The 144,179-nt window shown below is 41.0% G+C and overlaps 4 protein-coding genes across 4 annotated transcripts in view; 2 read left to right on the top strand and 2 right to left on the bottom strand.

Annotated features, from left to right (window-relative positions):
• Nucleotides 1–14,181, top strand: part of cops8 (COP9 signalosome subunit 8) — a 22,178-nt gene extending 7,997 nt beyond the window's left edge. The window contains exons 5-7 of the mRNA XM_057853171.1: nucleotides 7,339–7,446; nucleotides 7,532–7,594; nucleotides 13,046–14,181. Of these exons, the coding sequence (XP_057709154.1) occupies nucleotides 7,339–7,446; nucleotides 7,532–7,594; nucleotides 13,046–13,125 (251 nt within the window). The 3' untranslated portion in view covers nucleotides 13,126–14,181. The remainder of the gene's footprint in view (nucleotides 1–7,338; nucleotides 7,447–7,531; nucleotides 7,595–13,045) is intronic.
• On the top strand, nucleotides 330–7,332 carry trim63b (tripartite motif containing 63b). The gene has a single exon (XM_057853169.1). It carries the CDS (start codon nucleotides 2,550–2,552, stop codon nucleotides 3,585–3,587), a length of 1,038 nt encoding a protein of 345 aa, XP_057709152.1. The 5' UTR covers nucleotides 330–2,549; the 3' UTR covers nucleotides 3,588–7,332.
• Nucleotides 14,182–36,686: 22,505 nt separating the features above from the next.
• Nucleotides 36,687–132,827, bottom strand: col6a3 (collagen, type VI, alpha 3). Its single transcript, XM_057851780.1, has 79 exons — nucleotides 132,565–132,827; nucleotides 116,164–116,248; nucleotides 109,903–110,496; nucleotides 104,399–104,992; nucleotides 102,974–103,582; nucleotides 97,642–98,232; nucleotides 96,964–97,566; nucleotides 94,820–95,419; nucleotides 93,900–94,493; nucleotides 93,180–93,761; nucleotides 92,473–93,078; nucleotides 91,719–92,309; nucleotides 91,016–91,612; nucleotides 90,208–90,795; nucleotides 89,482–90,075; nucleotides 88,674–89,261; nucleotides 87,948–88,541; nucleotides 87,140–87,727; nucleotides 86,414–87,007; nucleotides 85,606–86,193; nucleotides 84,880–85,473; nucleotides 84,072–84,659; nucleotides 83,346–83,939; nucleotides 82,538–83,125; nucleotides 81,812–82,405; nucleotides 81,004–81,591; nucleotides 80,278–80,871; nucleotides 79,470–80,057; nucleotides 78,744–79,337; nucleotides 77,936–78,523; nucleotides 77,210–77,803; nucleotides 76,402–76,989; nucleotides 75,676–76,269; nucleotides 74,868–75,455; nucleotides 74,142–74,735; nucleotides 73,334–73,921; nucleotides 72,608–73,201; nucleotides 71,800–72,387; nucleotides 71,074–71,667; nucleotides 70,266–70,853; nucleotides 69,567–70,133; nucleotides 67,564–68,175; nucleotides 66,818–67,438; nucleotides 66,143–66,739; nucleotides 65,441–66,052; nucleotides 65,015–65,349; nucleotides 63,065–63,143; nucleotides 62,044–62,189; nucleotides 60,525–60,617; nucleotides 60,387–60,440; nucleotides 60,125–60,196; nucleotides 59,057–59,083; nucleotides 58,947–58,991; nucleotides 58,808–58,861; nucleotides 58,656–58,718; nucleotides 58,479–58,544; nucleotides 56,783–56,836; nucleotides 56,678–56,713; nucleotides 56,536–56,598; nucleotides 55,973–56,035; nucleotides 55,718–55,780; nucleotides 55,383–55,445; nucleotides 55,249–55,299; nucleotides 55,097–55,132; nucleotides 52,704–52,766; nucleotides 49,784–49,846; nucleotides 49,665–49,697; nucleotides 49,552–49,588; nucleotides 46,466–46,477; nucleotides 45,889–46,382; nucleotides 45,448–45,550; nucleotides 44,624–45,325; nucleotides 43,751–43,856; nucleotides 43,616–43,671; nucleotides 41,569–41,835; nucleotides 40,382–40,462; nucleotides 38,247–38,312; nucleotides 37,931–38,116; nucleotides 36,687–37,818 (listed from the first exon to the last, which is right to left on the bottom strand). Exons 2-79 carry the CDS (start codon nucleotides 116,246–116,248, stop codon nucleotides 37,778–37,780), a joined length of 29,382 nt encoding a protein of 9,793 aa, XP_057707763.1. The 5' UTR covers nucleotides 132,565–132,827; the 3' UTR covers nucleotides 36,687–37,777.
• LOC130926696 (collagen alpha-3(VI) chain) lies at nucleotides 95,282–96,658 on the bottom strand. Its single transcript, XM_057851779.1, has one exon. The coding sequence runs from the start codon at nucleotides 96,372–96,374 to the stop codon at nucleotides 95,781–95,783; it is 594 nt and encodes a 197-aa protein (XP_057707762.1). The 5' UTR covers nucleotides 96,375–96,658; the 3' UTR covers nucleotides 95,282–95,780.
• Nucleotides 132,828–144,179: the final 11,352 nt, after the last annotated feature.

Below are 144,179 nucleotides of genomic sequence, written 5' to 3'. Positions count from 1 at the left end.
GGATCTTTCATGAAACAAAAGTAAATAAAATAAAAATAGTAATATAATATAATAATAACACTATTAATTAAATAGATAATAACCAAATAACCCTCTCTGGGTTCTTCACATAAAAAAGCTAGGAAATAAATAACATTATTGGAACAAACCCCCCCCCCCCCCCCCCCCCCCCCAAAAAAAAAATTGTTCAGGGGGCCGGATCAAATGCGGAAGCGGGCCGTAGTTTTGGGATAATACACTTTAACAGTTAAAGTGTATTATTTACCATTATATTGAAATAATTGAAAAGCATGCTTTTTAGTTTTTATGGTGCTTTCACGCTCAAGTGGGGACGCCCTTGCGCTTCCTCACGCGAAGAAGAACGCGCTTACGTGAAGAAAAGCGCGCTTACATGCGAAGAAGTGCCGCATCCAAGCGAGCGAGCGAGTTAGTGAGAGCAAGAAACACTGCTATGAGCCTACGTTCTTTGTTAATGTTTTTAAACTATCTAGAGGCAACGCCTGTATGTATCATCTTTTGTGTTGTTGTTGTGTGTTTCCACTCGCGATCGGACACTTAAATCCAGTTGTGCAGTGGTTTGAACGATGTGCTAATGCTAGCGAACGCATGCTAACTGTGTGTGTTATTATTGTATTAACAGCTAATCATCGCTGATTTACGTTGATGCGAACCTGTTTGTTATTGGGGACGAAATTGATTTGTTTCATTTCTATTTTTAGTTTAACTCTTCAAGTGATGGTTGAATAAAGTCAGCAAATTATACAAACGTCTTCTGCATCGTCATTTGGGAGTTTAGCTAGCTGTATAGCCAGGACTGAGCCTTAGCGTCTCGGTGAGGACAGTACAGTCGTATTCCCTCCCGATGCAGTTATCTCCACCTTGCAATGACTGCAAGTCGCTTTGTTGTAATTTTTCCTCGTGAAGTGAATACACACTTTTGAGCGTTTGAACCTACGCGCTGTCATTGTTATGTTTACGGCCACAATGCTCGTGCTAAACCATCGTAGCCTATCATTTTCTCCCCCTTTCCTGGTGAGGTGTAGCCAAACTTTGGAGCGAGCGGTTCTTGGCGCCATGCTAGTTTGATGCGTCTGGACAACAAGACACGTCACGACGCAATACGCATCTTTAGGAATCGTTAAAGGGATCGTTAAGGCTGTTTCATTGTGATGTCAAGGTCTCGAAACACTAGGAACCGGTTCGGAATTGGAATCTGATTTCGATTCCCATCCCTACTGACGATATGCTCGAAATATGACGACATGACAGCACTGCAAATGGACGCATTTTCTTGTGAGAGAAATCAACACAGGTTTCAAAAAGGTTGGTACAGGGGGTGAAACAAGGAAAAATGTGATGCTTACCATTGAAATGAAGATGGAAATGATAGAAAACTATGAGCGTGGGGTGTGCATCCTTGAACTGGCTCAACAATACAGCCGTAGAATGTCAACGTTCTCCACTGTCCTCCGCTGACCTCCTTTCGCCAGTCTTTATAAGTTAAGGTGACAATTATTTCTGTGGTAACATCGCCAAAGAAATCGCCAGCTACGTCAGGTTTTTATCATTTATTTCAGAACTTGTCCAACACAACACGCCTACTGTCCACCTCAGTTGATGGTGTTCTCAACGAAACGTTAAAAGTAAAGTAAATTCTAAAGCGCACCGCTCCTTCTCTGTGTCACGTCGGCGAAGCGGTGCGTTCTGGTACAGCACGTAAAACCTGTCCGCCACATTAGAACCCAATCCGTTACATTGTTACAGGAATTATTTTTATTTTATTCCAGTTTTTACTAAAAATGTATTTGTTTTGCTATGTGTAATAGCCATTTGTAATAGTACCAGCAGTATTTATTAAGGATTTAGTGTAGGTTTTTGGGCTGTGGAACGAATGAATGAAATTATAATATATTCTTATGGGAAAATTCTGCTCGACATATGACCATTTCGACTGACAAACAAGGTCCTGGAACGAAGTAACTTCGTATGTAGAGGTACCATTGTGTAGTTGTTTGATTAAAATGAAAAGTGTTATGTATTCATCTTAACTAAGTGAAGCTAATAAATGTACTTTAGCAATTGTGTTTGTCCCCTGTTAACATTAGGGGCAAAACAACAAAACATGCTTTTGAAGGCATATGTCTCACACGATGTACAGAGTTGCTTGTTTGGCTTCCTTTTACATCAGTCACATGCACCCTGTTTATTTCCCCATCCGTCCACTGTGTCCATCTCCAACCGTTGGATGCTACACACGGCCAACTGGGACATGTGACACATGCTGCAATGGGTGGGGGTGGGGGGTGTCATTTCTGTGAAACGTTCCCCGGGCCGGCGAGCAAGCAGGCAGGAATGTGTGCTTTGGTTGGTGGGATCGAATGTCACCAGCTGTGAAGGGGGAGGTATAAAGGACAGCACCACTAGTTGGTCAGCCAGAGTTGATCTATAAACGAGCTAGTAGCTGACACACAGCAAGTGTAACCGAGCATCACTTTTCTGAAACTTTTTCCCAACCACCCAACTAAGAATTTGGACATTTACTTACCATCATGGATGTGCAACGGAGTGGTTCCCTGGTTCGGCCTCCAAGCCCCATGGACAGCCTGGAGAAGCAACTGAGCTGCCCCATTTGCCTGGATATGTTCACCAAGCCTGTGGTCATTCTGCCCTGCCAGCATAACCTGTGCCGTAGCTGTGCCAGCGACCTCTACGACTCCCGTAACCCATACCGGTTTTCCGGCGGTGTCTTCCGCTGCCCAACATGCCGCTTTGAGGTGGTGCTGGACCGCCACGGTGTCCACGGGCTCCAGCGGAACCTGCTGGTGGAGAACATTATCGACATCTACAAGCAGCAGCAAGAAGTGAGTGGCAACAACAACACAGAGAGCTCCCTGAAGCCTAAAGAGTCCAAAGAGCCAAAGTGTCAGGAGCACGAAGACGAGAGAATCAATATCTACTGCAAAACCTGCCAGACTCCAACGTGCTCCATGTGCAAAGTGTTCGGGCAGCACAAAGACTGTGAGGTTGCACCTTTGGAGGCTGTCTACCAGACCCAAAAGACCGAACTGAGCAACGCCATCGATAACCTTGTGGCCAGCAACGGACGCCTGCAGTCGCTGCTCATCCAGATGGAAGACGCTTGCCGAGTCGTACAGGAAAACGCCCAGCGAGCCAAGCAAGGCCTTGCTGAACGTTTCGACCTGCTCTACGCCGTCCTGGAGGAGCGGAAGACTGTACTTCTGGAACAGATCGGCAAAGAGCAAGACGACAAGGTAGCCGCGCTGCGGGCCATGTCCCAACGTTACGGCGAGCGGCTTCAGGCCAGCACTGACCTTACCGACTCAGCCGTCCGGGCGCTAGAGCAGAGCGGCGCTGCCGAGTTCTTGGTTGCAGCCAAGGGCCTCATAACGCAGACCAAAGATGCTGCCAAAGGCTCAATGGGCGAAGAGAGGCCTGAGCCAGGTTTTGAGAAGATGGATCACTTCGCCGTGTCGACAGAGCACGCTGAGGCGATCCTTGCGAAAATGGACTTTGGCTCAGACAGCGAAGATGATTTTGATGACGCGGAGGAGGAAGAAGAGGAATAATGGAAGTGGTGGTGGACTTATTTGCTTGTGAAGGTGTTCTGACAAGAGTATGGCAGGGACTTGTGGATGTCAATGATATAAAGTTATGGAGGGGTAGCATCACTTGCCAGTACTTTCAGTGCAATATTTAACATCAATGTTGAATACATAACTTTCCTTTTTATACTTTTGTACTTCTGAACCACTTGAACGTCGGTGTTAAGAGGAGATGTCAAGGTTAGAATAATGAATGTCGAAGATGTGTTGATTTCATTCAAAATGTAGCAGATTTGCGTCGATATTTGCCATTTCACTTTGTCTTGGTTGACTTACTTGGACTTGAATGGAACTTGAAATAAAGTTGCATGACACAAAATTGTGAACAGTCTTTATTATTAGCTTTGAGCTCAGTATTCCAGAAATGTCCTTTGTTCTTTTGACACGTTTTGTTAAGAGTCAGCAAGGCTTTCACATAGCTGTAGGCAGCTTTTAAAAATAAAAGCAATGCTATGTCCTGCAGGCTTTGCCTTTGCCGGTGAAAAACGGAGGCTATTTTTAAGAGGTGAGAGGCTGAGAAGTGATAGCCGCCCTAGAATAGACCGCCAGAGAAGGACAGGCTAGGTCGTGTTTCACCCTCCCACCCGCCTCTTGATAAAACGCCGCTCCTGCACTGAGACGTCTTTTCTCAGCATCAGAAAGGGCGCACTAAGAATGACCGATGCAGTTGCCACTCTCGTCATCACCCTGGGGTCGAGAGACTGCGATAAAAATACATGTCTGGTTGGGGGCTGGGTTACAGAAAGCCCCTTGAGATGACCTGCTTGGCTTCACCGCTCACTCGTTCTTAGTGGTTTCCAATGTGTGCCTTCAAAAGCTTCCAACATCATTCACAGTTTCATTAATAACCTTCCTGCCATGTGGCTGGTCACAATGACCTGTTAAAGAAATTAATCTGGAAAATTATTAGAACTCCAATTAATAATTATTTTCATATTTGATAATAATCGATTATCCTGATTTATTTTTTTCAACGAATAGTAGTTAAAATCAATTCAATTTGACAGTGCAGAAAATGCACGCACATGTATTGGTGAACCATTTACTGGTTTGATCTGTGACATGTCTAAAAAAGGCAACAATGTCAATGATTGTTTTTGGAAATAAGAGCAATTGTTAGCATGTTTGCTGTTTTGATTAAACACAAAGACAAAATTACAGTTACGATCAAAATACACCGAGTTACTTGGTGAGTCTTTAGCGATCATGGTAATACTGGTCAATTATAAATTTATCGTCTAAGATATTTTTTTAGCTTATTTTGGACATTTTTTCCCTTATTCTTTAAACACACATGAAAATAAGTGGGGTCATTTAATGAAATAAAAACCTGCAATTGTCATAAAAACATCGTTCAAGAAAAATTGTGATTTGCTAATATCCAGCAAGTTATGGTCGCAGCACATGATAGTTATTGAGCATATTGTTGTAGGTTTACATAATATACTAAAACTATCCCGCCCGTCCTGTGTGTACAGATAAATGAACTCTGTCCACAACAGGCCTATCTGGGGCTGCTTGGCTAAATCTGTCGCATGATGTCTTTGAACCTGGGTTGGCTGCAAAGAAACTTTGTTGCATTCTGAAGTGGAATTTTCTTACAGGTCTGATGTTTTTTAAAAAAAATATTTTAAACCTGTCCTGTTCAGCTGATTAGACATGGAGAATAGGAACCTGAATGTCCTTATGGTCTGAACAGTTTTAATGTATCACATGGGAGTTTGACATACTCCCATTGTGTTTGTTCGTTGTGTTTTATTTATTAGGAGAAAGCTGCGAGCAGAAAGGGGTTATGGGGGGACAGAAAGGAAGGAAGCAGACAGAGGAGGAGAAGAACAAACAACAACAGCAAATACATTACACACCTTTGCTACCTTTTAACATAGTGGTGCTATTGTTAGCTAATTATATTTACCCGTAGAACCCATGTATGGAGCCTGATAACTGAGGAGAAAGCAGAGGGGAGGTGAGTCAATACGAGATGTGAGTAGGTTTGCGGGTCCGTACACAAATCATCAAAGTGAGGTGTGGAACCCAGTATTATGTGAATCACATGTAAGTGTGGATATATTAACATCCTTTTCTATGCTGCCTGACTGCTAATCCTGGCACCAACAATCTCTCGAGTATGATGGATAGCACCTAGTCATACGTGAACCTACTCAGACGTGTGATAGTCCTGCAGAAAAGTGGAAATGCTACGCAGGGGCCGCCCCAGAGCCCGGGCAACACCCCAGCCGATCAGGAGGGGTGAGCGAACACGGCCAATCCCTCCTCCTGCATCTCCGGCAAAGGGGCCACCGACAGCCCCCTGGGATCCAGGGTGGTCCCCAGGACCATCCGTTCCCCCATTAACTGACCCCCAGAGAAGGAACGAGTGGACTCATCAAAGCTCCCCAAGCTTGCTTCCACCACCACCAACCCACCCAAACCAGCAGCCACCACTGCAACCCCCCCAACCGACATGGCACACCGTGGGAACCCCATGGCCCACAGGCCCGGGGCAGGACAGGATCCCCACCCGGAGGGGTGACACCCTGCTGACCTGCAGTTGACGGAGGATGGGGGTGATTTGGCGTGTTGCGGGGGTTCGAGTGATGAGGCGTGCTGCCGAGTTCTGGAGGAGCTGCAGTTTCTGGAGGGACTTGTTAGGGAGACCGAAGAGCAGTGAGTTGCAATAATCGAGCCGGGAGGTTATTAGATCACAGACCGGGGTGGAAGCGGTATGGCGGGTGAGAGAAGGGAGGAGACGAGAAATGTTGCAAAGGTGGAAATAGGCTGATCTGGTGATGCTGTTGATATGTGACCGGAAGGAGAGCGTGCTTTCGAGGATGACACCCAGACTCTTAACCTGAGACGAAGACCTTGACCAAAACTCAAGTTTCTACAGCAGAAACGAGAGCAATTGTAGACAGGAAGCTGACTGGATGGGGGTATGGGGAAAATAGTCTTGACAAATCTCCGCACTTCTTCCCCCAGCTGTCTTTTGTCATCAGACAACGCTATTGTTACGGCTGATGGCCGCTGTGGTCGACAAGAGCTGGGGTGTTGATACACATAAGCGAGGTTGCTAGGATATAAAAAATGTGAGGCCACAACCCCGAGGCATTAATGTGAGAGCTTCTGGAAGCAGCAGTGCACAAAACACATTTTGGCCACGATTGTACTTGGCTCTTATCTTCGCAAACAACGGCACCAGGAAGAACTGAGGGAAGAAGGCTTTGACATCTGAGACGGTCCAGCCACTGCTGGTTGATAGACTTTTTCTGACCTAGATTGCTCATGTAACTGTGGGCTTAAAACATGTAGAGCCAAATTGCTGTCATTGTAGGAATTTGTAGGAGAACTAGTCAGTTTCAGTGTCACAGTGTTTGAATTTGGCAGAGAGTGTGAAAGTGTTTATTAAGTCATTCGATCATTAATTTTTGAATTGCCGTTCCGTTAAACTCTGATTGATGTGGCCGCAACTTTCAACCAGACTCAGCATTTTGACAAATTCTTGTCACGTTGCGAATATTAAAATATTCAAATTGGATCCGAATGTATGACATATTCTCCAATGGAATCATTTTCTCTGTCAATACTTGTTTTGTTGCCAACACAATTAAGTTGTCATGATTTCATTTTGCCTTTTCATTATGTCTACAATTCATTTCAACGGGGTTGCCAGACATTTTGGTCCAGTGATGTCATCACTCTCTGTTTTGCTTCCCAGAGAGTACGCGACAAAGGGCCTACGCGCTGGTGGCGCAGGCGTACACATCCATCACGGCCGAAGATTTCGCGGCCTTTGTGGGCTACTCGGTGGAAGAGGCCGTAAAAGGTAAAGCGACACAGAAAATTCAACTTGGTGTGTTGGGGACTTATAAAAGATATATATATATATTTTTTTTTTTCCTCCCTTGAAGGTGTAGTAAGTCAGGGCTGGCAGGCAGACCCTACAACCAGAATGGTTATGCCTAAAAAGCCAGGTAGGTGGCACTATATCTGGAAAAGATCAATATTTCACTCCATAATTTACACATACTGAATGTTGTACATCCTTGCATTTTCGGAGTAAAAAATATCTAATAAATTTTGAATCAGCTGGATGCGACACTCAACTAGGCATGTGCCTGTATTTGAAAAAGAAAAGAAAAAAATATATATAAATACACACACACATATACGTACAGTGCCCTCCATAATTATTGGCACCCCTGAAAAAGGTGTGTTTTTTAGCTTCTCTCTCACAAAAATACACACGGTCCCAGGCTTCAACTGGGACCGTGTGCTTTGGTCAGATGAGACCAAGATTTAGCTTTCTGGCAACAAACACTCCAAGTGGGTCTGGCGTGCCACGAAAGATGCGCATGCTGAAAAGCACCTCATACCCACTGTGAAATATGGGGGTGGGTCAGTGATGCTGTGGGGCTGTTTCGCTTCCAAAGGCCCTGGGAACCTTGTTAGGGTGCATGGCATCATGAATGCTTTGAAATACCAGGACATTTTAAATCAAAATCTGTTACCCTCTGCTCGAAAGCTGAAGATGGGTCGTCACTGGGTCTTTCAGCAAGACAATGACCCTAAACATATGGACAAATCTACACAGAAATGGTTCACCAGACGCAAAATCAAGCTCCTTCCATGGCCATCTCAGTCCCCAGACCTTGTTTTGTTGGCAAAAGGGGGTTGTACAAAGTATTTACACCAGGGGTGCTAATAATTGTGATACACATTATTTGATGTCAAATAATTTTTTCTTTATGTGGGATTTTTTCCCCGCTGAATGAATGCACTTGTATTGAAGGTTGGATTTTTCTTTTTTTTCCATTAAGGTCCAATAATATTTGAACAAAAAAAAACTTACTAGAAGCTAAAAAACATCTTTTTCAGGGGTGCCAATAATTATGGAGGGCACTGTATATACATATATATATATCAGGCATGAAAATCACTCACCTTTCGGCGAAATTAGCTGTTTTGAAGTCAAAAAGGGTGACCTACGTGAATTGTGTAGATCCGAGGAGAATTTTTTTTTTTTGGGGGGGGGGGGGGGGGGGGGGGGGCGTCGTAGTTCCATCTAATTAATGACATTTTTTATTGAAGTTGCTAAGCCTGTTGCGATATGCAATGAGTCCATTTATCACAAGGTAAATAAAAATGAGTAATGGGTAATTTTCACGGCTACGTTTTATCACCGCGTGCGTGCATGTAGATGACATGACACTCCAGTTCTTGAGTCCAGATGTTTATTGGTCATCAACACGCCGTAGAGTTACAGTTCACACATACAAAATAAGGAAACACATCTATATTAAACACTGTAAACATGAGCATTGCTACATTCAGACTAATGGGGGGAAAAAAGACTACCTACTTTAACCTGCTATAAAACAGCAGTCTTTTCCAAAACGCAAACTTGCGTTTAAAAGGTGACACTTCAAACATGAAAAATCGCTGGTTAACAGCATTTGCATACGAAAAGAATCAAAACGAAAAATCTATCTATTAGTGACACCACAAGCAATGACGAAAAGTGCTTTTTGCGGATTGTAAAGTTGTTAGCGGTTTAGTGAACGTACTTCCGGTGAACATTTCAAAATGAAAGCACGTCACATTTGTCATATAAATAAAGATTTCTGGAGTTAATACCACATACTTCAGAATTAATACTATAATATGTAAATACAATAATACTACAAAATTCTAATTCTACACTTAGAACTTTAAAATAACACCCTTTACAAAATAAAACGATTGGCAATCAACATTATAATTATTATAATACTATTATATATAGCAGTAGTATACTATAATAATGATGATGCTAGATTTTTTTTTATTTTTTATCAAGAATTGTTTTGAATCATGTTGGAAAGGCGAAGTCAGTGTTCAGAATCTGTTTGCGTTCCATTCTTTCACACTAGTCAATGCTATCAGCTAAGCCTGCACAATATATCGTTTGAACATCGCCATCGCAATGTGCGCATGCGCAATAGTCACATCGCAGGACGTGCAATTGTTTTTCTTTTTTTCAACATTTAAACTTTTGTTTTACTTCATAAACGCAGCAAATGTGTAGATCCTGGATTAAACTAAGTTTTATAAATTAGGGCCGATGGCGTTATTTTTCAGAGCATCGGAATCGGGTGAAAAGGGTCGGGTTTTTATTTAAAAACAACATACATTCATGTTTTTTCGCTTCATGCTCGTACAGCAACACAGCGTCTCACTCTCCCTCCTGCTAGGCAGAGCGACCAAACTGTTTTTCTTGGTCAACAGTGCAGCTGTCCCAAACGGAGCTATTCAAGTTATTTGGTGAAAAATTTTCTCGTCTTAATATCGCTAACTCCCAAAAATGGCAATGATAGTTTTTTCCATTATCGTTCAGGCCTACTATCAGCATTTGACCACATTGTTTATGTGTGATTAATTATTGTTATTTATATGTGTATTTGTACTTTAATAAAGACTTCCAAAATGTTTTTGTGAATTAATAAGCACCAACAAAAATTTCATTGCTAAATTAGTTAAAAAAAAAAAAAAAAAAAGGAAATCAAAAATTATTAGTCGACTAATTGTAAAAAATAGTCGGCTGACTGATCGTGAGAAAATTAGACATCCGGTCTGAGACCCCCAATTTGGCCAAATTTCAAAATTGTCCTATATGCATGTGTGATACATCTTTGGAAAGCTTTCTGGGGGAAGAAACATTTTGAACAGGAGGGCATTTAAAAAAAAAAAAAATAAACAGCAAAACCCTAACTGGACGTGAGAGCACGCAAGAGCATAGTTAAAGACTGCATGATTTCAATGACATATTATCGCGTACTTACCTTGTTTCGATCCAAAAACTCCATGTAGCATGAATCATCGACTGTCAAGACACAGATGTGAATGGCCACAGCTGGATTTTGGGGGGGATTTTATTGGTGAAACATGGTAATATAAAGAGGGTCACGATGAAGAAATCGCTGACATCAAGGAGTGGTCGAGATGTTCTTTTTCATATATTTATCTTTTTAAAAGTTTTTTATCATTTTTCTTTGTTTGGATTGATTATCATGTAACATACTGGGGGAAATGTGACAGTAACAACAACAACAACAAAAAATTAAGCCATAGTTATGAGGTAGATATCTGTGACTTATTTAAAGACACCATTTTTTTTCATTGTGACGTCATTTTTTAAAAGTTTAAAATATGCGAGTGAATTTTTTTTTTAGTTTTTTTTTTTTTTTTTTTAAACGAAATATTAGACACCAATTAATGATTCTAAGCTAAAATTGACAGACATTTTAAATAATAAATATAATTACTTACCTTCTTTTCATTGCTGGGTTGAAACAAAAGCGGTTGCGCAATGTCTGTAAACGGGGGTTTCCAGGGTAAAATGGACACATTAAAAATAGTTCGGGGGCTTAATGCGCCATGAATCTGCAATGGCAGTATATAGACATATTGTTCTATCAAACATGTTTGAATGTTTTGGCTTAAAATACAGCAGTTTCATTTAAAGAAGGGTGCAAGGGCAGAAACTGCTTTTTCAGTCTTGTCTGTGTTTTCCGCCATATATATATATATATATATATATATATAACTTTTTTACATTGAGCAGGATTTTTATTTTTCAAAACATATTAGCAAATTGGAACAAAAGCATAATGTTAAGTTGAAAAAAAAAAAAAGATATTTTAAGATATTCCTTTAGGTGAGCGCAAACCTGTAGCCCAACATTATTACCGAACAAAAATCGTTGAATAATTTTTCATATAAAGCACATGTGTATGACTTGTATCATATTTACATTATAAACACACTTTCTTTCTCAACACAGACAGTTGCCAGAGAGAAAAAAAAAAACACTGTTTTAACACCGCTTGATACACAGAACACGCTGGTGTTCCCTCTTGTAGCTGGTAGGAAACGTTCATGATAGTGTTTTCTGAGCTTTAATTTTGTTTAAATGGGAAATCATATTGGAGGTATTGCCTCCTCAGCACTCACCCTCCGCAAACATGTTTTACATGTTGATTGGCCCTCCTTCTCTAAGCCGTGGTCGTTTGTAACTTTTCTGTAGCCGAAGTATTCCCATACCAGCGATTTCATTTTCTTCAATGGGGGGAAAGTCTAGGAGTTTCACCTCCACCAGCCATTGTGTAGCACAGCTGAAAGTGAGCAACAACCAGGGGGGAGAGTTGAGTTTTGCAGCTGCATGCAAGCTATTCCTCCTTGCATTTTGGGACATAAAAAATAGCTAATACCGTAGGGACGGTATGACGGAAAAAGTTTGCGGTTTAGAAACCGTGACGTTTACAAACCGCGGTATACGTTGAAATCTGTAATCGGCACATGTCTACATTACTTCTCGAGCCTTTTTTTTCCCCACATCATAGTTTTGCCAGTAAAGTACTAGGTAGAGAGGTCACCAACATTTGAGGGTGAAATAAAGCAAGAATGTTGGAAATCGGTCAGAACCGTTACACGAATGTTCACAGATACTACAGCAATTTGAAAAGAAAAGAAACATCTAAGAATATGAGTAACTAAGAATAAGAATCTCATTCATTCATTCACTTTCTGAGCCGCTTATCCTCACGAGCATCGCGGCGGTGTTGGAGCCTATCCCAGCAAACTATGGGCAGTAGGCAGGGTACACCCTGGATCGGTTGCCAGCCAATCGCAGGGCAAAAGGAGACAAACAACCATTTGCGCACACACTCATACCTAGGGACAATTTAGAGTGTTCAATCAGCCTACCATGTATGTTTTTTTGGGATGTGGGGGAAACTGGAGTGCCCACTGTAAACCCACGCAGTTACGGGGAGAACATGCAAACTCCACACAGAAAGGCCGGAGCCTGGGATAGTAAATCAAGAAAAACAGCAACAGTTGACAACAGAAATATCTGGAGAGCTTTTAGGCAGGGCAAAAAAAACATGAATATAAAAGCCTGGAAGGTACAACAGAAAATGCAAAGCACTCATTAGCAAAAATTCGAAGACCATGTTGGAATTTGACATCTGCAAAACGAGCCCACAATGTTGTTTCTTTGCATTCGCATTTTATTAGTCCATGTCCACATTTCTGTAACCCAATGAAAAACACACATCTGCTGCACACATGTTCAACATGAAACCACCACCCTCCCTCCAGCACGCCATTGGTACGGAGTTGTTGTCCTGTGCTATCATATAAATCTTCTGAAAGAAATCCGTCTGGTCTGAATGAACACAAAGCGATGATGTCGCGCTTCGAAAGCGTCTCAGTCAAGTCAAACTCAGTCACCTTCAGGTCGTTAACAAGACACGGGTGGTGTGAGATCATATGTGTATGTCGACACCTGAGTTGAAACACGTGGGGGTTGAAGCGGCGTATGTATGTAAAGAGATGTATGTAAAGAGGGATGACTGAATGTCTCTCTGCTGTCCCCTTTGCAGATCCTCCCCCTGTTTCATCAGTTCCCAACGAGCAGCAGTTGGCCAGACTGACCGACTACGTGGCTTTCCTGGAGAACTGATAACAACTGTGACTCTTCTCACCCATTTTACATTAGGCATGTGCAGACACATAACTAAGCTTTCATGATTTTCTGATAAAAACATTTTGAAAACACTGTCATGATATTGGAGTTTATTTATTTTTTATTTTTTTAACATAACCTCAAAATCCTCGCACCATTTCCTACTACAGCAATTCAATATCAGCTGGATTGAGCCAGAGGATACACAATGTAACGATCCTAAATGTAATTTTCAGGGATTCAGTTTTCTTTATTCTGAATTTTTAACCTAATAGCAGTATTGTGGTGTGTACTATACCCCCAACATACTGTATATTGTTTCAAATTTACCAAAATCATTAACTAGGTTTGTCTGCACAATGACAAAGAACAGAAGTTTGCTGCTGTAGGAACAGAACTCTACAGTGCAGTGGAGACTGGCTGTACTTCTTTATCAGCTTTTCTATATTTAGCTGGATACTTATTTAACATATGATTATGGCATGAAAAATGTGGTGACAGCGCTTGCACTTTTGTTCATTATAGCCGTTGCCAACCTCCTAGTTTTCTTTTTTGAAACATATATTGTGATAAGGTTTTGCAATACAGTGATCCCTCTATACTTCGCGCTTCAAACTTCGCGCCCTCAGTCCATCACAGATTTTTTTCTATTAAAATAAATAAAAAATAAATACAGATGAGCTGTCCCGATCCGATCACATAGTCTCACTCTCCCTCCTGCTGTTTTTATTGGTCTGGCAGTGCACTGGAGTTGCTTATTAAAGTGTACGGTGACTGACAGAAGTTAAGGTTTGATCTTGCCAGAGATGCTTTGAAGTTGAAACTTCAGAGCGCCGCATGTGTCAATCATCGTTTAACTTGTTAAACAGTTGCTGTGGCAACTCATTGTGTGTAAGTGAGCAGCTTGAATGGACTCACTCAATGACACATTTAATAAAGATAAAAATTTTTCTACTGTATTCTTGTTTAAAAATAATTCGTTGGGAGAGTAACATGTTGAAAACTTATCATAATTATTACATTTGAAGTGCTTAAAAACCATTTATTAAAATATATATGAACATAAATTTTTTCAATTTTATTATCCTTTTTTTATTATACTTTGGGGGGGCGGAGTGAAAAAAAAGATTTCTTATATGTATTTCTTTCCAATGCTAAATCTGAATAAATACATTGAACACACACACACCCACACACCCACACACAAAAAATGGTTTGGGGGGGCGCTACTTCGTGGTTTTTTTCACTTATCGCGAAAGGTTTCGGTCCCCATTAACCTCGAGAAATGAGGAATCACTGATTATTCGTGAGAAAAATAGGCTACAATAACAAGTGTTAAGTCATGCAGGTCTACCTAGTTAAAATTTCTGGCGTCGTTTCAAAATTACAAAACAAAATTCTAAAAATGTAAAACAAGGTCATGCCCCTTGCTCGAAGCTGTACTATGCTTTAATAGATTATTTGGTGGCAGAGTATGCAAAATTTCTACGTTGGACTGGATGTTTATTGAAAATTTAAATGATAGTGCTTAAAATTATTTTTGAAACAATATTTTCATGAAACTTTTGGCATGAAAAATAAAAGCCATCATCAGGTACCATAATTTCAGTATGGTTTGAAACAGGGTTCTAAAAAAATTTCCACAAAGGGCAAAAGTGGGTGAAGGTTTTTATTCCAACCTCACAAGAGAACACTTTTTCACCAATTTGGTGACAAGTGATTTCAGTTAGTGCTGCTTGTTTCAGCAGAAGCCTCATTGGTTAAACTGACTGTGCTGGATCTGTTGGAATGAAAACCAGCCACTGTTGCCCTTTGTGCAGTCAGTTTGAGAAACCTGGTCTAAAATCGAGGGAACACATTTTAAGAAGCTTTACTTTGTACTGCAAGTTACAGTATATGTTATGGTTATGGTGTTATATAGCGCTTTTCCACCTTTCAAGGCGCTCAAAGCGCTTTACTTTACACTACATCGTGCCGATGTTTCCTACTTCTAACAAGACCTCTGAGTTTTCTTATTTTGCTATGTTTTCATATCGTCATATTGTTTTCATAAGTGATTCTGATGAGAACAGAGACGAAGGTCACTTTCCAGTGAGTGACAATATGATGATTCCCAATTTCAACTAAACAAAATTGGTCGGACCTAGGGGCTAATTTTTTCTAACTATACTGGGACGCATTTACGTTTGAACCTGTGTTGCCCTTTCTCCAATTTCTTCCAATGATCTTATGGCATTTGGAAGTTGCTTTATATCTATACATAGTTTTATCTTTATGTGCATCCGTCCTGACTCATGTATACTGCCGCATGTTTGTTCATGTGTTAAGCAAGTACCAGCGGACATCTTGACGGTGCACATGCCTGCGGTAGTGTGAGCGTGAGAAGTTACTTGACTCCCCTGCTAGCCTTGGAAGATGTCTGCCAGGACTAAATTTGCTTTCTGGTGCACGTGTGTACAAACAGATAAACATATCAGACCGGATGGAATGATGAAGCTGTGCTTTCACTATGTTTTTGTCATTTTTTTTTTGAAACCTTAGGACAAACACAAAAACAAAACGAGCACAATATATGGAATGGGAAGCTGTAAGTAATTCTGTCGAATTAAAAACAACTAATTTAACCTTTTTAGCATTTAGATTTAGAAGTGTTGATCCCAAGTGGTTAATGTCTACATGTCAAAAGCCATCACTGCAAATGTGAAGAGAAGTGACAAGAACACAAGGCCTTTAAAATGACATCAAGTATAACACCATGCACCATACCATACACCAAGTAAAATACGACCGATGTACAACCGCATCCTAAGTGTTAAATGTGAATTTTCCGACAAGTTTCAATGCAGACGGACGCAATGAGTGAGGTCGTCTGTAAGACAACTCCAACTTTGGCCCCTGCCTGTGCAATCTGTTTTTATCGCTAGTGGGTAACCTGATTCACTCCAACAAATTGACACGTTATTATGATGATTAAAGGCTATTGAGGCAATGTTTGTTTTGAAATGAGGACTCGCCTTATGCTGCGTCCAGAATAACTTCCTCGGATTTCCTTGCTGGATACAAAATGATTCTTCAACTGTAAATGAAATGCCTGGGAAAAGCTAGTGTTGAGCTCAGGGTTTGGGTCATACAGACAGTGTACACTGAGTTGGTATACCTCTGTGCTGCATCACGAAGCCTGAATATGTAACTTGTACTGATAAATAGTGTTGTCACTTGTAATCTGATTACTTTCAGTAACGAGCAATCTTACGTGTTCATTTTTCCAAACCATTAATCTGTTTAAAGTTCCCTTCGTGTCTGTGCATTACTATTTTGTTATTGCCTCATAATGTATGTAGAATGAAGAATATTTTAGTCATATACGAAGAGCATTTTGAATAGAAAATGTTAGAAAAGTTCCCACGACACGTTCGATTCCATGGTAACTGCTCATAGTTATTTCCTGTTTTGGTCTCGAGTGACACGCCTTAAGTGTTTTGGGACTGAGAAAGGCGTGTGGAACGCGGGTGCACATTCGAGCCGAGTGCAGCCACCTGTTGAGATGTGCGAGGGAATGTTGATCTGTTTGCGTCCTTGAATTAATGTATTTTTCCTTCATTTTGGAGGGTTCTAGCGATAGGTTGGAGTCGTACATGCGTAGCCGTTTCATAGCTTTGCCGTTCCAACAGCGAGTAGCCATCGCGCTCGCTCGTCTTCGCAAAGTCGGCGAGCATTGTTTACGTCATAGTCGTGTTGCACATTTATGCTGTGAGGTGACATGTTTAACATCTTTGGAATGTGTTGTAAGTCCGATTCAGTGTATAGTGTTTAGTTGCCGCCACGTTTTGTGGCCAAATTGACCGCGTGTGTACGGCATACTTTTGGGTTGTGTGCCGCCCCCACCTTTGTGTTTATTGCACTGTGCAATTCATTTGTATGTTGTTGATTATTGTGCAGGCAATTTGCGTTGTTTTACATTGGCACTGTTAAGCCTAACATTTAAACCCTAACCCAAAGTTCAAAATTTTTGACATTCGGCTTAATCTTCAAGTTAGCTGAGGTTTAATTAGTTGGTGGAGTTGATTTCAACAAATTCCATGCAGTTTGTCAGTTATTTGCTAGTTTCGGGGCTCCGGAGTGACTAAGCTTGCGCAAGTCAATGGTGGTTGAAATCAACTCCATTGACTAATTAAACCCCCGCTAACTGGAAGATTAAGCCTTATGTGAAAAATTCTGACCTTCCCCTTTAAATTAAATTATCGACAAGTCAATTACATGCAATGACATTTTTCTGTTACATTCTTACGTTGAGGCAACAAAGGCACAAACATTTGTAAAAAAGTAGACGCCATGACTTTAACAAGATATTATCGCGTACCTATCTTGTTTTGATCCAAAAACTCCACGGAGCATGTATCACTGAGTGTCAAGACACAGCTGTGAATTGCCAAAGCTGGATTTTTGGGGGATTTTATGTGTGAAACATGGTAATATAACAAGGGTCGCGATGCAGAAATCGCAGACATCAAGGAGTGGTCGAGATGTTCTTTTTCATATGTTTACCCTTCTAAATGTTTGTTTTTTTTCTTCTTCAATTTTTCTTTGTTTGGATCGATTATATATCAGCTAACATATCGGGGAAAATGCAACTGTAACAAAAAAAATACAATTAAGCGATAGTTATGAGGTAAATATCCGTGACTTTTTTTACAGACGCCATTTTTTTCATTGTGACATAATTTGTTTAAAAGTTTAAAATAAGTGAGTGAATAGGTCGTTTAAAAAAAAAAAAGACATCAATTGATGATTCTAAGCTAAAAACGACCAACATTTTGAATAATAAATATAAATAATTACTTTCGTTTTATGGCTGGGTTGACACAAAAGCGGTTGCGCGACGTCTGTAAACGGGGGTTTTCAGGGTAAAACGGACAAATTAAAAATAGTTCACGGCCTATATGCGCCATGAATCTGCTATTGTAGCTTATAGGCATATTGTTCTATCAAACACAACAATTGTTTTGGCTTAAAATATAGCGGTTTCCTTTAAAGAGGAGTGCAAGAGCAGAAACTGCTTTTTTAGTCTTGTCTGTGTTTGTATATATATATATGTATATATATTTATATATATACAGTGCCTTGCAAAAGTATTCGGCCCCCTTGAACCTTGCAACCTTTCGCCACATTTCAGGCTTCAAACATAAAGATATAAAATTCTAATTTTTTGTCAAGAATCAACAACAAGTGGGACACAATCGTGAAGTGGAACAAAATTTATTGGATAATTTAAACTTTTTTAACAAATAAAAAACTGAAAAGTGGGGCATGCAATATTATTCGGCCCCCTTGCGTTAATACTTTGTAGCGCCACCTTTTGCTCCAATTACAGCTGCAAGTCGCTTGGGGTATGTTTCTATCAGTTTTGCACATCGAGAGACTGACATTCTTGCCCATTCTTCCTTGCAAAACAGCTCGAGCTCAGTGAGGTTGGATGGAGAGTGTTTGTGAACAGCAGTCTTCAGCTCTTTCCACAGATTCTCGATTGGATTCAGGTCTGGACTTTGACTTGGCCATTCTAACACCTGGGTACGTTTATTTTTTAACCATTCCATTGCAGACTTGGCTTTATGTTTTGGATCATTGTCCTGTTGGAAGATAAATCTCCGTCCCAGTCTCAGGTCTTGTGCAGATACCAACAGGTTTTCTTCCAGAATGTTCCTGTATTTGGCTGCATCCATCTTCCCGTCAATTTTAACCATCTTCCCTGTCCCTACTGAAGAAAAGCAGGCCCAAACCATGATGCTGCCAACACCATGTTTGACAGTGGGGATGGTGTGATTCAGGGTGATGAGCTGTGTTGCTTTTACGCCAAACATATCGTTTTGCATTGTGGCCAAAAAGTTCAATTTTGGTTTCATCTGACCAGAGCACCTTCTTCCACATGTTTGGTGTGTCTCCCAGGTGGCTTGTGGCAAATTTTAAACGAGACTTTTTATGGATATCTTTGAGAAATGGCTTTCCTCTTGTCACTCTTCCATAAAGGCCAGATTTGTGCAGTGTACGACTGATTGTTGTCCTATGGACAGACTCTCCCACATCAGCTGTAGATCTCTGCAGTTCATCCAGAGTGATCATGGGCCTCTTGGCTGCATCTCTGATCAGTTTTCTCCTTGTTTGAGAAGAAAGTTTGGAAGGACGGCCGGGTCTTGGTAGATTTGCAGTGGTCTGATGCTCCTTCCATTTCAATATGATGGCTTGCACAGTGCTCCTTGAGATGTTTAAAGCTTGGGAAATCTTTTTGTATCCAAATCCGGCTTTAAACTTCTCCACAACAGTATCTCAGACCTGCCTGGTGTGTTCCTTGGTTTTCATAATGCTCTCTGCACTTTAAACAGAACCCTGAGACTATCACAGAGCAGGTGCATTTATACGGAGACTTGATTACACACAGGTGGATTCTATTTATCATCATCGGTCATTTAGGACAACATTGGATCATTCAGAGATCCTCACTGAACGTCTGGAGTGAGTTTGCTGCACTGAAAGTAAAGGGGCCGAATAATATTGCACGCCCCACTTTTCAGTTTTTTATTTGTTAAAAAAGTTTAAATTATCCAATAAATGTTGTTCCACTTCACGATTGTGTCCCACTTGTTGTTGATTCTTGACAAAAAAAATTAAATTTCATATCTTTATGTTTGAAGCCTGAAATGTGGCGAAAGGTTGCAAGATTCAAGGGGGCCGAATACTTTTGCAAGGCACTGTATATACATATATGGCGGAAAACACTCAGGTGACTTGAAGTTCCGCTCTGAGACCCCCAATTTGGCCAACTTTCAAAATTGTCCGATATGCATGTGTGATACATCATTGGAAAGCTTAAAATCTCAAATTTCTGGGGGAAGAAAATTTTTGAACAGGAGGGCATAAAAAAAAAAAAAAAAGTTTTTAAAACAGCAAAATCCTATCTGGAGGTGAGAGCACACGAGAGGATATTATGTATATTTTCAAATTTGTTATTAATTTAAAAAACAAATACAAAAGATGAAATCAAATTGCATCTCGTATATCAAGATCTTAAATACGTAAATATACCAGCACACACAAAAATGTTGCAAAAATCAATGAGTATTTTTAAACTACAGATAAAAGTACAATATTTGAAAATTGCACCAAAATATATTACACGAAATCACATTTCCATATATAAAAATACATATTTGAAAAATGCAAAACTAAAACGAACACCGAATTAGAAAAAAAAAAGTTATATAACAAAACAAGCTAAGGAGAACATGGCGATATTCATATGGACAGTTAAAAGTTAAACTTCGCAACTGTCAAAATGTTATTCTTCGTGTTTATTATTTTTAATGAATGAGTCAGCCGGTATGCTGTAAAGACACAGCGGCTGCTATTGTTTACGTCACCGAGTCCGCCTTGAGATAACATTATAAAGGTGACATCTATGGCATTCACTACATTAATGTATGTTAAACAGAAAGCAGTAGAGGGCAGTCTTGTGCAGTTTTTGGCGTGATTTTGACATCATGGAGTCAGGAACAATTGCATGAGTGGAGGAAAAAAAAACATTCATTATATGTACATTCATTCATCATCCGAGCCTCTTATCCCCACAAGGGTTGTGGGGGGTGCTGGAGCATATCCCAGCCAACTATGGGCAGTACACCCTGAATCGGTTATTAATCATACACATATATTTGAAAAAAAAAATGTTTGGACAAAAAACACCGTAGGCCTGTAGTTTTGTGTATTCGCTTGAAATGGAAAAACTTTCTGGAGGATTATTCATGTTTATTTACAGGATACAGCTAATTAACAGTAGCATTTCTATAAGTCTAATAAGCATTTAACTGTCTCTTTTCGGCTTCCTGCTACATCAGAGAATTGTTTAATTTATCAGTCTCAGTTCGCAGCAAAATCTGCCTCACGTCCACAGAGAAAATGTTTCCATGTGGGAAGTGAGATGAGTCATGCGCATGAGACTAAGGAAAACGTGGGAGAGTCAGAAGAAAGAACTGATGAGAAAAAGATGGAGGAGGAAAAAGCAGGGAACTCCGTCAAAGAAGGGAAAAGATATCTATACGAAGGTCCGATGGGAGCCAAAGAAAAGTGGTGGGTGAGAGGAAGAGAGTACAAAACCCAACAGAGAATTTACTCGGCGTACCTAAGAGAGACCATTCACTTGAGTTTTCTGTGTTGTTGGCAGCTATCAGGAATCAGTGAACCAACACAACTGATTCATAAGATTTTGCAGTTTTCTCAGAACACGAGCTTTAGTCACAAAGTGAAACAACATAACCATCTGATTCCACCGGCTCGACAAAAGCTAGGTTCATACTGCAGGTCTTAATGCACAATTCCAATTTTTTGTCATATCTGTTTCAGTCGGGCAAATAAGTATTTAGTCAACCACCAATTGTGAAAGTTCTCCTACTTGAAAAGATTAGAGAGGCCTGTAATTGTCAACATGGGTAAACCTCAACCATGAGAGACAGAATGTGGGGAAAAAAACCCAGAAAATCACATTGTTAGATTTTTAAAGAATTTATTTCCAAATTAGAGTGGAAAATAAGTATTTGTTCACCTACAAACAAGCAAGATTTCTGGCTGTCAAAGAGGTCTAACTTCTAACGAGGTCTAACGAGGCTCCACTCGTTACCTGTATTAATGGCACCTGTTTTAACTCATTACTGGTAAAAAAAAGACACCTGTCCACCACCTCAGTCAGTCACACTCCAAACTCCACTATGGCCAAGACCAAAGAGCTGTCGAAGGACACCAGAGACAAAATTGTAGACCTGCACCAGGCTGGGAAGACTAAATCTTCAATTGGTAAAACGCTTGGTGTAAAGAAATCAACTGTGGGAGCAATTATTAGAAAATGGAAGACATACAAGACCACTGATAATCTCCCGCGATCTGGGGCTCCATGCAAGATCTCACCCCGTGGCGTCAAAATGATAACAAGAACAGTGAGCAAAAATTCCAGAACCACACGGGGGAACCTAGTGGATGACCTACACAGAGCTGGGACCACAGTAACAAAGGCTACTATCAGTAACACAATGTGCCGCCAGGGACTCAAATCCTGCACTGCCAGACTTGTCCCCCTGCTGAAGCCAGTACATGTCCAGGCCCGTCTGCGGTTCGCTAGAGAGCATTTGGATGATCCAGAGGAGGACTGGGAGTGTGTGGGTGTTATGGTCAGATGAAACCAAAATAGAACTTTTTGGTAGAAACAGTTTGTCGTGTTTGGAGGAGAAAGAATACTGAATTGCATCCGAAGAACACCATACCCACTGTGGCGCATGGGGGTGGAAACATCATGGTTTGGGGCTGTTTTTCTGCAAAGGGACCAGGACGACTGATCTGTGTAAAGGAAAGAATGAATGGGGCCATGTATTTTGAGTGAAAATCTCCTTCCATCAGTAAGGGCATTGAAGATGAGACGTGGCTGGGTCTTTCAGCATGACAATGATCCCAAACACACAGCCAGGGCAACAAAGGAGTGGCTTCGTAAGAAGCATTTCAAGGTCCTGGAGTGGCTTAGCCAGTCTCCAGATCTCAACTCCATAGAAAATCTGTGGAGGGAGTTGAAAGTCTCTGTTGCCCAACGACAGCCCCAAAACATCGCTGCTCTAGAGGTGATCTGCATGAAGGAACTGTCCAAAATACTAGCAACAGTGTGTGAAAAGCTTGTGAAGAGTTACACAAAACGTTTGGCCTCCGTTATTGCCAACAAAGGGTACATAACAAAGTATTGTGATGAACTTTTGGTATTGACCAAATACTTATTTTCCACCATGATTTCCAAATAAATTCTTTAAAAATCAAACAATGTGATTTTCTCTTTTATTTTTCCACATTCTTTCTGTCATGGTTGAGGTTTACCCATGTTGACAATTACAGGCCTCTCTAATATTTTCAAGTGGGAGAACTTGCACAATTAGTGGTTGACTGAATACTTATTTGCCCCACTGTATTTGGCGTGCCCGTTCAGACAGCCTTTGTCCACTGGGCCTGTTCAAGTATTACGCATGCGCACTAATTAGCAGTCCGACATGCGCTGACCAAACTGATCCACATGCGCAGAAGCATCAAAACAAATGACTACATATGCTAGCTGTACATCATTCCAGAGTGATCATATTTTGATTCCCCAAAAGAGGACTCAAATAACAGATTAATAATCCCAGTTTAGTCTCATATTTAAAGTTTACATGGATTGATAGAACGCATGCACGCACAATGTGTGCGTGATGTGCGTGCATGACACACATAAATGCCTTATGTGTGTGCAGTTTGCCTATGGAGGTAGATTTGTGTCTTTATTATTCAATCAAAAAAAATGTTGCTTTAATCAAATAAAAAGTTGCTTCAATCAAAATATATATTTTCAATTGAAGAAAACGTCTCTTCAATCAAAAAAAAAATGTGTTTGAATGCAAAAATAAATTTGAAACTCAAAAAAATATATTTGAAAACTATTTTTCTTTGATTGAAATTTTTTTTTTTGATTGAAGTCAAGTTTTTTTTAATTGAAACACCATTTTTGATTAAAGTCATGTCATTTTGCGTTTGGACCACATTTTGGCTAGGACATTTGTGTCTTTATTATTCAATCAAAAATTAAGTCGCTTCAAACAAAAAAAAATATTTTCAAAAGAAAAATCACTTCAATCCAAAATTTTTAAAAATTCAATCGTAGAAAAAAAGGTTTGAATGCGAAAAAATATTTGAGACTCAGAAATTCGCATTTGAACACTTTATTTTTCATTCAAACCGTTTTCTTTGATTGAAGCAATCCTTTTTGTATTCAAGCCATATTAGGGGTAGGACATTTGTGTCAAAATCATTCAATCGCAATAAAAGTTGCTTTAATCAAAAAACTATTTTTAATCAAAGAAAAAAATCATTTGCAAAAATATATATTTTTTGAAAATATATTTTTTCATTTGAAATATATATATTTTTTATTGAAGTATCACTTTTTTTGAAAAGCAAGAAGTTTTAAACTTTTTTTTTTTTCAAAGTGGAAAAAGTTTTGAACACACTTTTTTTTTGAAGTGGGAAAAGTTTTGAAGGCACTTTTTTTCGATTGAATCATTTTGACACAAAGATTCAACTTCAACGCTAGTTCCGGTGTGTTTGAGTGGCAGCTGATTGCGCCAATGACATAAAAGTATGAAGCAAGAATAATGGCCATTGGCCACCAGGTCTCCATCCAGCCATCGGAGTCTCCTGGAGTCCAAGCCGATTATAGGGCACTGGTACGAGGGTGTAACATTGGCATTTCACCGGAGTATGGTGCCCTGCTGCTTAATGTGATTCAACACGGCGAACTTCACCCGCTGCCCTGACGTGACGGTTGGCAATCGGTTCCAACCGGAGTGTACGCGACGCGCCGGTACAAGAGTGGTCGGCGAGTGGCCCGACACTAGCCTGCCCAGTAAGAGAGTGGACTACCGGCGAGTCGCCGGCGTCCACGCCTGGAGCCCCATCACTTCAACTTTGAATGAGTGTCGTGTCATTCGCGGACCGTCCACTCGACAGCCGGCCACCGCGCCTGGGGGGTGATATCGGGGTCCGACCAGTGTGCCGCGACAAGGCAACGTGCCGTTGCGGGTACTCCGGTGAAATGCCGATGTTACACCCCCGTACCAGTGCCCTATAATCGGCTTGGACTCCAGGAGACTCCGATGGCTGGATGGAGACCTGGTGGCCAATGGCCATTATTCTTGCTTCATACTTTTATGCCATTGGCCCAATCAACTGCCACTCAAACACACCGGAACTAGCGTTGAAGTTGAATCTTTGTGTCAAAATGATTCAATCGAAAAAAAGTGCCTTCAAAACTTTTCCCACTTCAAAAAAAAAAAAAAAGTGTGTTCAAAACTTTTTCCACTTTGAAAAAAAAAAAGAGTTTAAAACTTTTTGCTTTTCAAAAAAAGTGACACTTCAATAAAAAATATATATATATTTCAAATTTAAAAAAATATTTTCAAAAAATATATATTTTTGCAAATGATTTTTTTCTTTGATTAAAAATAATTTTTTGATTAAAGCAACTTTTATTGCGATTGAATGATTTTGACACAAATGTCCTACCCCTTATATGGTTCAAACACAAAAAGGATTGCTTCAATCAAAGAAAACAGTTTGAATGAAAAATAAAGTGTTCAAATGCGAATTTCTGAGTCTCAAATATTTTTTCACATTCAAACCTTTTTTTCTACAATTGAATATTTTTAACATTTTTGATTGAAGTGATTTACTTTTGAAAAAATATATTTTGTGTTTGAAGCAACTTAATTTTTGATTGAATAATAAAGACACAAATGTCCTAGCCAAAATGTGGTCCCAACGCAAGATTACATGACTTCAATCAAAAATGGTGTTTCAATCAAAAAAAACTTGACTTAAATCAAAAAAAATTTTTTTTCAATCAAAGAAAAATAGTTTTCAAATATATTTTTTTGAGTTTCAAATTTATTTTTGCATTCAAACACATTTTTTTGATTGAAGAGACGTTTTCTTTGATTGAAAATATATATTTTGATTGAAGCATTTTTTTATTTGATTGAAGCAACTTTTTTTTTGATTGAATAATAAAGACACAAATCTACCTCCATATTTGCCCCGACTCGGTCATGTAAGCAATACCGAAATATTTCTTTTATGGCGCACAGAAACAAAACCGAGCATTATCAAGCTTATCCTTTTCTTCATTTCATTTTTTTAAGACAGTGGTCAACCCCGCCTCCAGTGTAAAAGCCAAGTTCAAGCTAAGCGCAAACGCTAATGCACAGCTGGGAGACTTGACTATTTAGACTGCGCCACATTCTTGAAAAATGTGGCTCAGACTGGATTTAAACCACATACAAAGGTGACACAGATCAGATTTGAAATGGTCCACTTCTATGCGACTTGTCCTGTTCAGACCGTCAATTTAGAGCGGACGTTCAGAATTTTTTACTTTAGGTTCAATCTTCGAGTTAGTGGGGGTTTAATTAGTTGGTTGAGTTGATTTCAACTAATTCCTTACAGTTTGTAAGTTTTTGTTAGTTTCAGGACTCCGGAGTGGCTAAGCTAGCGCGAGTCAATGGGGACAACTTAGCATGCCGATAAAAAAACGATACAGATCTACAAACAGATCCAACAGAGTCAAATAAATTCAAAATGCAGATCATTGTTCCAAAACACACATGCGGCCAAAACAATGTCACAAAGAAACTGCCGTTATTCATTTCAATCTGCAGGACTATTTTGTTCTAGACGCGTAGTACGACCACAATAGAGAGGAGTGCTTCGCCACTTGTGCTCACACTGCATTCGAGGAAGGTGGAAAGTCGGACCTATCCCGCTAGGAGGGTACAAGTTGCGACCTCAAAGCATTCCAAGCGAATGTAAACAGCAAATATGGCTGATCGTGACAAGTTGTTTTTTTATTTTGTCCATCAAAAGACATTTTGACCTCCAGCAAACATGCCTTCTTGTAAGCGATCAAATAGTGGAGCAGATCGGAGGTTGGAAATTCTGACTTCGCACCTTCTTCGAATGCAGCATCAGTGTGCTGAGTTAACTGACGGCCGGCCCCATGGTGAAATGTGCATTTAGAGGCTGTGGAAACAGACGGAAGAAATGGACAAAGGAACGTTTCCACAAACTCCCTATGAAGAATGAGGAACCATATCAACTGCTTACTTGCTGCTGGCTATGACATAAAAAATCAGTGGTGAAAAAAAAACGATGTGATATCACTCCGCCCTGCTGCTCCTCTGCAGAGCTTCTGGATTACAAATGTTGCTGTTCATACAGCAATTATTGACATGCAATAGTAAGTTTTAATAACTATCCTGAAAACATACCCAACACTATTGATTGAATGGGTCATCGACAGTGTTGTTAATTTTACTTAAAAAAAGTAATTAATTACAGTTACAAATTACTTCTCCCAAAAAGTAATTGCGTTAGTAACTCAGTTACCTGAATGTAAGCGTAATTAGTTACTTGGCAAAGTAACTAGTGATACTTTTTTTTTTTTTCTCCAAAAAAAACAAAAAAACAGGTCACGCAATGTGAAGCTTAAAGGGTTTGGGGGACAATTGGCCCAAGCCCAATTCTTTACCCTCCACTTAACTAGACACAAGGGTATTGCGATAACTAGCTAGTAACCTTTGCTATGTGTGGAAGTCATTTAAAGCTGTGAATCAATCGTTAAAGTTGTTAAAATTGCTCCCGTTATTGCATTAGTTCCCTTCTGTCTACTTTAAACATGTGTAAGTTTTAAGTTAAGATTTTGCCGATTTAGGAGCATTTTAGATTAAAAAAAAAATTACTTAGGTTCACTAGGAAGGATCTCTACATCAGGGCCTTCCTGAGAGGTCTACTGCTTTAAGATGGCGGCTGTTTACAAACGCATATAGTCTTAAAACATGTTGGCAATGCAGCAGTGTCTGTCATTTGCATCTAGTTCTATAATATGATATCTACCATGTCATGTGGGCGTAGTTTGTCGGCTATGGCTACAGTCAGGTATAGACCCTACCCACGTGACGTCACAACTCCTTCCTCCTGACTGGTGCCGCCCAATTGTCCGTCAACACATCATGTTTACCTGTTACGGCTACGTACATTCCTCCTATTTACGACGTGTTTTTCTGCTCGTTAACATTAATAATCAAAATGGTGAAGGCGTGTGTGGCGGTCGGTTGCAATAACAGAGAAGACAGACGGAGAAGACGGAGAGACTTGAAGTTCTACCGGATTCCGAGAGACCCGGAGAGAAGAGAGCGAGATGGGCTGCTGCAATTCGACGAGAAAACTGGGCTACAAACGATTACCACAGATGATGTAGTAGTCATTTTATATCTGGTAAGATGCATTTAATATATATTTAGAGGGTTTTGGGCTGACAACCACAATTAAGATCATTGCTAGGCTAATCGCCGACAACATACACGTATGTATGTAGTGAGAGTGCTGTCGCTAAACCATATAAACATTAAAAGCCCTAACTCCATTGACAAACGACATGAAATACATTAGACTTGACAGTGGATGTTAGCAATAACAAAAGATTTTGAATTGAAAATTTCGTAACTCACCTTTCCAAGCACAAGATAGATTCCTGCCGAATTTTCGTGGACGAGGACCTGTTTCACCCAACCAGCAACGAAGTATTTATAAGCCTCCAAGCTCTTAAAGTTTTTCAAACTTTCGTGAGAATAGGCCGATTTTGTGTGGACAAGATAGTTGTACATATCAGGGTAGCTAGCAGATGTCAGGCAAATACGGCGGAGACAGCGGGTCGAAAAACATCGATTTAGGCATCAAATATGGATCTGGCGAATGGATAAACTGAAGCTTTTCCACATAACGCCTTTTATGCAACGCATCAAGTGAGTTTACGGCATCCGAAAGCACCGGGTCTTCCATGAAATGCATTATAAATTGCTCGATCAATTGAGACCATTGATAATACAGACACAAAATGACGGACAAGGGGGCGGAACCATACAGCGAGCACGTGATTTTGTGACGTCGGTGGGTAGGGTCTATTATTGGAGCCACCTAGCATCGCGGTTGCAACGGCGTCTTCCCCACTCCTGCTCTGCTCTCGTCCTCGTGAGTCCGTTTCTCTCAGACTTTTTTTATTCAACCAACTTAGTAACGCACGCCTTTCCCGCCTCAGTAACGGTAACGGCGTTGCCAAGATGAGAAAAGTAATTAATTAGATTACTCATTACTAAAAAAAAAAAATAACGCCGTTATATTGTAACGCCGTTATTAACAACACTGGGACTCATCGATGATTTTCATGTGTGCATATGTTGTTGTTTTTTTATTGGCATGCTAAGTCGGCCCAATGGCGTGCCGCAAGCAACACGTCACTTCCGCTCACTAATATTTATGACATTAGCTACTGTTGCTAAATAGGGACAAGACACCATTTGTCCCTAATAGGAAATGAATGGAAATCGTGTACGAAGGAGATGTTTACAGAGCTACACCTACCAATTCTCTCCGAAAATGATGTGCCTGGTACCAAATTCACTGGTAAAGATGTGAAAGAACATAAAAATGTTCAGTTAGATGAGAAGAGATGGCTTGAGTGTCGAAGGCTGAAAAAGACGAGAAAAAAAACGAGCCGACCTAAGCATAGCCTTAGCTTTTTTATCGACGCGACTGACAATGACATTCACCTGTTTCAACAAGCTATCCTTTACCATCAGCCCTGTCTTTCTTATATATCCTCTGCTTGTCCTACGTCTCTGACCGTTCTAGGGGGGTAATTTAGTTAACTTTGTGTAGCGATTGAAAATGCTACTCAGTGACAGCCAACGAGCACTTTTAATTTTTTCATTGATAACAAATCTTAATTCTATAATTTATTTACACTTCCCCCTTACTAAAGCTGTTTTTATATACATCTATATATATATATATATATATATTAGGGCTGTCAAAATTATCGCGTTAATGGGCGTTAATTAATTTTTTAAATTAATCACGTTAAAATATTTGACGCAATTAACGCAGATGGCCCGCTCAGACAGATTTAAATGACAGTGCAGTGAAACGCTCACTTGTTGTGTCTATGGAGTTTTGCCGCCCTCTGCTGGCGCTTGGGTGCGACTGATTTTATAGGCTTCAGCTCCCGTCAGCATTGTGTAATTATTGACGTCAATGGCGGGCTACTAGTTTATTTTTTGATTGAAAATTTTACACATTTTATTAAAACGAAAACATTAAGAGGGGTTTTAATAAAAAATTTCTATAACTTGTACTAACATTTTTTTTTTTTTTTTTTTAAGAACTACGAGTCTTTCTATCCATGGATCGCTTTAACAGAATGTTAATAATGTTAATGCCATCTTGTTGATTTATTGTTATAATAAACAAATACAGTCCTTATGTACCGTATGTTGAATGTATATATCCATCTTGTGCCTTATCTTTCCATTCCAACAGTAATTTACAGAAAAATATGGCATATTTTATAGATGGTTTGAATTGCGATTAATTGCGATTAATTACGATTAATTAATTTTTAAGCTGTAATTAACTCGATTAAAAATTTTAATCGTTTGACAGCCCTAATATATATATATATATATATATATATATATATATATATATATATAATATATAAAAAACAAACGGTAACAGTGGCAGTCAGATACCATTGTAATTTTTTTCAGGTCATTCATTCATTGTCAGACAGATGCAGTACGGCGCAACGTTATGCTAAAAAAATAAGTTAAAAATATAAAAATGGCTTACCTCTTTGTCCTCTGAAAGACCATGCCATCCCAACAAAATGTTTACTGCGGATGAAATGTGAATGGATTCACCGAGCTGGTGTTAAAGTCCGCGCAAGTTGATTCGGTCTTCACATTTTTCCTCCCGAGTTTTTCGTTTCCGGAAACGTATGAAGAAAACATCCTTCATGTGTCGTAATGTCTAGAGTCGTTTCTGCAAGTTCCCAAAAAGCAACGTGTGATCGGCATGTTCGTTTTTGAAAGATTACCGGAGAAAAGTAGCACAAATTACGTTATTTCTATGCGATGGCGGGTCTATAATGTCCCACTTCGGCTTTACTTCCACTTTACGATGCGATGTCACGGTCTAAAAATAGCATAGAGGATTTATAAGAAAGACAGGGCTGATGGTAAGGGATAGCTTGTTGAAACAGGAGAATGTCATTGTCAGTCGCGTCGATAAAAAAGCTAAGGCTATGCTTAGGTCGGCTCGGTTTTTTTCGTCCTTTTCAGCCTTTGACACTCAAGCCATCTCTTTAACTGAACATTTTTATGTTCTTCCACATCTTTGCCAGTGAATTTGGCACCAGGCACATCATTTTCGGAGAATTGGTAGGTTTAGCTCTGTAAACATCTCCTTCGTACACGATTTTCATTCATTTCCTATTAGGGACAAACGGTGGCTTGTCCCTACTTAGCAAAAGTAGCTAATGTCATGAATATTAATGAGCGGAAGTGACATGTTGCTTGCTGTACGCCATTGTTATCCACCAGGTAGCTACATTTTAAATGAAATAAATCGCAATTAAAGGGTTAGTGCCTGCTAGTCCATGTCCACGTTTGCAATCGTGTCAAGTTACAGTATGCAAGACCCACTATCCCTCTTCTAAGAAAAAATATTTTAGCTGTAAAACAACATATGCACACGCAGCAACAATAATAATTCAGAAGAAATATAGTCTCCTGCCTTTTTCTGGTTCTACATAGAGATCCTGAGAGTGTTCTGTTCATTTCTCAGTGAGTATTCAAGTAAAATTTTACAATTACAGCCTCTTTTCATTGTGATTTATCATAAATCATACCATGTTTTCTTTGTGCTTCAGGTAGTCTCCTGCCTTTTCTGGTTCTACACTGAGACCTGGACTGTGCTGTTAATTTCTCAGTGAGTATTCAAGTTAAATATATAATGATGCAATGTGTTTCTTCTTCATAGCCGCTTCATTTTTCTCTCGAAGTGTACAAAATTGATGCATTTTACAATAAAATGTTTTTTAAAAATTCTCCCGGGGGGGCATGCCCCCAGACACTCCTACAGGGTCTGTGTTTCCCTTCGTACAGCGATTCTTGTGGGCTGGGCTGAGTCAAAGTCCAGGGCTGTTTTAGTCCCAGTCCGCTCCTGGCCACTTGTGCTGACGCTGCATTCGAGGAAGGTGGGAAGTCGGACTTACCCAGCTCGGAGTGTACAAGTTGCGATCTCAATGCATTCTACGCGAATGTAAACAGCAAATATGGCTGATCGTGACAAGTTGTTTTTTTATTTTGGCCATCAAAAGACATTTTGACCTCCAGTAAACCTGCCTTCTTGTAAGCGATCAAATAGTGGAGGCGTTTCAATGATATTTTTGCCGGTCGGAGGTTGGAAACTCTGACTTCGCACTTTCCTCGAATGCAGCATCAGTCTGCTGAGTTAAGTGACGGCCGGCCACATGGTGAAATGTGCATTTAGAGGCTGTGGAAACAGACAGAAGAAATGAACAAAGGAATGTTTCCACAAACTCCCTATGAAGAATGAGGAACAAGATAACTGATTATTTGCTGCTGGCTACAACATAAAAAATTAGCAGTGAAAAAAAACGATGTGATATCACTCTGCCCTGCTCTGCAGAGCTTCTGGATTACACATGTTGCTGTTCATACAGCAAATATTGACATGCACTAGCAAGTTTTAATAACTTTATCCTGAAAACATACCCAACACTATTGATTGAATGGGTCATCGATGATTTTCATGTGTGCATATGTTGTTGTTTTTTTATTGGCATGCTAAGTCGGCCCAATTGACTAGCACTAGCTTAGCCACTCCGGAGCCTTGAAACTAACAAATAACTAACAAACTACACAGAACTTGTTAAAATCAACTCCACCGACTAATTAAACCCTAACTAACTCGAAGATGAAGCCCCTTTGATGCCTCACTCGAGTCGGAAAAACACGAAAAAAATCGGGTTTGTGCATTGAGACCTGCAGTCTGAACCTAGCCTTAGTGAATGATTACAACTGGATTCACCAAGTCAACAGTGAGTCTGCAAATTTTAGTCAGTGAACTGATACCACCCAATCATCTTTATCAACTAATCAAAAACTATTAATACAAAATGCTAAATTGGGTCAGCGAACTGAAACAACCAATGCATCTGATTCCACCAGCTAAACTCAGTCAACGATTAGAACTGAATCCACCAAGTCAATAGTGAGTTCGCAAATTTGAGACAGTGAACTGATACAATTGAATTATCCGAATCAACTAATTCAAAATAGTAATACAAAGTATGTGGTTGAGATGAATGTGTGATGTATAAGTGAGTTCTGATTGGCCTAACTGTCGCCACGTGAACAAGAAAGAATAACATTACTGACATCCATTCTGGTGAGTTAAATCAGTCATAACATATTGCTGCTTCAAACCCAAATATTTAACTTCCTACAGTATTTAATTTCATGGCTTGGTCCATGAGACTTTTTCAAGTTTCCTGCTATGATGGACGTGCACCCGATTTCGTTCGTCACAAGAGAATGGTGGACTAGGTCAATTTTCCCCCCAGAATTTTCCACTGGATACGTACTGAGTGACTTTACTAAACTCTAAGGCATGCACTTAACCAAATAAAAGTTGGGGAAGCTCAGTTTGTTGGTCCAACACAGTAAGCCTTCTGGAACTCCAGATACCACGGGAGTGCATTTAATAGCGACTGCTGCTGAATGTGAAAGTCATTTACAGCCGCCTCGACTTTTATGGCTTCTTGTTGGAAAGACGCAACGCCAGCAGTATTAGTCATTGTTAGGATGGCAGCACAACTGCTGCTTTAGCAGTTTGAGAGACAAAAAAAAAAAAATGAAGTTGCTGTATTTCATTTTGAATATGACATAACTCATCAGCATCAAGCCAACAGCAACGACAAGATCATTAGAATCATCTTATTATTCAAATAAATCACCCTTTGGACTGATTATCCAACATCTAATACTCACCGGATTTGGCAGTGGGGTTCATCGTTGTGATGATTTTTGCTTAAATGGCAGTCCAAAGAAAATTCAGTCTACACAGCCAGTTTTACACAGTAGCTTGAAATATTAATAGTAGCTGGAAACCATGAATATCATCTGTGTCAAAGTGTCAAGACCATAATCTGCGATATTTGTTTGAAGCGGTTTCCTAGCCAGTGACAATTGACAATAGGCAATTAAAAATATATTTGATGCAGAGTAGTTTCCAAGAAAGAATAAAAAAGTGTCCAAATTACACTCTGCGGGATTCAGCTCCTTTTGCTGTTTTCAAGTGGATTTAGGTCAGTTTACAGGCAGTATTATCCGTTACTTTGTTCTCTAGTTGCATGATTGGATCTTTATACTGTCAAAGGACCCCTTGCGTAGAACAGAGACAGAACTTTCTGACAAAAGGCAGCAATGTTGTTTTCGTCAATGATGACGATAACGAAAATATTTCGTCAGCAAACATTTTTTTCATGACGATGACGAGACAATAACAAGCTAAAAATGTTTGGGAGACTTAAAACAGAAAGAGGTGAATGCTATTTTTCATCTGACGAAACAAGAACGAGACGAAAATGTACAATGGCTTCCGTCACATGTTCACAATGTGTGACATTTTAATGTGTAGTTAGCCAGCATCGTAGCAATGTCCGTTTGTGTCACTTATGTGACGTACTGCAGCCCCCAGACTGTCCAGTGTGTCGTCTCCAGTCTCCTTGCACACACGGTAAGATATATATTTTTTTATCTTAGTCAGAATATGCAATGTTGTTTTAGCATTTTAGCAAGGTCTGTGCTGAGTGATCATCACACACTAAATGTTACTGATAGCATTAGCGTTCATGTTAGCATTAGGCTAATGCTAACGGCGAGTATCCTCTTAAACTCTCTGACAACTTTTTTCTTTAAATACAGTTTGTGTGGCGTCCAGGTGGAAATAATTAATTGAAAATAATGTAGTTTTCCTGCTGAGTGTGTATTATCAGCAAGTTGGCCTTGTCCTTTTTAACGCTACAAAATGTGCTCGTCTGTCAATCGAAGTAGTTGGAAACCTTTATTTATTTTTGGCGTAAAACTTTTTAATTTTACAGATGAAAACATTTTTATTAAACGTCAACTAAAATTAGACAAAATTAGTCTTGGGTTTTCGTCAACAAAAACTAGATGAAGACAAATACATTTTGAGATTATTAAAATATGACTTAGGGGACGCTGACATGGTGACGCTCCGAGAATACGACAAATTTCATGTTTGCATTTATATGGTTCCGTCTCCCTTCGAACGCTGTCGCAATTCCGTGTGAAAACGAGTAGTATTCATGACAGGCCCTAGGGGGCAATGCAGATTTACAAGACGACGGCCAGTTACAGTATGCACTTCCTCGACACCATCAACCTCCTCAGCCCGGAAGACAACATACCCGCCAACTTCAAGCAATGGCATTTTTCTTTTGCTCCAAAAGGCACAAAAATGCAAACATTAAACATATTTAAATTAAAAACATTATAAAAACAAAAAACTAAAGCCGACATTACACCAGGTTTTCTGTTTTTAATGGTTAGTAGCAGCGCTGCGCAGGCCCAAAGTGACGTGTGCGAGTGCTGACGTCATCAGCACGAGAGCTTTCCATTTACCTTATTGGCCCAAATATAAGACAGCCCTGATTATAAGACGACCCCCTCTTTTTCAAGACTCAAGTTTGAAAAAAGACTTTTTGAACACAAATGTTTTTTTTTTTTTTCAGAAAATAATTACAGCACATCTGAAACCAATTATTATAACAATATATTTGAGAGAAAAAGCATGTTATTTTGCCTCATTCAAATCTTAATATCTTAACATTTAAATATGTAAACTAAAGTGCAATCACATTCGTGAATGAATGGCTTCTGTTTTTTTTAAATGTAAATAAACCAATCTATTGTGATAAAACAACAAAATTGCAATAACTGCATTAACCATCAAAGTGAGGTCTAACTGTAACTGTAGTCTTGAAGCAAATCTCAATAAGGAAAAACATTGCAATAAAATAATACAAACTGGTTAAACTTGAGAGTAGCTGAGCTTTGTCATGAGAGAACATTGCTCCTCAAGTTCAGCATTCGCTTAATTGATATCTGGAGCCATCTAGCGTCGTGAATGGGTAGAATGTCTAGACCCCGAATATAAGACGACTCCCACTTTTTCAGTCTTATTTCAATGCAAAAAACACCGTCTTATATTCGGGCCAATACGGTATATGGTTGCAGAGCAAGCCCCGCAATCGAATCCTTCCACTTTGGAGCCCGGATTCAAATGTTTGCTTCTTCGCCTTCCATTTTCGCTGTCACCCTATAAAGGCGAGGCTATTCCGCAACACAATTGCTGCGTCTTGGTGTCGCAGCATCACCATGTAGTGGAGTGGAATGGGCGGGTACGTTGTCTTCCGGGCTGAGGAGGTTGATAGTGTCAAGGAAGTGAATAACCAGCTGTCGCCTTGTAAATCTGCACTGCTCCCTGGGGCCTGGCATGAATACTACATCGTTTTCGTGCGGAATCGTTCGAATGTAGACGGAACCATATAAATGCAAACATGAAATTTGTCATATTCTCGGAGCGTCACCATGTAAACTTGTTGTCTGTTCTTTCACTTGTCTCCCAAAAGACTAGTTCTCGTTCTTGTTTTTGTTTTAACTCCCAAATGTCTTTATCTTGATTTGGTCTCAGTAACTTCTAGTTTTGTATAGGTCGTGGTTTTGAACACAACACTACGAAATGCCTCTTCTTGATTTTTCATTGTATTGGACTTAGCAAAGCAGCCCCAGAACACAAAATCTTATGATTAGTCAAGTCCATGGAAGACTCCTAAGTGTTGATCTATGTTTTTTCCAAGTGTTTTTTTTTCTTTTTTGGAAACTAGAGTCAAAATATTAATGAATAGGGAGTGATACAGGAAATGAAGCGTTTATTGCAATAGTATTTCAAGAATCCCAGGAGATGTAACATCTGGAAAAACTGCAGTAGGTTAAAAAAAAAAAAAAAAAAAAAAAGACACATCCGCTTTTCACTTGACAGAAGAAATGCAGCTGCATTTACTTTTTTGACGTGTGACTTTTTAAACTGTTGACTCTCATGGATCATGTATTTTCAATGATCCAGTTTTGACTGGTCGCCAGTCAGTTTCTAATGCTTACATTACAAAAAAACCTAAAGACTGTTTCCATAGTGCAGTGAAAAATCATTAGCATGATTAGTTTTTTTAACAGGATCATAACTCATTGGGCGGCATTGATGGTGATAGATGTCCAATCTCTTTGACTGGAAGATCTAGAAGTAATCATTTGCTGCTAGTCAAAATGGATTGGATACTGATCACAGACAATCCTTGTGAAACGTGAATGTCACTGTCGTTTTTTATGTGAATGTCTGACTCTGGACTGACCTTGAAAAGAAGGAGACTGATGAACGGCACAAAAACATAATGTTTAATGTTTTTTAGAAAGTCTATTTTATTGTGTGTTCTATAGTCAGATGAAACAAGTTTCAGGAAATGAAACAAAATAGACAAATACATTCGATCTTAAAATTGCTTTGGTTCATTTGAGGCTGCGGATCAACAAGTACACTTCAGGTCTTTGCATTCAAACAGTTGGGAGCAATTTAATACAAGACTCGTGTTTAGAGTGGATTCTGTGGCTACTGAAGGAATGATTATACGGCTATCGAATGACATTCAAAAAGACAAGAAGAGCCAATGGGTGAATGTGGAATGTAAAACACAACATAAGAAGCTTGGTGAGGTGATTCATGCAAGTCCTGAATGTAGTTTACCGCTTGCTTTAGTATAAATGTGCACGTGGATAAATCCCACCGTTCGACTGTACAAAACAAAATGCACATCATGACTGTCTGTCAAACAAACATTTTAAGTAGCACCAGTAGATGAACAAAAAACAAAATAATTCATGCGGCAAATGTGGTCGCTTCATTTGGAAAGATTTCAGGGTAGGCGGGGACATGTCCATTTGTGTGGAATCCAGTGCAGCCTCCATTCGTACAGTTTGACCAGTGTGGCTTGTTCTCCTCAAAACACAGGTTAAGACTGGCCACGGGTGCGAGCCGTCCTTTTCTATGTTCGCAGTGAAGCCATCGCGCCTTGATTGATGGCCGCTAAAAAAAAAAGTAGAGTAATTTAGTCTTTCTTTTATGGAGTATATTGTAGTTATTCTTCCATAGATGTGACATATTTCATTGCAAACTACTTGCTGTGGGGAGATGTTACCTGTTTTTACACAAGCCTTAGCACATTGCTCATGTGTGTCGAAGCGATTCGGGTTTCCGCCGCATCCTCCGTACCAGAAGCGTGCGCAGCTCTTGCTGGGCGCGTCAAAGTGCCACTTGAGAACAAACTTGGCGCATGCGCCCTCATCTTTGGGGAGCTGGCAAATGTCCACGGCCCTTAAGGCCGCTGTTGAGGAAGCCGGATATGATTAGACAAGTCAATAGCTTCAAGTCAAAAAGGTTTTAACAAAAGAATGCCTTGTTTTTCAGCTGTAATGTATGTTAGACAATGTTTGTAGAAAGTGAAAGGCTCCAACCTGGAGCCGGGTGGAGCTCCAACTTGTCCACTTGCTGCTGCTGAGCTTCACGCTGAGGCTCCGGCTCTGTGATGTCACACAGGTGAAAAGACAGGTGAGAAGATCAGATATTGCCACTCTAGTCTCCTCAGTGTACAAAAGAGTATTTGAACAGTTTGGCCAAATTATTGAATTTAGCTTGAGAATGATAACTTGATGCTAAATATTAACACTGCTGGCCAAAAGTATTGGCAACCCTGCAATTCTGTCAGATAATGCTCAACTTCTTCCAGAAAATGATTGCAATTAATAATGCTTTTGTACTAAGATGTTTGCTTATTTTGCTTGCAATGAAAAACACAAAAGAGAATGGAAAAAAATTAGACCATTATCATTTTACATAAAACTCCAAAATATGGGCCGGACAAAAGTATTGGCACCCTTTGAAAAATCATGTGATGCCTCTCTAATTTGTGTAATTAACAGCGCCCGTTACTTACCCGTGGCACATAACAGGTGGTGGCAATACCTAAATCACACTTTCAGCCATTTAAAATGGATTAAAGTTGACTCAACCTCTGTCCTGTATCTTTGTGTGTACCACACTGAGCATGGAGAAAAGAAAGAAGATCAAAGAACTGTCCTAGGACTTGAGAAGCAAAAATGTGAGAAAGCATTGGCAATCTCCAGGCTACAAGTCCATCTCCAAAGACCTGAATGTTCCCGTGTCTACCGTGTGCAGTGTCATCAATAAGTGTACAGCCCATGGCACTTTGGCTAACCTCCCTAGATGTGGACGGAAAAGAAAATTGATGAGAAATTTCAACTAAAGATTGTGCCGATGGTGGATAAAGAAGCTTGACTAACATCCAAACAAGTTCAAGCTGTCCTGGAGTCCGAGTGTACAAAAGAGTCAACTCGTACTACCCGTCGGCGTCTGAATGAAAAGGGACTCTATGGTAGGATACCCAGGAAGAACCCACTTCTGACCCAGAGACATAAAAAAGCCAGGCTGGAGTTTGCCAAAACCTACCTGAGAAAGCCAAAAACGTATTGGAAGAATGTTCTCTGGTCAGATGAGACAAAAGTAGAGCTTTTTGGGAAAAGGCATCAACATTCGTAGAGTTTACAGGAAAAAAAACCCAGAGGCCTTCAAAAAAAAAGAACACGGTCCCAACAGTCAAACATGGCCGAGGTTCCCTGATGTTTTGGGGTTGCTTTGCTGCCTCTGGCACTGGACTGCTTGACCGTGTGCTTGGCATTCTGAAGTCTGAAGACTACCAACAAATTTTGCAGCACAATGTAGGGCCCAGTGTGAGAAAGCTGGGTCTCCCTCAGAGGTCATGGGTCTTCCAGCAGGACAATGACACAAAACACACTTCAAAAAGCACTAGAAAATGGTTTGAGAGAAAGCACTGGAGACTTCTGAAGTAGCCAGCAATGAGTCCTGACCTGAATCCCATAGAACACCTGTGGAGAGATCTGAAAATGGCAGTTTGGAGAAGGCAACCTTCAAATCTCAGACACCTGGAACAGTTGGCCAAAGAATAAATGGTCTAAAATTCCAGCAGACCATTGTAAGAAACTCATTGATGGATACCGGAAGCGGTCGTTCGCAGTTATTTTGTCTAAAGGTTGTGCTACCATTTTGGAGTTTTGTGTAAAATGATAATGTTTTAAATTTTTATACATTCTTTTTTGTGTTTTTTTTATTGCAAGCAAAATAAATGAGGATATTACTAACAAAGCTTTTGTAATTGCAATCATTTTCTTGAGCATTATCTGACAGAATTTCACGGGTGCCAATACTTTTGGCCAGCAGTGTATATAGTCAAAACAGAACATGTTAGGTCAATATTAGAAAGTGTATTTTTCAGGGACAGTGTTCACTAGAGTGGACACATATTCAAAAGTTATCATGAGCTTAACTCATTCAATGCCAGCCCAGGTCACAGAGTATGCGTTGCGGTAGTTAGTGAAAAGGGAAATTGATATTGAGAACACCTATTGACAGCAATTTGGGCCGCGATTTTGAGACCCCTGTCCAATATGAATGTAATGAAAATTTTTAAGACAAAAAGTCCTGATTCATGCATGAAAGGGTTAAATTATCCAAGAGAGCAAATAGTTCATTTGCCAGGGATCGTCGGACTAACCGGTCTCTGGTTTATCCAACGGCGCATTTACTGGAGCGGTGATGACGTGGCCGCTGACAACCGGCCGCTGCTCCGTCGTTTCTATCAATGACACAGTTAATGAACCAAGGGCGTAGGTTTGCATAGGGATGGTAGGGACATAACACTACCAACTTTTCAGGATGCTCAAATTGTCCCCACCAACTTTTAAGCAACCTTAGTTGCATTTTATAATGAGTTCAGTTATATATGTCATTTAGATTGTCTTCCCATATGTTGTAAGGATACAATTGACCCTACCATTATTAAGTGAATTATTTTCATTATATTCAAACTTATATTTACCCCTTTTTCACTTGCTGAATGTGCTAGTCCATTTTTTCCCCCTAAAACTCACGTTGGATTGGCTGATGACCCCCCCCCCCACACACACACACGTACTGACCCGACAAAAACACAACATGTCGCCAACATGCCGCCTCATCCACCCCCTTCAAACAGGAGGGATATTAGAAGTTTTGTTTTCAGCCAGCAGCAGCCAATATAAGTATTGTAAAAATACATTAATGGTATGGAGGTGGGGAACACACCACTAAATTTGCGACTGAAATTTTGCTCCAACCTGGATCAGAGTTTGCATATCATTAAACTGTGTGAATTTGCTAACCTGCGAAACTCGAGTAGGAAGCTGCTTAGCGGGAAGTGTCCTCCACTTTTGGATGATTTTCTGCTGTTAACGTTTATTAAACTGTGAGAAATGTAGTGAACCGAGGTTTACCCCCTTCTGCCCAATTTTTATTTTTGTTTTGTTTATGTGGTCTTAAAGCAACACTTGGTCACTTTTCAGTTTTGGTAGATTTTAGCGACGCTGGTGGAGAAAAGTGGTAGTTTTTTGAAGACTGCATTTCCCTTGAATAACAGCGCATGAGCGCATAGTGTCTTCCTATGAGGGGCGTTACAGAAAATAATTGAGAAGCACTGTTATGACTCAATACAGATTTATTTTGCAATGATCAATTAATTAGGTTCATATTCGTGAGAAATGCAGCCCTGATCCCCATTGACCCAATCTGTTTGGTTGTCCCGTCCCCAGCAAAAAGTGTGCATGCATGTTATGCTGTTATATCGTCCCTATCAATGTTGAGCCCAAACCTACACCCTTGTAATGAACTATTCTTCACGCAACGCAAAATCGTTTACGGACGTACTGGTGGTGACGATGCCTTTGTGCGTGGAAAGCACGTGTCCATTGGCGCCGTGGCCCGTCACGACCACGTGGTACGTCTGCCCGCCAACCAACTCATCCACGGACAGCTCGGACGTTGACACATTGATCTTGATGATTGGGGCGTGGTCACGCAGGTGTGTCACTTTCACTTGGAAGTAGACAAAGTTTTTGGGGTCTGGGTTGTTCCAGCGCAGCCTGAAGCCGTTACCAGTCACGTTGGACACATGAAGCTCGTCGTCGTCCAACGCTGAGCAACAGAATATGAACAAATATTGGAACCTGAGCTCATATTTGACAACAAACACTACCACATAAAATTCTTTCTTTTTCTGTTTCTTTCATCTTTTCTATTGTTGTCGTGTTTCCAATATTTTTGAAATTTGGGTAGATTTATTTATAAATTTTTACAAAGTAATTTTGAATGTTTAATACATTATTCATCTAATTCCTATATTTTCATTTAAAATTCAATACAAGTACTTGTGTTTTCTAATATTTTTAAAAAATAAATATTTTTACTTTATTTAATTACTATTCATGTATTTGGTCCAAATATCATTTTAAAAAAAAAATCATATATTTAAAAACCTTTTTTTTTTTTTTTTTTTTTTTTAATTCCTTACAATATTTTTTGCGTTTCTAAAGGCTATGTACAGTATGTGGATCTAGTTGTGTATATTTTCTAATCATTTTTTTTAAAAGTATACAAGAATTTCTTTATGTAATATTTGCATATTTTTTTCTACTATTTAGATTTTTCTTAAACTGTGGATTTTTCACAGTTTTCTATATTTGTCCTCAAATATTTTTATAATGATTTTCTTTAAAAAAAAAACAAAAAAAAAAAAAAACGGTTTCTGTATTTTTTGTCTTACATTTAGATCTACATGTTTTGTTGAAATGTCCATTTTTTTTGTAAAATATTTGTTTCGCTGTAATATTTCTGTTCTGTATTTTGTTATACTTTGGTGTTTATTCGTTATAATTTTCCTGTATTTATAATTCATTTGCAGGTAGTCCCCGGGTTACGACGGACCCGACTTACGTGATTTCGACTTTATGACGCCTGCGTCTTGTCGTTTTTTTTTTTTTTGTTTTTTTTTTTTTAACGTTGACTTTTGTTTTGTCTTGCATGCTTTTATTTTGGCACAGGAAGCGTAGAACAAGAAGCGAATGCATGTACAGATGCGCCCGCCCATTCCTCACACGCACACACAGAGCAGCCGAGTGGCAGAGGAGACAGCCTGCGCGTACATTTGTTGCTTGTAGAGCATCCAGAGGCGACGGCTGTATATAACCCCTTTTGTACTATTTATTGTGAGTTTTCAATTCTGGTCAAATACTTGGGGCGAGTTTATGTGATTGTTTTTGATGACGTGCAGACGCTAACTGATACATGCTAATCGTTTGTTATAGTTTTATCAGCAGCTACTTGTAAACGCAAATTTGAATTGCTGTTATTGAAGATGAGACTGATTTAATTCCATTTTATCTTAGTTTCATTCTGCAAGTGTTGATGTCATTAGCAGCTGAATAAAGTCAGCAAACCATATGGATGTCTGAAATCGTCATTTCGGAGCTTAGCTCATTGTCTAGCTAGGACTTAGCTCCAACATCTTGGCGAGGACAGTACAATGACGTATTATACATTTTTTTGGATAGGTTTTTTTTTTTTTTTTTTTTTTTTTTTTAATTTAGGGGGTGTTTTGAGGTACCTCGTTTAAAGGGTTACTTCCAATTTATGCGACAATCTGGGTTACATCACCAGCACAGGAAGGGAACTCGTTCGTAAACCGGGGACTAACGGGGACTATAGTACCTGTATTTGTATTATTAGTATTTCTTACAATATTTTTGCTTTGTTCAGAGCTCACTTTTTCTGGAGTCTTATTTTTAAGTGTTCATTTCAATATGTGGTTTTTGTCTGATATTCGGGTTTATTTTATTTAGTCTCATATCCATTCTATGTAACTCTGATTCTAGGACAAACTGCTTCATTATCATGCGCTTAGTTCGTAGAATCGCACCTGTGTGTTTGACTGGATGAGAGTCCTGCTGCTTTTCATGATGTTTCGTTTGGCTCCTGTCAATGATGAGATCACAATGGAAAGTGATGAAGTTGATAATGACAAAAAAACCTAATGAATCAAACAAGCCCTCACTGGTGTTGGTGGACGTTAGTGGTAAAAGGATTTTTTAGGGGCTGGTCTCTCTGGAACCACTTGCAGTCTTTGGACACTTCAGGGGACATGTAGAAAGCATTTTCAACTGCAAAAACAGATAAACAGTACAATTAACAGTGAAATAAACAGAAACATTCTAAATACATTTCCAAAATCTGCAAAAATATCTAATCAAATTACAACAGTACCTGAACATTTTCAAGCAAACAGAGAAAAGCACAGTAAATACAGTACGGTAATGTTAAGTCAGTGGTTCTTAACCGGGATTCGGTGAGTAAGACTAAGGGGTTCTAAGAAGGTAAAGAAACAGAGAGCCCTGTTTTCGTATGCTGATGAAATCTAAGCACAGTGGCTTTTTACACCAGGTTTCTGACTGTTTTTTTACCAATTTACAGGCTGAATCCATTTCTTTTAACTGCTAGTCCTTGATCTGATGGGAGAAGGAACTGGTTTGCTCAGTGGAAGGTTGACTCGCACTATGTAAGAGGGAATACAACAGACCAATGGGCAGCGTGGTCTCAAATTTCGACCTGTTTATAAAACATGCAGTCAAAATAAGAAGAATTTTAAATGATAATTTGCTAAATTATTAGCTTGCTGCTAGCTTAGATATATCGGTTTTGAATTGGGGAAAAAAATTGCTTTGTTATGTAATTCCGATGGGTTCGGTGAATCCAAATGTGAAACTTCTGGGGTTCGGTACCTTTAGCAAGGTTAAGAACCACTGTGTTAAGTATTTGATAAACAATTTTGAAAATGTGAAACAAAGCATAAGAACAATTTGCCAAGAATACAAAACTATTCAATAAAACAAACACAGATCAGATTTTTAGAATCTAGTACAGTACTTACTGCTGATGTACTTGGGCAGCATCTGTGCAAAAGTGAGAAGGTTCTTGTCGTAAAATTGCGAGATGTCATCTATTCTCTTGAGGAAGACATCGGACGGCTCGCTAGCCATACGCGACAGGACGCGATTGTCGGCGGCGCTCAGCCTGTCGCCCACGCCGAAGATAACCACGAAGTAACCTCTGCACTTGACCTCGGTGGCGACACGCACCAGGCGCTCCTCCTCCTCCTCTACGCTGCCAGTCACAAAGAGCGCCAACACTTTGCGGGGGCGCGGCAGGGGTGCCTTCTCAAAAACGTGATCAGAAGTCCATTCCACGGCGTCCGCTAACGAGCGTCCGCCTTCAAGCTGGGGTGTCTTTTCCAGCAAGAAGTCAACCAAGGATTTTGCTGACCCATGATCAGTCAGGCCGACATCCACGTGGACGGGAAGGCCGGTGTGGTTGCGGAGAAATTCGTAGGGCGCCTGCTGGACAAAGGCCACTCTGGCGTGGTGAGCGGACGTGCTGGGGACAGACGCGACGTGGAGGTGCTCCACCATATGCGCAACGTAGCGTTTGATTTCCGTGAAAACAGCAGGGTATGTGCTTTCTGAGCTGTCCACGATATAGCCAATGTCAATGTCCACGTCAGTGGTGAAAGACCGTCTGTCTCGACCGGATGACGGTGGGACGTAGTCACATGTTGGGTCCGGAGAGCAGAAGTCTGCAAAGAAGGCGTTTTTCTTCTTTAGATGAGTTTCCACTCCTTAACAAATGGCTTGCATATTTGATCACTAATTGTCAAGTCGTACATTACTGAATAAATTAATTTACAAATTGTCTTACCAAAACAGAGGTGACAGCTCATGACCTTTCTCATGACCGTGTCAAACTGTGCACTTCCTGAGTCTGGCAAGACGATGACCTGGGCCAATGCTGTGTTGTTTACCTTGGGGTGGGGGAGGCATCAAACATATCATGTCAGCATTTGAAAGCATTTGCTTTACATGTCAAGCAAATATAACGCATGTACTGTAACAGGTCCTGTGAAGGTTGGGAAACATCACTCCAAAATACCTTCACAAAATCATTCTGGCAGCTGATTTGCCAGACAGTGTGTTTTAGCCTACTCAGTCAGTAAGCTTGACTTCCATATTGAATGCACAGACGCCAGTCGTTGGAATGAAAATTCGGAGGGAGTGCAGTGATGGAACAACCACCATCACACCAGTTACATGAATTACTTAATAACCCCTCGTTCCCCCAAGTGTTGCTATCCTTGGTTACCTGCAAGGCTCTCGCGAGGCCCCTGTCATCATTCCTGAGCAGTACCACAGTGGCAACGCCGGCATCGTGCAGGCGCAGCGCGGCATTGGTGACGGCCTGAGTGTTGGAAACCGAGCCACCCACGAAGAAGACGGCAACCTTGCGGACCAGGAAGCCGCTGCGGACCCTCTTGAAAGTATTGTGTGCCACGAAGCTCATGGCTGTCTCCAGGCTGCGGCGCTTGTTGGTCTGCAGTGTCTGCAAGCCCTCCACGTGGCGCAGCAGTGCTCGCTTCTTCATCGCATCGGCAAAGCGCACTTCGGTGGTCACCTCACTGTTGTAGAGGGCCAGCGCCACGCGGGCGCCCCTGGGGCAATTGCTCTCCGAGATTGTTATCTCTCGCAGCAGCCGCAGCACGGCCTCGCGCATGTTGTTGAAGGCCGGCCGTCCCACGTCGCTGGATGCGTCCAATGCGAACGCTAGCTCGGTCGGGTACAGCGGACACTCAAGCTTTCCTGTTGACCACATGAGCCAGAGTTGCAATTTTCAAGCGTGACACAAAAACCCCCCCACAATTTTGTTTGGTTTTGGGACTTACCGTAACAGCACGCTGTTAAATGGAAACGACAAAAAGGGATGTTAGAAAGCATACGGTAAAGAAAAACAAAAGCAATACTTAAACTGCAAGCCAGCGCCTCCCAAACAAATCTTGTTTAATGAAGTGAGAAAATAGAGAATTTCATTGTTCCGATGTGTAATAATGGAAAAAAAACCCTGTAAATAATGACAAATAATCCCTCTAAGTTTCCCAAATTTTTCGCCTCCTCGTCACACATTGGCTACCCACTGTGCCGTACGCGGTGAAAGGCCTATACTCGTTTTAATGGACCGAGGAAAGTTGGCTTCGTCTGCGTGCCGACGGAGAAAGGAGAAAGAGTGTGTGCCTATTTTCTTAGCTACTTCCACACTGTTTGAAGTGTATCAGCGTTTACTTCATGTACGTGCACGGCTTGATTACCGCCACGTTTGTCACAATGGGCGCTCGATTAAGCGGCAGGGGCGCTGGAAGTCAGTCACAGCAGCAAAAGCAAAAACAGCTGTTTCAGTCCAAATTTGTGATGCTTGCGCTTTTTCTCCATACAAGGCGCGCACAATGGCAGTACACATGCATGCTGGATAGTTTACATACTACTGCTAGGCTACTACAAAGACAGGATTCTATTTCACCTATAGTGTGTGTAGGAGTTTTTGTATTGGAAATAAAAGCAGCGTGTATTATAATGCAAATCCTCACAGCTAGAGGGTGCAATGACACTGAAACACATTTGAAAATGAAAAGGTCCAATATGCCTCGGTTTAACACCCACTTTTCATAACACTCAAATAAATTGCAGAGAAATATTCAATAGTGCTCTGCGCGGCGGCAGCAGCTCAACAGCAACAACGAACAATAATACGGCTGCAATGCAAGCTATTTGAGGTTCTCCAAGGTCTAAATCTGCAGCTAACTTTTCCTCGCTGGGCACTATAAATCTATAAACTAAAAAAATATATATATATAAAACTATAAAAAAAAAGATATATTTATAAAAATATAAAATAAACTATCATAATCTTAATCATTTTCGACCTCAAATTGAATTTTAGAAAATGTCGTTTTTGTAAAGAAAAAAACATCGCTAATTCATTTTTGCGCCATGTTAATGCCTCCTCTGTCAATAGTTAACTTTTCCATTCCAATAGACCCTACCCACGTGACGTCACAACTCCGCTCTCCTGAATGGTACCGCCCACTTGTCCGTCAAAACATAGTGTTAACCTGTTACGGCTACGTACATTTCTCCTATTTACGGCGTGTTTTTCTGCTCCTTAACATTAATAATCAAAATGGTGAAGGCGTGTGTGGCTGTTGGTTGCACTAACAGAGAAGATGGAAGGAGAGACTTGAAGTTTTACCGTATTCCGAGGGATCCAAAGAGAGCGAAATGGACGGCTGCAATTCGACGTGAAAACTGGGCACCAAAAAATCACCACAGACTATGTAGTAGTCATTTTATATCCGGTAAGATGCATTTAAGATATACTTAGAGGGTTTTGGGCTGACAAATAACCACAATTAAGATCATTGCGAGGCTAATCGCCGACAACATACGACGTAGTACGACATAGTTTCAAATTCAAGATGTTTGTGACTTCCCTTTCTTCCACCATCGTTATTTTTTGAATAATATTTAGCTGGTACCAAGTGAAAGAAACTGGCCTCGTCTACGGGGCTGACAAATAACCACAATTAAGATCATTGCTAGGCTAATCGCCGACAACATACACGTATGTATGTAGTGAGAGTGCTATCGCTAAACCATATAAACATTAAAAGCCTTAACTCCATTGACAAACGACATGAAATACATTAGACTTGACAGTGGATGTTAGCAATAACAAAAGGTTTTGAATTGAAAATTTCGTAACTCACCTTTCCAAGCACAAGATAGATTCCTGCCGAATTTTCGTGGACGAGGACCTGTTTCACCCAACCAGCAACGAAGTATTTATAAGCCTCCAAGCTCTTGAAGTTTTTCATATTTTCGTGAGAATAGGCTGATTTAGTGTGGACAAGATAATTGTAAATATCTGCGTAGCAGATGTCAGGCAGACAGGGCGAAGACAGTGGGTCGAAAAACATCGATTTGGGCATCAAATATGGATCTGGCGACTGTATAGAACGAAGCTTTTCCTCATAACGCCTTTTATGCAACAGATCCAGTGAGTTTGCGGCATCAGAAAGCACCGGGTCTTCCATGAAATGCATTTTAAATTCCGCCATCAATTGAAAACAATGCTAATACAGAGTCAAAATGACGGACAAGTGGGCGGAACCATACAGCGAGCACGTGGTTTTGTGACGTAGGTGGGTAGGGTCTATAGCACCTTATGGTGTCAGGTGGTGACCATGTTATTAACAACAACAAAAAAAAACTTTTTCATCATTTATATTTAATCCCCAGTTATTAACAACAACAAAAAAACCTTTTTCATCATATATATTTAATCCCCAAAGTTAAATACGCTCTTGTTTCAACATGACTTATCGATTTATTAAAAAACCACAAAACAAAACAGTTTTTCTCCCAAACATCAGGGGGAGCTGTAGAACCCTCAGTACCCCACTTCCCGCGCCTCTGTAAAGCAGTGTCACTTTATGTGTTTAAACATTATTTTCTCTCTTTGAGCAAGTCATGAGTCTTCGAGCAACCATCATTCACATAAAAGTCATTTATGCTAGCTTTGTCTTTTCTGTAAGTGTGGACATACCAAATTAGGGAATGTCTGTTGTTACAAGCAATGATGCTTATATACAGATATCTGACAGTCGCTCATTAGAAACGGAAAAAAGGAAAATTGTCGCTTTAATTTTCAAATTATAATATTTTTGTCATTTAAATTTTGCATTTTTCCTAGCAAAAATGATTATACTATTTCCTCTATTTTTCATCATCCAAATTAAAAAGTCTAATAAGTGGTCATGCAGTTGACTTGCTTGAAAAGGACCCGCCCCTCAAAACAGGCTGCAAATGTTGAATCTTTCAGCCTAATCATAGTACAAACACATTTCTTTGAGAACCTTTAAATGTTAAGTTTTTGAAATCGAAAACGTCTCCTTCTGTTCATGAATGAATGACTTACGGCAGTTATCTCTGATCTTCTGGACGAGCTCACAATGCTGAGGACAAAGAATGAAGAGACATGACGCTCCAGCTCAATTCAAAATACAGAATGTGTTCTTAAAGAGTACGTACGACAACACCCGGTCCTCTTGGTCCTTTTTGACCCTGAAGTATGTACACGGCGACGTTGTTTAGATCAATACATTTGGATTAGGATTCTAGATAAGGTGGAATTGATGAACGTTACTTACGTAAGGCCCTGGATAGCCGACCTCTCCTTTCTGTCCGGGTGTCCCAGCATTTCCAGAGACGCCCTATAAACACGTTGCATAAAAAGCGTTTTACTCTATAGTTGCCATTGAAAGATAGCTGCAAGTTGTTCACATGCTCACTTTACTTATGCTAGGAAAATATGCTTTTTACAATTAGGTTTTTGGTTTAGATTTTTTTTTCTTATATACTGTATACAGGCTGTCCCCGGGTTACGTACGAGTTCCGTTCCTACGCTGGCAAACGTAACCTGAATTTCCACGTATGTTGAAATTAACCCTTGAAGAACCCCTAAATACCCTGAAAATCTCCAAATAACTGTCCAAAAACATGTACTATATGTCACATTAATAAAATAAAGTAACTTGACTGGAGACAAAATGGCGGACGAGACTCCAGCGTTATAAAGTCGAACTCACATAAGTTGGGTACCTCGTAACCAGGGGAACTGTATTTTGATAATATTTGCGAATTTCCGTGAAATTTTCTGTAATGTTTTGGCGATTGTCTCATATTTTTCTGCTTCTCAAGCATTTTGAATTCTTACTGCCTTGTTCCAATTTAAAAAATATAATATTTGAGTATTTAACATTAAATATTTACTATTACAGTATTTTGTGCAATACCATTTTCGTTTTGAACATTTTTCTCCTCGTTAATTTGTGTTTTGTATAAGTGTATGCGCATTTCTATTTTTGTCTTCAATTCGTATATTTTTTATATTTTACATTTTTATATGCAGCTGTTGGACAAACTAATGCAAATAATAATACAAAAAAAATACAAACACCTAACATTTTGGCATCATAATCACTGAACATAATTGTTCAAGAATGGCATGAGGAACATTCTAATGAAGTTGAGCATCTCATATGGCCGGCACAATCCCCAGACCTCAACATTATTGAGCATTTCTGGTCAGTTTTAGAGATTCAATCAAGACGTTGATTTCCACCGCCATCGTCCATAAAAGAGTTAGAGGGTATTCTAAATGAAGAATGGCTTAAAATTCCTTTGGAAACAAATCACAAATTGTATGAATAAATACCTCGAAAATTGAATTGAAAATTGAGGCTGTAATTGCTGCAAAAGGCGGACGTACACCATATTAAATTCGTTTTTGTTGATGATTTAAAGGTGTTTCTATACCTCCAAAATTGAATTGAAAATTGAGGCTGTAATTGCTGCAAAAGGCGGACGTACACCATATTAAATTCGTTTTTGTTGATGATTTAAAGGTGTTTCTATTATTTCTTCCAGCTCCTGTATTTTTAACCAACCCAATTTAAATTAGAGACATTTTGTTAATATATATAAACACAATACAACGATTTTCAAATCATGTTCAACGTATTTGAATTGTATACGTTGTATACAAAGACAAGCTATTTTATAGTCCAACTAATAAACTTATATAATAATTGTTCACTTAGAATTTTATGGCTGCAACACGTTCCGCAAAGGGAGGCAGGGTATCCACCTGGCCTTAAAAAGTCTAAAAACATCTTAAAGGCTTTAAAATGTCTAAAATTCTCCTAAGATTTCATAAAAGGTCTTAAATATTATTTTGAAAAGTCTTAAAAGTCTATTGACGTTACTATGCTACTACGAGTAGTAGTACTACTTTGTACTCATTTGTATCACAGTGTGAAAGAGCAGGGAATAATTCCGGGCCTCCAATTTTCCTTCAAATTTTTTGTACGTTATTTGTCAGTATCGATGAGGAATGGGTCTTAAATTGTATTCATTATGGTCTTAAAAGGTCTTTAAAAGTCTTAAATTTGGCTTGTTGAACCCTATAGAGACCCTGGGAGGGGACAGGGTCAAGTTCACCCATGTATTACATTACCTTTTATTTTAAAATTTTAAAAACGATTGAATATACAGTACCTTTCTGCATTGTTGGTGCCTTTCCAGATGTGCAAGCTTCCCATGCTTCCCATGCCACACACACTCATGCACCCCCAGACCATCACTGTTGGACTGAGCTCTCTTAACAACTTGGATCGGTTTTGTTGTCTTTAGCCCTGATGACATGGCCACCCAGTTTTCCATAAAGAACTTCAAATCGTGATTTGTCTGACCACAGAAGTTTCCACTTTGCCACACTCAATTTTAAAAGACCCCCGGCCCAGTGAAAATGCCCGTGCCTCTTTCACTGTAGCGTTTCAATCAGCACCGGCACATGGCACAGTGGATTGTGTTCACCTACAATGTTTTTTGGAAGTATTGCGCAGCCAACACACAGTAGTTTTCCCTTTTGTGGTGCAATGCCGTTTAATGGCCTGAAAGTCATAGGCATCAGGTATAGCTTTTTGGCCTTGCCTCTTTTATTCTGTGATTTCCCCAGATTTTTGGAACCTTTTGATGATATTATGGAACGTCGATGATAAAATCCCTAAATTCCTTGCAATCGTATGTTGAGGAGCACTGTTATAAAACGTTCTATTTTTTCACGCATTTGTTTAGAAAGAGGTAAACCTCGCCCCAACTTTAATTTTGAATCACTGAGCTATTCAGAGAAGCTCCTATTATACCGAATTACAGCGCCAACCTGTTCCCAATTAGCCTGTTCACATGTCGGGTGTTCCAAACAGATGTTTAATGAGCATTCCTCAACTTTCTCAGTCTTCTTTTCATAAGCTCTTTCTATTTTTGTCAAATATTTTACATTCTGTGTTTACATTTTCTTGGATTTCTAATATTTTGGATTGTTGTCATCCTGTACATTTAATAATTTGTAAACCGAATAAGCGTTTCTGTCAATCTTTGTCATGATAATTTTCCTGGTTTTACTATTTTTTGAGCAGGTTTTGTATTTTTATTCAATCTTTTTGTATTTGTATAAGTATTTAACTGTCACTCATGTGCACACATAGAACTAAAGCATAATATTTTTACCCTCTGTCCGCGATTTCCTCGTGAACCAGGTCCACCAGTGGTTCCGGGGTTACCAGCTTCTCCCTGCAGGGACAAACCATACAGATAATCAGAGCACTGCAATGGTATTCAGCAGGGGTCGCGTTAACCGAATATTTTCCGTCGTTGACCGATTTTTTAAAACGGTGACGGAAAAAACTGAAGTCCATCCGTCAATTTGACCGGTTGCAATTCACACCCCAGACCACAGGGTGGCGAGTGAGCATATTAATTAGCTATTGTCTCTCTTGATGCATGACGTCGTTGGCCTTACTCTGAAAAATGTCAAGGCAACTGAGTGTCCGAAGTTTCTTCAAAAAGCCCCAAAACGACGATGGTGTTGATAAAAGAGGTGAAAAAATAGGGACTGCACAAGCGGGCACGCAATTCAAGTCCATGCGCACCAGGAGGAAAGTGTGAGACTACGTTCAGGCCACAGCAGGTGAACTGTTAATTTCATTGTTCCATATGCTACATATGGTAGGCTGCCTAACTACTGGGGCCACAGTCAGCTGTTTTTGTCGCTGCGGAGAAAAAGTTACATATTCATCTGCTTGATGTGTGATGGCACGGTGTGGATTCTCTTTTAAGCTTGTTCGGACAGAATATTAATTTAAAATGAATGAAAACTAAATACTATTGAATATGTTGAAGCGGTATGCAATGTTAAGAGTCTTGTTAGCTGTAGGCGCACTATCCTAGACCCCTCACTATCCACTCGCGGGGGCCTGCGCTTGTCAGTTACGTTCCTTATTCTCGCTATATGATTATACAACTTTAACATTTGTTAATAATACGCTCTGTGTGTAGTATCATCCATCGCTTTTCCTTTTTAAATGGGTACTTATAAGCGAACTCAAGAAGTAACAACGGGAACATTTTTAAACAGGCATTTCACGGGAGAGCATTTCGACTCTTCGGCCAATCATATAGCGGGAGCGAGTGGATAGTGAGGGGACCGCGCGCGGCTCTTAAGTGTCTCTGTCACGTGACTGTCGTAGCCCGCAACGCGCTCGGCCAAATGGACACACAAGTACGGAAGGTGAATTATGCCAAACAAAGGGTCACCACAATGTCATTATCATCATTTTAAAAATTTAAGTGACGGGTAAAAATAGATTGTGACCGGATTTTTATGACCCTGTCAGTCAAAATAACAGACAACGAAAAAGTCTAGCGCAACCTCTGGTATTCAGTAAGGATGCAACAATACTCGGTTTTATATTGAACCGTTCGATACGCCCTCTTCGATTCAGTACGCAAACACATTCAATCCATTTGAAAAAGCTCCCAAAATGTATTTTCCGAACTTTTTTTTTGTGGTCTCTCTTGCTATAATGTCCGGCGCATCATCAAGACTGTCTTTACGAATATGTACAGCAATGCCCACCAATATATTGTTGCCGACTTGGCTGGTACAGATAACCTCGGTTTGACACCAGTCACCTTAACACCCTGGGACACAGAGAGCTAACTCAAGGCTACATGATGAACAATGAGTGGCAAATTAAGAGCACTGTACTTCAAACTCGTCCTGTCTATGAAAGTCAATTGTCAAATGCTGGTGTTGGGCAGTAATGAGCAGACGTGACTTCTGTGGCGTTTGTTAACCTTTTTAATGCCCCGACAACACTCGCATGCACACACCCTAGATATAATCAAATAGCAACCTAGATGTGCTACGTTAGATCCCTCCCAAGTTCCATGGCATTGGCTGCGTGAGCCCAGAGTGATCATGGAACGCGTAGTCCGTATACTACATCGATGAATTAAAAACCGCCATGACTGAATGGAAATTAAGCAGGTCAAATCAATCCATACCAGTGACTATAGATAATGCTGCAAATATTGTTAATTTAGTACGTAACACAGATGGACTTGGACCACAAATACGATGTTTGGCTCATGTGGTAAACATAGCTTCTAAGAGAGCTGTAGCAATCAACAGTGTGCCCCACCTCACTTTACAAACAGTAAAAATTGTTCTCAGCACTTTTATACAAAATTTCTTCAGATCAGTAAATAGTAAGCACAAAAATATTATGCACTAACATGCATGTTTATATGATGGCATTGTTATTTTTGCTTGATAGCAAAATACAAAAACGTAAAAATAATAATAATAAAACTTGAAATTTTTTGGTTTTGGGGCATTAAATGTATTGAATCGAATCGAAAATCGTGTCCCTCGTATTGAAAATCGTACTGAACTCTAACTTAACTGTATCGTTGAATAATTTACCACCAATAATTTGTAATGTTCTTTTCACTTTTATGTTTGACATTGTTTTCTCATATGTGAAACACACCGGGGTACAGTATGTACTGAAGCGTGTATTTGTACCTGACACATTATAGGAGATGTTTTTGCCTACCTTTGGCCCTGGGAACCCTGGGAAACCTTCATCACCCTAAACATATAAGTCAAGATTAATTTTAGGGTCAGGACTCATTGTTTGACAGTATCCAAGTATTATTTGACATAATCTAAGTGTACGTTAGTAGTACAGTGACAAAGTGGACTTGCCCGTCTTCCTTTGGGTCCTGAGATCCCGAAGCCGTCTCTGCCGTCTTCGCCCTTGGAGGAACATACGGCGTATCCATTTGAGCTCTCTGCTGTCTTTAATAAGCATTACATATAATAAGCAAAACATTTCGTACAGGTTCTCCACGGGGTCCGAAAGGTCCCTCGACGCCTTTAATTCCTGGATCTCCGGGCTCTCCCTACACACAAAAAAAAAAAACGAAACAACCAGAGACAATGCTAAATTTAACTTTTCCCAACTTGTTTGGGGGCTTATCTATACATTGGATCAATTTCCTTTTGTTCTTTCTTTCAAGCAGTTGTGTTTTCATTTGGTGTTTTCATCCAATAGATTACACGTGTGCTCAGTAACATGAGAAAGATCCGGATTTAAGGCTCTGCTGTTTAGAGATTAAACAAGGCTGTCACGGAAAGAACAAAACACGACTCCAGCGTTTATTCCAGTGTGTACCTTGCGACCGACTGCGCCTCTTCTTCCCTTTTCTCCCACAGAACCCGGGCGTCCACCAGGGCCCTGCAAATCACAAGTATCCTCGCTTAGTAAACAAATCTATACTGTTTTTTGTGTGTTTATATATACTCTGCATTGACATTCATTTGAGATGGATGTGCATTCAATGGAAAAAGTACTGGGAATACCTTCTGGGTGCATTTTTAGGTTAACAAGACATTTTTGTAACCAAAAATATCTATCGGATTCACTCACCCTGGGTCCAGGATTTCCATCCTCTCCTCTGGGTCCTGGTGCACCGTTTGGTCCGGCTGGACCCTAACCAAGAATCAGGCAATTATATGTGAAACTAAGGCTGTAAATCCTTGCGTCAAACTAAAATGGATAATGTCCCTTTCAATTTTTTACACGGGTACATGGCTATGTTTTTTGAAGTTAGTAAGTTATTTTTTTTCCTTTTTTTTTCTACAATGGCAGCTTTAAAATTGAAAATATGTTCAATTTCTTGCATGTATTCTTGAGACTTTGTGTGTGTGTCTCGTTACGATTAATTGTCAACCAAATTGAGTTTCAATTAGTAAAACTGGTGTCGGGAGCATTTTTTTTTCCCTCCAAACTTTTCAGTCACATATTAATACATCAAAAAATTGGCCAATTTTCTTTTCATTTTACTTGAGATTTTTTATTTGTCTAAATACAATGGATTTGTATGTTAAATTTCATACTGAGCGGTCAAAATGGTATCAGGGCTGATTTTCATGTTTTCTGACTTTCTAGGGCACGCTCCAGAGCGAGTCTAATTTGCAAAGAGGACTTACTCTGGATCCCCCGATTCCAGGTTCTCCCCTCACACCCTCAACTCCAGGAGGTCCTGCGTTGCCCTTGATGGCAAACAACAACATATTTGAGTGAGCGGACATCAGCATTACTGATAATACAACATCCAAATCAATGACTTACAGCTTGTCCTGGTGCACCTCGTCTCCCGTCAGATCCCTAATGAGAATACCGAAATGAGTACAATGTGGCCTCGTGGCTATGCCAATTGTTGGCAGAATGTGTTACCCTTCTTCCTGGTTCTCCAAGTGTTCCCTTGTTTCCATCCTCGCCAGGCTCGCCCTTACAGTGAGCAACACACAACAAGTGAGTGATATATATTTAGCAAGATACAACAAAAACAATTCATGCACTAATATAAGGACCTCTCAGCCCAGGCAACATTGGGGGACCATAGCTAAGCTAAAGCATGTTATATATGACATGGTGTGTTGTGAACTTGGTTTGGCCCCTGCCCATAGACTTTATAATATATTGACGGGACACGGGGTCCGGGGCCGATTAATAGGTGGCCTATGTCTGTCAAAGCTGACCGAGTGGAAACACAAAGAGCGGTATACGTTGAAAGTTCTTGTAAACAAATGCTTAAATCCCTGAATTCATTGTATATATGGACGTAAAACAGTCTCGATTTTTGGTTAAAAGCAAAAGAACCATGCAGTTAGCACTTACGTATTTTACGTAAATATGTCGAATGTGCTGCTAGTCTTTAAGCCACTGCGGCGCCGCCTTATCACCACAAAGAGCTTTTCACGTAGAAATTTTTTAGTTTAAATGCTTAAATCCCTGAATTCTTTATAGATATGGACGAAAAAACAATCTCGATTCTTGGTTAAAAGCAAAAAAAACAACAAAAAAACCCAAAACAAAACAAAAAACGGGCAATTAGCATTTATTTTACATACATGTGTCGAATGTGCTGCTAGTCTTTAAGCCACTGTGGCACCGCCTTATCACCACAAAGAGCTTTTCACGTTGAATTTTTGGGGAACAAATGCTTAAATCCCTGAATTCTTTATAAATATGGACATAAAACTGTCTCGATTTTTGGTTAAAAGCAAAAAAACTGGCGGTCAGCATTTATTTTACGTATATATTGCGAATTATGAAGCCAATGCCGTAGCAATTATTTCTCCCATTGATTTTTTTCACAACGTTTCAAAATGCATGCATGATACAAAAATAATAATAATTACCTTGAATCCTCGAATAAAGCACTCCTGAGACAATCCTTTCTGTTTGTATGCATTACAGCTTTTGTACTTTTTCAACCTAAATCTGTCGTTGGGAGAATAACTGTGACCGACTTCGACCGACTGAAGCAGAGTGGAAGAGTGTAGGACAGCCCCCTATTTGAAGGCGTGGCATAGTGTGGCAGGACAGTGACCCGTCAATATCATTATGAAGTCTATATCCTGCCATTCCGTGAATATGACAGCTGTTACTCACCTTCCTTATGGAGTGGAGTGCTTTTTTTTTTTTAACTTAGTGCCAAACTTAGCAGATTTGTTTTATTGTGTGATGCAACTACAAAGGCATTAGACGAAATGAAAATTTGGTAACTGTTCGTCTTATCGTGGGAATGTCAGAAATTTGAAATCAATCGGATCAAATAGGAGCTTGTTTAAATATAAAATTTAAAAAATCAAGCCAAAGTAAAAAGTAAATTAGCTGATTGTAAAATAATTAAATCAATAAATGTATAAAATGTAGGCGTCGTTACTGAGCCATTTCTTTGAATTGCAAAATCAATTGGAGCAGTTAATGGAACCTCTAAATTCACCCATCATTGTATTTTCCCCAAAATGTGCATGTTAAAAAAAACATGCGAGGTGCACTACTGAGCCATTGGTTTAAATCAAACATGTATAATGTGTGTAAAGTATAGATGATTTATATACTGTGTATGCATTAGCGTCATTACCGCTGGTCCGGCATCACCAGGGTCTCCTTTTGGTCCGGGTCGTGCGTTATCTCTTCCACTTGAACCCTATTGTGATAGAAACAGCATCGTCAACACACAAGATTTTGTTTTTACTATCAAAAATAGAAGGCGACTCATGTGAACAGAACCAAGACACAAAATGTTGACAAAACTCACAGGGTCTCCTCTGATTCCCATTTCTCCTCTGTCTCCTGCTTGGCCTTTGATGCCTTTAGGACCCTAGAAGCATTCAAAAACAAGACGTCAGTAGGGAAGACATTGGCTGGGAAATATTCATAATACAAGTGAGTAAAAAGTCCACAACTTACTCTACTGCCAGGATGTCCTCTCTCTCCCGAGGGCCCAGCCACTCCACTCTTGCCCTGAAAACAAACCAAGGATGCATATTCATAAAATTCTACCCATGTAACAATCTGATTCGATGACAAAATTTCAACAGGCCGTTACCTCTTCACCGTTAATGCCGTCCAGGCCAATCTCTCCGGATTCACCCTGTGATCATATTAGCATTTAGAATTTTTTTAAATAGTTCATTCTCACAATGTGAATTTATTCACCTTTTCTCCAGAATATCCCCGAGAACCCTGAGGAGAAAGCACATCGGGAATCATAGTTAGCAGATAAAAATGTTCTTAAATGACATATAATAATACTACAGGAAATGACCCAAAAATATATGTGAGTTATCAAATTTTGCTGTGTGGTGCACTTGTCTATGAAAGCACGCAACCCAAAATTTGAGTAAAACGACGTGTACAAATGTTGAAGCAATCTTAATATTCACCAGAAATGGTCATGTGCCGATTACTGGTTTCAAGGTATACCGTGGTATGAAACTGTCACGGTTTCAAAACCGCAATAATTTTTCATTATACCGTCCCTAAGGTATTAGCTATTTTTTATGTCCCAAAAATGCAGGGCAGCTGCAAGGCTGAACTCTCCCCCACCGGTTGTTGCTCAGTGTCAGTGAGTCAGCTGTGCTCCACGAGGGCTGGAGGAGGTGAAACTCCTAAACTTTTCCCCCCCATTAAAAATAACAAAATCGCTGGTATTGCAATACTTCGGCTCCAGAAAAGTTGCAGATGGCTGCAGCTTAGACGAGGAGGTCCAACCGACTTGTAAAACATGCTTGTGGAGGGTGGCTGCCGAGGAGGTAATACCTCCAATATGATTTCACATTTATACAAAATTAAAAGTTAGTAAACACTGTCGTGAACATTTCCCACCAGCAACGAGCGTTAACTCCAGCGTGTTTAATGTGTCTAGCAATGGTAAAACGTGTTTTTTTTCCTCTCTGGCAGCAGTCTGTTTTGAGAAAGAGAGTGTGTGTATAATGTAAACAGGATACAAGTCATTCACACGTGCTTTTTATGGAAAATAATTCAATTATTTTTGTTCTGATGGTAACAATGTGAGCTGTGGGTTTAGGCTCCTGTTCATTTGAATTTTTTTTTTTTTAATTTATTTATTTTTTTAACCCAGATATCACAAAGTAACACATCTTAGAACTGTAATTGCAATACCGTAATACCGTGAAACCGTGATATTTTGGCTTAAGGTTATCATACCGTCAGAATCTCATACCGGCACATGCCTACGCTCAATGAAATCATTTTTCACTTTACCTTTAACCCTCTCTGTCCGGGACATCCCTGGAAACCTTGAGTTCCATTCACACCAGGAGGGCCTCGCTCTCCCTGTTATCGGAGAATTTAACACACAAGAAAATATAAAGCATAATCCATGACAATGAAGGAATGAAATCATTTAGCAAAATAGAAACAACGAAGTACTACAATGGACATGTTTGCAATTCGAGGTAATACTATTGTATAACACTGTCAAGATGGGCCCAGTTGTGTTGGGTGTTTATGGCAAAAATCTTACCGGTCCACCTTCATCTCCAGGATGGCCTTGGCTTCCCGGACCACCTGAACGACCCTAAAATACAAATCATTATTAACATTCTTAACTTTTGTTTTTTAAGTATTTTACTCTATGGGTGTTTTTCTGACAAATTATTACCTTCGGTCCCGAAACTCCTATGGAACCTCGGTCTCCCCTTGTGCCTGTACATTTGCATGCCACTCCACAGCACTCCCTCTCAGCAATATTGTCCTACATAACACAAAGGAAACACATTGGTTTTGTGAATATAAAGTATTTTGTATTGGACCACATATTTATATTCTCAACGGGCAGCCTTTGCGCCGTTGGCAGTGCGAGTCGTCATGGGACACTTGTGAATGTGAGCAAATATAAAGCGCTTTGGGCACAGTAAAAACGGGTAGATAAACACGCAATATATGTACTTTCTAGGTGTGTGATGGTACACATAAATCTCGGTTCGGTACGTACCTTGGTTTTGAGGTCATGGTTCTGTTCATTTTTGGTACAGTAAGAAAACAAAATGCAAAATATAAATGTGCTTGTTGTTTATTACACACCTTTGTGCTTTCAACAATAGCAACATTAGCCTATACAAAGCTAGAATTCTGCTCAAAAAGTAGCAGGTATTTAAAGATAATCCAACAACAATTTGCCTTTCAGACCCCGCGTATTGGTCATCTTTCTTTCTGAATGAAAGAAGAAAAAAGAAGTCCTGTGCAAAAGACAAAAGCAATCCCAATGACAGAGATTTTTACATGTATTTTACAAATGAAATGCCTCAATGAATCATTTTTTTTCTTATGAACGGTTTTCAAAAGCTTTATTGGTGGATTTTCTCAAGTTAAAGCGCCACACAGAAATTAATAAATTTAATTGTGTAAGCAGGATCTGTGTATTATTCTTATTATTTTATTACAGGTGTTTTAGCTCATTTCAATGTATTTTATTTAAATTGGCTATTATTTATTTTATTATGTGTTTATATTTTACAAATGTTATGTAGTATTTATTTATATTGTATATTTTATGATGTATAACTTTAGTTCCTATGTGAATATTAGTTCCTACTTGTTTTGTTGTGGTAGAAGGGTTTTGTATTGAGCACGGGGCCGTGTTGGTTACAAGTCAGCTGTGCCCCGATCTACCACTCAAGAGATCTGATGGACTCAAAAAGTGGGTTACGATTGCATATTAGTTTGAAAATCGACTGGATCTACCGTATTTTTACACAAGTGCCTTCTGGTCTGCCCGATCCTAGCTACCGGTAGTAGTATTGACGCAGGAGGGTCGCGTCACGCGTCAAATAATAAACTCTGCCGTTCTTTTCGCGTGCGTCATGTTGAGCTGCTTCTGGGACGCGTCTAACACACGGCCGAACTGCGACTGGTGTGCATTGGCTGATTGACTTTAACGCCCGCGTTTCACTGCGTTCTCGCGGCGGCCACATTGTCGGCCGTTGACGTTTCTGGGTTATACTGTCCTACCGTGTTGGTCCTCATTATAGTAGAGAAGACGGAGTAAATATAATCTACACAAAGAAACTGTAACCCGATCGACTCACAGCCTCGAGAAGTACAGGTTACATTACGTCAGAAACTCCTTCTGTACGCCTCCGTTCCGAACCGAGCTACTTTCAATTTATCATTTTACTTACCAGTTCCTCCATTAGCTCGTAGTCCAAGTCTAGGATGTTGAGTCGAAGCGGTCTGGTGTACCTGAATCCACGGCCGAATTCCAACAATGTAGCGTCCTCAAATCTGGATACCCGCTCCAGCCCAACCAGGATAAAACTGTTGACTCCTGGTTGTAGATAGAATAATTGTCTTTTCTTACTGGTGGAAACCATCTGTTCATCATACAAACCCGTAATAGTTGAAAAAAAGTTTTAACCTGGCCCGTAACAGTTGAAAATGTTTCAACCCAGGTTAGTTATCTGTGTGAGTTCATTATTTTCATGTGTTTTATTTAGGGCTGTCAAAATTATCGTGTTAACGAGCGGTAATTAATTTTATTTAATTAATCCCGTTAAAATATTTGACGCAATTAATGCACAAATGCCCTGCTCAAACAGATTAAAATGACAGCCCAGTGAAAGGTGTACTTGTTGTGTTTTGCCGCCCTCTGCTGGCGCTTGGGTGCGACTGATTTTATAGGCTTCAGCACCCATGAGCATTGTGTAAGTAATTATTGACATTAACAATGGCGGGCTACTAGTTTATTTTTTGATGGAAAATTTTACAAATTTTATTAAAACGAAAACATGAAGAGGGGTTTTAATATAAAATTTATATAACTTGTACTAACATTTATCTTTTAAGAACTACAAGTCTTTCTATCCATGGATCGCTTTAACAGAATGTTAATAATGGTAATGCCATCTTGTTGATTTATTGTTATAATAAAGAAATACAGTATTTATGTACCGTATGTTGAATGTATATATCCATCTTGTGTCTTATCTTTCCATAATAATTTACAGAAAAATATGGCATATTTTATAGATGGTTTCATTTGCGATTAGTTACGATTAATTATTTTTTAAAGCTGTAATTAACTGGATTAAAAATTTTAATCGTTTGACACCCCTAGTTTTATTGTTACCATAGCTTGCAATAAAGAAACGCATTACAGATTTTTGAGCTGTTGAAAGTCATAATTTTGAAGGATGTCTTTACCTGACTGACGGAGCTCTTCAGTTCGCCTTTTCATTTCAGGATAGGGCTCATCAATACCATCAGTCAGATGTATAACAACCTGGAATGAAAAAGATATTTTGAGTTTGAACAGACTTTCTTGCATTGGTTCAGGAGCAGTCTTGGAGTGCATAATTTTCTAAGTGGGTCATGTATTTCACATACAGGCAGTGTTGTCACTTTTTTGTTGTTACTTAGTAACGCGTTACTGTAATCTGATTACTTTCGTTCAGTAACGAGAAATATAACGCGTTCATTTTTCGAAGCCAATAATCTGATTAAAGTTAGTTTCCTTAGTGTCTGTGCGTTACTATTTTGTTTTTTCCTCATGATGTATTTAGAATAAAGAATACTGTCGTCATGAAAGAAGAGAATCTGAATAGAAAATATTGCTCTTGAATTTGGCAGTGACATCGGATGTCACGTTGTCTCATCGGGGGGGAAAAATGGGTCACGTGTTTTACCATACTATGAGCGCTGTTGGCGGCTAACAAACAACTGGCTACCTCTCAGGATGCTAACAGTGGAAGACGTAGGAGAAGAACCACAAACGGCTGCATTTGCTTATTGGACATACAACCATGACTTCACATTTATCTCCAATAAAGATGACCAAAAATATCTCTGTGCATCGCAAACTTTGCGCTGGCTCAAAAGGGCAGTCGACCGCTAATAACTCTACATCTAATTCAAGGAACCACTTGGAATTACAGCACAACGCGACAAAAATCGAAACAAAGCCATCAGGTAAAGAGACAGCCAGCACTTTTACAGTTTGTAACCAGCCTTAACGTACATTTTATAGTTATAGTTTGTAACCATAGGCGTAGTGGGACTTTGTGTATGTGGGGGGGCATAAGAGCGAGTCAAAAGTTTTGACACGCCTCATCATTTGTGCTTTTTATATATTTTCACTACTATTGTAAATTCTCACTGAAGATATCAAAACTATGAATGAACATGCGGAATTATGTACTTGAAAACAGGTTTTATATTCTACATTCTTCAAAGTATCAACCCTTGAGGTGTCTCCAAACTTGTGGCCTATACTGCATGTATTACGAAATACTTTGTTGGATTCTTGTTCATTTCATTTGTTTTTGCTGTTTGTTTTATTGCTTTACAACTTTTATAGACAGCATTTTAACGGCTAGGTCTTTATCTTAAAAGGGGAGTTCAGAAATTTTGACATTAGGCTTAATCTTAGAGTTAGGGGGGGTTTAATTAGTCGTTAGAGTTGTTTTGAACAAATTCCGTGCAGTTTGTCAGTTATTTGTTGGTTTCAGGGCTCCGGAGTGGCTGAGCTAGCGAAAGTCAATGGTGGTTGAAATCAACTCCATCGAATAACTAAACCCCTGCTAACTCGAAGATAAAGCCTTATCTGAAAAATTCAATTACATGCGATGAAATTTTTCTGTTGAGGCAGCAAAGGGAGAAAAATTGGGAAAAGTAACTGACAAATTACTTTTAAAGTAACTTAGTTACTTTAATAATAAAGTAATCAGTAAAGTAACTAGATTACTTTTTTGAGGAGTAATAGGTAATCAGTAATTAAATTACTTTTTCAAGTAATCTGTGACAACACTGCATACAGGTAGTTTTTTTTTTTTTTTTAATTGCATGCAAGTGTGAAATTTGGAATTTAAATCAAATTACTGTATAAGAAAAAGGAAATATTGCTAAAAAATAGGATTGTGTTTCTGATTTCAGTAGCAAAATCTACCATCTCTATACTATTTTAAGAGAAATTAAAAGGTTCATAAGCCTATATTTCTTCTAACTAAACAAATAAAAAAGAAAGCAAATCAAACTTGGTTGGTTACTTGGCTATATACATTGAAGGAAAAAACTTGCAGTATATAAACCAAATTAAGATCATGAACAAGTTTGACTGTTCTTACAACAACCTAGATGTGTGTCTTATAAACCAACCTTGACGGTGGTATCTTGTCTGGTTCTGAATCTATCTTTGTAAGCCGAGATGGTCTTGCCACTGAGGACGAAGGGGCCACGAGCACGCAAGCCTCTAAATTCTTCCAATAGCTTATCGGCATTATCAGAGAAGTCCACCTGGACTGGCCTTCCATTGGAATCGATGGCGAGCATGCCGATCTGAATGGAGGGAATTTGTCCTGATGAACAACTGATGGTTGCCATTTTGGTGATCCTTTGCAGAATGGCCGCCATTTTGCTCAGGAGGTTGGTTTGGACACTGAAGATATTTTGGGCAGAAACATCGAAGCCCACCAACACCTCTAGGTTGCAGGCTAGAAATGACAACATCACGACATGAGGTTTCCACTTTGGACTAATTATACAAAAATATATTGTACAAAATAAAGCCAAAATGTTTCTTGCCTTTGGGAGCATCCTGTGCACCGACGCACAGCTTGCCCTTTACTTCATCGTCTAATGTCCCTAGGATTTGCTCATTGAGCTCCGAGAGCTCTGTAAAGGTTCTGGCTCTGGCCACAGTGGAGGAGTCACTGGCGAGCGTCTCTAACTCATTCTCCATGTCCCCTACTCCAACTGCAAAGATTCTTACACCAGTCTTCTTTAAGCCAAGCGCCGCTGATTTACTGTCATCAGATGATGGTCCTCCCGTGACGACCATGAGAATCTGAGGAGTTCCTTCGTCTTTCCTACTACCCTTTTCTCTGGAGAAGTGCACATCTTGAATGTGTCGAATAGCCGCACCCGTGTTGGTTCTACGTCCTCCTTTATAATCTGCACGCTCAATGGCAGTAATAATGTCTGGTCTGTTTTTGTAGGTGTTAAGGTAGAACACATCTGAAACGTCAGTGCCATAATGTGCCAGTCCAATCCTCAGATTGTCTCTGTCAGTGTAGAAAAGATCTATTAGTTCGGCCACAAATATCTTCACTTTCTCGAAATTATCTCTGCCCAGATTCATGGAGCTATCCACCAAAAACACAATATCAGCCTTCTTTGGTGCAGGGAGGCCTTGTGCTGGGAGGAGACACAGAAAAGAGACAGGGAGTTTAATCAGTTAAGCATTTCTAAGAAACAGTAATACTGTTTTCATTTCCGGAAACTCACTGGGAACCTCATCTGGGGTCGGGTCAACTGGGAGGGTCCCCGTCAGTCTAGCAACGAACCTATCGCTGATTGCTGACAGGTCAGGGAATTTGGGAACCTGAAGGACATCTTCTGGGGATCTAGCAATTTGGGTGAGCTGCCTTGTGTCTGCTCCACTTGCTCCTATTCCAATACAGTTAACCTTGGATTGCTTTAACAAAGTCCCATAGAGAGATACATCCTGCGGGGAACGTCCCCCTGTAAGAACCACAAGATGCTGGGAGGCATCCATTGGACGAACACCAGCAGAGGGCTTTAACTCATTCTGTATGACATATTGAATAGCATCAGCCAGGTTGGAGGAGCGACCACCCATTTGACGAAGTTTTCTAATGGCTGTGACAACATCTGGCTTGGAGTCATGTGAATTAAGTGAGAACTCAGTTTTGGCTCGGTCAGCGTACTGGACGAGGGCCACGCGCACTTGGTCAGAGCGCACGTCGAGTTGTCGAACAAGCTTTAAAATAAAGTCCCGGATGTGAGCAATACCTGTGGTACCTGTGCTGTCCGATCCATCAATAAGGAAAACAATGTCCTTTCTCCCAACGTCTAAGATATCTGGAAATGTAAATCACACAACAGAGGTTTTTATTATTGATCTATTCAAGAAAAGTCAAGAAAATATGGTTACCATACCTAAGACTACATCTGGAGGGCGATAGCTTTCGATGATAACTTTGGAAGAAATTGTTTTGACTGAATTAATGAGTTGCTGCTCCACTGTTGGAAGTTCCTTGAAACTGTCAACGCTGTATGCAAGTTCAGGCTTGAGGGAAATTTTCCTCAGCTCGTCCAGGTCAGAATTCCTTGAACCGATGGCAATAGGTGCAACGTGGTTTCTCTTAAGTTGGTCCGCTGGACTGGTAACATCATCTGTAGAGCTGCCACTGGTTACTAGAATTAAAAACTGAGGCACTCCATCTTCGATCCGGCTTCCTGCGGACCTTTGGTAGATGTTTCGAGAGACCCACTCAAGAGCACGACCTGTGTTCAGACGACTTCCTCCATTGCTTCGAAGTTGCGTCACAGCCTGGCGTACTTCATTTTTGGTGGAAAATTCATCGAGGGGAAAATCTACCTTGGCATCATCACTATACTGTACAACTGAAATTCTGACTTTGTCCAGTCCAACATCCAGCTTCTCCACAACTCTTCTGATCATTTCGCGAATGGAAGGAAATTCATTTCGTGCTGAACTCGAACCATCGATAAGAAATACAACATCCCTCTTTTCTTCTTCTGTGCTTGGTCCAATTGCTGTATAAAAATATCCAAGAAAACAAGATATAATTGGCAATGTATTTTTAACAGGAGCTAAATAAGTCAATAGTAACTAATGAAGAAAATCTATTTCAAGTAAGTGCAGAAAGATGTATAACTACCGTCAATGACTGTGAATTGTGGCGTGAGCCGGGCAATGTCATCGTCTGATAATTTAGTAATCGTGTCAATGACAGTTTCTTGGGCTGTATGCAAGCTTGGGAGATCATCCACTGTGTAGGCAAAGTTCGGAACGAAGGACACCGTTTGCAGATCTTTTGAATTCACATCCCTGGTGCCAATGCTTAATGGAATAACTCTTGATTCCTTGAGTGCGGTTGCTGGACGACTGATGTCATCTGTCGGAGACCCACTTGAGACAACAACCAGAAACTGAGGAACACCCTCTTGTTTCCGGCTGCCTCGCGCAGCTGTCAGCATATCATCATTCACAAATTGTAATGCCTGGCCCAGGTTTCGTTGTCTTCCTCCCCGCTGCCTAAATCCTCTCACTGCATTCAAGACATCTTCTTTGGTTGTATATGTGTTCAGATACATGTCAGCCTGTGCATAATCAGCAAACTGTGTCACGCCGATACGGATCTTATTTTCGCCGAGATTCAGGTTCTCCACAATCCTACGAATGAACTCCAGGATGACGGGGAAATCCCGTCCAACGCTGTCAGATCCATCAACGACGAAGATGATGTCCTTCCGTGGTCCTTGTGACTCAGCTAAAGAAAGAGGAAAATGGCGTGTTAATATCATTTTTTTGTCTAAATCTAAACCCATGCATTCGAGCCTTTGGAAAAACTGCTTCTGCTCAGCTTATAGTTATTCTATTATTACACCAAGAGAAATAAAGCGGAGAGTTAATTGGGGTTTGGTATCGTTTGTGTTTTACCCGATACCAGTCCTTATTCGGTACTTTGTAAAACTGTTCCATGCATTAATGGTTCTCTAACCAAGACTTAAAATTAAAAAAGATAAAATAATTAGTGCACACATATTCTTTTCTTATGTGAATTTAATACTTTACAATTTACACTTAGTAGAATCGCCGCAAACTGGCTGACAAAAAGTCTGTGAGTGAACAAAGCTTGTAGAATTCACACGAGCTAGTGATTAGCATTTTGAAAAAACAGCATTTGAATAGAGTTACCGTGGGCTATTGCTAACGTGTAGCGTGTTAGTTTGGTCTATTGTAAAATCAATCACTAAAGAGTACCAGCATTTTGTGTATTTTATCTCAAGATAGCATTTAAACAGTTTTCATATATAAAATGACAATTCATCAATTGGTTTCATCATTGGAAGAGTTGTCGACATGTCCAGAAAAAGCGGGGAAGAGGCAAGATAATTAAGAACAAAATAATTATAAACAAAAATAAAAATTATATTAATAAATAAATCAATATATTATCAAATTTAATATTTTATGTTGTTGTCGGACCCTGCAGCCCGTGATTATTGCCACCGACGTCATGCTTGTTTGTAGAACAAGTGGGCTGGGTAGATTGTTTGTAGAACAAGTGGGCTGGGTAGAAAATGTAAAAAATAAAATAAAATAAAATAAAACTCAGGCACCGAAATGTGCTTTTATCTGGTCCGGTTAAGACCAGTTACTTCTGAACAGGTATCAAATCAGGACCAGGTTTCGGTACCCAACGTAGGGTTGAAATTAAGTATTAAGCAATTTGGTATTTTGGTTGATCATAAAAGCAAACATTCGGATGAAACTCACAACCTCAAATTGTAATAAAGGGCGGTTAATAATTTGATAGATATGAAAGCATGACCGAGATAACCAGTAAACAATAAGTATTGGAAACCACAAAAGAAACAGATAAATAAGATGATCCTTATTTCTAAAGGAAAGGCATTAAAGAAGGTGTAGTGTGTAGCTAAGTAAAAGGTCTTCGAAATTCTATGAATACATAACATAAGGTAAAAGTAAACCTAACGTAAAATAGGAGTTGAAAGGTATGTTCATTACAATCCTGAAGAAATTATAAGAGAAAATGTCAAGTTGTTGAGACTCTGCTTTGTTTTAATTCTTAATTTATATTCACCCTCAAACGAAGATCCAGAAAAATTCAAAAGAAAAACTGAAGATCTTGCTTACCGATCACTGTTGGTGTCATGAAAAGAGCATTTAGAACTCTGCCCATCGCAGAAGAGTCAGAAAATTCAGAAACAGAAAAAACATTTCTGGGATCCTGGACTACAATTTGCAGTTCTCTGCTATCGGAGCTCCTTGCACCGATAGCAAAAATGAGCACTCCGAGCTGTTTGAGAGCAGAAGCGGGTGCACTGACACTGTCAAAAGACCTTCCGCCGCTTAGCCATATTAGGAGCTGTGGGACTCCTCCAAGGCGTCTGCTGCCGGCAGAGGCGGTGAAGACGTTATCCCTCAAGTACTGGAGAGCTGCTCCGGTGTTGAGGGGTCTGCCGCCTCTGTGCCTCAACCCTCTGACAATGTCAAGGATCTCGCCCTTTGTCGTGTATGTGTTCAGATAGAACTGGACAGCTGCGTCTCGGCTGTACTGAACCAACGAGACACGATCTTTGTTGTCATCTACACTCAGTGTCTCTACGACTCTTTGGACAAAGTCTCTCATAGCTGGGAATGAGTTTCGTGTGGCGTCAGACCCATCCAACAAGAAAACGACATCCCTTCCTGATCTGCCCACTGTGGTAAAGAAGAGATGAGACGTATTTAGAGCGCAGGGCCTACCGTTTACTCTCCGGGTGTCGACACGAGCCCGTTTTACATTGAAATCCCAGCCAAGTTGTCATGTGCCTGTGAGTAGATGTCGCTTACCAGTCACTGTTGGTGTCACGGGCGTGGCTCTGAGTACCCTGCTCATCACGGCGGAGAGCTGTTCTTGGACACTGGGGAGGTCAGTGAACTCAGACACTGCCAGGGCATGACTAGGGTCATGGGATATCTTTTTCAGCTCGTTGCTGTCAGAGTTCTGTGTTCCAATGCTGATTGTAAAGATGCCCTGCTGTCTGAGAGCAGAGGCTGGCGCATCGACGCTGTCAAAAGAGCGCCCGCCATTTAGCAGGATCAAGATCTGTGGAACACCTTGCGGGCGCCTACTCCCTGAGGAGTTTGTAAAGACGTTGTCCCTGACGTATCGGAGGGCGGCCCCTGTGTTTAGGGGTCTTCCTCCTCTGTGTCTGAGCCCTCTGACTGCATCCACAATATCCTCTCTTCTACTGTACGTGTTCAGATAGAAATTGGCCTCTGCATCTCTGCCGTACTGGACGACAGAGACACGGTCTCTGTTCACGCCCACATTCAGTTTCTCCACCACTTGCTCAACAAAATCTCGCATGGCGGGGAAGCCATTCCTTGTTCCATCAGAGCCATCCAGAAGGAACACAATGTCCTTCTTGGCTTCAGCTGAGAAAAGACGGGAAGACAAATGATAAAAATAACCGTTGCGAAACAGTGACACTAGCCGACTACTCATATTGTTGAGACAGCGCTGCCTGTTTCCGGCTCTGTCTCTTCTAAGATAAAAATTAAGTCGGGACAAGATCCATAACTACACGTCGCGTTAGGTCAGGGAGATCAGATAGCCCATCCATATACCCAGTGAGTGCTGCGCTTGTACACGTACCAGTTACTGGTGGCGTTTCTGGGGTGACGTCAGCCACCACAGCCTCCACGGAGGACTGAAGCTGTTGTTGGACACCTGGGAGGTCAGTGAATTCAGGTACAATCAGAGCATTTCTGGGATCGTGGGCTATCTTCTGCAGCTCTCCGCTATCGGAGCTTCTGCTTCCGATGGGAAAGATCAGCACTCCGAGCTGTTTGAGAGCAGAAGCGGGTGCATCGACACTGTCAAAAGACCTTCCGCCGCTTAGCAATATTAGGAGCTGTGGGACTCCTTCAAGGCGTCTGCTGCCGGCAGAGGCGGTGAAGACGTTATCCCTCAAGTACTGGAGAGCTGCTCCGGTGTTGAGGGGTCTGCCGCCTCTGTGCCTCAACCCTCTGACAATGTCAAGAATCTCGCCCTTTGTCGTGTATGTGTTCAGATAGAACTGGACAGCTGCGTCTCGGCTGTACTGAACCAACGAGACACGATCTTTGTTGTCATCCACACTCAGTGTGTCTACGACTCTTTGGACAAAGTCTCTCATAGCTGGGAATGAGTTTCGTGTGGCGTCAGACCCATCCAACAAGAAAACGACATCCCTTCCTGATCTGCCCACTGTGGTACAGAAGAGATGAGACGTATTCAGAGCGCAGGGCCTACCGTTTACTCTCCGGGTGTCGACACGAGCCCGTTTTACATTGAAATCCCAGCCAAGTTGTCATGTGCCTGTGAGTAGATGTCGCTTACCAGTCACTGTTGGTGTCACGGGCGTGGCTCTGAGTACCCTGCTCATTACGGCGGAGAGCTGTTCTTGGACACTGGGGAGGTCAGTGAGCTCAGACACTGCCAGGGCATGACTAGGGTCATGGGATATCTTTTTCAGCTCGTTGCTGTCAGAGTTCTGTGTTCCAATGCTGATTGTAAAGATGCCCTGCTGTCTGAGAGCAGAGGCTGGCGCATCGACGCTGTCAAAAGAGCGCCCGCCATTTAGCAGGATCAAGATCTGTGGAACACCTTGCGGGCGCCTACTCCCTGAGGAGTTTGTAAAGACGTTGTCCCTGACGTATCGGAGGGCGGCCCCTGTGTTTAGGGGTCTTCCTCCTCTGTGTCTGAGCCCTCTGACTGCATCCACAATATCCTCTCTTCTACTGTACGTGTTCAGATAGAAATTGGCCTCTGCATCTCTGCCGTACTGGACGACAGAGACACGGTCTCTGTTCACGCCCACATTGAGTTTCTCCACCACTTGCTCAACAAAATCTCGCATGGCGGGGAAGCCATTCCTTGTTCCATCAGAGCCATCCAGAAGGAACACAATGTCCTTCTTGGCTTCAGCTGAGAAAAGACGGGAAGACAAATGATAAAAATAACCGTTGCGAAACAGTGACACTAGCCGACTACTCATATTGTTGAGACAGCGCTGCCTGTTTCCGGCTCTGTCTCTTCTAAGATAAAAATTAAGTCGGGACAAGATCCATAACTACACGTCGCGTTAGGTCAGGGAGATCAGATAGCCCATCCATATACCCATTGAGTGCTGCGCTTGTACACGTACCAGTTACTGGTGGCGTTTCTGGGGTGACGTCAGCCACCACAGCCTCCACGGAGGACTGAAGCTGTTGTTGGACACCTGGGAGGTCAGTGAATTCAGGTACAATCAGAGCATTTCTGGGATCGTGGGCTATCTTCTGCAGCTCTCCGCTATCGGAGCTTCTGCTTCCGATGGGAAAGATCAGCACTCCGAGCTGTTTGAGAGCAGAAGCGGGTGCATCGACACTGTCAAAAGACCTTCCGCCGCTTAGCAATATTAGGAGCTGTGGGACTCCTTCAAGGCGTCTGCTGCCGGCAGAGGCGGTGAAGACGTTATCCCTCAAGTACTGGAGAGCTGCTCCCGTGTTGAGGGGTCTGCCGCCTCTGTGCCTCAACCCTCTGACAATGTCAAGGATCTCGCCCTTTGTCGTGTATGTGTTCAGATAGAACTGGACAGCTGCGTCTCGGCTGTACTGAACCAACGAGACACGATCTTTGTTGTCATCCACACTGAGTGTCTCTACGACTCTTTGGACAAAGTCTCTCATAGCTGGGAATGAGTTTCGTGTGGCGTCAGACCCATCCAACAAGAAAACGACATCCCTTCCTGATCTGCCCACTGTGGTAAAGAAGAGATGAGACGTATTTAGAGCGCAGGGCCTACCGTTTACTCTCCGGGTGTCGACACGAGCCCGTTTTACATTGAAATCCCAGCCAAGTTGTCATGTGCCTGTGAGTAGATGTCGCTTACCAGTCACTGTTGGTGTCACGGGCGTGGCTCTGAGTACCCTGCTCATTACGGCGGAGAGCTGTTCTTGGACACTGGGGAGGTCAGTGAACTCAGACACTGCCAGGGCATGACTAGGGTCATGGGATATCTTTTTCAGCTCGTTGCTGTCAGAGTTCTGTGTTCCAATGCTGATTGTAAAGATGCCCTGCTGTCTGAGAGCAGAGGCTGGCGCATCGACGCTGTCAAAAGAGCGCCCGCCATTTAGCAGGATCAAGATCTGTGGAACACCTTGCGGGCGCCTACTCCCTGAGGAGTTTGTAAAGACGTTGTCCCTGACGTATCGGAGGGCGGCCCCTGTGTTTAGGGGTCTTCCTCCTCTGTGTCTGAGCCCTCTGACTGCATCCACAATATCCTCTCTTCTACTGTACGTGTTCAGATAGAAATTGGCCTCTGCATCTCTGCCGTACTGGACGACAGAGACACGGTCTCTGTTCACGCCCACATTGAGTTTCTCCACCACTTGCTCAACAAAATCTCGCATGGCGGGGAAGCCATTCCTTGTTCCATCAGAGCCATCCAGAAGGAACACAATGTCCTTCTTGGCTTCAGCTGAGAAAAGACGGGAAGACAAATGATAAAAATAACCGTTGCGAAACAGTGACACGAGCCGACTACTCATATTGTTGAGACAGCGCTGCCTGTTTCCGGCTCTGTCTCTTCTAAGATAAAAATTAAGTCGGGACAAGATCCATAACTACACGTCGCGTTAGGTCAGGGAGATCAGATAGCCCATCCATATACCCAGTGAGTGCTGCGCTTGTACACGTACCAGTTACTGGTGGCGTTTCTGGGGTGACGTCAGCCACCACAGCCTCCACGGAGGACTGAAGCTGTTGTTGGACACCTGGGAGGTCAGTGAATTCAGGTACAATCAGAGCATTTCTGGGATCGTGGGCTATCTTCTGCAGCTCTCCGCTATCGGCGCTTCTGCTTCCGATGGGAAAGATCAGCACTCCGAGCTGTTTTAGAGCAGAAGCGGGTGCATCGACACTGTCAAAAGACCTTCCGCCGCTTAGCAATATTAGGAGCTGTGGGACTCCTTCAAGGCGTCTGCTGCCGGCAGAGGCGGTGAAGACGTTATCCCTCAAGTACTGGAGAGCTGCTCCGGTGTTGAGGGGTCTGCCGCCTCTGTGCCTCAACCCTCTGACAATGTCAAGGATCTCGCCCTTTGTCGTGTATGTGTTCAGATAGAACTGGACAGCTGCGTCTCGGCTGTACTGAACCAACGAGACACGATCTTTGTTGTCATCCACACTCAGTGTCTCTACGACTCTTTGGACAAAGTCTCTCATAGCTGGGAATGAGTTTCGTGTGGCGTCAGACCCATCCAACAAGAAAACGACATCCCTTCCTGATCTGCCCACTGTGGTAAAGAAGAGATGAGACATATTTAGAGCGCAGGGCCTACCGTTTACTCTCCGGGTGTCGACACGAGCCCGTTTTACATTGAAATCCCAGCCAAGTTGTCATGTGCCTGTGAGTAGATGTCGCTTACCAGTCACTGTTGGTGTCACGGGCGTGGCTCTGAGTACCCTGCTCATTACGGCGGAGAGCTGTTCTTGGACACTGGGGAGGTCAGTGAACTCAGACACTGCCAGGGCATGACTAGGGTCATGGGATATCTTTTTCAGCTCGTTGCTGTCAGAGTTCTGTGTTCCAATGCTGATTGTAAAGATGCCCTGCTGTCTGAGAGCAGAGGCTGGCGCATCGACGCTGTCAAAAGAGCGCCCGCCATTTAGCAGGATCAAGATCTGTGGAACACCTTGCGGGCGCCTACTCCCTGAGGAGTTTGTAAAGACGTTGTCCCTGACGTATCGGAGGGCGGCCCCTGTGTTGAGGGGTCTTCCTCCTCTGTGTCTGAGCCCTCTGACTGCATCCACAATATCCTCTCTTCTACTGTACGTGTTCAGATAGAAATTGGCCTCTGCATCTCTGCCGTACTGGACGACAGAGACACGGTCTCTGTTCACGCCCACATTGAGTTTCTCCACCACTTGCTCAACAAAATCTCGCATGGCGGGGAAGCCATTCCTTGTTCCATCAGAGCCATCCAGAAGGAACACAATGTCCTTCTTGGCTTCAGCTGAGAAAAGACGGGAAGACAAATGATAAAAATAACCGTTGCGAAACAGTGACACTAGCCGAATACTCATATTGTTGAGACAGCGCTGCCTGTTTCCGGCTCTGTCTCTTCTAAGATAAAAATTAAGTCGGGACAAGATCCATAACTACACGTCGCGTTAGGTCAGGGAGATCAGATAGCCCATCCATATACCCAGTGAGTGCTGCGCTTGTACACGTACCAGTTACTGGTGGCGTTTCTGGGGTGACGTCAGCCACCACAGCCTCCACGGAGGACTGAAGCTGTTGTTGGACACCTGGGAGGTCAGTGAATTCAGGTACAATCAGAGCATTTCTGGGATCGTGGGCTATCTTCTGCAGCTCTACGCTATCGGAGCTTCTGCTTCCGATGGGAAAGATCAGCACTCCGAGCTGTTTGAGAGCAGAAGCGGGTGCATCGACACTGTCAAAAGACCTTCCGCCGCTTAGCAATATTAGGAGCTGTGGGACTCCTTCAAGGCGTCTGCTGCCGGCAGAGGCGGTGAAGACGTTATCCCTCAAGTACTGGAGAGCTGCTCCGGTGTTGAGGGGTCTGCCGCCTCTGTGCCTCAACCCTCTGACAATGTCAAGGATCTCGCCCTTTGTCGTGTATGTGTTCAGATAGAACTGGACAGCTGCGTCTCGGCTGTACTGAACCAACGAGACACGATCTTTGTTGTCATCCACACTGAGTGTCTCTACGACTCTTTGGACAAAGTCTCTCATAGCTGGGAATGAGTTTCGTGTGGCGTCAGACCCATCCAACAAGAAAACGACATCCCTTCCTGATCTGCCCACTGTGGTAAAGAAGAGATGAGACGTATTTAGAGCGCAGGGCCTACCGTTTACTCTCCGGGTGTCGACACGAGCCCGTTTTACATTGAAATCCCAGCCAAGTTGTCATGTGCCTGTGAGTAGATGTCGCTTACCAGTCACTGTTGGTGTCACGGGCGTGGCTCTGAGTACCCTGCTCATTACGGCGGAGAGCTGTTCTTGGACACTGGGGAGGTCAGTGAACTCAGACACTGCCAGGGCATGACTAGGGTCATGGGATATCTTTTTCAGCTCGTTGCTGTCAGAGTTCTGTGTTCCAATGCTGATTGTAAAGATGCCCTGCTGTCTGAGAGCAGAGGCTGGCGCATCGACGCTGTCAAAAGAGCGCCCGCCATTTAGCAGGATCAAGATCTGTGGAACACCTTGCGGGCGCCTACTCCCTGAGGAGTTTGTAAAGACGTTGTCCCTGACGTATCGGAGGGCGGCCCCTGTGTTTAGGGGTCTTCCTCCTCTGTGTCTGAGCCCTCTGACTGCATCCACAATATCCTCTCTTCTACTGTACGTGTTCAGATAGAAATTGGCCTCTGCATCTCTGCCGTACTGGACAACAGAGACACGGTCTCTGTTCACGCCCACATTCAGTTTCTCCACCACTTGCTCAACAAAATCTCGCATGGCGGGGAAGCCATTCCTTGTTCCATCAGAGCCATCCAGAAGGAACACAATGTCCTTCTTGGCTTCAGCTGAGAAAAGACGGGAAGACAAATGATAAAAATAACCGTTGCGAAACAGTGACACTAGCCGACTACTCATATTGTTGAGACAGCGCTGCCTGTTTCAGGCTCTGTCTCTTCTAAGATAAAAATTAAGTCGGGACAAGATCCATAACTACACGTCGCGTTAGGTCAGGGAGATCAGATAGCCCATCCATATACCCAGTGAGTGCTGCGCTTGTACACGTACCAGTTACTGGTGGCGTTTCTGGGGTGACGTCAGCCACCACAGCCTCCACGGAGGACTGAAGCTGTTGTTGGACACCTGGGAGGTCAGTGAATTCAGGTACAATCAGAGCATTTCTGGGATCGTGGGCTATCTTCTGCAGCTCTCCGCTATCGGAGCTTCTGCTTCCGATGGGAAAGATCAGCACTCCGAGCTGTTTGAGAGCAGAAGCGGGTGCATCGACACTGTCAAAAGACCTTCCGCCGCTTAGCAATATTAGGAGCTGTGGGACTCCTTCAAGGCGTCTGCTGCCGGCAGAGGCGGTGAAGACGTTATCCCTCAAGTACTGGAGAGCTGCTCCGGTGTTGAGGGGTCTGCCGCCTCTGTGCCTCAACCCTCTGACAATGTCAAGGATCTCGCCCTTTGTCGTGTATGTGTTCAGATAGAACTGGACAGCTGCGTCTCGGCTGTACTGAACCAACGAGACACGATCTTTGTTGTCATCCACACTGAGTGTCTCTACGACTCTTTGGACAAAGTCTCTCATAGCTGGGAATGAGTTTCGTGTGGCGTCAGACCCATCCAACAAGAAAACGACATCCCTTCCTGATCTGCCCACTGTGGTAAAGAAGAGATGAGACGTATTTAGAGCGCAGGGCCTACCGTTTACTCTCCGGGTGTCGACACGAGCCCGTTTTACATTGAAATCCCAGCCAAGTTGTCATGTGCCTGTGAGTAGATGTCGCTTACCAGTCACTGTTGGTGTCACGGGCGTGGCTCTGAGTACCCTGCTCATTACGGCGGAGAGCTGTTCTTGGACACTGGGGAGGTCAGTGAACTCAGACACTGCCAGGGCATAACTAGGGTCATGGGATATCTTTTTCAGCTCGTTGCTGTCAGAGTTCTGTGTTCCAATGCTGATTGTAAAGATGCCCTGCTGTCTGAGAGCAGAGGCTGGCGCATCGACGCTGTCAAAAGAGCGCCCGCCATTTAGCAGGATCAAGATCTGTGGAACACCTTGCGGGCGCCTACTCCCTGAGGAGTTTGTAAAGACGTTGTCCCTGACGTATCGGAGGGCGGCCCCTGTGTTGAGGGGTCTTCCTCCTCTGTGTCTGAGCCCTCTGACTGCATCCACAATATCCTCTCTTGTACTGTACGTGTTCAGATAGAAATTGGCCTCTGCATCTCTGCCGTACTGGACGACAGAGACACGGTCTCTGTTCACGCCCACATTGAGTTTCTCCACCACTTGCTCAACAAAATCTCGCATGGCGGGGAAGCCATTCCTTGTTCCATCAGAGCCATCCAGAAGGAACACAATGTCCTTCTTGGCTTCAGCTGAGAAAAGACGGGAAGACAAATGATAAAAATAACCGTTGCGAAACAGTGACACTAGCCGAATACTCATATTGTTGAGACAGCGCTGCCTGTTTCCGGCTCTGTCTCTTCTAAGATAAAAATTAAGTCGGGACAAGATCCATAACTACACGTCGCGTTAGGTCAGGGAGATCAGATAGCCCATCCATATACCCAGTGAGTGCTGCGCTTGTACACGTACCAGTTACTGGTGGCGTTTCTGGGGTGACGTCAGCCACCACAGCCTCCACGGAGGACTGAAGCTGTTGTTGGACACCTGGGAGGTCAGTGAATTCAGGTACAATCAGAGCATTTCTGGGATCGTGGGCTATCTTCTGCAGCTCTCCGCTATCGGCGCTTCTGCTTCCGATGGGAAAGATCAGCACTCCGAGCTGTTTTAGAGCAGAAGCGGGTGCATCGACACTGTCAAAAGACCTTCCGCCGCTTAGCAATATTAGGAGCTGTGGGACTCCTTCAAGGCGTCTGCTGCCGGCAGAGGCGGTGAAGACGTTATCCCTCAAGTACTGGAGAGCTGCTCCGGTGTTGAGGGGTCTGCCGCCTCTGTGCCTCAACCCTCTGACAATGTCAAGGATCTCGCCCTTTGTCGTGTATGTGTTCAGATAGAACTGGACAGCTGCGTCTCGGCTGTACTGAACCAACGAGACACGATCTTTGTTGTCATCCACACTCAGTGTCTCTACGACTCTTTGGACAAAGTCTCTCATAGCTGGGAATGAGTTTCGTGTGGCGTCAGACCCATCCAACAAGAAAACGACATCCCTTCCTGATCTGCCCACTGTGGTAAAGAAGAGATGAGACGTATTTAGAGCGCAGGGCCTACCGTTTACTCTCCGGGTGTCGACACGAGCCCGTTTTACATTGAAATCCCAGCCAAGTTGTCATGTGCCTGTGAGTAGATGTCGCTTACCAGTCACTGTTGGTGTCACGGGCGTGGCTCTGAGTACCCTGCTCATTACGGCGGAGAGCTGTTCTTGGACACTGGGGAGGTCAGTGAACTCAGACACTGCCAGGGCATGACTAGGGTCATGGGATATCTTTTTCAGCTCGTTGCTGTCAGAGTTCTGTGTTCCAATGCTGATTGTAAAGATGCCCTGCTGTCTGAGAGCAGAGGCTGGCGCATCGACGCTGTCAAAAGAGCGCCCGCTATTTAGCAGGATCAAGATCTGTGGAACACCTTGCGGGCGCCTACTCCCTGAGGAGTTTGTAAAGACGTTGTCCCTGACGTATCGGAGGGCGGCCCCTGTGTTTAGGGGTCTTCCTCCTCTGTGTCTGAGCCCTCTGACTGCATCCACAATATCCTCTCTTCTACTGTACGTGTTCAGATAGAAATTGGCCTCTGCATCTCTGCCGTACTGGACGACAGAGACACGGTCTCTGTTCACGCCCACATTCAGTTTCTCCACCACTTGCTCAACAAAATCTCGCATGGCGGAGAAGCCATTCCTTGTTCCATCAGAGCCATCCAGAAGGAACACAATGTCCTTCTTGGCTTCAGCTGAGAAAAGACGGGAAGACAAATGATAAAAATAACCGTTGCGAAACAGTGACACTAGCCGACTACTCATATTGTTGAGACAGCGCTGCCTGTTTCCGGCTCTGTCTCTTCTAAGATAAAAATTAAGTCGGGACAAGATCCATAACTACACGTCGCGTTAGGTCAGGGAGATCAGATAGCCCATCCATATACCCAGTGAGTGCTGCGCTTGTACACGTACCAGTTACTGGTGGCGTTTCTGGGGTGACGTCAGCCACCACAGCCTCCACGGAGGACTGAAGCTGTTGTTGGACACCTGGGAGGTCAGTGAATTCAGGTACAATCAGAGCATTTCTGGGATCGTGGGCTATCTTCTGCAGCTCTCCGCTATCGGAGCTTCTGCTTCCGATGGGAAAGATCAGCACTCCGAGCTGTTTGAGAGCAGAAGCGGGTGCATCGACACTGTCAAAAGACCTTCCGCCGCTTAGCAATATTAGGAGCTGTGGGACTCCTTCAAGGCGTCTGCTGCCGGCAGAGGCGGTGAAGACGTTATCCCTCAAGTACTGGAGAGCTGCTCCCGTGTTGAGGGGTCTGCCGCCTCTGTGCCTCAACCCTCTGACAATGTCAAGGATCTCGCCCTTTGTCGTGTATGTGTTCAGATAGAACTGGACAGCTGCGTCTCGGCTGTACTGAACCAACGAGACACGATCTTTGTTGTCATCCACACTCAGTGTCTCTACGACTCTTTGGACAAAGTCTCTCATAGCTGGGAATGAGTTTCGTGTGGCGTCAGACCCATCCAACAAGAAAACGACATCCCTTCCTGATCTGCCCACTGTGGTAAAGAAGAGATGAGACGTATTTAGAGCGCAGGGCCTACCGTTTACTCTCCGGGTGTCGACACGAGCCCGTTTTACATTGAAATCCCAGCCAAGTTGTCATGTGCCTGTGAGTAGATGTCGCTTACCAGTCACTGTTGGTGTCACGGGCGTGGCTCTGAGTACCCTGCTCATTACGGCGGAGAGCTGTTCTTGGACACTGGGGAGGTCAGTGAACTCAGACACTGCCAGGGCATGACTAGGGTCATGGGATATCTTTTTCAGCTCGTTGCTGTCAGAGTTCTGTGTTCCAATGCTGATTGTAAAGATGCCCTGCTGTCTGAGAGCAGAGGCTGGCGCATCGACGCTGTCAAAAGAGCGCCCGCCATTTAGCAGGATCAAGATCTGTGGAACACCTTGCGGGCGCCTACTCCCTGAGGAGTTTGTAAAGACGTTGTCCCTGACGTATCGGAGGGCGGCCCCTGTGTTTAGGGGTCTTCCTCCTCTGTGTCTGAGCCCTCTGACTGCATCCACAATATCCTCTCTTCTACTGTACGTGTTCAGATAGAAATTGGCCTCTGCATCTCTGCCGTACTGGACGACAGAGACACGGTCTCTGTTCACGCCCACATTGAGTTTCTCCACCACTTGCTCAACAAAATCTCGCATGGCGGGGAAGCCATTCCTTGTTCCATCAGAGCCATCCAGAAGGAACACAATGTCCTTCTTGGCTTCAGCTGAGAAAAGACGGGAAGACAAATGATAAAAATAACCGTTGCGAAACAGTGACACTAGCCGACTACTCATATTGTTGAGACAGCGCTGCCTGTTTCAGGCTCTGTCTCTTCTAAGATAAAAATTAAGTCGGGACAAGATCCATAACTACACGTCGCGTTAGGTCAGGGAGATCAGATAGCCCATCCATATACCCAGTGAGTGCTGCGCTTGTACACGTACCAGTTACTGGTGGCGTTTCTGGGGTGACGTCAGCCACCACAGCCTCCACGGAGGACTGAAGCTGTTGTTGGACACCTGGGAGGTCAGTGAATTCAGGTACAATCAGAGCATTTCTGGGATCGTGGGCTATCTTCTGCAGCTCTCCGCTATCGGAGCTTCTGCTTCCGATGGGAAAGATCAGCACTCCGAGCTGTTTGAGAGCAGAAGCGGGTGCATCGACACTGTCAAAAGACCTTCCGCCGCTTAGCAATATTAGGAGCTGTGGGACTCCTTCAAGGCGTCTGCTGCCGGCAGAGGCGGTGAAGACGTTATCCCTCAAGTACTGGAGAGCTGCTCCCGTGTTGAGGGGTCTGCCGCCTCTGTGCCTCAACCCTCTGACAATGTCAAGGATCTCGCCCTTTGTCGTGTATGTGTTCAGATAGAACTGGACAGCTGCGTCTCGGCTGTACTGAACCAACGAGACACGATCTTTGTTGTCATCCACACTCAGTGTCTCTACGACTCTTTGGACAAAGTCTCTCATAGCTGGGAATGAGTTTCGTGTGGCGTCAGACCCATCCAACAAGAAAACGACATCCCTTCCTGATCTGCCCACTGTGGTAAAGAAGAGATGAGACGTATTTAGAGCGCAGGGCCTACCGTTTACTCTCCGGGTGTCGACACGAGCCCGTTTTACATTGAAATCCCAGCCAAGTTGTCATGTGCCTGTGAGTAGATGTCGCTTACCAGTCACTGTTGGTGTCACGGGCGTGGCTCTGAGTACCCTGCTCATTACGGCGGAGAGCTGTTCTTGGACACTGGGGAGGTCAGTGAACTCAGACACTGCCAGGGCATGACTAGGGTCATGGGATATCTTTTTCAGCTCGTTGCTGTCAGAGTTCTGTGTTCCAATGCTGATTGTAAAGATGCCCTGCTGTCTGAGAGCAGAGGCTGGCGCATCGACGCTGTCAAAAGAGCGCCCGCCATTTAGCAGGATCAAGATCTGTGGAACACCTTGCGGGCGCCTACTCCCTGAGGAGTTTGTAAAGACGTTGTCCCTGACGTATCGGAGGGCGGCCCCTGTGTTTAGGGGTCTTCCTCCTCTGTGTCTGAGCCCTCTGACTGCATCCACAATATCCTCTCTTCTACTGTACGTGTTCAGATAGAAATTGGCCTCTGCATCTCTGCCGTACTGGACGACAGAGACACGGTCTCTGTTCACGCCCACATTGAGTTTCTCCACCACTTGCTCAAAAAAATCTCGCATGGCGGGGAAGCCATTCCTTGTTCCATCAGAGCCATCCAGAAGGAACACAATGTCCTTCTTGGCTTCAGCTGAGAAAAGACGGGAAGACAAATGATAAAAATAACCGTTGCGAAACAGTGACACGAGCCGACTACTCATATTGTTGAGACAGCGCTGCCTGTTTCCGGCTCTGTCTCTTCTAAGATAAAAATTAAGTCGGGACAAGATCCATAACTACACGTCGCGTTAGGTCAGGGAGATCAGATAGCCCATCCATATACCCAGTGAGTGCTGCGCTTGTACACGTACCAGTTACTGGTGGCGTTTCTGGGGTGACGTCAGCCACCACAGCCTCCACGGAGGACTGAAGCTGTTGTTGGACACCTGGGAGGTCAGTGAATTCAGGTACAATCAGAGCATTTCTGGGATCGTGGGCTATCTTCTGCAGCTCTCCGCTATCGGAGCTTCTGCTTCCGATGGGAAAGATCAGCACTCCGAGCTGTTTGAGAGCAGAAGCGGGTGCATCGACACTGTCAAAAGACCTTCCGCCGCTTAGCAATATTAGGAGCTGTGGGACTCCTTCAAGGCGTCTGCTGCCGGCAGAGGCGGTGAAGACGTTATCCCTCAAGTACTGGAGAGCTGCTCCCGTGTTGAGGGGTCTGCCGCCTCTGTGCCTCAACCCTCTGACAATGTCAAGGATCTCGCCCTTTGTCGTGTATGTGTTCAGATAGAACTGGACAGCTGCCTCTCGGCTGTACTGAACCAACGAGACACGATCTTTGTTGTCATCCACACTGAGTGTCTCTACGACTCTTTGGACAAAGTCTCTCATAGCTGGGAATGAGTTTCGTGTGGCGTCAGACCCATCCAACAAGAAAACGACATCCCTTCCTGATCTGCCCACTGTGGTAAAGAAGAGATGAGACGTATTTAAAGCGCAGGGCCTACCGTTTACTCTCCGGGTGTCGACACGAGCCCGTTTTACATTGAAATCCCAGCCAAGTTGTCATGTGCCTGTGAGTAGATGTCGCTTACCAGTCACTGTTGGTGTCACGGGCGTGGCTCTGAGTACCCTGCTCATTACGGCGGAGAGCTGTTCTTGGACACTGGGGAGGTCAGTGAACTCAGACACTGCCAGGGCATGACTAGGGTCATGGGATATCTTTTTCAGCTCGTTGCTGTCAGAGTTCTGTGTTCCAATGCTGATTGTAAAGATGCCCTGCTGTCTGAGAGCAGAGGCTGGCGCATCGACGCTGTCAAAAGAGCGCCCGCTATTTAGCAGGATCAAGATCTGTGGAACACCTTGCGGGCGTCTACTCCCTGAGGAGTTTGTAAAGACGTTGTCCCTGACGTATCGGAGGGCGGCCCCTGTGTTTAGGGGTCTTCCTCCTCTGTGTCTGAGCCCTCTGACTGCATCCACAATATCCTCTCTTCTACTGTACGTGTTCAGATAGAAATTGGCCTCTGCATCTCTGCCGTACTGGACGACAGAGACACGGTCTCTGTTCACGCCCACATTGAGTTTCTCCACCACTTGCTCAACAAAATCTCGCATGGCGGGGAAGCCATTCCTTGTTCCATCAGAGCCATCCAGAAGGAACACAATGTCCTTCTTGGCTTCAGCTGAGAAAAGACGGGAAGACAAATGATAAAAATAACCGTTGCGAAACAGTGACACTAGCCGACTATTCATATTGTTGAGACAGCGCTGCCTGTTTCCGTCTCTGTCTCTTCTAAGATAAAAATTAAGTCGGGACAAGATCCATAACTACACGTCGCGTTAGGTCAGGGAGATCAGATAGCCCATCCATATACCCAGTGAGTGCTGCGCTTGTACACGTACCAGTTACTGGTGGCGTTTCTGGGGTGACGTCAGCCACCACAGCCTCCACGGAGGACTGAAGCTGTTGTTGGACACCTGGGAGGTCAGTGAATTCAGGTACAATCAGAGCATTTCTGGGATCGTGGGCTATCTTCTGCAGCTCTCCGCTATCGGAGCTTCTGCTTCCGATGGGAAAGATCAGCACTCCGAGCTGTTTGAGAGCAGAAGCGGGTGCATCGACACTGTCAAAAGACCTTCCGCCGCTTAGCAATATTAGGAGCTGTGGGACTCCTTCAAGGCGTCTGCTGCCGGCAGAGGCGGTGAAGACGTTATCCTTCAAGTACTGGAGAGCTGCTCCCGTGTTGAGGGGTCTGCCGCCTCTGTGCCTCAACCCTCTGACAATGTCAAGGATCTCGCCCTTTGTCGTGTATGTGTTCAGATAGAACTGGACAGCTGCCTCTCGGCTGTACTGAACCAACGAGACACGATCTTTGTTGTCATCCACACTGAGTGTCTCTACGACTCTTTGGACAAAGTCTCTCATAGCTGGGAATGAGTTTCGTGTGGCGTCAGACCCATCCAACAAGAAAACGACATCCCTTCCTGATCTGCCCACTGTGGTAAAGAAGAGATGAGACGTATTTAGAGCGCAGGGCCTACCGTTTACTCTCCGGGTGTCGACACGAGCCCGTTTTACATTGAAATCCCAGCCAAGTTGTCATGTGCCTGTGAGTAGATGTCGCTTACCAGTCACTGTTGGTGTCACGGGCGTGGCTCTGAGTACCCTGCTCATTACGGCGGAGAGCTGTTCTTGGACACTGGGGAGGTCAGTGAACTCAGACACTGCCAGGGCATGACTAGGGTCATGGGATATCTTTTTCAGCTCGTTGCTGTCAGAGTTCTGTGTTCCAATGCTGATTGTAAAGATGCCCTGCTGTCTGAGAGCAGAGGCTGGCGCATCGACGCTGTCAAAAGAGCGCCCGCCATTTAGCAGGATCAAGATCTGTGGAACACCTTGCGGGCGCCTACTCCCTGAGGAGTTTGTAAAGACGTTGTCCCTGACGTATCGGAGGGCGGCCCCTGTGTTTAGGGGTCTTCCTCCTCTGTGTCTGAGCCCTCTGACTGCATCCACAATATCCTCTCTTCTACTGTACGTGTTCAGATAGAAATTGGCCTCTGCATCTCTGCCGTACTGGACGACAGAGACACGGTCTCTGTTCACGCCCACATTGAGTTTCTCCACCACTTGCTCAACAAAATCTCGCATGGCGGGGAAGCCATTCCTTGTTCCATCAGAGCCATCCAGAAGGAACACAATGTCCTTCTTGGCTTCAGCTGAGAAAAGACGGGAAGACAAATGATAAAAATAACCGTTGCGAAACAGTGACACGAGCCGACTACTCATATTGTTGAGACAGCGCTGCCTGTTTCCGGCTCTGTCTCTTCTAAGATAAAAATTAAGTCGGGACAAGATCCATAACTACACGTCGCGTTAGGTCAGGGAGATCAGATAGCCCATCCATATACCCAGTGAGTGCTGCGCTTGTACACGTACCAGTTACTGGTGGCGTTTCTGGGGTGACGTCAGCCACCACAGCCTCCACGGAGGACTGAAGCTGTTGTTGGACACCTGGGAGGTCAGTGAATTCAGGTACAATCAGAGCATTTCTGGGATCGTGGGCTATCTTCTGCAGCTCTCCGCTATCGGAGCTTCTGCTTCCGATGGGAAAGATCAGCACTCCGAGCTGTTTGAGAGCAGAAGCGGGTGCATCGACACTGTCAAAAGACCTTCCGCCGCTTAGCAATATTAGGAGCTGTGGGACTCCTTCAAGGCGTCTGCTGCCGGCAGAGGCGGTGAAGACGTTATCCCTCAAGTACTGGAGAGCTGCTCCCGTGTTGAGGGGTCTGCCGCCTCTGTGCCTCAACCCTCTGACAATGTCAAGGATCTCGCCCTTTGTCGTGTATGTGTTCAGATAGAACTGGACAGCTGCCTCTCGGCTGTACTGAACCAACGAGACACGATCTTTGTTGTCATCCACACTGAGTGTCTCTACGACTCTTTGGACAAAGTCTCTCATAGCTGGGAATGAGTTTCGTGTGGCGTCAGACCCATCCAACAAGAAAACGACATCCCTTCCTGATCTGCCCACTGTGGTAAAGAAGAGATGAGACGTATTTAAAGCGCAGGGCCTACCGTTTACTCTCCGGGTGTCGACACGAGCCCGTTTTACATTGAAATCCCAGCCAAGTTGTCATGTGCCTGTGAGTAGATGTCGCTTACCAGTCACTGTTGGTGTCACGGGCGTGGCTCTGAGTACCCTGCTCATTACGGCGGAGAGCTGTTCTTGGACACTGGGGAGGTCAGTGAACTCAGACACTGCCAGGGCATGACTAGGGTCATGGGATATCTTTTTCAGCTCGTTGCTGTCAGAGTTCTGTGTTCCAATGCTGATTGTAAAGATGCCCTGCTGTCTGAGAGCAGAGGCTGGCGCATCGACGCTGTCAAAAGAGCGCCCGCTATTTAGCAGGATCAAGATCTGTGGAACACCTTGCGGGCGCCTACTCCCTGAGGAGTTTGTAAAGACGTTGTCCCTGACGTATCGGAGGGCGGCCCCTGTGTTTAGGGGTCTTCCTCCTCTGTGTCTGAGCCCTCTGACTGCATCCACAATATCCTCTCTTCTACTGTACGTGTTCAGATAGAAATTGGCCTCTGCATCTCTGCCGTACTGGACGACAGAGACACGGTCTCTGTTCACGCCCACATTCAGTTTCTCCACCACTTGCTCAACAAAATCTCGCATGGCGGAGAAGCCATTCCTTGTTCCATCAGAGCCATCCAGAAGGAACACAATGTCCTTCTTGGCTTCAGCTGAGAAAAGACGGGAAGACAAATGATAAAAATAACCGTTGCGAAACAGTGACACTAGCCGACTACTCATATTGTTGAGACAGCGCTGCCTGTTTCCGGCTCTGTCTCTTCTAAGATAAAAATTAAGTCGGGACAAGATCCATAACTACACGTCGCGTTAGGTCAGGGAGATCAGATAGCCCATCCATATACCCAGTGAGTGCTGCGCTTGTACACGTACCAGTTACTGGTGGCGTTTCTGGGGTGACGTCAGCCACCACAGCCTCCACGGAGGACTGAAGCTGTTGTTGGACACCTGGGAGGTCAGTGAATTCAGGTACAATCAGAGCATTTCTGGGATCGTGGGCTATCTTCTGCAGCTCTCCGCTATCGGAGCTTCTGCTTCCGATGGGAAAGATCAGCACTCCGAGCTGTTTGAGAGCAGAAGCGGGTGCATCGACACTGTCAAAAGACCTTCCGCCGCTTAGCAATATTAGGAGCTGTGGGACTCCTTCAAGGCGTCTGCTGCCGGCAGAGGCGGTGAAGACGTTATCCCTCAAGTACTGGAGAGCTGCTCCCGTGTTGAGGGGTCTGCCGCCTCTGTGCCTCAACCCTCTGACAATGTCAAGGATCTCGCCCTTTGTCGTGTATGTGTTCAGATAGAACTGGACAGCTGCGTCTCGGCTGTACTGAACCAACGAGACACGATCTTTGTTGTCATCCACACTCAGTGTCTCTACGACTCTTTGGACAAAGTCTCTCATAGCTGGGAATGAGTTTCGTGTGGCGTCAGACCCATCCAACAAGAAAACGACATCCCTTCCTGATCTGCCCACTGTGGTAAAGAAGAGATGAGACGTATTTAGAGCGCAGGGCCTACCGTTTACTCTCCGGGTGTCGACACGAGCCCGTTTTACATTGAAATCCCAGCCAAGTTGTCATGTGCCTGTGAGTAGATGTCGCTTACCAGTCACTGTTGGTGTCACGGGCGTGGCTCTGAGTACCCTGCTCATTACGGCGGAGAGCTGTTCTTGGACACTGGGGAGGTCAGTGAACTCAGACACTGCCAGGGCATGACTAGGGTCATGGGATATCTTTTTCAGCTCGTTGCTGTCAGAGTTCTGTGTTCCAATGCTGATTGTAAAGATGCCCTGCTGTCTGAGAGCAGAGGCTGGCGCATCGACGCTGTCAAAAGAGCGCCCGCCATTTAGCAGGATCAAGATCTGTGGAACACCTTGCGGGCGCCTACTCCCTGAGGAGTTTGTAAAGACGTTGTCCCTGACGTATCGGAGGGCGGCCCCTGTGTTGAGGGGTCTTCCTCCTCTGTGTCTGAGCCCTCTGACTGCATCCACAATATCCTCTCTTCTACTGTACGTGTTCAGATAGAAATTGGCCTCTGCATCTCTGCCGTACTGGACGACAGAGACACGGTCTCTGTTCACGCCCACATTCAGTTTCTCCACCACTTGCTCAACAAAATCTCGCATGGCGGGGAAGCCATTCCTTGTTCCATCAGAGCCATCCAGAAGGAACACAATGTCCTTCTTGGCTTCAGCTGAGAAAAGACGGGAAGACAAATGATAAAAATAACCGTTGCGAAACAGTGACACTAGCCGAATACTCATATTGTTGAGACAGCGCTGCCTGTTTCCGGCTCTGTCTCTTCTAAGATAAAAATTAAGTCGGGACAAGATCCATAACTACACGTCGCGTTAGGTCAGGGAGATCAGATAGCCCATCCATATACCCAGTGAGTGCTGCGCTTGTACACGTACCAGTTACTGGTGGCGTTTCTGGGGTGACGTCAGCCACCACAGCCTCCACGGAGGACTGAAGCTGTTGTTGGACACCTGGGAGGTCAGTGAATTCAGGTACAATCAGAGCATTTCTGGGATCGTGGGCTATCTTCTGCAGCTCTCCGCTATCGGAGCTTCTGCTTCCGATGGGAAAGATCAGCACTCCGAGCTGTTTGAGAGCAGAAGCGGGTGCATCGACACTGTCAAAAGACCTTCCGCCGCTTAGCAATATTAGGAGCTGTGGGACTCCTTCAAGGCGTCTGCTGCCGGCAGAGGCGGTGAAGACGTTATCCCTCAAGTACTGGAGAGCTGCTCCGGTGTTGAGGGGTCTGCCGCCTCTGTGCCTCAACCCTCTGACAATGTCAAGGATCTCGCCCTTTGTCGTGTATGTGTTCAGATAGAACTGGACAGCTGCGTCTCGGCTGTACTGAACCAACGAGACACGATCTTTGTTGTCATCCACACTCAGTGTCTCTACGACTCTTTGGACAAAGTCTCTCATAGCTGGGAATGAGTTTCGTGTGGCGTCAGACCCATCCAACAAGAAAACGACATCCCTTCCTGATCTGCCCACTGTGGTAAAGAAGAGATGAGACGTATTTAGAGCGCAGGGCCTACCGTTTACTCTCCGGGTGTCGACACGAGCCCGTTTTACATTGAAATCCCAGCCAAGTTGTCATGTGCCTGTGAGTAGATGTCGCTTACCAGTCACTGTTGGTGTCACGGGCGTGGCTCTGAGTACCCTGCTCATTACGGCGGAGAGCTGTTCTTGGACACTGGGGAGGTCAGTGAGCTCAGACACTGCCAGGGCATGACTAGGGTCATGGGATATCTTTTTCAGCTCGTTGCTGTCAGAGTTCTGTGTTCCAATGCTGATTGTAAAGATGCCCTGCTGTCTGAGAGCAGAGGCTGGCGCATCGACGCTGTCAAAAGAGCGCCCGCCATTTAGCAGGATCAAGATCTGTGGAACACCTTGCGGGCGCCTACTCCCTGAGGAGTTTGTAAAGACGTTGTCCCTGACGTATCGGAGGGCGGCCCCTGTGTTGAGGGGTCTTCCTCCTCTGTGTCTGAGCCCTCTGACTGCATCCACAATATCCTCTCTTCTACTGTACGTGTTCAGATAGAAATTGGCCTCTGCATCTCTGCCGTACTGGACGACAGAGACATGGTCTCTGTTCACGCCCACATTGAGTTTCTCCACCACTTGCTCAACAAAATCTCGCATGGCGGGGAAGCCATTCCTTGTTCCATCAGAGCCATCCAGAAGGAACACAATGTCCTTCTCGGCTTCAGCTGAGAAAAGACGGGAAGACAAATGATAAAAATAACCGTTGCGAAACAGTGACACTAGCCGACTACTCATATTGTTGAGACAGCGCTGCCTGTTTCCGGCTCTGTCTCTTCTAAGATAAAAATTAACTCGGGACAAGATCCATAACTACACGTCGCGTTAGGTCAGGGAGATCAGATAGCCCATCCATATACCCAGTGAGTGCTGCGCTTGTACACGTACCAGTTACTGGTGGCGTTTCTGGGGTGATGTCAGCCACCACAGCCTCCACGGAGGACTGAAGCTGTTGTTGGACACCTGGGAGGTCAGTGAATTCAGGTACAATCAGAGCATTTCTGGGATCGTGGGCTATCTTCTGCAGCTCTCCGCTATCGGAGCTTCTGCTTCCGATGGGAAAGATCAGCACTCCGAGCTGTTTGAGAGCAGAAGCGGGTGCATCGACACTGTCAAAAGACCTTCCGCCGCTTAGCAATATTAGGAGCTGTGGGACTCCTTCAAGGCGTCTGCTGCCGGCAGAGGCGGTGAAGACGTTATCCCTCAAGTACTGGAGAGCTGCTCCGGTGTTGAGGGGTCTGCCGCCTCTGTGCCTCAACCCTCTGACAATGTCAAGGATCTCGCCCTTTGTCGTGTATGTGTTCAGATAGAACTGGACAGCTGCGTCTCGGCTGTACTGAACCAGCGAGACACGATCTTTGTTGTCATCAACACTCAGTGTCTCTACGACTCTTTGGACAAAGTCTCTCATAGCTGGGAACGAGTTTCGTGTGGCGTCAGACCCATCCAACAAGAAAATGACATCCCTTTCTTTTCTATTCTCTTCTGTTGCGGTACAGAAAAAAACAAGAACATTTTATTTTACCTCCAACGCACTGCACTGTTTGAAAACCAGTCAATGCTCTTCTGCTTCAAACAAGAAATCTCTTACCAGTTATTTTTTGTGTCATTGAAATTTTTTCCACTCTTCCAATCAAAGAGGAGAGTTCTTTTTTGACATTGTGTAGCCCAGTAAAGTCAAACGCAGTTACTGCATAACTGGGTTCATGGGATATCTTCTGCATCTCACTTTTGTCAGTGCTTCGAGTTCCAATGTTGATTGTATAGATGCCTTTCTGTTTGAGATCAGAGGATGGTGCATCAATGCTGTCAAAAGATCGCCTGCTGTTTATTAAAATCAAGATCTGTGGAACTCCTTGCAGGTTCCTACTCCCAAAGGAGTTTGTAAAGATGTTGTCAATAACATATCGGAGTGCTGCCCCGGTATTGAGGGGTCTTCCTCCTCTGTGTCTGAGCGCTCTGACTGCATCCACAATACCCTCTTTTGTGGTGTATGAGTTTAAATAGAAGTGCACCTCTGCATTTCTGCTGTATTGGACCACGGAGACACGGTCCCCGTCACCTTCCAGATTAAACGACTCCACCACTTTTTCAACAAAATCACGCATTGCAGGGAAGCCATTCCTTGTTCCATCAGAACCATCCAGAAGAAATACAATATCCTTTTTGGTGTGCGTTTCAGCTATGAAAATATTGGAAAGATTTAATTGAAAATCTTTTGCTTTTCTCCATTTTAATATACAGCCTTTATTTGGAGAAAATATTATTAGAATTGCATCTCTGGTAATATTGTCTCCATAAAATCCTAAATTTCAAAGTGAATCATATTTTAAAATGCCGCTCACCGTGACCAGGGCCAGCTACTTCTTTGTGAGATAAAATTGCAGAGAGCAAATAATTAGTCACTTTTGTGAAGTCAGTTGTTGCATTGATAAATATTGCAGTTTCCACACTGTGTGATATTTCCTCCATTTCTTGTCGATCGGCATCATTTATTCCAATGCTATAAAGGACAATTCCAGCATCTCTTAGTCTATTCAGCGGTTCGGCAACATTATCGTCAGACGTTTTCCCACTTAAGACAATCATTGCTTGTGGGATTCCTTGCTGGGCTCGGCTTCCAGCAGATGTCGTGAACACGTACTTCTTCACATAATCAAGAGCTGAACCAGTGTTCACGGTGGAACCTCCCTTCAGTCTTACATTGCTCATGTGGCTCAATATATCATCCTTTTGTCCATAAGAATTTAAGACAAATTCTGCTGTGGCTGCTGTACTATACTGAATTACAGCAACTTGTACATTGCTTGGCCCAATTTGTACTTTTTGAACAAACTGTCTCACGAAATCCAAAACAGGTGATTCATTTGCTAGCATGTCATCAGATCCAGCAAGTAGAAAAACAACATCAGCAGGACCACCAAGTTCTAATTGTGTAACTGTGGAAGTACCTGAAATGATACATAAATGCTGTTAAAAATGCAGTTTCATTCTCGCAAAGGGTACAGTGAGTCTTTCAAACAAATGCAAAAGAACTTGGTCTACATCTTACCAACAGCAGGCGTATATCTGGTTGTGTCATCAACATCTCTCAAAATGGCTTTGATAGATTCCTGAACACTTGGCAGATTTGTAAAGCTCGTAATGGAAAAATAGTGTGATGGTGTATAAGAGATGTTTTGCATTTCCAATGTATCAGCATTATTTGTTCCAATAGAGAATGTTTTAATTCCATTTTCTTTGAGTGACTGAGCTGGTCCTCTTACATCATCCCTGGATCTGCCGCCACTAAAGACAAACAGATACTGAGGGACCAGAGATGCGCCTCGGCCCCCGACCGAAGCTGCAAAGACGTTGTCTCTGACAAACTCCAGTGCTTTGCCAAGGTAGAGGGGTCTGCCATACTTATGCCCCATGGTTCGAATAGAATTTAGCAGATCTGTCTTTGATGAGTAAGAATTCAAGTAGAAATTGACGGTGGCATTGCGGCTGTATTGAACGACAGCCACCTGGTCTCTATCATCAAGGCTCAAGTTTTCAGCCATTTGTTCAATAAATTGTCGAATAGCTTCAAAGCCATTTCGTGAGTCATATGATCCATCAATCAGAAACACTACATCACTTTTCCTTGATTCTGTAGTAAAGAAAAAAATGCAAGTGAAAATGTCAGCTATAGTACATAACTGCTTCAAAGAAAATCCTTTTTTCATCTTGATTAAATGAAAGTACACATGTCATAAATATAGAACCAATCCCACACAGAACAGCTTACCAGAGCTCTCCAGTGGTGTGGATTGTTCTAAATGGTGGTCTGTCTCTTTAAGTAATGACAAAACATCTTCCTTAGCAGCAAGGAGTTCTTTGTAATCACTTACAGAAAGTGCATAATTGGCATTGTGAGACATTGTCTGAAGTTCTAGGACATCAGCATTAGTTGTTCCAATGGAAACTATGAACACGCCAATCTCTTTCAGCATTCTGACTGGCACCCTTATGTCATCTGCTGATCTTTCATTGCTAAGCACAAAAAGGATTTGCGGAACACCGAGTGGGAATCTACTACCTGCATCAGGGGTAAAGACATACTCCCTCAAATATTGGAGGGCTGCGCCAATGTTGTTTGGTGAACCGCCTTTATGACTGAGACCTCTTATTGCATCGACAACAACGTCCGCTGAGGAAAAGTGCCCCAAGTCAAAGTGTATCTGTGCTGTGTTGCTGTATTGAACCACAGCAACCTGGTCATTGTTTGCATGGATATGAAGCTCTGCCACTATCCCTAGAACAAAATCCTTAATATCTTGGAATCTTGGTTCAGATGCATCAGATCCATCAAGTAAAAATACAATGTCCCGTCTCATGGAATCTGTAACCATATGTGCAACAGAAAACAAAGATAGTTGAATGGATGTATGAATGGATGAACGGATGGATAGGTGGGTGTATACGGTTGTAAATAGGTAGGTAGGATGATGTATGTGTGGGTTGGTGTGTGGATAATTTTTTACAGAGGTAGGTAGGATGTATGGGTGGGTGGGTTGATATGGCCCTACAGATGGCTGGATGGGTGTATATGATTTTACTTAGGTATGATACGATTTATGGGTGTGGATTATACTGTTTAGTTGTACTTAGGTACTGTAGGTAGGATGTACGTGTGAGTTTAGGTAGGTAGGTCTGTCATTTGCTCACCTAATACAGTTTGAGGTTTTGCTCTTGTCTGCCGAGGCACTCTTTTCACAAAAGAAACTAGCTGCTGATAGATTCTTCCAGTATCCTCAAACTGTGGCAGAGCAAAGGCATAAGATGGTACATGCGCAATGTTTTGCAGCTCGAGTAGATCAGAATTTTTGGTTCCCACACAGAAGGTGACAACTTGGTCCTGCTTAAGAGCGGCTGAAACACTCGTGACATCGTCTTCAGATGTACCCCCACACAACAGAATTAATATCTGAGGCACACCATCTTTATTCCGACTCCCAGACGACTCAGCGAAAGCATTGGTCTTCACGTATTCCAGAGCTGCCCCTGTGTTGAGGTGCCTGCCACCTTTGTGCTTCAATTGCTCAACAGCAGTAAGAACACCTTGTAAATCAGCGTAGGTGTTGAGATTGAAGTACATCTGTGAATCACTGCTATACTGGACCACAGAGACCTGGTCCCTGTTCTCACCAACATTGAGTGTTTTGACAACTCGTTTAATGAAACTTTTAATGGCTGGGAATCCACTCAAAGTTTCATCTGAACCATCCACCAGAAACACAATATCTCTCTGTGGAGACTCTTGTTCCACTAGGAGAAAAAAAGGGGAAACCTTGTTAAGGTTCAAAAGCACAATTTAAAAATTGATGTCATTTAATACAAGCCTGATTTTTATAGATCAAATTTCCAAGCAATACAAGTGATATAGTTAAAAACGAGATGAGGGAAAGGACATCTACTGTAAGGAGAAAGTTATGGACATTAAAAGAGACGACTCCCATCAAATGTGTATTCGATGTCAATGATGCAAATTATCATTGGCTCAAGAAAGAGCATCAGAAAGGGAGACTGTGGAGCCATTAAGAGAAGGTTCTCCAGAGGAAAAGGTAGGTGAACTATTCAAGAAACAGGATAACCAAGTTTCTCTGAATGAGTGGAGAAACTTTAAGCATTATGAAGCTGCTCGACAGATGTTCTTCAGATGTTGATGCAATTCCATTGGAGCTTGGGGAAAAGGATCAAATGTCAAGGAAAAGGAAAATCTGGGGTAATTCTTACCTAAGGGAGGCTTAAGCAGTTTTCCCACCTGGACAAAAGACACTATCTCTTGTTGGACTGATAAAAGTTCACCAAAAACAGGCAGATTAAAAATATAAGAGGAAGAGGACGAAATTTCTTCTAACTCCTCTTGTTTAGCATTTTTCATGCCGATAGCAAAAGACAAAACGCCGTTTTTATGAAGGTCAGCTGCAGCCCCTGAAATGTCATCACCTGAGTCACCTCCAGTCAATAAAAAGAGGATCTGAGGGACTCCATGGATAACTCTGCTTCCTGAGGTAGAGTTGAAAATGAAATCCTGCACAAACTCGAGTGCAGCTCCCGTGTTCCTCTGCTTCCCTCCTTTATGTCGAAGGCTTCTGACAGCATAGATAATGTCTCGTTTGGAACCATGGGCCATTAAGTTGAAATAAACACTGGTGTTGTCGCTATACTGAAGGACGGCCACTCGGACCTTATCGTCATCAATGTCCAGCTCTTCCACCATTCTTCTAATGAACTCCCGAATAGCCGGTAGTCCATTTCTCGAGGCATCAGAACCATCGACAAGGAACACTATGTCTCTTTTAGTGCGGCCTGTGTCAAGTGTGTAAATACATAAAAATATAATTCACAGATGACAGATGGGCACGGAATGGAAAATGAAACCTATTATGTTTTGTTCCAAGTGAGTGAAACTAATGAAGGAATCGATTTGAGGAAAAATGTTTCTGTTTGAAGGGTTAAGATACAGAAAACAGTCTAAAGCAGGGGTAGCCAACGTCGGTCCTCGAGGGCCCCTGTCCAGCTTGTTTTCCATGTCTCCCTCCTCCAACACCTGACTAAAAAAAATCAGGATCGTTATCAGGCTCCTGCAGAGTTTACTGATGAGCTGATCATTTGATTCAGGTGTTTTAAAGGAGAGATACATGGAAAACAAGCTGGATAGGGGCCCTCGAGGACCGGAATTGGCTACCCCTGGTCTAAAGTATCAAAAAATGGTTAAATGTCAGAATGCTTTATGCAAAACATGTATCAAGACAATTCAACAAAATCATTGAACTTCATGGAAGCAAGTGTTACAATGGGATGCTTACCTATTAAATCATATGTTGTGGATTCTGTGGCATCTTTACTTGCATAAAGTGCAGCAATAATTTCAGACTGGATAGAGGGCAACTCAGTTATACGAGTGACTTTGTATATGAAGCCAGGTTCAAAGGCAACCGTTTCCAAATCTGAAAAATCAGCATCGCCCACTCCGACCCCCAAGGAGACAATGTCGTGGTCCTTAAGCGCGCGAGCTGGGCTGCTAACGTCATCTGTGGATGGTTTGGTGGCTAGAAAGATCAAAATTTGCGGCACGCCTTCCAGTCTCCTGCTGCCAGAGGAGGAAGTAAAGACACTGTGTCTCACAAACTGCATTGCAGCCCCAACATTAAGGCGCTTCCCACCTCCACCATGCCTTAAATTTCCAATGGCATTCATAACTTCACTCTTGGTCTTGTGGGAGTTCAGATAAAAGTTTACATGGGGCTTATCCGCAAATTGAATCACAGACACCCTGTCTTGGTTCTCACTGAGATACAGACTCTCCAGTATATTCTTAAGAAAGAGTTTTATGTCTGAGAAGCTGTTTCTGGTGTTTTCAGAGCCATCCATTAAGAACACGATATCTCTTTTAACAGCGTGACCTTGTACTATAATTGGGAAACATCCACATTTTTAGGAAACCCTGGAGCAAGCAGCAGGAATAAAAAATAGTTATTCCTTACCTTCTCGTAGGACGATGTCGAGCTCTGCTGCTGGTAGTGTCACGTAGGTATTAAGTTGTTGAGGCACGGTGTCAAGTTCACTAAATTCCTTCACTTTGAAAGCAAAGGAAGGGTTGTGTGAAATCTCTTCAATCTGCCTACGGTCCGCATCCTTGACTCCGACACCAAACGGCACAACCCCCTCAGTCTTAAGTGCACCAGCAGGCTCCTTCACGTTATCCCTGGATCTGCTTCCAGTCAGAACGATCAAAAATTGCGGTACACTCCGCGCCCGGCGGCTGCCATATCTTTCAGACAAGATAGTGTCCCGCATGAATTTCAGAGCTGAACCCGTGTTGAGACTGCGTCCTCCGGCCAGTGCCATTTGACTGACTGCACTGATAACCTCCTCTTTGGTCTGATAGGTGTTCAGGTAGAAATTAGGAGTCGGACTTTCGCTATGCTGAACCACTGCAACTCGCACTTTGTCACTCCCGATGTCAAGTGGTTGAATGACTTTGAGGATAAAATCCCGGACGTAACCAAAGTCTGCTCGAACGGAGTCGGTTCCATCAATAAGGAAGGCGACATCCCTTTCAATTCCAGCCACTGCTGTGGAAATAAGTCAGAAAAAAAAAAAATTGGTTGACCTTTATTAAGGAATCATTTACTGTAATATATCCATAATATTTACTGTTCACCTAGTGTGACAATACTTAATTTATTGGTTGTGATGGGTTTTTATAGCTTTTTATATTTAACTAAATGCTTTCTCTGCAGAACTTCACTCATTCATTGATTCATTGATATTTAGATATCATATATGTATTTATATTAGGGCTGTCAAACGATTATAATTTTTAATCGAGTTAATTACAGCTTAAAAATTAATTAATCGTAATTAATCGCAATTTAAACCATCTATAAAATATGCCATATTTTTCTGTAAACTATTGTTGGAATGGAAATATAAGACACAAGATGGATATATACATTCAACATACGGTACATAAGTACTGTATTTGTTTATTATAACAATAAAACAACAAGATGGCATTAACATTATTAACATTCTGTTAAAGCGATCCATGGATAGAAAGACTTGTAGTTCTTAAAAGATAAATGTTCGTATAAGTTATAGAAATGTTATATTAAAACCCCTCTTAATGTTTTCTTTTGAATAACATTTGTAGACTTTTTAATCAAAAATTAAACTAGTAGCCTGCCATTATTGATGTCAATAATTACACAGTGCTCATGGGTGCTTAAGCCCATAAAATCAGTCGGTCGCACCCAAGCGCCAGCAGAGGGCGGCAAAACTCCAAAAAACACAAGTAACAAGTTGGCATTGCACTGTGCTGTCATTTTAATCTGTTTGAGCGGGGCATGTGTGTTAATTGCGTCAAATATTTTAACGTGATTAATTTAGAAAATTAATTACCGCCCGTTAACGCGATAGTTTTGACAGCCCTAATTTATATTTTATATATCTTGATGTTAGATACACTAACCCTTTTCAAGACCGACAGAATAGCATATAGGTGGGTATACTGTATTTAGATATTATGAAATGTTTCCATTTCTCAAAGAACCTTACAATGTGCACTCACAAACTAGGCTGGCATCATAGCTAAGAAAGTGCATTATTTGTGGATTAGTATAATCGTTTCCGAGTTCAAAATTCATAGTGGAGCAGCAACAGACCCTCACCCACCCAGCCTCGTAAAATATTGTAATTGACGAGCAGTGTCATCAATCTTACTTTAAAAAAGTAAATAGTTAGTTACAAATGACTTCTTCCAAAAAGTAACTGAGTTAGTAACTCAACGCCTTTACCGTTACTCAGGATGTGAAAGCTCGCGTTACAATTTGGATGAATGACACAGGAGGGAAGGGGGTTATGACGCCGTTGCAGACGCGATGCTATGTGGCACGGAGTGTTAGCATAGCATTCGCGTTCCTGCTAGCACTAGCATTTAGCATGGCGAGCGTTATATTAAACTCGTGCAACTTTTTTTTTTTTTTTACAGTTCGTGGCGTTCAGGTGGGTATAACTAATTGAAATCTGTTTTCCTGTTGAGTATGCGTTCTCATGACCAAGTGGGCGTTGTCCTTGTAGATGCTACAATATAATAATTAGTTTTTGTTTTTTATTACCCAAAATAGTCACTTTCCCTTAACTTTTCTTAAATGACAAATGCATAAACTTTGTGTGATTTAGACGAGACCCCCAATATGGCCAAATTTCAAAATTGTCCTATATGCATGTGTGATATATCATTGTAAAGCTTAAAATCTCTGTTTTCTGGGGGAAGAAAATTTTTGAACAGGAGGGCATTTAAAAAAAAAAAAAAAGTTTTTTAAACAGCGAAACCCTATCTGGAGGTGAGAGCACGCGAGAACAGAATAACAGACGCCATGACTATATAGAGATATTATCACCTACTAACCTCGTTTCGTTCCAAAAAAAAAAAAAAAAAGAAAGCCACAGCTGTGAATGGCCACAGCTGGATTTTTAGGGGATTTTATGGGTGAAACATGATAATATAACAAGGGTGCAGAAATCGCAGACATCAAGGAGTGGTTGAGATTTACTTTTTCATATATTTACCCTTTTAAACATTAAAAAAAAAAAAAATTCTTTGTTTGGATCGATTATTCATCACTAACATATCGGAGAAAATGCGACAGTAAAAAAAAAAAAACAAAAAACAAAAAAAACCATTTAAGCGATAGTTATGAGGTAGGTATCCGTGACTTTTTTTACAGACACCATTTTTTTTTCATTGTGACGTCATTTGTTTAAAAGTTTCAAATATGCGAGTGAGAAGTTTTTAAAAGTCGTTTTTTTTTAAACAAAATGTTAGACATCAATTAATGATTATAAGCTAAAAATGACAGACATTTTAAATAATAAATATAATTAATTACCTTCGTTTTATGGCTGTGTTGAAACAAAAGTGGTTGCGTGACGTCTGTAAACTGGGGTTTCCAGGGTAAAACGGACAAATTAAAAATAGTTCGGGGGCTTAATGCGCCAAGAATCTGCTATGGCCGCATATAGACATATTGTTCTATCAAACAAAACAGTTCTTTTGGCTTAAAATACAGCAGTTTCTTTGAAAGAGGGGTGCAAGAGCAGAAACTGCTTTTTCAGTCTTTCAGTCTGTGTTTTCCGCCATATATTAGGTGTGTGACGGTACACACAATTCACGGTTCCCTACGTACCTAGGTACGGTGGTCACGGTTCGGTGCGTGTTGAGTGCAAGAGGAAAAACAAAAAGGTTTTTTTTTCTCACAACATTTGAAAGTTAAAGTCTGTATACCATTCCACTCTTATTTAGGTAAAATTTTAAAAAATGTAAAAAGTGTGACCTATGTTTTTTTTTTTGTTTTGTTTTTGGGACTGAAAAAGTTTAGTTCAATTCTATCGGTTAATATAAACATATTTGATGTGACAGACGTTATAGAATGGATCATGTAATAATGTGTAGAACATGAAAAGTAATGTCACTTACTTTGCCGAGTACCGTAATTTATTGACTCTTACATTAAGATTACTGAATTCCTAACTCAATTACTTCTGGGAGAAGAAATTTGTAACTGTAACTAAGTCCTTTTTAAAGTCAGATTACCAACACTGGTAATAAGACGCTGTGTGATGTTATACAGTGACGAATGTCAAAACCTGGAGTTTGCAGATTGATTTAACTTGCAAATGTTATTTCAATCAGACATAAAAAATACACAAATAACACACTTCAACCAGGGCACACTCCCATTTGTATAAAACTGTTCAAATACAGTAACTGGAAAATGGCTTCAGTGCTTCTTTTAATATTCACAGTTAATTTGTGCTCAGGTTCATTTTCAGTGTGTTTGCAAAGCATACAGTGGGGCAAATAAGTATTTAGTCAACCACTAATTGAGCAAGTTCTCCCACTTAAAAATATTAGAGAGGGCTGTGATTGTCAACATGGTTAAACCTCAACCATGAGAGACAGAATGTGGGGAAAAAAAACAGAAAATCACATTGTTTGATTTTTAAAGAATTTATTTGCAAATCATGGTGGAAAACAAGTATTTGGTCAATACCAAAAGTTAATCTCACTACTTTGTTATGTACCCTTTGTTGGCAATAACGGAGGCCAAACATTTTCTGTAACTCTTCACAAGCTTTTCACACACTGTTGCTGGTATTTTGGCCCATTCCTCCTTGCAGATCTCCTTTAGAGCAGTGATGTTTTGGGTCTGTCGTTGGGCAACACGGACTTTCAACTCCCTCCTCACCCCGTGGCGTCAAAATGATAACAAGAATGGGGAGCAAAAATCCCAGAACCACACGGGGGGACCTAGTGAATGACCTACTGAGAGCTAGGACCACAGTAACAAAGGCTACTATCAGTAACACAATGCACCGCCAGGGACTCAAATCATGCACTGCCAGACGTGTCCCCTGCTGAAGAAAGTACACGTCCATGCCCGTCTGCGTTTCGCTAGAGAGCATTTGGATGATTCAGAAGAGGACTGGGAGAATGTGTTATGGTCAGATGAAACCAAAACAGAACTTTTTGGTAGAAACACATGTTCTCTTGTTTGGAGGGAAAAGAATACTGAATTGCACCATACCCACTGTGAAGCATGGGGGTGGAAACATCATGCTTTGGGGCTGTTTTTCTGCAAAGGGACCAGGACGACTGATCTGTGTAAAGGAAAGAATGAATTCGGCAATGTATCGAGAGATTTTGAGTGAAAATCTCCTTCCATCAGCAAGGGCAATGAAGATTAGACGTGGCTGGGTCTTTCAGCATGACAATGATCCCAAACACACAGCCAGGGCAACAAAGGAGTGGCATCGTAAGAAGCATTTCAAGGTCCTGGAGTGGCCTAGCCAATCTCCAGGTCTCAACCCCATAGAAAATCTGTGGAAGGAGTTGAAAGTCCATGTTGCCCAACGACAGCCCCAAAAACATCACTGCTCTAGAGGAGATCTGCATGGCGGAATGGGCCAAAATACCAGCAACAGTGTGTGAAAAGCTTGTGAAGAGTTACAGAAAACATTTGGCCTCTGTTATTGCCAACAAATGGTACATAACAAAGTATTGAGATTAACTTTTGGTATTGACGAAATACTTATTTTCCACCATGATTTGCAAATAAATTATTTAAAAATTAAACAATGTGATTTTCTGTTTTTTTTCCCACATTCTGTCTCTCATGGTTGAGGTTTAACCATGGTGACAATTACAGGCCTCTCTAATATTTTCAAGTGGGAGAACTTGCACAATTAGTGGTTGACTAAATACTTATTTGCCCCACTGTATGTGTCAGACCCAAAAACAAAAACACTCACCAGTTTCTTCTTCAGTATCACCGACCACTGTTATTAATTTTGGCATGATTTGTTCAGCCATTGCCGGCAAATAGGTGAAACTTGACTCATGGTAAGCCAAGTCTGGAACAAAGGCAACTGTTTGCAGCACTGCCTGGTCTGCTTGTCCTGAACTGACCACAAAGGTCAGAACTCCTCCGAGAGCCAGCTTATCAGCGACACTCTTCATCTCGTCCTGGGCTGGACCACCTGTGATGAGGACCAGCACCTGCTGGACTCCTTGCCTCTTACGCGAGCCACTTCCTGGACTGAACATGTTGCGCAGGGCGTATTCCATGGCAGCACCCGTATTCAAAACAGAGCCTCCTGTCAGTCTGAGTTGGGAGATTCTGTTCACTACATCTTGTCTGTCGCGAGCAGTGTTGAGATAAAATTCAATTTTGGGCTGCTCGGCAAACTGCATGAGGCCAATTTGGACCCTGTCGGGGCTGACATCAAGTTGATTGACCACATTAATCATGAAGTCTCGCACATATGGAAAGTTGCCGCTCCCAATGTAGTTGGAGCCATCTACGAGGAAGACAATGTCTCTGACTACCCTTTGGGTCTGCACCGTTGTTATTTCCACCACTGAAGAAAAGCAGAAAACAATAAACACACGTGTTGAAATAATTATTCCCACATTCGAAAAACATTACTCTTACGCGACATTCTAAATTTGTACGTTATGTTTGTGTATGGTTTTATAAGCAGACCAATCATAAGCATTGAGAAAACTGCTAAAAAACACCCTAAACATTTTGAGCTGCTTCCGGCATATATTCAGCTGCCAAATTCAATAACCTGGGAGGGGATGTGGTGGCGCCAATTGTCATAAATGATTAAAGTAAGGGTCAGAAGTTGGTTTATTTGGGTTGTACATGAAAATATATGCATGGTATTCTTCTTACTCTGATCACTGTTTGATGTGTTGGCGCTTGGTACAGGGTGTGCATTTTAGGACTTTACTCAGACAACTACAATGCACAGCACACCTACATACTGCACTCTGAAATCATGACATAATCTGCTGTTTTGCAAATTTTCAGCTGTCTGCATTAAAAAAGACATAAAAAAGTCAAGCATGGTTGCTATGGACTTTTGAAAGGCAAACACGTCTCATCTTCTTTGACCTATGTGCCAGCAAGTGTATGTAGGAATTGCTCACCTGTGGGCCCTGCAAATGACTTGCGGACAGTTATGAGTATACCAGGAATTACTCGCCAAGTCAATTTAGGTTAACTGAAGACTCTCAATTATGAATGTGACTGGAAATGGTTGTTTGTCATTTAGCAAATTACTTCTGGCCAGTCTAAGCTGCCTTTTATTCAAAGTCTGCCTGGTATATCTCTCCATCGATCAAATGAGCACAAGTGCCATAGTGCCATACATATGGATGTGCCTTACCTGGCTCAGTAGGCTCTTCAGTCACCACGATGCCGGCCAGAGTGGAAAGCGGAGTAATGATCATCTTAGGGTTGCGTAGTATCGCGCGGAAGTCCTTCATCATGAAAACGAAACTCTCGTCAAAGGCGATCTCCTTCAGCTCTTGCTCGTTGGCTGACTTGGAACCGGCGGCCAAGGTCAGCACGCCCATTTGCTGCAGAGCCCTGGCCGGGCCCCTGACATCATCAGAAGACATTTTGGTGGTCATCAAGAGAACAAGCTGCGGGACGCCTCGTTGAAGGCGACTGCCCTTCTCGGGTCGAATCATGTTAGTCCTCACAAAGTCCAAGGCAGCCCCGATATTAATTGTCTGGCCCGGTCTGGGTTTGATTCGACCCAAAGCGGCCATGAGTTCATCCCGAGATCCGTAAGAGTTGAGATCGATCTCCAGTCGGGGGGCATTGCTGAACTGGGCCACACCCACTTGAACACCGTCCGGGCCAATGGGCATGCTGTTGACGAACCTCCGGATGAACTCACGTATGGAGTTGATAATGGTGGCACCCATTGTGCTGTCAAGGAGGAAAATGATGTCTCTTGGTTCAACAGCCACAACTGATGAGGAGAGAACATAGATTAATATGTGATAACAAATGAAACTTTACTTTCAAGTTTACCTTTTATTGCTAGACAAATTTATGAATTTCCCCATTCAAATCATTAATTATTTCCTTTCATTTCATTGGGTTGCCATCTATAGTACTTAAAAAACACTACACAATATGAGTTTTATGCCAATGAGCAAGAACAAATAACGGAAAATCTGTTTGGAAAGAGTTCGTACTAAAGCCCTTCATGATGCCAGATTCTCTTTTATTGAAGAAGCACATTTCTTAGATCACCTGCCATAAAAATCGGCATCCATTATCAAGCTGTGGCGCCCATCAAAATTTAAATTTAATTTGACTTCTATGGCTATCAATGGTTATGAATGAGTTAATGCAGATGCTTTTACTGAAAAAGTTTTTGCGAAACCACGCTTGCAGTTTTAGAAATAATAGTGCAGTAATGGTAATAAGTTTGTTTTGGCATTAAGAAAATAATTTTGGCCAACAACTAATGTAAACTTTAGGAAAATAAAACACCTTAAATAATCTCAATAAAATGTGATGAGATTGTGAAGTATTTTAAATGCATTTAAAATGCAATTTCAGTTAGTTGTTAACTTTAGCTGGAATGCGGAATTAGAAATTCTAAATCTTGCTTTTTAAAACAAAACTTTAAGATGAATATGTATTAAAGGGGAAGTTCAGAATTTTGACATTAGGCTTAATCTTCGAGTTAGCGGGGGTTTAATTCGTCGGTAGAGTTGATTTTAACAAAATCTGTGCAGTTTGTCAGTTATATGTTAGTTTCAGGGCTCTGGAGTGGCTAAGCTAGCGTGAGTCAATGATGCCTGTTTAGCCTGTCAATAAAAAAACGATATTACCAGATGTAACATAGTCAAATACATTCGAAATGCAAATAACTGTTTGAAATACTCATGCGACCACAACAATGTCACACCAAACTGCCGTAATTCATTTCATTCTAAAGGAGGACTAATGTTTTTAGATCCGTAATGTGAGCACAATAGAGAGTGCTCTGTCTGCGATGAAAAAAAACAATGTGATATCACTCAAATGTTGCCATTCATACTAAAATTATTGACATACAATGGTAAATTCTAATAACTTTATCCTGAAAACAGAGTCAACACTATTGATTGCATGGGTCATCGGTGATTTTCATGCGTACATATGTTGCTTATGTAGCTTAGCCACTCCGGAGCCACTCCGAGCCCTGAAACAAACGAATAAATGACAAACTGCACAGAATTTGTTGAAATCAAATCCACTGACTAAATAAACCCCGCTAACTCGAAGATTAAGCCTCATGTCAAAAATTCTGAGCTTCCCCTTTAAGATATTCTCGCATCGAAAGCATAATTTAGGCCACCACATAATGTTGTTTATGCCAAAGTTTCCCAAAATAACAGAAATGGTAATTCAATTTAATAATATGGATTTGCAAGTACTTTCACAAATTTTCACAAATTCATCCGACTGCCAGCCTGCCATAATAGTGAATATTGAGAATCTGACGTCAGAGAACTTTAATGCTGACTCTTCCAATTCTCATTACAATTTTGACCAACAATAACACAGGCACTACTGATTTTTGTTTAACATACCCATGTTACAGCAAATGGATAGAATGAAGCATTAATAGGATATTTTTGACCACCACCCACTGTTACGTTTACTCACCCACCCTAAATCAACAGCAATAATTGACAAATTCATTTTAATGTTACAGCAAATAGTTAACACAGTATGTAGAAAGCTTTCAACTTCAATGTGAGCTATTCCAAAGAAACCAGACGTTTAGTTAAAAAAAATATATAAGTATTTCGTAGGGCTGTCAAACGATTAAAAATTTTAATTGAGTTAATCACAACTTAAAAATTAATTAATCGTAATTAATCGCAATTAATCTCTAAAACGACCACCAACCAAGCAACCATCGCTAAAATATGCCATATTTTTCTGTAAATTATTGTTGGAATGGTAAGGTAAGACGGATATACTGTATACATTCAACATACTGTACATAAGTACTGTATTTGTTTATTATAACAATAAATCCACAAGATGGCATTAACATTATTAAGATTCTTTCTTTGAAAAGGATCCACGGATAGAAAGACTTGTAATTCTTAAAAAATAAATGTGAATACAAGTTATAGTAATTTTATATTAAAACCCCTCTGTATGTTTTCATTTTAATAAAATTTGTAAAATTTTCAATCAAAAAATAAAGTAATACCTCGCCATTGTGGAAGGTAGTGATTGAAATACACCACAAGGTGTCAAGGGTGAGTTTTAAATTAATTAGAGATCTAGCCAAGTTTTTCTAGTGCGTTTTGCCCCTCGACTGACTCCGTAGTTTCCGGGTTCATTGTACCTTACGTTCATTTGAGTGTTTACTTCACAACGTATGAGACCTCTGATAGTTTGTATATTGTGACTAAATATTGCCATCTAGTGTATTTGTTAAGCTAAACGAAATGTTTGAATAGAGTTTTACCAAAGTCTGAGTATTATTTTGCATAGCTATTTTGATTGGGAATGCCAGTTCTCTTTGCATTGAGCGCTTTTCGTTTTGTGAACATTATTTTTTTGAGACATAGGAATATTATTTTTGTTGTGCTTTTAGTAAATGATACTGTAGCAACTTAACTGTTCCACCCAAATGCATGAATGGAAGTTGGGCAACCATGACTGTCAGTGGTGGCTGCAAATGGTATATCTTCTCTGTGTTGTGTTCAACACAGGGTTTTAAGAAAAAGATTATCTCCTGCCATTCTACCCCACATCGCTCGCCACAATAGTTATAATTGTTGCGGAAGTGATGCCAAAGCTTATGCCAATAAATGGCGCGGCCCCAATAAATACCTGAGTCCACTACTCTCGCTTGTCTCTGCCTCTTAACTCTCAATATACATAAAACGGCGCCTTTGTAGTCTGTTTGCGGCAATGCATGAGTGGGTTGCCCCGCGCATGCACATTTAATGCGTTAACGGGCGGTAATTAATTTCTTTAATTAATCACGTTAAAATATTTAAAGCATTTAATGCATGTGCGGAATGACCCGCTCATGCATTGCCTCAAACGGTTTACAATGACGCACTTGAGAGCTAAGAGGCAGAGAAAGGTGTCTAGTTTGTGCTTTTTCTTAACAAAGGTATACTACACGCGACCTGCTGACACTTTGTTTCTTTATTGGCACATTCAGCTTCAACATTAACACAGCTTACGGCTCTCGGCAGGCCGTAACTCCAACTCACTCCTGCATCATGTGAGTAAACAACGCTGGCGCTGCGTGCACGTAAAGGTGCCTCGGATAATTCTACATCAGAATATTACAAAAGGCGAGTGGACACAGGCGTTCATTGGACCGTGCCGTTTATTGGCATAAGCTTCGGCAACTCCTTCACACTAGGTATCATTTAGTGAAAGCACAACAAAAATAATATCTCTCAAAAAAATGTTCACAAAAAGAAAAGCACTTTGATCTGTATTAATGAGGCCCTTTTCTCACACAGTTAAACAACAGTGCAAAGAGAACTGGCATTCCCAAACAAAATAGCTCTGCAACATACACATAAAACTTAATGAGACTTTGGTCTAACTCTATTCAAACATTTCGTTTAGTTCAACAAATACACTGGATGGCAATATTTATTCACAATATACAAACTATCAGAGGTGAAGTACGTTGTGAAGCTAGCACTCAAATGAACGTAAGGTACAATGAACCCGCAGTAAAAATGGAAACTACGGCGTCAGTCGAGGGACAAAACACACTATTTGACTTGATTTCTAAGTTAATTTAAAACTCACCATTGACACCTTGTGGTGTATTTAGTGTATCTAGTTTATTTTTTGATTGAAAATTTTACAAATTTTATTAAAACGAAAACATTAAGAGGGCTTTTAATATAAAATTAGTATAACATGTACTAACATTTATCTTTTAAGAACTACACGTCTTTCTTGTGGATCCCTTTAACAGAAAGAATGTTAATAATGTTAATGCCATCTTGTGGATTTATTGTTATAATAAACAAATACAGTATTTATGTACAGTATGTTGAATGTATATATCCGTCTTATCTTTCCATTCCAGCAATAATTTACGGAAAAATATGGCATATTTTATAGATAGTTTGAATTGCGATTAATTACAATTAATTAATTTTTAATCTGTGATTAACTCGATTAAGAATTTTAATCGTTTGACAACCCTAATTTTAACGTGATCAATTAAAAAAATTCATTACCGCCCGTTAACGCGATAAATTTGACAGCCCTAGTATTGAGCTAGCTTTCCGTGATGTACATTTGACAGGTTTTCCAAAGATATTTGAAATCTATTTAGAATTGCTAATGTCATCCTTTTTTTTTTGATGACTAAATGGAATTTTGAAATTCAAAATCAGAAAATGGCCAAAGTCCTTAACAACCTTCCTTTATTCAAATAAACTGGCTTTTTAACTATTTAGCAGCTCATATTACGATGAAAGTTTCTCAAAATTGGGCTACTAAAATATTTATTTAGCTCTTTTCTCAATAATTATTATGGGTCTGCTTTCAAAAAGCCCTCAAACACAACTTTAAGATTCAAACCTTGAAGTGAAATGTTCTAATATGAGAGTTTATTTCCAAATAATTTAAGATTTTTAAAATGCGTACATTTTATAATCTCATTTTGATACTGTCTGTGAAACAACTGGAACAGCTCACAATTGCTCTTGGAAATACTAAAATATCATTATTATTAACCATGACTTTTAAAATTTTCTGTTCTACTAGAAAAACCTGAAAACAATTATTATTATTTCTAACGCACATGTTAAAAACGTCTGGGTTTAAGATTTTTGAAAAGCCCTGCAACACGACAATTACAGAAAAGTTACCTACCTTCTGTGAACTCATTCTGTACTATTATGGAGCGATCAATCACACCCTGAATCAATGGCGACAGCTGGTCACCCATGCCTGCCACTGATCTGAAATCAGGGGCCGACAGGACAAACGACTCATGGGTAGCCACTGCTTCCAAATCTGCCGTGGCGGTGTTACCGATGACCACGCCAAGAGTGATAACTCCGGCCCTCTTAAGAGCCCGGTCGCCAGCCCCGGTATCATCAGTGGATGGCCCAGCACTGACAACAACCACCATCTGGGGTACGCCCTCCTCTGCCCTGCCCCCTGACGACTGGCTCAAAAGGCTTTGGGCAACTTCCAAGGCTCGGCCCAGGTTAGATTGGGGACCCCCTGAGTATTTAAGTTCCTTTACAGCCTCCAGGATGGAGGCTTTGCTCTCATATGTACTGAGATAGAACTTAATCTCGGGGTTGGCGTGGTACAGGGCTAAGGCCACCCGAATGGTTTCTCTGCCAACATCGAGGCGCTCAACAATTCTCAATGCCAAATCACGCACGTATTGAAAGTTTGCTGCTCCAACGTTCTGCGATCCATCAATTAAGAGTACAAGGTCTGCGGATTCTTGTGCTTTAAGGAGGGAGAGAGAGAAACAGAAGAAAATGGAACTTGTGAAAGGGTTAACGGTGAAAAAGTGGGGAAAGGTTCTTGGGTGTCAAGTCACATTCAGTGGGAACAAATCATTGCAAAACATCAAAACATCATGCTGCATGTCGGCTGAACCAAGGAAATTTGCCCAATGCATTCCGAGTTTTATCCATGTTCATTAGACGATTACAAAGTGTAAGTTAAAATTTGGAGTTTGGTTTTAAAAGGTGTTTAACTTTTGGGTCATTTGGGTTGAATTGTTGTCACGTTTTTTTCAAATTCTACAGTGTTTTTTTTTTTTTTTTTTTGTCTTTGTCTAAATCAGACATGTCCAACGTCCGGCCCGGGGGCCAAATGCGGCCCATGGTCAAATTTCATCCGGCCCCCAGCCTCTGTAATAAAATCAATAACGTCTGGCCCGCACACAGACTTAATAAATTGGTCAGCAGTACTGCTACCAGCATATGGAGTAGCTTACACACTAAATGCTGCTCCTCATTTACCCACTAAAAGGCAGCAGCACTCGAAGCAACATTACCCCATGTCACCCTTTATTTCCAATTTTCTAAAATGGTGACAATCAACAAAAAAAAAAAGACAGTTGTGACACAAAGAATGGCTTGCTAAAATGTGCTTAAATATATTGCTCTACCTAAAGGATGTCAGCCAAGGTCGGCCCCCCACATTTTTACCACACCAAATCTGGCCCCCTGTACAAAAAGTTTGGACACCCCTGCTAAATGGAATAGTAGCTATAATTTCCTGTTGTATTAGGTAAAAAGGGTTAAAAATTTACATGGCAAATTCCATAAAGCCAGCTGTTATTGACAACTCATGGCAATAACAAACCTCTCGGTCTGCTCGGCAACAAGTTAGAATAACATCGTAACACATCAAAAGAGCCTTCAAACGAAAAGTACGCCAGCAAATTCACATTTTCACCAGACCTTTGAGCTTAAAGTGGCTTATATGTGGTGATGCGTTTTTGGCTGGCGGTCTTCATTTTGAATCTGATTTTGAACGTTTTGCAGTGCAGACTGGGAGTATATTATTGCCTTCAGTTGTTAAAGTTTGAATTGTGGAATGCACATTGTCCTCTGTTTTAACTTTCGTAGACACCCTACAAAAATATAAATAATGTAGGCATATATGCATCAATTCTGGGATATTTGTCTCTGAGTGAAAACCGAGCAAATGTACAAAAACTGGAAAAAACTATGGATGAAAAGAAAGTGTTAAAAAAAATTTATCTGAGGTTTTTATAGTTTCATTGCTTTTTTTTTTTTTTTTTTTTTTTTGTAAAACCCAACCCGGTAAAAAAAAAACAGAACTTGGCTTCTCAGTTCCAATACTTGTGGAGGAGAGTATATAATACAAATGTGAAATTCAATCATGTGGAGAAAATGTCTTGTAATAATGAACGTCAAAAAACAAACAAACATACTAAAAAATCTATGTTGATGATTACGTTCAAAATGTGTTCCTTGAACAAACTCAATGGTGTCAGCCAACCATGCAGACTCGTGTTACAGACTTCGGATAAAGTGACCAGTAATGTCCCGCTGGCTCATCCTTTTGTGTGCTGAAGTTTGTACTGCTTGTGACCATGCCAAAAATCACCAATACAAGGGATGACTGATTTCACTATCAATTTCTATTTGTTTTTCTTTGACAAAAAAATATTTCAATCTGCATATACAGAATTCGTATTTTTGTTGTATGGGGGTCTCAATTAACTTATTTTCAGTACTTCTTCAGCAGGTTAAGAATGGACTCCAGGCGGATTCATCACTGTCTTAGATACACAACATTACAGTACATTTTTTAAACAAGCTAAACACATGTAGATAGACATCATGATGGATAAGGGTAAACATGTACAACACATAAGCAGTTGGTGGTGGTTAGCAATTGTTAGAAGGTTACTTATTGGTGTAGAAGCTGTGATACAAGATGTACAATTGTGGCATTAAGAGTAATTTGTGTGCAGTTTGTGAGCCCTTAAACTTCAATTTGATCCCATCTAGTTTTCTGAATCCTATTTAACTGCTTTTCCTAATGGGTAATGGGCACAATGTAATTTCTGAATTTCCTGTATGGAAATGGTGTCTTTGCGGGTCAAGATGACCCCTAGCAATTTAAGAATATATTTGGTGTGCCAAATGAATTTGATCTTATAATTTCTGGGCTTGAAAGTTTGTGTGTTAAAAAATATAGAAGGCTAATTATGAGTTTGATAATTACTCTATGAAGGTTATGTACATTGCTGGCCAAAAGTATTGGCACTCCTGCAATTGTGTCAGATAATGCTCAATTTCTCCCAGAAAATGATTGCAATCACAAATGCTTTGGTAGTAATATCTTCATTTATTTTGCTTGGAATGAAAAACACAAAAGAGAATGGGGAAAAAAAAAAAAAAAAAAATCATCATTTTACACAAAACTCCCAAAATGGGCCGGACAAAAGTATTAGCACCCTTTGAAAAACCATGTGACGCTTCTCTAAATTGTGTAATTAACAGCACCTGTTACTTACCTGTGGCACATAACAGGTGGTGGCAATAACTAAATCACACGTGCAACCAGTTAAAATGGATTAAAGTTGACTCAACCTCTGTCCTGTGTCCTTGTGTGTACCACATTGAGCAAAACAAAGAAGACCAAAGAACTGTCTGAGGACTTGAAAAGCGAAATTGTGAGGAAGTATTGGCAATCTCAAGGCTACAAGTCCATCTCCAAAGACCTGATTGTTACTGTGTGTACCGTGCGCAGTGTCATCAATAAGTGTAAAGCCCATGGCACTGTGGCTAACCTCCCTAGATGTGGACGGAAAAGAAAAATTACTGAGAGATTTCATTGAAAGATTGTGTGGATGGTGGATAAAGAACCTCGATTAACATCCAAACAAGTGTCAACCCATACTATCCGTTGGCGTCTGAATGAAAAGGGACTTTATACCCAGGAAGACCCCACTTCTGACCCAGAGACATAAAAAAGCCAGGCTGGAGTTTGCCAAAACTTACCTGAGAAATTAAAAAACGTTTTGGAAGAATGTTCTCTGGTCAGATGAGACTAAAGTAAAGCTTTTCGGGAAAAGGCATCAAAATAAAGTTTACAGGGAAAAAAATGAGGCCCTCAAAGAAAAGAACATGGTCCCCACAGTCAAACATGGCAGAGGTTACCTAATGTTTTGGGGTTTCTTTGCTCCCTCTGGCACTGGACAAATTTCGCAGGGCCAAGTGTGAGAAAGCTGGGTCTTCCTCAGAGGTCATGGGTATTCCAGCAAGACAATGACCCAAAACACACTTCAAAAAAGCACTAGAAAATGGTTTGAGAGAAAGCACCGGGGACTTCTAAAGTGGCCAGCAATGACTACAGACCTGAATGCCATAGAACACCTGTGGAGAGATCTGAAAAGGGCAGTGTGGAGAAGGCACCCTTCAAATCTCAGAAACCTGGAGCAGTTGACCAAAGAAGAATGGTCTAAAATTCCAGCAAAGCATTGTAAGAAAGTTATTTTGTCCAAAGGTTGTGCTACCAAGCTTTAGGCTTAGTGGGCCAATACTTTTGTCCGGCCCATTTTAGGCGTTTCGTGTAAAATGATCTAATTTTTGTGTGTGTGTGTGTGTGTGTGTGTGTGTTTTTTCATTGCAAGCAAAATTAATAAAGATATTAGTACTAAAGAATTTGTAATTGCAATCATTTTCTGGGATAAATTGAGCATTATCTGACATAATTGCAGGGGTGCCAATACTTTTGGCCAGCAGTGTAAGTAATAGCAATGTTTTCTATTCCAACATGAGTTGTCGGGTGAAGGCTCTCAATCACATGCATCTGAGGGAATTTCTAAATGTGAACATAACAAGTGACAATACCTTTGTGGGTTATGAAAGGTTACTGTGGGTAAAGTGTATGTGATTGTGTGTTAATGATATAAAAGTCAGCCACATGTGCAGCGGAGTCCATCCGGCACATGCGGACACATTAGTATGGTAGTGGACGGCCGTCCCATTTCATTACCTGTCCCTCCTCTAGCATCCTCATTTGGCATCGGCAGCCCCCCTAACTGTCCCACCATATCGCAAAACCCCAACACCAAATCTTGGCTAAGATCCCGCAAAGCCAGAAAAGAGTCTACGCTGAACATGTGAGTTTGATGAGGTTGGCTAGCAATCTCCCTGAGCTCCCAGTCCAAAGCATCCAGAACCCCGACCGCGAACACCTTCACGCCAGCCAAGCGCAGCACTTGCGCTGGCTCGGCCACGTCGTCCTGCGAGCGGCCATCAGTTAGCACCACCACCACCTGCGCCGCTCCTTCGCTAGCTCGACTGCCGGCAGCGGCGTTCATATGGGTGCGTATTAGGAAGTCCAGGCCCAGGCCCGTCCGGGTGCCCCCGCCGTGATACGACATTGCCTTGACGTGCGCCAAGACTCCCTTTGTTTTCGGGTAGCCCTTGAGGTGGAACTCAGTTTGCGGGTTAGTGTTGTACTGCACCAAAGCGAATTTGAATCTCCCCCCTCCGACCTGGTCCAATGCTTGTATCGTACTGTACACAAAATGTCTGACATGCTCAAAGTTCTCCTTTCCCATACTCCACGACGAATCCACTAGAAAGTATACATCAGCTGCCAAACCGTGTGCACAATCTTTGAAAAAAAGGAAAGATTGGTGTTTGGAGGTGACATTTAAGACCAATTAATTTCTGGGCTCTATTTTCGTAGATGACATAACTAAGGTTCTGTGGCGATAAAATCTTGTGCGTATTGATTTTTGTGCAAGTGCAAGACTCACTGCACAAGGTTGGGGAATTTGGCAGACTGTTCTGCACTACATTGGACGTATGGGTAGAGTGAGAGTGTGTCCTTAAAGAAAATCAGTCAGTCAATTACGATACACCTTCTTAAAGTGAAACTTTTGGCGTAAGGTAGGAATTTGATCACGGTGCAGACAAACACATTGGTGAGCTCCTTCATAAATGGGAGCCACTGAAACGAGATACTTCTGTCAAACGAGGTTTATTCTTTTGACAAGCTCTCCGAAACTGTAAATATATTGAATTCAAATAAGGATCGGCAAAGCGACCAAATTTGTTTCTCCTCCAAATACTCTGTGAGGAAATTCAAGGTCTAAGAATTGACACGAAAATAGAGCCCTATGTAGTATTTACAAGTATTTTAAACATTCTTAGCTACTGCTTATCAATACACACTAATCCATTCTAATCCTATGAATTCATCTATTCACGTTCCTGAAATATTCTATGATGCTACAATATGCCGCCAAAGCTGTCTAAATTGGAAAGCAGTACAGTAATTAGCGTAAATAGGAATACTTTTGCTATGTTTTGCGCACACACAATGGCAAAACCCAATACTGTATTTGGTAATTTAGTGCTGCCAATCTGTTATGTATAAATTGCTTTTGAAAGACCCTCGAACTATCCCAAATCAGTCTAAAACATCTGCTTCAAAGTCTAATGGCGGACTTCCTGCATCTTTGGTTTAGTTTCGTGAGATATTTTTATGTTGGTCTTGTCATGATAGACCTTATCGCCTGATTTCATAGAGTTAAGTGGCTGAATATTCAAAAATTAAGCAATTTCATGAGGACATCTTCACAACCAAGAATCTCATTGCAGTTCAACTTACCTTCCTGAGCATCGAGTTTCGGAAGAAACCCTGAGAATAGGACTCCTAGAAGGGCACAGAGCGGTATCAACCGTGGCCTCGCCATCTACAAAAATGCAGAAAAAATGAAAATGTGATAAATTTCAGGATGCAAACACTGTATACATCTAAAGTGTCATTAGTCGCCCAGCCAGTACACCATATCACATTAAACGTACCCTAGATACTGTATACTCTATTGGAGCACATTTGAAGTGAATAGATAATTTAGGGAAATATGCAGTTTCATTTATAGTTAAGAGCATGATTTACTGTTGCTTGAAATTGCCAAATAGTGACTTATTTGTTCATTTAGAATAAAGAGTGGTCTAAAAATAGACGAATTAACCTTGATTCTTATTTCCTTTTCATTCCCAAAAAATGGTGTTATTCCACATGCTAGAACATATGCGGACGTTGAATTGCATGTCAAATCAGTAAATTAGAAGCAGTTGTGAAAAACGACTTGTGTGTGAATAGTGGCTGCAGAGACTAAGTACAAATTCACGCAAATGGACAATTTTCCGCTAACACACAGTTGTGTTAAAAAAATATTCAACCCCCACAGTGGATAAGTGCTTTTGCAAGTTTGACATTCATTTTTCATCTTGTTTATAATCACATCAAACAATGACATGTCAAATAGACAAATGCAACTGAAATAACAAAAATATTTTGGGGAAAATTCCAATTAATGGCCTTTCTGCGATTACATCATTGACAAAATTATTCAAAACCCCCCCCTCCCCCCAAGGCCACCACTCTTAAGAACAAAGGTTTACATCAGGTGTTGTCAAACAGCTGATGAAAACATCTGTAAATGTGAACGGAACCCTTATGAGCATCAATTAAGCAGATTTAAAATGACTGTGACACATGACTCTTCTCGGCAGTTAATGACATCTTAACAACATATTGAAGTCAAGGAATTGTCAAAAAAGTTCAGAGAGGAGGTCATTTCACTTTATAAGCAAGGATATGGATATAAAAAGATAGCAAAATGACAAAAAATTTCAAGAGACACAATTGGGTGCTTAGTCTGCTAGTTTAAAGCTAAAGCCACAGCGGAAACGCTACCTGGGCGTGGTAGAAAGAGGTTACTGTCTGCAACTCCTGTGCGATACCTGAAGCGAAAGGTGGAGAAAAATCCCCGGCTGACAGCCGAAGAACTACGACAGGACATGTAATAGGAAGGTATTCAGGTTTCATCCTTGACACACTGCGAAATGATGGCTTCCATGCAAGAACTCCCAGGGGCACCCTCCTGCTGACTCCAAAGCACAAGAAGTATGCCAAAAAACATGTGGACAAACCACAAAGGTTTAAGGATACTGGAGTGATGAGACCAATCTGGAACTTTTTGGGCCAATGGATCAACGGTATGTGTGGAGGAGAAAGAATGATGCCTATAAAGAAAAGAACACCCTATCTACTGTGAAACACGCTGGGCGGTCAGTCATGTTGTTTTGCTTCTTCAGGTACAGGGAATCTTCAGCGTGTGCAAGGTATTATGAATTCATTTCAATACCAGGAGATCTTGGATGCAAATGTCATGGAGTCATTGACAAAACTGAGGCTTGTGTGAGGTTGGACCTTCCAAAAGGACAATGATCCTAAGCATACCTCAACATCTACCACATCTTGTTTGCAAAAGAAGTGCTGGAAGATTCTGGAGTGGCCATCGCAATCACCAGACTTAAATCCCATTAAAAATCTCTGGTGGTACTTGAAGAAGGCATTTGCAGCAAGCAAGCCCAAAAATGTTTATGTAACCGGAGGCCTTTGCCCATGAGGAATGGGCAAAGATACCTATGGATCACTGCAAGAACCTTGTGTCAACCTATGCTTCACGTCTAAAAGGAAATTATTGTCGCAAAGAAATTTGTACTAAGTACTAAAGGAATACATACCTAAGGGGTTGAATAATTTTGTCAATGAAGTAATCACAGAAAGGCCCTAAAATGGAAGATTCCCCAAAATATTTTTGTTATTTCATTGTCCATTTGACATTTCATTATTTAATGTGGTTATAAACAAGACGAAAAATAAATGTCAAACTTGCAAAAACACATATGTACTGTTTGGGTTGAATAATTTTGAGCACAACTGTATTGTTTTTTGTTGTTGTATTTAGAGAAACCCTACTGATTTATTTATTTATTTTGCATGCATATATAGAGCTCAATGCTGGCACAGAGAACATGCTTACGCCACACAGAAATCTCAAACCACACATACCAAAAGCCTCTCTCGTTATGAGGCAACAGTGCTGACCACTCTTCTACTGTGCCGTCTCAGAAAAATACATGTTTGCAAAAATACCACTCAGTGATTGTGTTTGCACACGTGTGTGGGTGGACATAGTATAAGTGATCTGCCAGTTATGTAACGCGCTGGCTAAGACATATTTACTATGTTCGTGCAGGTCCATAAGCACTTGCAGAGCATGAGTCTTCAAACTGTACCTATTAGAAAGTGACTATTAATGCGGGACTGCAATGGACCACACACAAACTTAGACACTTAATCACATTGAATGGAGCAGACTGCACACATAACGTCACACTTAACTGAAACAAAATGTTATTAAAGCTGTGAGAAGTAACGAGCAGGCCCTCAAAGTAAGCACTGGAATTCACCAAAAATGGACGCGCTTCGAATGAAAATGGCCAACCTCCAGTCAGGGGCTTCACTAGACCTAATACAATACTGGGGCACTGGCGAGCGGGTACAATTTTTATTTTTGCACTTATCATCTAAAGTCAGAAATAGTACTTTAAACTACAGTGCCTTGCAAAAGTATTCGGCCCCCTTGAACCTTGCAACCTTTCGCCACATTTCAGGCTTCAAACATAAAGATATAAAATTTTAATTTTTTGTCAAGAATCAGCAACAAGTGAGACACAATCGTGAAGTGGAACAAAATTTATTGGATAATTTAAACTTTTTTAACAAATAAAAAACTGAAAAGTGGGGCGTGAAATATTATTCGGCCCCCTTGCGTTAATACTTTGTAGCGCCACCTTTTGCTCCAATTACAGCTGCAAGTCGCTTGGGGTATGTTTCTATCAGTTTTGCACACTGAGAGACTGACATTCTTGCCCATTCTTCCTTGCAAAACAGCTCGAGCTCAGTGAGGTTGGATGGAGAGTGTTCGTGAACAGCAGTCTTCAGCTCTTTCCACAGATTCTCGATTGGATTCAGGTCTGGACTTTGACTTGGCCATTCTAACACCTGGATACATTTATTTTTGAACCATTCCATTGTAGATTTGGCTTTATGTTTTGGATCATTGTCCTGTTGGAAGATAAATCTCCGTCCCAGTCTCAGGTCTTGTGCAGATACCAACAGGTTTTCTTCCAGAATGTTCCTGTATTTGGCTGCATCCATCTTCCCATCAATTTTAACCATCTTCCCCGTCCCTGCTGAAGAAAAGCAGGCCCAAACCATGATGCTGCCATCACCATGTTTGACAGTGGGGATGGTGTGTTCAGGGTGATGAGCTGTGTTGCTTTTACGCCAAACATATCGTTTTGCATTGTGGCCAAAAAGTTCAATTTTGGTTTCATCTGACCAGAGCACCTTCTTCCACATGTTTGGTGTGTCTCCCAGGTGGCTTGTGGCAAACTTTAAACGAGACTTTTTATGGATATCTTTGAGAAATGGCTTTCTTCTTGCCACTCTTCCATAAAGGCCAGATTTGTGCAGTGTCTGACTGATTGTTGTCCTATGGACAGACTCTCCCACCACAGCTGTAGATCTCTGCAGTTCATCCAGAGTGATCATGGGCCTCTTGGCTGCATCTCTGATCAGTTTTCTCCTTGTTTGAGAAGAAAGTTTGGAAGGACGGCCGGGTCTTGGTAGATTTGCAGTGGTCTGATGCTCCTTCCATTTCAATATGATGGCTTGCACAGTGCTCCTTGAGATGTTTAAAGCTTGGGAAATCTTTTTGTATCCAAATCCGGCTTTAAACTTCTCCACAACAGTATCTCGGACCTGCCTGGTGTGTTCCTTGGTTTTCATAATGCTCTCTGCACTTTAAACAGAACCCTGAGACTATCACAGAGCAGGTGCATTTATACGGAGACTTGATTACACACAGGTGGATTCTATTTATCATCATCGGTCATTTAGGACAACATTGGATCATTCAGAGATCCTCACTGAACCTCTGGAGTGAGTTTGCTGCACTGAAAGTAAAGGGGCCGAATAATATTGCACGCCCCACTTTTCAGTTTTTTACTTGTTAAAAAAGTTTAAATTATCCAATAAATGTTGTTCCACTTCACGATTGTGTCCCACTTGTTGTTGATTCTTGACAAAAAAATTAAATTTCATATCTTTATGTTTGAAGCCTGAAATGTGGCGAAAGGTTGCAAGATTCAAGGGGGCTGAATACTTTTGCAAGGCACTGTATATAAAAATCAAACCAAATCTCAAGTTTCTGTAAAAAAAAAAGTGAGGTTTTTTTTTCCATCCCCATCTCTCCTTCACCTATTCCTACACTCTGCTGCTCTACTTTGGACAGAAATGGGGATATATCACTGTAACCGTTTTGCAATTAATCAATGTTTCTCAACTGTTAGGTTGTTACCTAACAGGTTAATGTTGGCGCGCTGAGTTACCTAGCTTACCTCTCTCATTCCAAATAACTATCTAATATCCATTTGCAAGAGTAATGCTGTTTGGGTCTAATAGAAATTAAAAAAATAATACATCTTGTTACAGATTACAGTGACTACAGTAAAAAATAAAATGATTATCAAACAGCTGGAAATTATAATGAGCATACATACAAAATTGTTAGAGGTTGTATCCTAAAGATATGTTATTAATTCATACAGATTGATTTTATTCATTTTTGTCATATAAACAAATAGCAATAAATAGCATCAGTATTGATACAGTTCAAATACCACATATCATATAACACAAAACAGTATTAGACAAGGCTCTTTAGTGACAGCCTCTCACTCAAATCGGATTTAATCAAGTCATTGTATTCATAGCCAGTTACTGTAGCTAAAAGATGGCAGCTAATCTGTTAATTCAATTTGCGACCAGAGTAGTTTACCACAGTTAACTGCCTGATGCGTAAAGAGTAAAGAAGAGCCATTTATTTTCACAATTCATGGGAATAGGCGACCAAACAAACATCAACATAGAGGTAAAAACGAACAACAAGGATGGGCAGTTTATCTGGCACTAACCTGTAAAGCAAGTTGGAAGATGTCATTTGCATGATTGTATGATTGGCACACGCACCGTAATATTGATGCTGTATTCATGTGTTGTTGGAGTAATCGGAAAAAATAATTGTCTATTATATGGTGTCTATAAAAAGCGCCAAACAGTTACTCAACTTGTGATGTATCGTCAGAGCATTAAAATAGTAGCCATCATAGCAACAATATTTTTATCCCACATAACGACTTTACAACAGAACGACTTTACAACTTGGGAATTTTCCTAAATACCTAAACGCAGCACATCTCCCGAAGATGCTTTAATTGTGGAAGTATCAACCCATATGCCTATCATAGCCAAAGTTACGTGCATAAATTACCATATTAAGGAGCCATGTGTAGATTGTGTATATGGAGTGAATAGAGTAATATGACCATATTAAATAAGAACATACTGTAGATCATACTAAGTACGCTTAAGCTTTACCGGTGAAATTTATACTTGGGCACATGCCTCAGTGAAATATGTCTGGGGACGCCCATGCCTTCAGTATACATTCGGGCATGGGTCGCTGAGACATTTTTGTGCATCCTGTTATGATTAGGGTTGGGCATTGTTTGAATTTGAACGGTTCCGGTTCCGATTCCGATTCCACGTTTTGATTCAGCTTCCAAACGATTCCGATTCTTTTAACAGCTAGGGTAAAAAAAAACAAAAATTGCATCGTTTATAATTTCTTAACTTCTCAATTATTTTTTAAATTATATGAACTTTCAATTAACTATGAATTTCTCACAGGGCTATTTTTAACTTGTATATAAATATCCGTCTTTAAACTTGAATATAATGAGGTTTCTTTCCACAAGAGTGCACTTTCACAAAGATGTTTATTTTTTAAAAGCTCATGGAGAAAACATTTACACATATTCTTTTGCCTATTTTTTAGAGTGTCTTATGCTGCAGGCATTTTTACATGTTATTGAGCTCCTACTAATGGACTAACCTGGTGCAGAATATGAAACAAACAAACAAAGAAAACAACAACTTGTAAAACCCAGTCCAGATTAGCAGAGTGTACAGAATAAAATCAGAAAGCTTTTGTTGAAGACAATTATCATATCTGCCTTCTCAGGCTTAAGCGTGAGTGTTCTGGACAGATAGTGTCTGCTGCAGTGGAGAGCACATGTTCACTGAGTGTAGATGAAGCTTGAATGCATATATATGAGAAAGCAAGAAAAAGTAGCAAATATTACGTAGGGGTAAGGTAGCTGTGAGCCGCTACGCACTTTAGATACATGTACCTTAGCTGTGAGCTACAACGAAGCATTAGTATAAATTCTTCTATTAATTATAATTTGATGTAGATGAGGCGAAACAATAAGGATTTCCTTATTTGTAAAACTGATTCTAAAACAAAAGATGCTTTTATTACTGTTGATTTTAGCGGAGGCGGCAACGGGCTACGTAAAGTATGCAGCTGCATATATAGCGACATTAGCCCAATGTAATAATACGATTTATTGTTGTACTATTCCATCCATCCATCATCTACCACTTAATCCAGGGTCGAGTCTCGGGAGCAGCAGAAGAGAGACTTAATTTTTTGTTTTACTTACCTGGTTCTGACTGGTTAGAAGGCCGGCACAGTGTGTCAAATGCGCAGCACTCAGCTATGCACTACTCGACACCTGTATTCCATGAAGCTGGAGGTGTCCCACCATATTAGATGGCATAAAAAATTAGCCTAGATTTTCTAGGTTATAACATTGACAATTTCCCCTTTAGAAGAACAGCAAAGTATGATAAAATACATTTGCCATAAATAATAACTTCAAACCAAAATGGCAAACATCCTGTTTAAAATATAGGCATGCCTGTCATTACAGACATGTCCGGCCAATATTGTGTCATTTGCTAGAAAAACAATAATAAACAATGATTCCAAGGGAGCCTTTGCACTGCCCAATAAGGAAGAAATACTGTAGTTACTTGCGGAGTTGCTGATGTTTTCTTAGAAGCATTTGACACACCCAGTGATTTATTCCATTCATTAAAAATAAGAGCTTTTCCTTCCTGGAATTTTTTCCCTACTTAGAGAATTCCCTCAGTTGTGTCTCCTACTTATATTCCTTTAGTAATATTTGCTTGACACCTGTTTTACCAATCAATCAAAGTGATTTTAGGCATCTACTGATTTCCCATATACTGTATGTTAAACTCAATGGTGATTGACTGTATAATCCTGTGACACAACGTTATTTTGTGTAGCTCAAAGTGTATAATATCCTAAAATTAAAAGTCAATTACATTATATTGAACATTATATTGTAATTGACATGGTATCTGGTGAACATTTCATCATAAAACGCACAAATCTCAAGAAACTACAGCTTGAATTAAACAAGAAGTTCAGCATTTTGAAGTCGCTGTGTTATTTAATTGTTTGATTTTTGATGATTCACAAATGTTAAGCTGCGTAATAACGTAATTCTAGCTACTTACCAAAAATAGTAGTGTCATTGCCAATGCTGCCTTTTTAAGTTTTATTATATAATAGCTGTTGCTAGACGGCGTCAAATTTAGTGCTTTAGTTTACAAGACAGCAGAAGCCCTCACCCATTAAACTTAAATCAAATGACTAAAAACTAAAAGCGTGTTTAACTCATTTTCTGCCATTAGCATCAATAGACGTTTAAACCATTTGAAATGAAGGTTGGTAGTGAATGATCACTGTCAGCCCTTCCAGTTCAAATGGATTGGACACTTATCACTGTCAATGGCAGGCACTTATGCCAGGGACTTAATGGTGTTTATACTGTAAATTTTGACACCTATGTATATGTTGATTTTCTGGAATACACATCAATGAAAATATTGATACACAAAATATAAATTACTAAGGCTGCATATCGTTTAGGTTTTATAAGATACTGGTTTCTACTAAAGGTGGGTGGTAATGTGTTACATGTACTCTGTTACATTTGCTTGAGTAACTTCATGAGAAAAATGTACTTCTAAGAGTACTTTTACTAAGCTATACTTTTTACTTTTGCCTGAGTAGATTTGTGAAAAAAAATAAAACAGCAACAAAAAACGCTACTCCTATTCCGCTACTTTGGGCTACACAAGAGTTGTTACATTTTTCCTTTTTATTCTACATATTAGATTTATTATTATTTTTGCCAGCGATGCCAAGAGTAGAGACATCCAGAGGGTATTACAAGGGTAGCTCTACCGATTTCACCAATTAGACGTCGCAACAATAATCACATGACTACAATTTACAGTACCAATCAGATGCAAGCTTGCTGTTCTATCTTCACGCCAGCCTGTTCAATCATGTGGCGTCTTTAAAGCACTGTAAAAAATGAAGTATTTGATATAGAGCGCTGCCCTCAACATGACTCGAAAGTGCGGATTTTAACCTCTCTCGCAGTTTTATTGGGAACAGATTCACCACGGAAAACTGGAGATATGATCCTTTTAATTTCAAAATGGTAATTATGAAGGAACTCTTCACTATTCAAACTCGTAACTATTTTCTCCACTAGAGGGCAGTCATGTTGTTTTGACGAATAATGCTTCATTTATGTCATTTTTTTGTCGTCGGAATTCAATGATTTTTTTCTTTCTTTTTTTTTGGGCTTAATGTGGTTATGTAATGAGTATGTATGTAATGGGTATGTAATGAGTACAGTATATTTATAACAACAGCCCATATAGATAACATTGTGCTCAGAAAAATATTCCATTGTTAAAAAAAAAAAATCTGTTAAAATATAAGCAGTTACTGACAATATTACTCATTATTTGAGTATTCTTTTCCCCAAATACCTTTTTACCTGTACTTGAGTACATTTTTTTGGACGACTACTTTTAATTTTACTTGAGTAATATTATTTTGAAGTAACGCTACTCCTACTTGAGTAACATCTTTGGCTACTCTACCCACCTCTGGTTGCTACTGGGTACTTTTCAAAATGGATATTGATCTGATACCCGCAAAAAAAACAAAAAAAACTGCACAGAATTTTTGTCAAAAAACACGAGCCTTTCATTTGCAGTACCAAATTGAATAAAGTTCAGAGTAAAACTTTCAAAAATTATAAAGCCAAGTTACATGATATTAATGAATAACTCAATATAAAATAAAATTTACATAATGAATATTGAATAAAGTTCAGAGTAAAACTTTCAAAAATTATAAAGCCAAGTTACATGAGATTAATGAACAACTCAATATAAAATAAAATTTACATAATGAATATTTTTAATAATGTATATTTTTTTGTGCTGTCTGACTCTATAACTCGTAAATGGCACCACTGACCTCACACTTGTTAATAGAACAAACAGGTGAGGTAAAAAATCTTTTTAAAACTCAGGCACCGAAATATTATCACATATTATAATATTCATTTTTTATATAAGTCCGGTTACCACCGGTTGCTTCTGAACCGTATCACAATTGATACTGAGTTTCGGTACCAAACCCTACAAATCACTATGTAGATCAGGGGTGTCCAAACTGGTCCTCAAGGACCACTGTGGGTGTTGGTTTTTGTTCCGATACATGAGCTCAAACAGCTTAACCAATGAAGTTTCTGCTAAAACAAGGCAGGATTGTCTCAAGAGGGATTTGGTTGAGGATTCAAGGTAATTATATTAAAGAGCCCAATGCATGCACTTTCAACTTAAAAAGCTCTTTGTTTTGTGATGGCCGCCGCCACATTGTATTACACAGTAATGTAATTTTACCTCAAAATATTTACGTAAAATGAATGATAACTGCCCGTTTTTTTTTGTTTTTTTTTGCTTTTAACCAAGAATCTAGACTGTTCTATGTTCATATCTATAGAAGTTCCGGTGATGTTCGCATTTACAGTATTTACAAGAATTTTCAACTTAAAAGCTATTTGTTTTGTGATGGCAGCCATGTTGTATTCATACACAGTAGCGGAAGTTTACATTCAAATGATCAGGTAATTTTTGGCCAAATGCCCATTTTTGGCAAAAAAAAAAAGTAGTAATTTAGACATTTCTGCGTCCATAGAATTTTTTTTTCGCCTTTTACGTGTTTTATTTTATGTAACATTTAGGGCAGCAGCTATTGATTATTTTAGTAGTCGATTAATCGATTAACTTGTTAATTCGAATAATCGAGTAATCGGATAAGGAGCATAAAAAATTAAAACACGCCTCAAATGGCATAAACAAATGAATTAATGAGGATTTATGTACAGCAAAAGAACAATGGACTAACGTACATAGCAAAAGTCTGCTAGCTTAAATGCTATAAAATTCTAACATTTTTTTTTTATAATGCTCTTAACAAATGGTTAGGACACATATTCCTTCAAATAACGGCTGAATATACCTATAAACTACTTTAACAATGCATTAAAAAAACATTAGCTCAAAAATGTTGGTATTAACAGGGAGCATTTGGATTCAGCCATGTGAAATGAGACAGACTAGAGGGCAGTGTAACCACCCAAATCAATAAAACTAAATGCAAACATTTTCAACGCAAACCATTACAACGCCACTTTAATTAAACGAATGCTAGAAGCAGCAAAATTAAATTCGAATCTTTTTTGTAATCGAATACTCGAGTTAATCGATTAATCGTTGCAGCACTAGTAACATTTCAATCCAAAAACGACGCAAGCCGGCAAGACGTGCTGAGACAATAGCAACAACAGAATTCGACCTAAATAAGTTGTGATTGTATATAGAAAAATGCAAATTTTGCTTTTGTAAAATAAACTTTTTTTTTAAACATAAAAAGTGGCATGGAAAATGAATGAATGAATGAATGAATGAATTTAAAACATTTGTAAAATTTGCTTTTTTGTAAAATTAAAATGATTCTGCATGCTTTCCTCAAGTATTAAGTTTCTGATGTGAAAATTGAGTGATTTCTAAATTTAAAAAAAAATGTTGCTATTTTGGGAAAAAAACACGATATGTTAAATATAGCTATTGATCCTGAAAATATTGGTAATTATCTAATTTCTCTCACATTTGGTGATTTTTGTGCATCTAGCGTAAAATTTGAGAATTTTATAGCCATTTTAAGTTTTGTTATACTTGTATAAAACAATAATTAATCAGAATTTTATTAGGGAATGACTTTGAATTTTATGATATCGTTGCTCATGGAAAATGCCGAAGGGAGGTGCCTGTTTTGGTTTTAGGTCGCTAGCGGATTTGGTTTTAAAAATATTTGAATTTTAAGTTTTTGAAAATAGCCTACCTACAGATGGAGCCTGAGCCCCGTGTCCCGTCAACTGAGAGTGAAGTCAATGCACAAAGAAAAAGATGCTGTGAAAGGGCAATTTCGGGGTGTCGTATGATACACTAGAAATTATGGGAGCATTTTTTGAGGAGGAAGTTCTCTCATTACATTCACACATACTGCACATACCAGAAACCACTACTGACTGTGAGGATAAACATGAGTTTACACATGAGCTATGACTACCCACCTCAACCTCCTGGTACTTTAAGGAGAAAAAACAGTGCAGTTAAAGGTCCTTATTCAATATTAGTACACCGCGAATCATAATCAGCAACTCCACACTGCCACCTCCTGACAAAATGGAAGGCATGAATCAACGCCAAGCTCAAGTCCAGCCTCTCAGCAGGAGGATGTGACTTGCAGAGGAGAGGAGGCTCCATGTTAAAGTTACAAAACTCAGGGGGGAGGTTTGACACAGCTGCTTCGTGTTAGTCCGTCTGACAGGGAGCAGATGTGCTCTGGCTGGATTACGCTGCCCATCATAGGCTTTCATGTTGGCCCACAGGTCAGGATGTGACATTGGCACAAGGTGGCAAAAAGGGCAACAATCAACAGTGACAAAGACATTTGAAAACATGACATAATTCCCATGTTGTGTTTTCTCTAACCCATGGGTAACATTTAAATCGCTTGTTGTTGATTTACACCCATCCCAATTACAGATAGCTGCTGCCATAAAAAATATAGAAGCTTTCAGAGTGTTCCAAGTTTCCGCACATCTGCGCCGCATCATGGAAAAAAAATAGTGAGCGCGCATGAGAGAGTGGAATAGCCATGAAACATGCTGATTTATAGTATATTTCTTCAAATCCTTTGTTAATAGTTCTTCTGCCAGAAACAATACGTGCATCTCAGAGGGGGGTGCCACTAAATTATGTGAGCACAAAACAGGAGCATGCAACAAAGTGTCCCTCTTTTCATCATAAGTCCATGTTACATTTTTGTAACACTATTTGCCATTTACGTCCAGTACCTTTTGTTAAAATAAAACAAACCAGACAACAAGGTAGACTTTAACCAAAATGGATACATACAGTATTCATAGATAAGCTTATAGTATTGAATATTCAAATTAGGTACGATTGCAGTCCATCTGTTTTCTATTCTGATCAATCTCATTATGGTTAGCTGGCACCAATGTCTATTGATTTCAGTAGAGAGCTGGTTTACACCTTGGATTTGTTGCTGGTTCGGACACAGGAGCCGCTTACATGGTGACGCTGCGTGAAGACGACAAATTACCTGTTTGCGTTTATATGGTTCCGTCTCCATTTGAACTCCGATTCCGCATGAAAACAAATTAGTATTCATGCCATACCCTAGGGGGCAATGCATATTTACAAGGTGACAGCCAGTTATACACTTCTTTGACACCATCAACCTCCTCAGCCCAGAATACAACATACCCGCCCACTTTTTCCTTTTCTCCAAAAGGCACAAAAATGCAAACATTAAGCATATTTGAATTAGAAATATTATAAAAAAAGTCAGTTAAAGCCGACATTCCGCCATGTTTGCTGTTCTTAATGTTTAGTAGCAGCGCTGCGCACGCCCAAAGTTACGTGTGTGAATGCTGACGTCATCGTCGAGAGACCTTTCCATTTATATGGTTACGGAGCAAGCCCCACAATCAAATCCCTCCACTTTAGAGCCCGGAATCAAAGGTTTGGGTCTTCGCCTTCCGTTTTCGCTGTCATCATATAAAGGCGAGGCCATTCCACAACACAATTGTTGCGTCTTGGTGTCGCAGCGTCACCATGTAAACGGCCCTATGGCCTGGCATACTTATAAAGCAGGGGTGCCCAAGTCCGGTCCTCGAGAGCCCCTATCCAGCTTGTTTTCCATGTCTCCCTCCTCCAACATACCTGAATCAAATAATCAGGATCGTTATCAAGCTCCTGCAGAAATTGCAGATGAGCTGATCATTTGATTCAGGTGTGTTAAAGGAGGGAGATATGGAAAACAAGTTGGATTTGGGCTCTCAAGGATCGGACTTGGGCTTGTTATAAAGGCACAAAGGTTTGTTTTAATATTGATTTTAGCTGTGAGCAAGCACTTAATAGACAGTAAGTATAGTGGAATTCCCAAACAACTGTTCGACAATTCTCTATTGCCGAAAGCGAAATATAGGTTGCAAGTATACAGCACCCAAGTTTCATAAGCCAAGGATGTATTTTCAGTCAGTAATTGTTTAAATCAGGGGTCCCCAAACTACGGCCCGCTCCCACATTTGACCCCCTGAACAATTTTTTTTTTTTCAATAGTGTTATTTATTTCCTGGCTTTTTTCTGTGAAGAACCCAGACAGGGCTATTTGGTTATTATCTATTTAATAATAGTGTTATTATTATTATATTATATTATATTATATTATATTATATTATATTATGAGCTGTCAAACGATTAAATTTTTTAAATCGAGTTAATCACATCTTAAAAATTAATTAGTCGTAAGTAATCGCAATTCAAACCATCTATAAAATATGCCATTTTTTTTGTAAATTATTGTTGGAATGGAAAGATAAGACACAAGATGGATAAATACATTCAACATACTGTACATAAGTACTGTTTTTGTTTATTACAACAATAAATAAACAAGATGGCATTAACATGATTAACATTCTGTTAAAGCGATCCATGGATAGAAAGACTTGTAGTTCTTAAAAGATAAATGTTAGTACAATTTATAGAAATTTTATATTAAAACCCGTCTTAATGTTTTCGTTTTATTAAAATCTGTAGAATTTTCAAACAAAAAATAAACTAGTAGCTAGCCATTGTTGATGTCAATAATTACGCAATGCTCATGGTGCTGAAACCCATAAAATCAGTCGCACCCAAGCGCCAGCACAGGGTGACAAAACACCAAAAAACACAAGTAACAAATGGACATGACACTGTGTTGTCATTTTAATCTGTTTGAGCGGGGCATGTGCATTAAATGTCTCAAATATTTTAACGTGATAATTTAAAAAATTAATTACCGCCCGTTAACGCAATAATTTTGACAGCCCAATATGTTATGTTATGTTATGTTGTTTTTATTTTATTTACTTTTGTTCCGTGAAGAATTCAGAAAGGGTTATTTGATTGTGGCTTTCTGAAAAACAATACATTTTTACATTTAGGCACTCCTGCAATCGTCACATTTTTTCTGTTACAAACTGACCCGGCCCCTCATCAGAGAAGGAAAAAGTTATGTGGCCCTCACAAGAAACGTTTGGGGACCCCTGGTTTAAACACTCTCGATTTCATTTCATTAGCATACCCCTACATTTTTTGTTGTAGTTAATTCATTCATTTATGTTAACTGTAAGCACCTAGATTGAGTTTTCCTAAAACTAGCTAAAGTTGTCTTGACTCTCACAAATCTACTGAATATTAAGTATGGCTGACTGAAAATACGTACAGTATGTCTAAAGTGTAAGATTGACAGGTTACACCTGATTCTCCACTATCATTCTCCCATATAGTCCTCCTTTTCTTTCCTCTCTAAACACGACTCATCTGGCCAGTTGTCTGGAAAAAAAATGTCTTCACACTTTTCCATTCTCTTCCTTGCTGGTCTCAAGAGAGCAAAAAAGAGAGAGCGAGAGAGGAAGAAGGTGTGGTTTTGGGCTACTGCTGCAGTGGAAACATCTTGCCCATCCAAAAAGACTCCTCTGCAATGCAACTACGAGGTTTGTGCAGCTCGGATACGTGCACAAAAACTTTTCTCAAGTCAGATCAATGCATGCAATTTAGAGGAACTCTCTTCTAGTAGTGTATTTTATTTGGTGAATGATTGCATGGGCAGGGATTTCAGGTTCTTGAATAAATAAAATAAATAAATAAAAAGTGTAATCCCACCTTAATTATTTATTTCTAGATTTTAAAAAATATATTTTACTTTATTATTATTTCTTTAATGTGTCAGCCAGCGAGAAAGCCATCAAAGGTTTAGTTTAACCCTGGATTAATATGACCTTCTGGATGTTTCATTACAAAACTGCAAATTACAAACTTTTTGAAAATATATACATAATAGGGGGGGGGGGGGGGGGGGGTGTGTTTAATAGTTTCACAAATATGAATGTTGCAGTGAATAAATTAGTAGCAGGAATTCTATTCTAAAATTTATGTAGATAAAAAAAGGGCAATTTGACCTTTTTAATATGTGATTTACACAACAAGGTTAAACCAAAATTATTCATGACATACATGTGTTAAATCATCAAAAAAGAAAATAATATAGAATATGACCTATAGAATAAATTTGGTTAGATTTTTTTTTTTTTTTTTAAATATTGATATTTTTATTTGTTGTAATGATTTGAATATATATATATATATATATATATATATATATATATATATATATACATATATATATGGAAAAAAACAGTAGGGAAAAAAGATGAATATAAATTCTTCAGGATAAACCTTTTGAAAAAATAAAATTCCAAATGAATCAGTGCAATCGACTTTTTATATTTACTCTTATTTTATTTTTCAAAATATGATGAATAACATGAAGGAAATATCTACATATTTTAAAGACTAAGTACAAGAAAAAAAGAATAAACATCAGAATTCCGTTTCGCTTCGTTGACATTTTCAAATGGGCCAATTTCAATCCGGGAGCAAACAGTACCACACGAAAATTTGGACACACCTACTCATGCAACAGCAAACCAGCTCAACATGTATCTGAGACCACCTTCTCCATTCCTTTCAACTTTTAAGTGCAGCTCACCTTTTGCCACACTAAAGTGCAGCCTAAAAAGTCCAAGTGACACTGTATTATATAAACTTACAACCCTGTGATTATAGCATGTATCATACACGTGTATGTTATGACGGGAGCCTGACGAAAAGCAGCGTGCAGCAAAATGATGTTCCAAAACTTACCCTGAGCGGATGCAGCAGGCACCCCACACTCGATTTGATTCTTAGTTGGAAGAAAAGTATGTATCAGTTGTAAATGACAGCAAGCAGACTTGTGGTCATTATCCTCTTGGTAAGGTCCGAAAGGGAGGGTGGGGGGTTAGGACAGGCAGACAGGCATACAGTCACCTTCCCGGTCTCGACCCGGAGGAGATGTGGCGCCGAGTTCAATGTTGGGATGGGACAAATTTCCAAACTCTTGGAATTCTGCCGCCTCACTCGATTCTTCCCTCCCACTTCTCTCTAAAGGAAAAAAAGGAAGGGGGGGGGCTGGAGTGAGGAAGAGAGGAAAGGGGGGTGAGGACTAAATGAAAAGCAGACACATACTGTAGCCCTGTTTGGTCTGGATCTGAAAGCAGTGAGATGATGTCACCAATTTCTTTCTACCTCGCTTGTCATCTCCACTGTCTCCACCAACTTTCCACATGCTGCACAAAAAGCTGTTTGTGAACATTTTACTTTCATCCCTAACTTTCTGACACACTCAGGTTGTTGTATCCTGTTGAGCTTCACACACAAATGTCAAGGAAAACAGCACAGTATGGACAGCTCTATACCATTCTTATATGGTGCCAGTGATTGACTGGTAACCTGTTGTTTTATTTACAAACACTAAAGTTTGAGGTATGCAGTTGGTGCAAGCAACGCTGTTTATTAAAAGCTTTTTGGCCTGTTTGACTGCCGATTCTCCTCTCTCGTTACTCCTTCTGCAGTTTCCAGCTCACCTCGGGTCTTAATTCGAGAATTGGTGGTTGACTGTGATATATTGTATGAGAATGCAAATATTCATCATTAAACTTACACATGATAGATTTTTGAAGAACACTGGTTACATAATAATACATTCTTTTCTGCTTTTTATTAAAGTATCTATGTTTTTTTTTTTCTTCTTAAATTAATTCAGTGCCAAGACGTGTTTTTACATCTGCGTTTTTTTTTTTCACGGGAGGAATAAGTGAGGATTGAGGAGTAGTTAGAATGTCTGACTCTGCTTTGGTATGAATTCCAAGTTTGTAGATATGGTTAAGTAACTCAGTGGCTGCTTTTAACCCTTTATCACCTGGGCCTATTTCGTCCTGATTTGATGTTGCCTTTATATTTCAAAGAAAAAATATGTTCAGAATGGCGTGGTTGGTTTCTTTTTTTCAGGACACCATAACATTTATGTCCAAACTGTTGTTTTCTTCACTGACCAATTATAATCAACATCTTGGACCCAAAAAGGCAAGAAATGAGAAGAAAGAAAAGTCCCATTGAAAACCAAACATGCTCCATGAACCGTTTTGAAGCTTGATAATACTTATTAAACTTGTTAGGATAAACATTCAAGAGAAAAAATAAGACTGAATAGTTTTATATTTGGCAATCTAACACAAACAGCAGGTATAGTCATAGGCATTTTTGGCCTTTACACATACTATGGTCAAAACAGGTTATATACAGTAGACAAACAGTGCAAAATAGTGAAAATATACGTATATATACACATATACTGTATATAGAGGTGGGTTGATTAGCCAAAACTTTTACTCAATTAAGAGTAGCGGTACTTCAAAATAATATTACTCAACTAGAAGTAAAAGTAGTCATCCAAAGAATGTGCTCAAGAACAAGTAAAAAAGTATTTGGTGAAAAGAATACTCAAGTAATGAGTAACATTGTGAGTAACTGCTTACATTTTTGTTTGATTTTTATTTTAAATTTTTTTTTTAAACAATGGCATTTTTTCCCCACAGCACACATTTATCTACGTATATGAACTGTTGTTATAATAATACTGTACAATAAACCATTACATAACCACATTAAGCCAAAGAAATTCAACAACAACAACAACAACAAAAATCATTGAATTCGGCAGGAGAAAAAAAAAAAAGACAGAAATGAAGCATTATTCGTCCAAAGAGCATGAGTGCCTTGCCCTCTAGTGGAGGAAATAGTTTGTAGTTTGAATAGTGACTACTGTAGTTTCTTCATAGTTACTATTATGCAATTAAAAGGATCATAGCTCCGGTTTTCCGCGGTCAATCGGTGCGAAATGAAAACTGGGCGAGAGGTTTAGAGCTGCGCTTTCGAGTCATGCTGAGGGCAGCGCTCTTTATCAAATACTTCATTTTTACAGTGCTTTAAAGACGGGACGTGATTGAACAGGCTCGCGTGATCATAGAACGGCAACCTTGTGTATAATTGGTGTGAAGGAGTCATGTGATTATTGTTGTGCCGTCTCATTGGTGAAATTAGTAGCGTTACCTATGTTAATGGCATCGCAGGCAAAAAAAAAAAAAGACAATCTAATATGTAGAATAAAGAGGAAAAATGTAACGACTCATGAGTAGCCAAAAGTAGTGGAGTATGAGTAGCGTTTTTTCTTCACAAATCTACTCAAGTAAAAGTGAAAGTATGGCTTAGTAAAACTACTCTTAGAAGTACATTTTTCTTTAAAGTCACTCAAGTAAATATAACGGAGTACATGTACCGCGTTACTACCCACCTCTGCTCCTGAGATATGTAGTTTTTCGTGGTGCTTTCATTTTTGAAAAAGGACAAGAAATGATGGCAATATGGACATTTACACATGGTCTATGCATCGTTTTAATGTTTTTTTATGAGGGCAGTAAAACTATGAAACTCAAATGACATTAGCTCCCGTTTTACTTGGTCGATTGACTTCAAGTAAAAACGGGCGTGGACCTCAACTTCCGCACTTTCAAATGAGACCAACCAGTGGCACGTGGGTGACGTAATTACAGCGTGACGAGGCTTCAAAGATAATATGCGTGAACATGTCGCCACCGACACATCTGATGTTAAAGGCCTAAAGATGTTTGACATGCATTAAAGTGGATTGGGTATCTATCGCCTTCAGTAGCAGGTAATGATCTAATCATGGAAATTTGTATCTTTGAAATTAGTTGTTATAGACCATATTTAAAAAAGAAAACGTACGTTAAAAATTCACACTGCAGAATGTATTTTACAGTACATTGGAAATTACACACCGGAGTCAATAAAATTCTTTGGTGACAATAGAAAAAAAATAGCACACAAAGGCATCTTTTTATGTCTTTATAATGATAGTTTGCATTGCAGCATTGGGGGTCGGTCGGGTTCAGTGTATTGTACATGTTTTTCGTATGCCACCAATCCTCAGTGGCAAACATGAAGGAGCACACGGTTAACACAAATGTTAATGATGGTGTAACTTTTAATGAGGTGCTAATTATTGAATACATATATACACCATTTTATGTTGGCTCCACCAGAGTGAGTGTATTAGTGGAGGCACGCTAGCTGTCAACAGCACTTCTGTAAGGCTTATAGGTGTGAAACAGTGACATGTTTCCTTTAGGAGTAAAAATTTTCAATATTTTTCTTGGATGGATTAACACCCATAGAGGGACCAGCAAAGGCTGTGTATGAGTGTGTTGGTCATGCAGTAAAGCCACAAAATACCATTTGCACATTGGTTGCTATAATGTCTGTCATTTTTAACTTAGAATCATGAATCGTTGTCCAATATTTCGTAAAAAAAAAAAAAAAACGACTTTAAAAAATTCTTCCCTTATATATTTTAAACTTTTAAAGAAATTACGTCACAATGAAAAAAATGGTGTCTGTAAAAAGGTCACGGATATCTACCTCATAACTATCGCTTAATTGTATATTTTTGTTACTGTCACATTTTCCCCAATATTTTAAATGATAAATAATCGACCCCCCCCCCAAAAAAAAACGTTTAAAAGGGTAAATACATGAAAAAGAAAATCTTGACCACTCCTCTATATCTGCAATTTCTGCATTGCGACCCTTGTTATATGACCATGTTTCACCCATAAAATCCCCCCCCAAACCCAGCTGTGGCCATTCACAGCTGTGCCTTCATACTCGGTGATACATGCTACATGGAGTTTTTGGATCGAAAAGAGGTAAGTGCGCGATAATATCTTGTTAAAATTGTGGCGTCTTTAATTATGCTCTTTCATGCACTCACGATAATATCTTGTTAATATCGTGGCGTCTTTAATTATGCTCTCTCATGCACTCACCTCCAGTTAGGGTTTTGCTGTTTAAATTTTTTATTATTATTATTTTTAAATACGCTCCTGTTCAAAAAATTTCTTCCCCCAGAAAATTGAGTACATGCATATAGGACAATTTTGAGTTTGGCCAAATTGGGGGTCTCAGAGCAATATATGGATATATACAGTACTGTGCAAAAGTTTTAGGCAGGACACCTGCCTAAAACTTTTGCACAATTAATCACGTTAAAATATTTGACGCAATTAACGCACATGTCCCGCTCAGACAGTATTCTGCCTTTTGGTAAGTTTTACAGCAAGGCTTTTTGTGCTGTCTAACAGCGAACTCTTGTGGTCGCTTTGCAACATGGTTTATTGTTGTCTTGCCAGTTCAATATGGCTGCAGGACATCTCGGGCTGACGCCTACGTGGTAATGTTGTGCTTATATGATCCTTGGACAAGATTTGTCCGTAAGTATGGTTGTTGTAAATAATGCACATATTATGTTAGTGAGCGAAATGTTATATTTTTTGTATGAGACGCTTTTTGTTTATGTTTTGTGAACCTGTATAGCGTGCTAAGCTAACGTTGTTGCTAATGCAATGTTTGTGTACTTTTGTTTTGTAGTTTTACGACGGTCTAAAGAGGACAATGGTTTGAGGCTATTTTATTAATAAATCAGATGAAAAAGAAAGAAGTCTGATTATTATGGCGTCGTTCACTAGCTGTCTAGCTTTGGAAAAAGTAGACGCTTCGGAGTGAGGACAGCATAGACAGATTTAAATGACAGTAGAGTGAAATGCCCACTACAGTCCTTATGTACCGTATGTTGAATGTATATATCCATCTTGTGTCTTATCTTTCCATTCCAACAATTTATTTTACAGAATATATATATAATTTACAGAAAAATATGGCATATTTTATAAATGGTTTGAATTGCGATTAATTGCGATTAATTACGATTAATTAATTTTTAAGCTGTAATTAACTCGATTAAAAATTTTAATCGTTTGACAGCCCTAACATATATATATATATATATGTATAAAACTAGTTACACAAATTGAACATAAAAAAAAATTAAACATAATTTGTTTCAGAAACTATAACAAACATTTTATAGTGTTATGTTTATAGACTTGGTCTGGACTTCAAAAAGTCCTTATCTTGACTTGGTCTCACTGATTTATAGTGAAGTGGTCCAGTCTTTGTCAAAGTCTTCGGCACAACACTAAACAATGTCCAAGACTGGCTACTTAGTTGACCTAAGGGACAGGGCAGGGTATCAGGATGGACCTTCTCCAAAAGATAATCAGGGAGATACAGTATCATTAGGAGGCTGGAAGAAAAAATAGCGAAATCTTAAAATTAAGTCTCATGAGAGTCCAGAATTGGAGTTATTTATTTATTTACTTATTGTTTCTAATGTAGCGAACTATGTCTTTTAAGATTTTATGTCATGAAAACCTGAACTCGTTTATTTTAAGTTATAAGATGGTTATGTCTACTATGTGGCACAGTCCATGATTTATTACCAGTATTTTAAATGTTTTTTAATGTATTTTTTATTTATTTAAAACAATTTTTACTTACTTTTTACTTTTTTTAAACTTTTTTTTCTTACTGTCTTTACTTCAATACAGCATCATGAATAATCAATCAATTCCTTAAAAGAAATATAAATTTGTTTAAAACTATATAATTTTGCTTATTATGATAAGCTATAATGGTTTCTTACTTTGTCTAAAAAAATATTTCAAGAAAATCTTGATTCCAAGCATGCCGCTTCCATTACTGTTGCACTGTGTTTATGGTCCTGTCATAATCACAGTGTTTAAAAAAAAAAAAAAAAAAGTTATTTGGACCTATAATGCACCACAAAGAGGGCAAGACAAAAGATAGTGACAACGTAAGATTGTTTGGCCTTTTTCTGATATTGTGAAAAAGTTAAAGGGATCCGCGGATAGAAAGACTTGTAGTTATTAAAAGATAAACATCATTATGACTTAAACGAATTTGATACTGAAACCCCTCTTGATGTTTTCGTTTTTATACAATTTGTAAAATAAGTTTAACAAGTAGGTTTCCATTTTTGTTGACGTCGCAGGGCGGTGACGTCATATGGTTACGCTGCCGGGGTTCCAGAGTATGACTCTAGCGACATAAGCATGTCATCTGTTCAACCCTTTCAATTTGAACCTGAGAGGAAAATTATGATCATGACAGCACTGTCGATATTTCACAAAAGGAGCAGCAAATGCAAAATAACCAGGAAAGACGGGATGAGACGAGATCAAAGTAGGAAAAAAAAGGGTGTTCTGCCAAAATATGCTACACCGGCGAAACGTCTTATAAGAGGCGAGTTTGACACCCAAAGTACTACCGTGCGCTTTCAGCTTGTTTTGTTTGGATGCATTCAGAAAGAACATACTAAAGGTGCCTTAAGAAAATACTTAAATGTAGTAATATCAAATAAGGATGGTTTAAATATGCTACGTGACTAATGTGGTCAACAGATCAACAATCTGCTTTAAAGTTACCACAAGAAAACACGATGCTCATAAGTATGAGAGGAAAACACATGCAAAAAGTATTTTGAGGCACTGAAAAGATAATAAAAGAATCAATAAAAATACAAATAGTAAGTACTTGCCACAATAACTGATGAGCGCATGTGTTGGACGTCTCGCCAAGTAGAAGGAATTGCAGTAACTCGATAGTATTCGTCGAGTGACAGTAACAATCTACGTCATCACCCCGAGTGCCCGTAAAACATGGTGCCCTTCGTAGGTCAAAACATGTGCTCAATATTATACACTGCTGTCCAAAATTATTGGCACCCTTGGAATTTTGTCAGATAATGCTCAATTTCTCCAAGGAAATGATTGCAATTACAAATGCTTTGGTAGTAATATCTTCATTTATTTTGCTTGCAATGAAAAAACACAAAAGAGAATGGGGAAAAAATTGTAATCATTATCATTTTACACAGAACTCCCAAAATGGGCCTCACAAAAGTATTGGCACCTTTTGAAAAATCATGTGATGCTTCTCTAATTTGTTAATTAGAGTAATTAGCAGCACCTGTTACCTACCTGTGGCACATAACAGGTGGTGGCAATAACTAAATCACACTGGCAGCATATTAAAATGGATTAATGTTGACTCAACTTCCGTCCTGTGTCCTTGTGTGTACCACATTGAGCATGCAGAAAAGAAAGAAGACCAAAGAACTGTCTGAGGACTTGAGAAGCAAAATTGTGAGGAAGCATGGGCAATCACAAGGCTACAAGTCCATCTCCAAAGACCTGAATGTTCCTGTGTCTACCTTGCACAGTGTAATCAATAAGTGTAAAGCCCATGGCACTGTGGCTAGCCTCCCTACATGTGGACGGAAAAGAAAAATTGACGATAGACTTCAACGAGAGATTGTGCAGATGTTGGATAAAGAACCTCAACTAACGTCCAAATAAGTTCAAGCTGTCCTGCAGTCCGAGGGTCCAACAGTGTCAACCCGTATTCAATGGCGTCTGGATGAAAAGGCACTCTATGGTAGGACACACAGGAAGACCCTACTTCTGACCTAGAGACATAAAAAAGCCACGCTGGACTTTGCCAAAACTTGCATGAGAAAGCCAAAAATGTTTTGGAAGAATGTTCTCTGGTCAAATAAGACAAAAGTAGAGCTTTTTGGGGAAAAAAAAGCATCAACATAGAGTTTACAGGAAAAAAAACGAGGCCTTCAAAGAAAAGAACATGGTACCCACAGACAAACATGCGGAGGTTCCCTGATGTTTTGGGGTTGCTTTGCTGCCTCTGGCACTACACTGCTTGACCGTGTGCATGGCATTTTGAAGTCTGAAAACTACCAACACATTTTGCAGCATAACGTAGGGCCCAGTGTGAGAAAGCTGGGTCTCCCTCAGACGTCATGGGTCTTCCAGCAGGACAATGACCCAAAACACACTTCAAAAAGCACCAAAAAAATGGTTTAAGAGAGAGCACTGGAGATTTGGCCAGCAATGAGTCCAGACCTGAATCCCATAGAACACCTGTGGAAAGATCTGAAAATGGCAGTTCGGAGAAGGCACCCGTCAAATCTCAGAGACATGGAGCAGTTGGCCAAAGAAGAATGGTCTAAAATGTCAGCAGAGCATTGTAAGAATCTCATTGATGGATACCGGAAGTGGTTGTTCGCAGATATTTTGTCTAACGGTTGTGCTACAAAGTATTAGGCTGAGGGTGCCAATACTTTTGTTTGGCCCATTTGTTTTAGTTTTGTGTAAAATGATAAAATTATTAATATTTTTTTCATTCTCTTTTGTGTTTTTTCATTGCAAGCAAACTAAATGAAGATATTACTATCGAAGCATTTGTAATTGCAATCATTTTCTGGGAGAAATTGAGCATTATATGAAAGAACTGCAGGGGTGCCAATACTTTTGGCCAGCAGTGTAGATTTTTAAATCAATGGCAATATTTTATGTGTTTCCAAAAACATATTTTAGTAAAAGAGTACAATTGTGGCTTATTAGAGCCTATAAGTGTTAACTTCTCCAACATATGTGATCATTACCATAATGTGTAATATTACATGTTTGTTGTTGTTGTTGTTGTTTTTTTATTAATCATATTTTACTTTAAATAAAATATTAGAGCGCTCAAACTTGTTTTAAATAATTACTGAGTCATCATGGCATCCTGCCATTTTAAGCTAGCTAGCTTTGGTAAATGTCCTTCATTTCTGTAATGCATAGCTTTCATGAGAATTACCCATACCGGTATCGGTCCAAGAACATATTTTGAAGGTCAGGTCTCTGCGTTGACTCTAAAAAGACGAAGTCTAAGTGTCAGTCTTGATCTCAACTCACAAACGTCCTGATATTGACTTGGTCTCAGTGATTTCTATTGTTGAGCAAGTCCTGATTTGGGTCTTGGGTCTTTTCAGTTACTGAGAAGACAAAAATGAAGTATCCATAAACGAGAGAAGTCTGTGGTAAAGACCTGGCAAAGCGTCACGTTAACTTGAAAATTGACTCCATGCATAAGACAAGCTCTCATTCCTGCCATACCATATTGAAACCACTTAAGTTAAAGCACTATTGTCTAAATATTTCTGGACCTTCTGTATATATTGCACAGCTTGGTCTCGAGACCATGAAGCCCAAAGTCAAACTTTATGTTGCAGAGCTTGGAGGAGAATCTCTGCAGGATTTTTTTTTCACTGGTGAGCTAAAACAGACATTCTCTCCAGAGGTCAGTGTGTTGTGACACCAGGCTATCATCGGCACATCTGTTGCTCCACTTCGTCTGCGGCCTACTATCAGCAAAGGTAAACCCTCGTATCCTAAGCAGGCTCGGTTACACACAATTCTTTATTCATCAAGTGCACACAAAAAATACTAAAAATGTCCCATATGGAAGCGCTTATAACACTGGCCCGTGTGTGTCCATGTTCTGTTCACTGAAAACCATTACTCATGCGAACATTTGCAGTAAAGCAAAGCTCTGTTGTGGTGGTGGTGCTAGGCAACCACAAGTGGATGATCCACAAAGCTATGTTCTATGAGAATTTGATAAGCAGCAAGATCTTACTATGATTCCCCAGATATCCAAGTAGTCATCTCATAGTCTAATGAAAATGAGTTTTTTTTTTTTTTTTTTTTTTTGCATAACCATAATTTTTTGTGTAATGACCACTTTTCTGTATTATATCACCTTTCATAAGCTGATACTGCTATACGACTAATACTCGTGTGGGATGCGCACAAAAATTCAGTTTGTTGATAAACTAGGTTTTAGGGCTCCAAACACAACCCCTGACAACATGCTCAGAAGCTTCCACTCCCTTGTTAGAATAAATTAGCACCTGGCACCGCACCAATTTTACAGATTTTGCCTTCTGGTATGTCTGGGGTGAACGTCAGCCCTGGATTTCAGTTTCATGAAATTGGCTGGACATTAAAAGAACCTTCCAAAAATTCCCGAAACACATGCTTGAAATGCAGCAGAAATCCACCATTTTGATTTGAGGCAGCCATGCACTGCAGTTTGATGATCATTCTGAGATTCTGGGAAAATAAATAAATCAGCCCTTGACACCAGTTTCAACAACTGACAAGAAATTTAAGGAACTTGCCTATCATAACAGGATGCTTGAAAACTCCTCATGGGCCCATGCAAAAATTGAACAGGAAGCATTCATTCATTCGGGCTTGAAGTGGCTATTTTTGGGCTTTTGAAGTTTAATTTCAGAATTTGGCTTTAAAGTAGGACAGAATTGTGTCCTTTAGGGTCAAATTTTTGCAAGTGCACATATTCTGAATAATACCTGAGTGTCTTCAGGGTCACATACAGTCATGTGAAAAAAATAGGACACCTCATTTAATATTCAGTTCTTTATTAAGAAATGTTCACATACTGTATCAGTGTTCACATATCAATGTCTGATCTTGTTTTTCTTTATCTCTGGAAAAGAAAGTGATTTAATTGCAGGTAAACAACGAGAATTAACATTGTTTTACTCATTAAACCAAATAGATCAACAGAAGAACCTGCTGTAGGTCACTTGTTGACATTTTAGGGTTTTTGGAGACTTCTTTCAGCAACTTGCGGTCTGCTCTCAGGGTGAACTTGCTTGGACGGCCAGACCTGGACATGTCGGCAGTTGATTTGAATGTCCTCCACTTGTAGACTATTTTCCGAACAGTGGAATGGCTGATTTTGTATTCTTTTGAGATCTTTTGAAATCCCTTACTAGACTCATAAGCGTCTATAATCTTCTATCTGAAGGCCTCAGACAGCTCCTTTGATCTCACTATGGTGTTTTCTCTCACTTCAACAGTCAGGGGCACACTAAACTAAATGTGAGGTTCCAAACACTGGGTAATGATGTTCTAATCATGTGCACCTGATGTGATATCCCTGTGTATGATTTTAGCCATTTTCAGTTGGATTTAATGTGGGGGTGTCCTAATTTATTCCTCAACAGAAATTGCATTTATTTAAAATTACGTTTTACAGAAAGTTATAAAACATTTTTTTTTTCAGTTTTAATTGTTTAGTTATATTACTTGAATCTCTCAAGATTGTAAAAATTGATATTAGATATCCATATGACCAAATATGTTAGAAAACACACAGGCTTCCATAGGTTGTCCTAATTTTTTCACAAGACGGTACATCCCTCAAAAATGATTGAATTTAATGATCGCATACCTTCAAAAGCACATAATTTTTAAACAGAGTGAAATAATGTTGATTTTATTCGTTGAATTCTTTAAAAATGTTAATGGGTTCAGCGTCGTGAGCTGTCTAAGTGGCTCAGTGTAGACAGCTGTGGTGAAGAGACTCTTTGATGGCCATCTTGGTTTGGCTGGATAACAATACAGTACTTGTTGTTAATCCTGTCTGACTTATCGTTCCCGTTCAGAATTATTAAAAAAAAAAAAATTTTTAAAAGAGGGAGACAAACGACCATTTTCTTCAGTGGTCTGGGGAGTGGTTCTTCCAAACTGTATATGTGGAAATTATGAAGAGCTTAGCTGCATTAGTCA

Source organism: Corythoichthys intestinalis, chromosome 12 (genome assembly GCF_030265065.1).
Source record: "Corythoichthys intestinalis isolate RoL2023-P3 chromosome 12, ASM3026506v1, whole genome shotgun sequence".
Taxonomy (NCBI): domain Eukaryota; kingdom Metazoa; phylum Chordata; class Actinopteri; order Syngnathiformes; family Syngnathidae; genus Corythoichthys; species Corythoichthys intestinalis.
This window is presented reverse-complemented; position numbering and strand designations above follow the sequence as displayed.

Excerpts from the sequence above, each read along its gene's own strand:
- trim63b (XM_057853169.1), top strand. The coding sequence starts at position 2,550 with ATGGATGTGCAACGGAGTGGTTCCCTGGTTCGGCCTCCAAGCCCCATG.
- LOC130926696 (XM_057851779.1), bottom strand. The coding sequence starts at position 96,374 with ATGGTGGAAGAGCTGGACATTGATGACGATAAGGTCCGAGTGGCCGTC.
- col6a3 (XM_057851780.1), bottom strand. The coding sequence starts at position 116,248 with ATGGCGAGGCCACGGTTGATACCGCTCTGTGCCCTTCTAGGAGTCCTA. Across the intron at positions 86,194-86,413 it reads AGAAACGCCACCAGTAACTG|CTGAAGCCAAGAAGGACATT; the intron begins GTACGTGTACAA and ends GTCTTTTCTCAG. Across the intron at positions 81,592-81,811 it reads AGAAACGCCACCAGTAACTG|CTGAAGCCAAGAAGGACATT; the intron begins GTACGTGTACAA and ends GTCTTTTCTCAG.